General features: G+C 43.1%; 1 protein-coding gene across 1 annotated transcript; it reads left to right on the plus strand.

Annotated features, from left to right (window-relative positions):
- The first annotated feature begins 19,881 nt into the window (after positions 1–19,881).
- On the plus strand, positions 19,882–121,105 carry LOC126413262 (zinc finger protein 239-like). The gene is made up of 4 exons (XM_050083164.1): positions 19,882–19,909; positions 33,751–34,178; positions 71,834–72,098; positions 120,888–121,105. Exons 1-4 carry the CDS (start codon positions 19,882–19,884, stop codon positions 121,103–121,105), a joined length of 939 nt encoding a protein of 312 aa, XP_049939121.1.
- The last annotated feature ends 791 nt before the right edge of the window (positions 121,106–121,896 follow it).

Raw genomic sequence — 121,896 nt, forward strand, 5'->3', positions numbered from 1 at the left:
GGTCGCAGGTTCGAATCCTGCTTCGGGCATGGATGTGTGTGATGTCCTTAGGTTAGTTTGGTTTAAGTAGTTCTAAGTTCTAGGGGACTGATGGCCTGAGATGATAAGTCCCATAGTGCTCAGAGCCATTTCAACCATTAAAGTGTTCAAACTTCTGAGTGCCCTACCTGACGCTATCCCAACTTTGGCTTACTGGGGTTTTGGAAGCTTGGCATACTTACACACTGTTTTAACCTCTGCAGTTGTATTTTTTTACAAGCTGTTTATTCATATGGGGAGGAAGGTAATGCTTGATATATTTATTTAAGGTATTTAAACTCATCTGGGGGAAATTTAGCATTTTAAAGATTAACTACACGATCTGCAGAATTATGAATGTTTGTACAGTGGCAAGCATAATATTTGTTGTAATCACACAGTCTGGACAATTTACATTCCAGTCCATGAAAAACCTAATCTTTTTCATGCACAATAGCATAAGATAACAAACTACTAACCCTTCAGAAGTCTACCTGAGGACTCAATTGCGCTAAAGAAGAGTGAAGATCGAATCCTTTGCGACAGAACCGCCGAATCCATCCGTCAGTAAATTGGGTATGTTCTCAACTGACTCGGTTGTTTTAATCCCCTCCCCTGACGTAATGACCTGCTTCCTAATTCCGTATGTATATCACCAATACGAACTTGTAGCTGTCACCCCTTTGCGCTTACTGCTACATATTTTAACAGTAGATTGCTTAGTCCTAATGCTAAGAGGTAGTAGTGAATTCAAGTTGTTAATATTTGAATACAGCCCAGCTGCCACACACTCAGTTCACTTGTACTCTGCTCCTCCCCTCGCCATTGCACAACATTAACTGTGTGCTACTTGGACCTTGCTAAGCTATTAAATTCACTTGCGCGTACATTTTGACCATAACTCGCCAGTATTTACCTAATGATTAAAGCACACTCCTAACCAGACTATTTCCCAAAGAGCTGTGATGATTGAATGGGTTCGATCCACGGCCTACAGTGCCCTACAGTTCACACAGTAACACTGCCTACCTGACCCACTTAACTTGGTAGTGAGCTTATGTATCCAATCACCACTGCTAGCAGCAGTGGGTAATCCTATCAGCACGACGAGAGCAGCAGACTTACCGTCGAATCCTCCTGAAAATACTTATAACTACAGTCGCCAGCACTGAAGGAGCAAAAGATTAAATCAATTTTTGGCTCGTTTCAAAGTGAAACGGCTTGAGTTGAATTTAAACTTAATTTCTAATATTACTATTACTAATCATACAAGGTGATTCAACAAAGCAAATACTCTTTCAATTTCTGTGTGTTGACTTGGTAATTACTACCAAGACTATTTATGCAACTTGGGTAAACAAAATTCTATCCTTCAACTTTATGTAATGATTTCGGATATTACTCTTTGAACAATTGATATAGAATTACTTAACTGACGTTACTTAAAAAGTTACTCAGAAAAATTTAACTTAACTATAAAATGGCGACTCATTCTGGTGTGACCATTGCTCTTTTCAGCATTCTTATACGCTGAAGTATTCTACAACAAAAGAATTGTAAATGAAAGAGGCGATGATGGCCTCAGTCTGATTTCACTATACTATGTTTGAGGGTACTACACTTTACAATGAGCAACATGTGTCGTAATTTTAATCATAACTGTCCTCTGTACTTGCATAAAAGAAAAACTGGTATTCTCCTTTTGCATTTCTACAAAGTTCGAATTAACAATTACAAGCAGTCTTGCCTTGGGTAGACGTGCCGGTGCTGGTGGTGAGATCTATGTGGATAACGCAACTCTTCACGCCTCATGCCCTTAATGGCGGCTGGAACCACGAGCCGTAGCACTCGTATAAGCTACTGCGCGTTCGCCAAAAAATCTGGGTGCAGGAACTCTTACAATCAGCCCCAGTGGCATAGAGGCGGCTTCGAAAACCATTCGTCACGTTTTACTCCACAAACGGCGACGATATTCGCCTCTTCGCCGTTGCACAACCACTTTTGCGTGACCACAGTTACACACGTCCGATCACGTCAACACTCGCCAGACCATTCTATTGTTCTGTCCCTGTGTCTCCAGATACCACAAGTGACGCTCGTATCACCAAGAGTGGGGACCTTCCCCTACCACATTTCTATCGAAATCATTTAGTGTTTAAGAAATTTTATATTTATTACCCTGGAGTTCATACCAGTCATAATGATTTACTACTAGCGCTTAACAACATTAAATTATACAGTAATAACTTATAATTAACAAGAAAAAAAATACATTTGAGTCCGAAAGCTTAGTGCACTGTCTGACAGGTAGCGCTAATTCCCGGTTTCGCCAATAGATGGCATCAGGGTGCACTCCCGGGCAGTCTCGCGCCAGCGCGCCCGTTTCCGACGCGCGGGCTCCAAATTACTGGCAGCCTACCACCATTTCAGTTCCGTTACACCTTTCTGAGTCTAATGATTTTTATCCTGTTCAAGTGGCACTTGAACCCTATATATTATTATCGGAAAACTTTCTGAACGAATATTACACTTAATTTCAGCATAGTTAGTATAACAGTGTAAGATATAAACATTTCCTTTTAAGATGCCCTTTCATGAACGCCTTTATCCTAGAAATACACCACAACATCACCCCATTCATAGCTCTAAGACGCAGCAGTTATATTACTTGATGGAGAAATACATTCATGGGAGAGATAGGCGACCGTTCAGATGGACACAACTTTGGAATCTGGAAAGTTCTTGATCACACACTTTATAATTAAGCATTACACATTTCAGAATTTCATCCTTAGAAAGAAGGTTCAGGAAAAGGTGAAAAAAGGGAATAACGATAGCAGCAACACACGTACTCACAGAACTATACATATTACTGATCCATACACTAAATTTTCAATTTGTATTTTCCTTACATTTAAATATAACTTTAGTAAAGGGCTCTCGAAAATGAGAACATGGACTGAATGTAATAAAGATCTCATCTCACATAGGCATATATGACAGTGTCATTGGATATTTCAAGTGAACTAGTGCCAAACTGACCGTGACAATTAAGCCATCTAAGAAGTAACCGAAGAGCGATAGGTGGCAATCGCATTGGCCATACCAATGAAATCAGTGAGAAACATTACAAAGAAACAACGTAAGAAGGACATATTTCATGTCAGAACATCGTGGAGAACGTGACAGAGATACTTTAATGATACTCATATAAAAAAGAAACTCATACTGACATTAGATAAAATTTTTATCATAAGGCAATAATTGGTAATAATTGTTCCGTCTCTAATTATAAACTTAATAGACAATTGAGCATAGGAATTAAAACGACATTATACTTTTCCAAATGCTTTTTGTGTGAAAGATTCCTGTGAATTGATGGACACAACCCAGCCCTTCATTTAACAAATGATACCGTTGTAGCTTCACTGGATATTGTCAACTTGTACTCATTTATACAAATTAATGGAACTCTTGATACATTTAGAATGAATTTATTGGCTTATAACGTGCTTTCCCATCACGAGGCGGAGGAATTAATTGAATTAATAGAATTGTCTCGGTCTTTCAATGCCGTTACGTTACCCTTAGTGACAAAACTCCACTCACAGCGAATGTCTTAGCTATGAGTAATTCACTTTCTGCTATCGCGGCAGATATTTTTGTCGCGTAGTTGGAATGCACATATTTTCTTTTGTGTCTGACTTGCTATACAGTGTGTTACAAAAAGGTACGGCCAAACTTTCAGGAAACATTCCTCACACACAAATAAAGAAAAGATGTTATGTGGACATGTGTCCGGAAACGCTTAATTTCTATGTTAGAGCTGATTTTAGTTTCGTCAGTATGTACTATACTTCCTCGATTCACCGCCATGATTTCATAGGGGATACTCTACCTGTGCTGCTAGAACATGTGCCTTTACAAGTAAGACACAACATGTGGTTCATGCACGGTGGAGCTCCTGCACATTTCAGTCGAAGTGTTCGTACGCTTCTCAGCAACAGATTCGGTGACCGATGGATTCATAGAGGCGGACCAATTCCATGGTCTCCACGCTCTCCTGTCTTCAACCCTCTTTACTTTCATTTGTGGGGGCATTTGAAAGCTCTTGTCTACGCAACTCCGGTACCAAATGTAGAGACTCTTCGTGCTCGCATTGTGGACGGCTGTGATACGCCATTTCCAGGGCTGCATCAGCGCATCAGGGATTCCATGCGACGGAGGGTGGATGTATGTGTCCTCGCTAACGGAGGACATTTTGAACATTTCCTGTAACAAAGTGTTTGAAGTCACGCTGGTACGTTCTGTTGCTGTATGTTTCCATTCCATGATTAATGTGATTTGAAGAGAAGTAATAAAATGAGCTCTAACATGGAAAGTAAGCGTTTCCGGACACATGTCCACATAACATATTTTCTTTCTTTGTGTGTGAGGAATGTTTCCTGAACGTTTGGCCGAACCTTTTTGTAACACCCTGTATAACGGTGAGGAGAGGTGGGCTACAGAGTGATGTGGCAATTGTCGTCATAGGGAAGCTGGACAGGAGCAGAAACGATTAGCAAACAAGTACCGCAGCAAGCAGAAGATTTACTTAACTTGTATTTCTCGAAGTGTACAAAGACTCATTACATATAAGACAGTAAGAAATAGAATCCAGCTCTCAGTGTCAACAAGGAAGAGGCTCTCTGAACTGAACACGAATGATGGTGTCAGAGCCGTGACTAGGGGGCGTCTGCGTAGAATCACATACCGAAGAGGCTCCAAGTGCGAGTGGGGTACGTGGCTGCCACTGGCAGACCTATATTGCAGCGGCAGGGACTGCTCGTAGTACCAAGCCACTTGAGGTGTGGCTTGTCAGGCGCACTCCGTTGGATCCATCGGACCTGCATCACTGCTGTTGGTGTCTGATGGAAACTTGCAATTCTGATGCCAACTTTGATGTCCATGGGATGGTATTGATAACGTGATACCACATCCCTCCCCCAAAGCCTCCTCACTGTCGTTGTGTAGTGTAAATGAGCGAACGAAGATGGAGGTGGTAATGAGGAGATGGGAACTGAAAAGACCGATGCCGTGCACCTGCCCACACCCCCGTATGTGTCCTGAGTCCACTTGGGAACACCATCTGAAAAACCGGGCAGACAGCATGAACCCATAACCATGAGCGGAGTACAAATAAAGACAGAGGCATCTCGACAACTGCAGAGGGATCTGAGGAAGCACCTGGGACAGTCACCGGGAAGAGAGGCCCATTCCCAGATGACGGTGGTTGTCGAGGCATCGATGGTCTAGAAAGGGCGTCGATTTCCATCGGCTCCAGGACCGGCATTGATGGAGCAGGGCCTGCAGGAGCCGGATGCAGTGAGGGCTGTTGTGTCTAGGCAGGCACGGAATCTGAAAGCACAAAGCCTGTGGCAGGACCACAAAATTCACATGTGGCATCTAAGCAGTCCTCTCGGCCCCTGCAGTAGAAACATAGAAGAAAGCGTATGATGGTGCCTCTGTCCAAGTGCCTCTACCCGTCATGCAATCTGTAAAAGACCGAATCATTAGTTTGATATATTGCCTGTCTGGGTGGAGTGGGCGCCGCCTGCTGTGGTGGGTGCTGCAACTAAAACAAGGTGATGGTCCATCACGGGGCTGGGAGCGGTAGGAAGACAAGAGCAGCAACAGAGCTTGATCTCATGTGTTGGAGGCACGACATTTGTCCATGTGTTGCATAAATGTTCTACAAAACGTTCAGTTTCGCCTTTTAATTGCAGGCAGAATGTTGCATTCGTAATCTGCCTGATGCCAGATGTGATGCAAAACTGTTCAAACTGTGGTCCATTGTCAGTGACAATCACTTCAGGCAAGCCCTCAAGGAAACATATCGGTGACAAGGCCTGTATTGTGCAACGAGCCATAGTATAGTGCATAAGAACCACAGTGGGAAATTTGCTGCGAGCACAACAGCAATGAGTTAGGCCTGGCGATGATAAGTCAAGTGTTCAGTCAGGACACAGAGAGCGTTCCAATTGCAATGACGCTGCGCCAACTGCTTTCTGCGAAAGATGCCTCAGTCACCTTGGTGTAGCAAATGAATCATATAAAGCTGGAAAGCCTAGGGAACCACAAATGTGACAGCACATTATTGATGCAAATCAAAATGATACATTGGTGACCTGCAAGAGCGTGCCGATGGGCTAAATGCACACGAACCACAGAGCTACAAATAGGTCCCGCTGAACGTCGCCAATCAGTGCGAATGTAGTGCAACAGAATCTGCAAATCATGATCCGCTGCTGTGGTCTGGGTAATTTTCCGGTGATGAAGCAGAAAGCTATGCAAAACATCTGTGTTCCGTGCGTCAGTGAAGCAAACAAGAAGTAGAGGACTCGTCGAATGCGAGTTCAGCCCAACAGGGAGGTGAGAAAGAGCATCTGTGTTGGCATGCTTAGATGTGGGTCGATTTTGACAGAAGAAGAGCCCACCGTTGCAGCTTCTGCATTGTGTAAGTTGGCACTAACTGAGAAGGGCTAAGCAAAGATTATAGAGGTTTATGATCAGTCACCAAGTAAAATTTTGTGCCAGAAACATACTGGTCAAACTTAGTGACACTATAGACATTGGCGAGAGCCTCCTTTTCAATATGCAAATAATTGCACTGAGCTTTCTTGAACCACTTAGAAGCGGAGGCCGTCGGCCTGCCAACAGAACCGCACTATGTGACAAAACTTCCCCGATGACGTAAGAGTGCGCATCCACAGCCAAGACCACTGGTTTGTGTGGATCAAAGTGAACAATGTATCTGTCACGAAGCAGAGTATGTTTCAGCTTCTGCAAATCTGACACTTGCGAGCAAACAAACGGAACGTTTTTCCTGCGCAGAGAGCTGCGATTTCAGCGGCATTGGGGATAAACCGTATGTAATACATGAGCTTCTCTACCACAGACTAATTCTCGCACATTGTGTGGAGGTGCAAGGCCACAGACAGCAAGCAAATGTGTTTGTAATGGGTGAACGCCCTGGCCATTAATGAGATGTCGTAAGTACTAAAGTTCAGTCTGAAAAAACACACATGTGTCTCTTCTACATTTGAGAGCAGCTGCAGACAACACTTGAAGCAGTTTGTGAAGATTGATTGCTGAGGTGTTCTTCAGGAGTGCGACCTGATGCGGCAACATCATAAATGCGCACACTCGTAACTTATAGCTTACATAGGTATATTGTGGGAGATATTATAGGTTAATACATATATTGCACCAAAATTAAACGATATGTATAAAAATCTTGAGTAGGTGTTCTGTCGATAAATTTTCTACACCTATTTTAAGATGTTTTACGAACTTTCAAGAGAAAAACTACTTTGAGTAACTGGGTTGACTTAAGCAAAGTGCATTTCAATTTTCTGTGCCAACAACAGGTACTTTTCTTTTTCTATTCTGAAAATTTTGATGCGTTTTGAGTTCTAATAAGTCATCTATTTCCATAAATATGTTGTCTACGAATGATTTCCATATGTGTTACGCTTATTACAATGTGTCTTTCCAAGCTAATGTTTTTTATTTGTCACCGGTGTAGACCTTGTATTGTGGCGTAAATTACATGTTACAGAGTCAACTATAATCTAATAATGTTTTGTGCTCTCTGTACAGCATGGGATAGCCACTGCACTAGTAGTCTGTGTAAAAAACAAAAATGTTGCTAACATCTTGTCAGTTGCTATGCGCTATCTGACACACCTCTGATACGCACATGATACTCACCTGTAGCAGAAATATTTGTCAATGTTTTATTTCAATTATTTCAATACTCAACAGCATCTATAATGATAAGATAATGCCCAAACCCAATATTTCCAAAAGTGAGCAATGTCGAGCTGCGTTTTGGAGATTAAATGAATTGCACTTAGTTGTGCAGAGGAAAGCTGTGGGGCGAATTTAAACTTATGCAAAAATTGTACAGTTTGTATTATAACCATTTATATTTTATACTATACTTGCTTAGCTTTTGTTTACTTGAATCAACTGTTTGTTATCGCAAGATGGAAATATATTGTCAATTGTGAAGAGAATTGGCGTAAAATTTAAATTTTAACGCACAGTCAACCAAATGATTAGTTTCAGAAAATCTGGATGATTTTTTCAAGCCGGCCGCGTTGGTCTAGCGGTTCTAGGAGCGCAGTCCGGAACCGCGCGACTATTACGGTCGCAGGTTCGAATCCTGCCTCAGGCATGGATGTGTGTGATGTCCTTAGGTTAGTTAGGTTTACGTAGTTCTAAGTTCTAGGGGACTGATGACCACAGATGTTAAGTCCCATAGTGCTCAGAGCCATTTGAACCATTTTTTTTTTTATTTTTTCAAGAGCGAGAGCTTCAGAAATGCCAACAACACGATGGTACACCTCTGGCTTTTATGCAAGCAATTATTCGGCTTAGCACTCATTGACAGATATGTTGATGTCCTCTTGGAGGATTTTGTGCCCAGTTTTGTCCAACTGTATTGTTAGATCGTCGACATTCCGAGCTGGTTGCAGGGCCTTGCCTGTAATACTCCAAACGTTCTAGGGCGGTCATCCGACGACCTTTCTGGACAAGGCAGGGTTTGGCAGGCACAAAGACAAGCAGTAGCGACTCTCGCCATGTGTGTGCAGGCATTATCTTACTGAAATGTAAGTCCAGGATTGCTTGCCATCTAGATATCATTGTGCAGTAAGGGTCAGACAAATCGTGCTATGAAAAGAAATGGCTTCTGGTTGTCCAGTCGTATGGAAGGGGAGAGGCAGGTTGGTATCCCGCCACTGTCTGGGGCGTCTCCAGATACATATTCGCCTGGGAATCTAATTCGCTGCTGTAGAATTTTCAGTGATGACTCCAGCTGAGACCTGTTGATCGGCGAAGGCGCCGCTGGAAGCGCCCCAGACAGGATACCAACCTGACAGTCGCCCACCATACAGCGCGACAACAGGGAGTGACGGTCAGGGGTGCCGTTTCTTTTCGTAACAGAATCATTCTGGTTGTCATCTGCGACACCCTTATAGAACAGCAATACCTCGACTATATTCTGTGCCCCATTTTGTTGCCCATCATAGGAAGCTACCCTGCTCTTACAGTTCAGCATGTCTGCCCACACACGGCGAGAGCTTCTGTTGTTGGTCTTCATGTATGCCAGACTCTGCTTTGGCCAGCAATGCCACCAGACCTCTCTCTATTTGAAAATGTTTGGAGCATTATGGACCTCGAGATTTTCACTACCTAACGCGCCAATTGAACAGACTTTATGTGTGATCTGAGGTTTTCCCGGCGTACAGAAATCTTGAAAATTTCTCAGGTATTCAGCCAGGTAACGTCGTCCAACAGGCGCGATATTTCGGCACGCCGACTTCTTGCCATCTTCAGGCATTCTTGGGGTCTGATTGATCTCTGATGGTTGGCGACTTTATATATTTCCACCCCTCTCCCGCAGCCTCCGTCTGGGCTGTGGTGGGTGAAGCGCTTCCCCCACCACCCAGCGCCGCCCTTCCCCCACCACCGCCCAGACGGAGGCTGCGGAAGAGGGGTGGAGATTATATAAAGTCAGCATCCATCAGACTCCAAGAACGCCTGAAGATGGCAAGAAGTCAGCTTGCCGAAATATAGCGCCTTTTGAAAGACGCAACCCGGCTGAATACCCAAGAAATTTTCAAGAATGAACAGACTTTGTCACGATCTCCCTCAGGAGGGCAATGAGCAGCACTATCAGTCAGTGTCAAGACGATTAACTGCTTACACAAGGGCCAGAGGTGGTCACTGACTTGCTCAATTTGTGAAACTCTTTCTCTTCAATAAATCATCGAATTACTTCTGACATTGTAATAATTAGTTTGTCTGTACATGTACATCACATCTGCCAAATTCTGCCCCATCTGGGTAATTACTTTGTGGTACTTTGTGTTTCTCTTTTTTTTTTTGTAGGGTTACACGTTAATAATGTGTAATTGTTGACGTGCATTAACGAATTTGTATTATGAGAATTCAGTCCTGTTGTAATAATATACAGTACGTTATTTGTCGCTTGAGCTGCAAGTATGTAGAACATAAACTGTAAGAGGAATAAAAATTGTTTGTAAAACTTGGTAGTATAAAACACAAAATAAGTTAACTCACTATGCAATTTTAATTTGAAGTAGCTGCTGGCTGAGTGCCAAAGAATTTTTTGTTCACAACAACTTTGTTTTAAACTCGGTAGCTCCCGCAAAGTAATACCTTCATTTATCACTTTAAGGAATATGAACACTTTTGCTGTGTAGTACTCTTTAGTCTGATGATGGGTAATAGATTTATTATTGTATGGCTGAGCAACACAAATGGCGGCAGATTGTTGATGGCTGAATTCAGAGGCGTCACCTCAGATGCTACCTACCTCGTGATGACTGTAGCGTCATCTCTGGAATCGACTCTCTGGTATTCCGGGAATTTAGCTGAGCTGCTGCTAAACTGGTGAAGGCAGTTTCGTGGATTTCGAAAATATTCGCCAAAGCTGAAAATAAAATATTACTGAGACTCTGGCATACTATTCCATAGCAGAACACATTGTAAATTGAACTTAAATTTGTTTTGTAAGATGCAGAACTGAAAATGGTGAATTAATATTTTGCTCATGAGATTTTCACATTCAGCAATGGAGGACTGCTTGACTGCCAGTTTAACTAGAAAGATGACCGTTTACTAGTGTTCTCAATATTAATTGTTGAAACCTTGGCCCTCACACTATTAAAAGACTGTATGAGACAAAAATGTTTACAGTTCCGTTCACAGAACGCAGTCAGTCCATTTCCAATCGAAATGGTTTAGAACCATAAAATCCACTATATCTCTTTCGGTCCCACAGTTATCACCTAAATTCTTAACGTGAGTGAGGTATGACGTGAAAGTGCTTTCGCAACCTTATTGCTGTGGCTTCCATAAGGCCTGACGTCTCTGCGCTATCTTCTACATTCCATTGTCCTATGCGAGGAATCTTTTAAAATCTTCTTGCTTGACTCTCTTCATTCTCCTCCTGTCGTTATCTACTCTCACGCTTCCTCTTTTCCGCCGATTTCTTGACCAGTTTTTCAAAAAATGTGTGTGAAATCTTACAGGACTTAACTGCTAAGGTCATCAGTCCCTAAGCTTACACACTAGTTAACCTAAATTATCCTAAGGACAAACACACATACCCATGCCCGAGGGAGGACTCGAACCTCCGCCGAGACCAGCCGCACAGTCCATGACTGCAGCGCCTGAGACCGCTCGGCTAATCCCGCGCGGCACCAGTTTTTCCTCACATATTATAACAAATAGTAGCAACGGTGTTACTGCTTCTATCTCCTTCCGACCTCTTCCTCATTCCAACACTGAGAAAACTGTCCTTTTCTTCACAATTTAATGAAACTTTGCCTGATTTTTACCTCCTTAGACTGTCTCCAGTCCTCTGACAAATACTCTGAACCTCTCCAATTCATCACTTGTCTCCCTTCTGTTTCTTGCTCATAATAAATTAATACAGAGATTACTTCCTACGTGGCTGAGCTTCTGGAAGTAAAAAGAGAAGATATAAATTTTACATTGAGATAATATTAGAATATTCGAAACACTCCACAATACCACAAAACTCTTCCAGTTTCCATATGTTGTGACTGTATCTTATTTACAATCATTCAGTGTGTGTGTTATGGGAGCAGTAGCAACATAATTGACACTGTGCGATGTCTAGTTTTCTGTGAGAGCCAATGGATCGATATACGTTAATGTCAGTTTAGAACTTGACACTGACCTCGAAGTCATGTTGCAAAAAAAAATTTATGGCGGTGTACAAAGCTGTGTAATATGCTGCTTGGATGTATTACAGCAGGAAAAAGATAAAACAATGTATCAAACAAGAACACAGGGACCGCGTCTTGCAACTGGTAGTACAGTCTGTGGGATATGGTCCTCCTGCACCAGTATGGGCAATGACATTTTACACTGGTCTTTGCAGGTGATTAAGTGGAAAAATTGGAAATTTGTGGTAAGGTCTTATGGGACCAAACTGCTGAGGTCATCGGTCCCTAAGCTTACGCACTACTTAATCTAACTTAAACTAATATACGCTAAGGACGACACACCCATGCCCGAGGGAGGACTCGAACCTCCGATGGCGAAGCCGGACTGAGTGGATCCGTATCTGCATATTTAATTGGGGTCAGTGCATATGCTCGATGCCAGCACACAGATGGTATTAGTTTTATATATATATATATATATATATATATATATATATATATATATATATATATATATATATCGGAAGCCAGGGTTATGGTAAAATCTTATGGAGTTCTCTACTGGATGACACTAGTGAAGTTTTTATAGTTCGTAGATGTTTATTCTCTATTGGGTGGAACAAAATGGTGATGATAGAGAGTGTGTTTGGGTGACAGACGTGAATGCACCCTGAGGGATGCAGATCTCCTTCAGACTGCATAAACTGTATGTAGTTTGGTGACGCACCGCAATGCAGTAGCACGATCCTCATCACTTGGTAACACTCATCCAGTTTCCATATGTTGTGACTGTCTTTTATTTAAAATCGTCCAGTGTGTGTGTTGTGGCAGAAAGCTTCGTTTGCCTTTGACCTTACACATCGTACACTATTGGTGAAGCTACGAAAACATTTTCCTATTTCCTATGAATGGTCAAAACTCTGTCCTGATGCACTAACTCAGCTCATTCTGCTTCCACATGGGCTGCAGAAGGCGGTAGGTATAACACTTTCTGACTTCTGCTTAGTTCCAACTTAAATTGGGACGATCATAGGACAAAGCTGTAGAGAGTGAGAAACAGTTACAAGATGTACAGAGGCTGCGTAAAGAATCACATTGGAGTTTTACTGTAGCAGATAGGTTCGAAAAAGGTGACTCATTTCCAGATATGAGACTGCCACGAATATGATTTACTAGTGGCTGTAATCATCAAAAGACATCTCCATAGAATCCAACGTAGGTATGTGGTCGAATGGAAAGACTTGGTTCAAAACTGCAGGCAGCATTTCACCCAGAAAGCGTAATAGTATAGGTCTGAAAGCCAGTGTACATTTATGATGACCTAAATCTGGCGTTGCATTTTTTAATGTGATTAGTCATTGGAAGTGGTCATTCTCAATCAACCACCGTCCCCTCTCGCCTACAACCCAGTGGATATCTCGCAGAACCCGTGTCATGGCATGGAGATAGAATGTGTTACAAATACTGGAGAAATATCTAGCAGCGGCGTAAGGGAGTTGCAAATATCGGCTTCATACCATGTTCCTTAACGGAAACACATTCTAAATTCGTTGATTTTATTACGAGCTTACACTGTCGGCAACGTGTAGTCCACACTTTCGGCCTTTTAATACACACCCCAGCGATCTCCATCTATATACAATGTCGCGATATTGTGTGGAAGACCACTTTATTCAGGAGCAGTAATACCATACCTCGGTTTATAAACCGTATATAGTTTTTAACATGGATATCGCTAGTGATACTTGCCTGCACCGTTAGAACCAAGACTGCTTGTGGAAGTAACATAGCCGTTGCAATCGTGTCTTCTTAGTAACTGATCGACTGTAAGACGATTACGTCTCTGTTCCTAAGACACACTGGTACCACTCGCAAGAAAAACAAATGAGACTTATCCATCCATCACGGATTTTCACTCAGTATCAGAAACTGCAAAAAGGTGGGAATTTAAGGAGGTGGAACCTGGATAAACTGAATAAACCAGAGGTTGTACAGAGTTTCAGGGAGAGCATAAGGAAACAATGGACAGGAATGGGGGACAGAAATACAGTAGAAGAAGAATGGGTAGCTCTGAGGGATGAAGTAGTGAAGGCAGCAGAGGATCAAGTAGGTAAGAAGACGAGGGCTAGTAGAAATCCTTGGACAACAGAAGAAATATTGAATTTAATTGATGAAAGGAGAAAATATAAAAATGCAGTAAATGAAGCAGACAAAAAGGAATACAAACGTCTCAAAAATGAGATCGACAGGAAGTGCAAAATGGCTAAGCAGGGATGGCTTTTCACTAGGGGTAAGACAGATACTGCCTACAGGAAAATTAAAGAGACCTTTCGAGAAAAGAGAACCACATGTATGAATATCAAGAGCTCAGATGGCAACCCAGTTCTAAGCAAAGAAGGGAAAGCAGAAAGGTGGAAGGAGTATTTTTTTTTTTTTTTAATAGGCTACTGGCTGGTTTGATGCGGCCCGCCACGAATTCCTTTCCTGCGCTAACCTCTTCATCTCAGAGTAGCACTTGCAACCTACGTCCTCAATTATTTGCTTGACGTATTCCAATCTCTGTCTTCCTCTACAGTTTTTGCCCTCTACAGCTCCCTCTAGTACCATGGAAGTCATTCCCTCATGTCTTAGCAGATGTCCTATCATCCTGTCCCTTCTCCTTATCAGTGTTTTCCACATATTCCTTTCCTCTCCGATTCTGCATAGAACCTCCTCGTTCCTTACGTTATCATTCCACCTAATTTTCAACATTCGTCTATAGCACCACATCTCAAATGCTTCGATTCTCTTCTGTTCCGGTTTTCCCACAGTCCATGTTTCACTACCATACAATGCTGTACTCCAGACGTACATCCTCAGAAATTTCTTCTTCAAATTAAGGCCGGTATTTGATATTAGTAGACTTCTCTTGGCCAGAAATGCCTTTTTTGCCATAGCGAGTCTGCTTTTGATGTCCTCCTTGCTCCGTCCGTCATTGGTTATTTTACTGCCTAGGTAGCAGAATTCCTTAACTTCATTGACTTCGTGACCATCAATCCTGATGTTAAGTTTCTCGCTGTTCTCATTTCTACTACTTCTCATTACCTTCGTCTTTCTCCGATTTACTCTCAAACCATACTGCGTACTCGTTAGACTGTTCATTCCGTTCAGCAGATCATTTAATTCTTCTTCACTTTCACTCAGGATAGTAATGTCATCAGCGAATCGTATCATTGATATCCTTCCACCTTGTATTTTAATTCCACTCCTGAACCTTTCTTTTATTTCCATCATTGCTTCCTCGATGTACAGATTGAAGAGTAGGGGCGAAAGGCTACAGCCTTGTCTTACACCCTTCTTAATACGAGCACTTCGTTCTTGATCGTCCACTCTTATTATTCCCTCTTGGTTGTTGTACATATTGTATATGACCCGTCTCTCCCTATAGCTTACCCCTACTTTTTTCAAAATCACGAACAGCTTGCACCATTTTATATTGTCGAACGCTTTTTCCAGGTCGACAAATCCTATGAAAGTGTCTTGATTTTTCTTTAGCCTTGCTTCCATTATTAGCCGTAACGTCAGAATTGCCTCTCTCGTCCCCTTTACTTTTCCTAAAGCCAAACTGATCTTCACCTAGCGCATTCTCAATTTTCTTTTCCATTCTTCTGTGTATTATTCTTGTAAGCAGCTTCGATGCATGAGCTGTTAAGCTGATTGTGAGATAATTCTCGCACTTGTCAGCTCTTATCGTCTTCGGAGTTGTGTGGATGATGCTTTTCCGAAAGTCAGATGGTATGTCGCCAGACTCATATATTCTACACATCAACGTGAATAGTCGTTTTGTTGCCACTTCCCCCAATGATTTTAGAAATTCTGATGGAATGTTATCTATCCCTTCTGCCTTATTTGACCGTAAGTCCTCCAAAGCTCTTTTAAATTCCGATTCTAATACTGGATCCCCTATCTCTTCTAAATCGACTCCTGTTTCTTCATCTATCACATCAGACAAATCTTCACCCTCATAGAGGCTTTCAGCGTATTCTTTCCACCTATCTGCTCCCTCCTCTGCCTTTAACAGTGGAATTCCCGTTGCACTCTTAATGTTACCACCGTTCCTTTTAATGTCACCAAAGGTTGTTTTGACTTTCCTGTATGCTGAGTCTATCCTTCCGACAGTCATATCTTTTTCGATGTCTTCACATTTTTCCTGCAGCCAATTCGTCTTAGCTTCCCTGCACTTCCTATTTATTTCATTCCTCATCGACTTGTATTTCTGTATTCCTGATTTTCCCGGAACATGTTTGTATAGAGGGTCTATACAAGGGACGCTGTACTTGAGGACAATATGGATATGGAAGAGGATGTAGATGAAGATGAAATGGGAGATACGATACTGCGTGAAGAGTTTGACAGAGCACTGAAAGACCTGAGTCGAAACAAGGCCCAGGGAATAGACAACATTCCATTAGAACTACTGACGGGGCCTTGGGAGAGCCATTCATGACAAAACTCTACCATCTGGTGAGCAAGATTTATGAGAGGCGAAATACCCTCAGATTTCAAGAAGAATATAATAATTCCAATCCCAAAGAAAGCAGGTGTTGACGGATGTGAAAATTACCGAACTATCAGTTTAATAAGTCACAGCTGCAAAATACTAACGGGAATTCTTTGTAGACGAATGGAAAAACTGGTAGAAGTCGTCCTTGGGGAAGATCAGTTTTGATTCTGTATAAATGTTGGAACACGTGAGGCAATACTGACCTTACAACTTATCTTAGAAGAAAGTTTAAGGAAAGGCAAACCTACGTTTCTAGCATTTGTAGACTTAGAGAAAGCTTTTGACAATGTTGACTGGACTACTCTCTTTCAACTTCTTACGGTGGCAGGGGTAAAATACAGGGAGAGAAAGGCTATTTACAATTTGTACAGAAACCAGATGGCAGTTGTAAGAGTCGAGGGACATGAAAGGGAAGCAGTGGTTGGGAAGGGAGTGAGACAGGGGTGTAGCCTCTCCCCGATGTTATTTAATCTGTATATTGAGCAAGAAGTAAATTAAACAAAAGAAAAATTCGGAGTGGTATTAAAATCCATGGAGAAGAAATAAAAACTTTGAGGTTCGCCGATGACATTGTAATTCTGTCAGAGGCAGCAAAGGACTTGGAAGAGCAGTTGAACGGAATGGACAGTGTCTCGAAAGTAGGATATAAGATGAACATCAACAAAAGCAAAACGAGGATAATGGAATGTAGTAGAATTAAGTCGGGTGATGCTGAGGTAATTAGATTAGGAAATGAGACACTTAAAGTAGTAAAGAAGTTTTGTTATTTGGGGAGCAAAATAACTGATGATGGTCGAAGTAGAGAGGATATAAAATGTAGACTGGCAATGGCAAGGAAAACGTTTCTGGAGAAGAGAAATTTGTTAATATCGAGTATAGATTTAAGTGTCAGGAAGTCGTTTCTGAAAGTATTTGTATGGAGTGTAGCCATGTATGGAAGTGAAACATGGACGATAAATAGCTTAGACAAGAAGAGAATAGAAGCTTTTGAAATGTGGTGCTACAGAAGAATGCTGAAGATTAGATGGGTAGATCACATAACTAATGAGGAGGTATTGAATAGAATTGGGGAGTAGAGGAGTTTGTGGCACAAAAGGCTCTGAGCACTATGCGACTTAACTTCTGAGGTCATCAGTCGCCTAGAACTTAGAACTACTTAAACCTAACTAACCTAAGGACATCACACACATCCATGCCCGAGGCAGGATTCGAACCTGTGACCGTAGCGGTCGCTCGGCTCCAGACTGTAGCGCCTAGAACCGCACGGCCACTCCGGCTGGCGTTTGTGGCACAACTTGACAAGAAGAAGGGACCGGTTGCTAGGACATGTTCCGAGGCATCAAGGGATCACAAATTTAGCATTGGAGGGCAGCGTGGAGGGTAAAAATCGTAGAGGGACCCCAAGAGATGAATACACTAAGCAGATTCAGAAGGATGTAGGTTGCAGTAAGTACTGGGAGATGAAGCAGCTTGCACAGGGTAGAGTAGCATGGAGAGCTGCATCAAACCAGTCTCGGGACTGAGGACCACAACAACAACAACAACAATCATTTGGTGTCAGCAGAATCCAGTTGTTGGCGAAGTAGGGGATGTGTGATAGATTCACTGTGATCAGCGGGGTTATAAAGTATGTTTGTGTTCTGACATGTGCAAAGAAAATGACTATGTCTTGTCGTGAGGAAGGTATGTATTTGAGTTGGAAAACTGTGATAGCTGTAAGAGGAATGAAAGATTTTTTTACTTGAAAAATTATGTCCAGTCATAAGAATGCTATATATATTTATATTTCCACAGCCACATTCGCCAGGAGAGGGGTATTTCCAATACTTCGCTCATTGTCGAATGTCGTCAGATTGAGACTGCATTTCTAATCTATAATTGTAAGTACAGTGATAAAGCATATGTGGCCAGTTTCCTAGCACGGTGCTGCCTGGTGTGCGAGGAGCGCGTATCGGTGATGCCCTGTGGCTGGAAATATTGACATTTCCGACTTGCTGCCGGCCGGTGTGGCCGAGCGGTTCCAGGCGCTTCAGTCTGGAACCGCGCGACCGCTACGGTCGCAGGATCGAATCCTGCCCCGGGCATGGATGTGTGTGATGTCCTTAGGTTAGTTAGGATAAGTACTAAGACTAGGGGTCTGATGACCTCAGATGTTAAGTCCCATAGTTCTCAGAGCCATTTGAACCATTTTATCTGGCTTGCTGTGGGAGCCGTCCATAGTGGAGACGCCGGTTGGGGCACAGGAACGTAGCTGGACTAACCCTGACCCCTCTAGGCAGGTGAATAGCAAACTAATACTCAGTACATGTGTTGGGCAGCTTTAGTGATCGTATGTGTTTTCTGTGTGAAATTTAAAAAGATTCAGTATGGGCGTGTATCTGTGCTGGACAGTATATTGGTAGGGGAGAAGGTATATGCATCAATTATCGGGAAGCCGCACCAAAAACTGTCTGCGCAGAAAAGTGCGCAGGCATAAATGTGTTCCAAAAAATTAAATAAATGTTAAACTCGTAGTTTTAGATTGCGGCTTGGTAATTTACCTTTTCACCCCAACAATGTACAACATTGCCGGCGTGGTTGCGGCGGTTATTCTTTTTTCGAGTTGACTTCCTCTCTGAAGAGCTGAATATCAAAATGCAAGTCTTCGTCGCATCGGAAGAAGGAAATTAGGACATAATTCGATAGTAGGATGACAGACTTGCGACTCTCACATATTAAAACATTTACTTAATACTGAGGTAACTCGATTACTTACGTCTTTCTCGCACCAGCTCAGAAGGCCGACAGAAAGCGAGGTCGATGAAAAAAAAAATGAGATACATAAAATAACTGATATTATTTCTTCAACTTTTATTTGTCAGCGGGCATATAATCACACATCCCCTCAATATCTTTGCCGTACGGAGACGGCGCGAATATTTATTTATATGTTTAGGCCATTTAAAGAACCTACACAGCTTGCCACCCCCCCCCCCCCCCCGCCTCCTCTGTGTACTGGCGTGATCCATATCACTGGCCCGTCAGTATACAGTGGTGATGCATTACAGTATTTGCATCTTTGAGTTCTCAGACCTTCATTTGTGTCAAAGGTTACCTCGTTTACTCCTGGAACATATCATTACATATTATAAATATCTAATTTTGCTTACTTTACACTTTACAAATTATTACCACTACTATTTACAAAAATGTTTTAAAGGTTGCGTGAACAGGCGGATTTGAATTCGGAGTCGGAAGTTTGAGTGTTGTAATTTACCCGCTCCTATTGCGGCATTGTCCAGCACGCACTCCTCGCTTGACGCATACTTCGCACTCACTTGAGTTTTTTAAGGCAGCAGTTCAGTTGAGCTGCACATGAGTGTGCTCCAGTTTCACTTGTTCACCCAAAGTCGATAGAAGTGTTCATCCGATTGCTGCAGTGTGGTGTGCTGAGGCTTGTGCATAGTGGGGCCGTCGATGCTGTGGCGAGGAGGTTCGTGATTTACGGCCCAGACATTTGTTCCTGTCGTAGTGCACATGTTTCAGTGGTCGAAAAAGGCCCGCGGCATCAGCATGCCGGGGACATTTGAATGGGTTCAAGGTAAGTCTCCAATGCCTTTATTCGTTTCCATATGCTCTCCGTCGATACCTGAGTTCATCGAGGATATAAATGTTTGTTATTCCTCAGCACTGCCACCCGTTTTTTCACAGGAACACACGGAATTACGGATTTCAGTCCTTCACAAAATGTTCCTAGCATATTTTTAGTTATTAATTCACATAAATCCGTCGCCCGCGGTCTCGTGGAAGCGTACTCGCTTCTCGAGCACGGGGTCCTGGGTTCGATTCCCGGCGGGGTCAGGGATTTTTATCTGCCCCGAGATGACTGGGTGTTGTGTCGTTTTCATCATCATCATTACGGTCGGAGGCAGGCAACGGCACACCACCTCCTTTATGTCCTTGCCTAGTACAGCGGTGCGGCTCTCCCGCATCATTCCCGTAGGCTCTGTCAAGAAGCATGGGACTTCATTTCCATTCCAGTTCACATATGCAGTCCTGGAGAACATATTCAGCTTCACATAGTCTTTACAATTCATCACTGTTACTATAACCTAACTATTTACATTTTAAAGTATGTTGAAACTCGGGGTTTGCGTATTTCGTACTCCGTACGTGTACATTTTCATATTGCATTTATATTTCTTTAATAAATATTATACAAAAAATTTCATAAACAGTGTACGTAAATTATACACACAAGACATCTGATATTATGTACATCTTTTGAGTTTTTATGTCACGAAACATCTTTTAGTTTTTGCATTATCATTTTTATCTCTTTTCACTCTCAGGCATTAACCATTTGGATGTTCATTTGTGAACAATCTGTATTCATAGTGTCACCTCGCTTTAAGATTACGCAGCTTGTCGTTTTTTCAGTCTCATTTTACTGTATTGACAAAATAATTGCATACAACATAATTACATGATGTGCATAAGTTTTGTATTCATACACCTCACCTGACGCAGAGGAAGGAAAGCTTCATAACATTAAGTTGCGATAAGCTACATAACTACGCTAGCTACGCCTCTGAGAAGCAAACTACGATGTGTCTACTACTCTACAGGAATTGTTGTGGACAGGAAGAGGGATTCAGTTTTTACTATACTACTGCAATCCTTCGGTCATCAAAAGAGAACCATTGAGTATATCATTTCGTGTTAATCCACTTACTTTGTGTTTACTATCTAGTGATACATTCTGATAGTACAATATTACGTTATACAAATGTCATCACCGACTGTAAACAGTGTACCTCAATGTCGGTGACTTGTACTTCATTGTACTACAGGATATCACTCTTGTATATTCTGTTGTGCACGAATATGTCTCCACGATAATTGTGTCAATGAAGAAGTATAAACAATGTTGAGGCAACTTGTCTTAATTTGCGAATGTATTGTAATAATTCTTGCTTGGCGCTCCCCTCTGTCACTTGGACTTACAATGCGTGGGCTGACACCTTTTCAAATGGTTCAAATGGCTCTGAGCACTATAGGACTTAACATACGATGTCATCAGTCCCCTAGAACTTAGAACTACTTAAACCTAACTAACCTAAGGACATCACACACATCCATGTCCGAGGCAGGATTCGAACCTGCGACCGTAGCGGTCGCACGGTTCCAGACTGAAACGCCTGAACTGCTCGGCCACGCCGGGCGGCCGACACCTTTTCATTCGGTACGACACCTTTTCATTCGATAGCACAAGATCTAAGTTCAACCATTTTATCCATTTGGCGCACTTTAGCTTTTTCATACACGCATTCACACCATCATACTCACACATATTTTCATATATACAGTTATTCATTTTCGGTGCGGCCCTCATGCTTTAGTACCAAACACCTAGCTATTGTGTTACCTATTTTACCCAGGACGTGACTCTGGATCGTTCGCTGGAAGGACACTTAAATACTAAGTTAAAACTAAGTGTATAGTTGGTCGCTGGCTACTAATGCATCACGCTTCCAGTATTCATATTTTCAATTTCTAACAAAAAACAATTCATTCTTTACCAGTTTTTATATGAGTTGTAAGAGCACAAATATTAGTAGAGCGGTTGTCATTTTGACTTACCTTTTTGTACCTGGAAACAAAAGCGTTATCCTAGGCGGGGCACAATCCTATCTCTCGTAGAATATTCAAAGCTTAATTTATATTCCTTCACTCCTTGTACTGGTATCCTCTTTCGTGGAGCTTGGAAATAGCCACTTGTGGAAATGTAAATAATGGCTCTGAGCACTATGGGACTTCACATCTTAGGCCATCAGTCCCCTAGGACTTAGAACGACTTAAACCTAACTAACCTAAGGACATCACACACATCCATGCCCGAGGCAGGATTCGAACCTGCGAACGTAGCGGTCGCGCGGTTCCAGACTGAAGCGCCAAGAACCGCTCGGTCACCAGCAGTCGGCGGATATGTAAATAACTTGTACATAGTACCATAGTGTGTAGCTAGTTTTCTATAGATAATGTTTACTTCGTCCTCTGTATGTTTGCGTATGTGTGTGTGTGTGTGTGTGTGTGTGTGTGTGTGTGTGTGTGTGTGTGTGTGTTTGTGTGTATAGTTCTTCCCAATTTCGTAATCTTAGTTTAGTTGTGTAGTGTACACGTTTTATTTCCCTGCTAGTCAACACAGTTCTAAGCAAAGAAGGGAAAGCAGAAAAGTAGAAGGAGTATATAGAGGGTCTATACAAGGGAGATGTACTTGAGGGCAATGTTATAGAAATGGAAGAGGATGTAGATGAAGATGAAATGGGAGATATGATACTGCGTGAAGAGTTTGATAGAGCACTGAAAGACCTGAGTCGAAACAAGGCCAGGGCAGTAGACAACATTCCATTAGAACTACTGACAGCCTTGGGAGAGCCAGTCCTGACAAAACTCTACCATCTGGTGAGCAAGATGTATGAGACAGGCGAAATACCCTCAGACTTCAAGAAGAATATAATAATTCCAATCCCAAAGAAAGCAGGCGTTGACAGATGTGAAAATTACCGAACTATCAATTTAATAAGTCACGGCTGCAAAATACTAACGCGAATTCTTTACAGACGAATGGAAAAACTGGTAGAAGCCGACCTTGGGGAAGATCAGTTTGGATTCCGTAGAAAAATGGGAACACGTGAGGCAATACTGGCCTTACGCCTTGTCTTAGAAGAAAGATTAAGGAAAGGCAAACCTACGTTTCTAGCATTTGTAGACTTAGAGAAAGCTTTTGACAATGTTGACTGGAATACTCTCTTTCAAACTCTGAAGGTGGCAGGGGTAAAATACAGAGAGAGAAAGGCTATTTACAATTTGTACAGAAACCAGATGGCAGTTATAAGAGTCGAGGGACATAAAAGGGAAGCAGTGGTTGGGAAGGGAGAGAGACAGGGTTATAGCATCTCCCCGATGCTATTCAATCTGTATATTGAGCAAGCAGTAAAGGAAACAAAAGAAAAGTTCGGAGTAGGTATTAAAATCCGTGGAGAAGAAATAAAAACTTTAAGGTTCGCCGATGACATTGTAATTCTCTCAGACAAGTGAAACATGGACGATAACTAGTTTGGACAAGAAGAGAATAGAAGCTTTCGAAATGTGGTGCTACAGAAGAATGCTGAAGATTAGATGGGTTGATCAGATAACTAATGAGGAGGTACTGAATAGGAGTGGGGAGAAGAGGAGTTTGTGGCACAACTTGACTAGAAGAAGGGAGATCGGTTGGTAGGACATGTTCTGAGGCATCAAGGGATCACAAATTTAGCATTGGAGGGCAGCGTGGAGGGTAGAAATCGTAGAGGGAGACCAAGAGATGAATACACTAAGCAGATTCAGAGGGATGTAGGTTGCAGTATGTACTGGGAAATGAAGAAGTTTGCAGAGGATAGAGTAGCGTGGAGAGCTGCATCAAACCAGTCTCAGGACTGAAGACCACTACAACAACAACAGTCAACTCATGTTATAAGCTTTCTCTTCATGTAGATTGCTTGACGTTTCCTTGCTAAGCTATCGTCGTGTGGCGGCGATCCTTCGGTTTACGCTGTGCTGTGAGCATTCGAGGAGGTTACCAACCTGAAAGCTGGGTAGTGCGCGTGTGCATTCCTCTCCTCGCCCCATTTCGCTATTTACATGCTCTGCGTCTGAGTCGCATGCCTACAGTGCGTTTAAACAGTTTGAAGTTAAGGTATTTCTCACGCTCTGGCCCGTATCTACATCTACGTCTACATGGATACTCTGCAAATCACATTCAGGTGTCTGGCAGAGGGTTCATCGAACCACTTTCACAGTTCTCTATTATTCCAACCTCGTATAGCGCGCGGAAAGAATGAAACCTATATCTTTTCGTACGAGCTCTGATTTCCCTTATTTTACCGTTGTGATCGTTCCTCCCTATGTAGGTCGGTGTCAATAAAATATTTTCGCATTCGGAGGAGAAAGCTGGTGATTGGAATTTCGTGGGAAGATTCCGTCGCAACGAAAAACGTCTTTCATTTAATGATTTCCAGCCCAAATCCTGTATCATTTCTGTCACACTCTCTCCCATATTTCACGATAATACAAAACGTGCTGCCTTTCTTTGAACTTTTTCGATGTACTCCGTCAGTCCTATATGGTAAGGATCCCACACCGCGCAGCAGTATTCTAAAAGAGGACGGACAAGCGTAGTGTAGTTAGTCTCCTTAGTAGGTCTGTCACATTTTCTAATTGTCCCGCCAATAAAACGCAGTCCCTGGTTAGCCGTCCCCGTAACATTTTCTGTGTGTTCCTTCCAATTTAAGTGGTTCGTTAAAGCAGAAGGTTTCGTATGGATACACTTCCATTTTGTATTTGTATCCTTTGATCATGCTAGCGAGTCGTTCAAAAACATGAGCAAAACGCAATAAAAGCTCCGGCAGTTCTTCTGTAATACAAGCTGACTCACTTACCTCAGTGCGCACGATCTCAGGGGATATTTCCTTGCTCAATTCCCTGCGTGTTTACAAACATGACGGTAGGACAGAAGAATTGCATTCAAACGTCACCAGTGCATTTTCGTTTGCTTTCTCTGGCGTTTGACTTCCCTAGGTCTACTGAATATTACAATGAAATGAATACCCATAGCTGCATATAGGCCTTGATATAAATCAACGGGGACATGTGTGCCCCGACTGGGACTCGAACCCCGGCTCTCCTGCTTACATGGCAGACGCTCTATTCGTCTGAGCCACCGAGGACACATAGGATAGTGCGACTGCAGGGACTCATCTCTGGCACGCCTCCCGTAAGACCCACATTCGCAACTTATTATCCGGCACTATATTCATAGAGCCCCTGCCTATTATTACTCGCGGCTTTACTGCCGATTCCCGTAAGAGTTCGCGCACTGTTTGTGCATCTGCACAGAAGAAGATGGTCAAATAACCGGTGAGCCTTAGCTATATATACAGGGTGGTCCATTGATAGTGACCGGGCCAAATATCTCACGAAGTAACTGGTCAAACAGACCCTGTGAAATTAGTGGCAGCTCCAGTGTCCAGTATTATGGGTACCCTTAAACCAAACATTTGTGCACTGATTACCCCATGGACTGTGTCTTCATTTCTGTCTACACGGTTGGTAATATTCTCCTGACGCTGGTCATCTTTGATATGACCACAGTCGTCGTGTTTAAAAAACAGCTATTAACTAGTTCCATGCCCCCAGCCTCTTTACTGATCATGAACGGGGGTCTATCGAGACCGGTCCGTGTTTTCCCAATTGCTCTGAGCACTGATCTGTTCGTTAGGGGTAACCACAATTATGTGCACATTACACGTCTGGTTTCGCCAATTAGTATCTTGCACGGTTCTCGATTCGAAATGTCGTTGTCCCTGGCCGCTATTCGAAACGTAATTTTGATTGTGCTGATTATAACCAGATGGCGGCGGATTACTTTGTCGCCTGATTGTGTCCTGCATTTGCCAGTGGCCTTTCGGATCATTGCCTCCGGTGGGCGGCGCATTGTACGCTTGCTGACTATGATCTCTTTCGCCGCTAAATCCTGTCCGACTGAAATTCCGTCCCTGGTTACTTTTATACCCTCGCCTGAATTTTTGCCTCTTTCCGTTATCAAATTGGTTCCCGTTGACATTTGACATTGTTGCCGTGGGGATATGGCTGCCAACGGTGTTGGTTGTTGTTGCCACTCCCGCCATGTTGTTCATTAGTTCGTGTGGGTTCTGCCTGCACACTATCATTTTGTGGTTGCACAGGTCTCTCTCCGTAAATAAAATCAATGCAATCGAAAACTGAAAGGATTCCTCAAGGGCAGTGATTAATTTCTCACGTATGTTAGCCGGTGGCAGCTTTTTAATATTTTTAGAACATCTACGTGTGATATCGAGTTCGTCCAGTAATGGGTTTTATTTAGATACTTCTCAGAGTATCTTCTGAGCCCTCTGTGCTTACACTGCGATGGACCAGAACTTGTCTAAGAATGCGCTTTCGAACTGTTCGTAGGTGTGCACCTTTCCACCATGTCAGCGGCCCACAGCTAGAGATCACCCTGTGTATAAACTACCACAAAGCTTATCATCTGTTATTCTGTCTAATTTCTTGGGAAAACATTCCGGATGGCTCTTATGAACACTACTGGGTTTGTTTGCTTATCTTCGGAAGAAAGAATCGGAGACTGCCTGTGTCATAATAAACCTTCATCTGCTAGCAAAGTAGGAAGGCATGCAACACTGTCCCTTGCCGGCGTGGCATTGTTTTGATGTATCGGATCGTATTCCGATACAGGGTTTAACTGTCAGTCTCATATGACTGCTGTATGTTTTCCCGATCTGTACAAAATACTTTTGCCAATGAGTCTTGTCTGCAGAAAATGGTGGACAGTGCTTCCACAGCAGCAGCACCAGTTCGGCGAATAAATTCAGTAAGAGCTAATCAGAATGCTCCATTGTCCTCCCCAATAGCTGAGTGGTCAGCGTGACGGATTGCCGTCCTACGGGCCACGGTTCGATTCCCGGCTGGGGCGCCGGCCGCTGTGGCCATGCGGTTCTAGGCGCTACAGTCTGGAACCGCGCGACTGCTACGGTCGCAGGTTCGAATCCTGCCTCGGGCATGGATGTGTGTGATGTCCGTAGGTTAGTTAGTTTTAATTAGTTCTAAGTTCTAGGGGACTGATGACCTCAGAATTTAAGTCCCATAGTGCTCAGAGCCATTTGAACCATTTGAACCCGGCTGGGGCGGGGATTTTCTCCGCTCAGGGACTGGGTGTTGTGCTGTGGCTCTGAGCACTATGGTCATCAGTCCCCTAGAACTTAGAACTACTTAAACCTAACTAACCAAAGGACATCACACAACACCCAGTCATCACGAGGCAGAGAAAATCCCTGACCCCGCCGGAAATCGAACCCGGGAACCCGAGCGCGGGAAGCGAGAACCGCACGACCACGAGCTGCGAACAGTTGTGCTGTCTTCATCATCATTTCATCCCCATCCGGCGCGCCGTTCGCCCAATGTCGCGTCGAATGTAATAAGACCTGCACCAAGGCGGCCGAAACTGCCCCGCAAGGGGCCTCCCGGCTACTGACGCCAAACGCTCGTTTCCATTTCAGAATGCTCCATTTACAAGACATTCTTTGTACAGGGCACAGGATCCTCTGGAGACTGGTTCGAATAAGAGGGGGAAAGTTATCTACTAAAAGTTCTGTGAGTAACATGATATCTTCTTTGTTTGAGTGTTCAGAGACACGTCCAAGCAGACCATCCACCTCTGAAGGGATGCTGTCCCTCAGCCGCCATTGTGATTTTAGAGCATCTCCAGACCAAAAGTTGTAGGACATCGAAAATTCACCGAAAACTCTAGCCATTTTTCTCGTCTGTAAGACAGTACTTCAAAATTCTGTTTGAGTAATTGTTCCGACTTTCCCGTCTGTGACTCGAGAATTGAAGAAAGTAACGTCCGTGACTCCAGCAGCAGCAAATGTAAAACTAAGCCCACTCACCGTTTCAATAAAGTAATGAACACAACAGGAGCTGTAGGACTCAGAAAGTTTTTGCTCTCTCTGGCAGTGTCTTCAAACAAGCAGCTAAAACTCAAAAAGTTGTGCGCACCCGGTTTAGAGTTACAGAGACATTTATTTAGACTTCCAAATATCGTCGTTTTGGCGTGTAAAATCAGATCCTGCAGCTGATATTGGTATCGGGATCTATTTCCCACAAAAGCATTTGAAGTGTCTCAGGAAGGTTTCACAAGTTTGTCACAATCTTTTTAGAGTCTGTGTTCAAGTGTACCTGTCGTGATACTCGTCAGAATAAAATGTGTAATTGTTTAAATATTCTCACAACATCTGAAGGGATGTCTCTCTCTCTCTCTCTCTCTCTCTTTGTGCAGTAGTACATTTAGTTCCTGTGATACCCTCGTTATGTATGTGACGATAATCCACAGCACCACATGTAATAACTCCTGAAGCAGTTCATGTTCATTGACAAAGGTTATTCATGCACCAGGTATGGGAAGGAGGAGGGCTGCGCGTATTTCCAACACGACAGGAAGTGCTTATCATGTGGCCTTACGGCTACCGCATAGCCGTGCTGTAAGCCGACACGAAGACTTTGGGGGGCAGGGAGCTAAGCGCATTGCCTCTCTTCCAGCGGGGTGCAGAAACTCTGGAGTGAATGTCTTGCCTCTTATGCTTTGGAAGACTGACTGGACTTTTATCGACTGGTCTACAGTTACAGCACACGCATTTATCAGTGTCAGTTGTGAAATGTAACTTAGTCCATCTTCATTATTTCATGAAGCGTATTCTTCTTCACCAAATATCATTGCTCTCGAAAAAGTCCCCAAATGCATGATTACAGCTAATATGCTCCTTCATCTCCAGCACAAACACGTCTTCTATTGAACACAGTAAACAATTACATTCGTCCCAGTCCAACAGCTAGCCACAGTCTGAATCCTTATATCTCCATTTTTTCCCTAGAACGCAATCTAGGATTACATCACGGGATGGGTGAGGGCCGACAGCGTCCTCTGGTGCTGGTGTTGTGAACCAGATCAGTTCAACTCTGGACCTCATGGTGAATACACCAGATGGAGCTACTGTCTATGACAACTCAAATTGTTTAAATAAACATCCAACAGCCCAGCACAGACTAAGTCCTTTTCCCACCAATTTCCAGGTAGGGAGGGGTGAGGAGAGGACGGTTCAAATGGCTCAAATGGCTCTGAGCACTATGGGACTTAACATCTGAGGTCATCAGTCCCCTAGACTTAGAACTACTTAAACCTAACTAACCTAAGGACATCACACACATCCATGCCCGAGGCACGATTCAAACCTGCGACCACAGCAGCAGCGCGGTTCCGGATTGAAGCGTCCAGAACCGCTCGGCCACAGCGGCCGGTGGAGAAGAAGGGAGGTGGGGGGGGAGGGGAGGAGAGTAGGTTAGTGGAAGTAGCCCAGTTGACCTACTTTCCTGCCAAAATTTGATCTCCCATAGGACGTCAGTGTGGCATGCCACAGCTATGACCGCCATCTTGGATCGGCCATCTTGAATAAATCTGGCAATAACGCAGGGTATCGCAGGCCCCTGTGGTCGAGCGGTTCTAGGTGCTTCAGTCCGGAACGGCGCGACTGCTACGGTCGCAGGTTCGAATCCTACCTTGGGGTATGGATGTGTGTGATGTCCTTAGTTTAGTTAGGTTTAAGTAGTTCTAACAAGGGAACCTCCCCATCGCACCCCCCTCAGATTTAGTTATAAGTTGGCACAGTGGATAGGCCTTGAAAAACTGAACACAGATCAATCGAGAAAACAGGAAGAAGTTGTGTGGAACTATGAAAAAAATAAGCAAAATATACAAACTGAGTAGTCCATGCTAAAAATAGGCAACATTAAGGAGAGTAGAAGCTCAGTAGCGCCGTGGTCCTGTGGTTAACGTGAGCAGCTGTAGAACGATAGGTCCTTGGTTCAAGTCTTCCCTCGAGTGAGAATTTTAATTTTTTATTTTCAGACAACTATCAAAGTTCAAGCACTCACACACAATCAACTTCGCTCTCCAAAATTCCATGACATGTTCAGATTTTCTTGGACATATGCAGGATTTGACGGTCTACACACGGAAAAATTTGAAAAAGTTAAAAACATATGTTTTGATAGAGCACAGGGAAAGCTGTGCGACTGTGAAACTGTTGCATTCATTTGTTGCAGTTTATGTGACAAACTCTTTTGTTTTCATCTCTTTTTTGGGAGTGACTATCACATCCACAAGAAAACCTAAATCAGGCAAGGTAGAAGAATCTTTTTACCCATTCGCCAAGTATACAAGTTAGGTGGGTCGACAAAATATTCCTGCCATGTGACGCACATGCCGTCACCAATGTCGTATAGACTATATCAGACGTGTTTTCCTGTGGAGGAATCGGTTAACCTATGACCTTGCGACCAAATGTTTTCGGTTCCCATTGGTGAGGCACGTCCTTTCGTCTACTAATCGCACGGTTTTGCGGTGCGGTCGCAAAACACAGACACTAAACTTATTACAGTGAACAGAGACGTCAATGAACGAACGGACAGATCATAACTGCGAAAATAAAGAAATTAAACTAGAGGGAAGACTTGAACCAAGGACCTCTCGTTCGATAGCCGCTCACGCTAACGACGGGACCACGGCGCTCCTCATCTCACACTTTCCTTGTGTTGCTTATCTTGCACATAGACTACTCAGTTTGTACATTTTGCTTATTTTTTTCATAGTTCCACACAACTTCTTCCTGTTTTCTTGATTGATCTGTGTTCAGTTTTTCAAGGCCTATCCACTGTGCCAACTTATAACTAAATCGAAGGGGGGTGCGATGGGGAGGTTCCCTTGTAAGTTCTGGGGGACTGATGACCTCAGATGTCAAGTCCCATAGTGCTTAGAGCCATTTGAACCAATGCAGGGAATTGCCACACCGGCTTCGACCTACTACTCTGGATACCAAAGGATGGCCAAAGTTTCACCATCACACACGCTTCCCAAATTTTAATAATTAACTGTTGTTATGTAGGATTTCCTGTAGTTACCTAATTACATACATGAGATTCCAGAAAGAGGGTATGAGGCGAGTAATGGAGGAAATAAATCTTTGAGGATGGGTCGTAAGTCATACTTCGATAGCTCATCTGGTAGAGCACTTGCCGACGAAAGGCAAAGGTCCCGATTTTGAGTCTCGGTCTGGCACACAGGTTCAGTCTGCCAGGAACATCCATACATTACATTTACAGAACTGTATTCAGATCCACAAACGCTAACGTATTCACTCCCTCTCTTCAATTCCTGCTGTCGATTTAATCGGTGCGCCGTGCCCGGTTCATAATGAGCGACCTGCTGCCTCTATTTACAAGCACTGCTTGGCGTGGCAACTATCAATCTTCTTCACGTCTCGCGCGGTATCACCGGCTGTGTAGGCTCACGTCCGCTTGTTTACCAACAGGTCTCCCCAGCAGCTGGCGGTGCTACAGCGCATAGATCAATGGTTCTCAACCTGGGGTAATTTACTCCCTCTAAGGGATAAAAAAAAATAGGTTCAGTAATGTTTGTGACTCGAAACCGAACTATTTTCAAATGATAATTATTATCATCATCACTATTTCGAAAAACTGTAATGCTGATTACATATGGTACCAATAATTACATTTTTTATTTCAAATACTAGCATTAACGCATGAGACAATGAGGTGGAGGTTACAGCTTGTGAAACGAATGTATGAACTTCGTCCTTGTTCCTCACATAGTCCACCTACTGTACATATACTTCGTATCACACATCTGCGACAGAAAAATTGATACACACATGCTTAAATACCTCATGAAAATGCTTTCTCCCAGTTGTATGTAGTTCTCACAGTTGGCCAGGAACTGCTTCATTATTTACTTCACTGCAATAAACGATTTTATTGAGATTACTACACAGCAGTAATTATGTATTAGCTACTACATTACTATGCTGAAGTGGTCAGACGCAAAGCATTGCCAGCCTAAAGTCTTCTAATTTCTACCATTTTAGGGGCAAAGAGACCAGGAATGTAGTGGTACACAAGCCGTAGGTATAGTATGCCCCCTGTTACTTGTTTGTTTTTAAAACTGGGTTGTAGGGTGTGAGTGAAGCAAACGTCACCAGGAAGAGGAGTGGTGCCGGGAAAGTACATTTTGTAATAAGTATCTACGATCAATGCGGGTAATTAGCTTTCTTTTCTGGAAGGAGTTGTAAGTAACATTCGCGTTACTTCATCTGTCTATAAATAAAAATAAAATGTTGTTAGAATAAAGCGGAACCAATTGCCTCATTGACTCATTATTTGGGGGTTTAATAAGACACCTACGAAAAGTAAATATCATCTTGCATCACCAAAAAAATAAAATCATTCAAAGAAAATTCTTTCTCATTGTCAAGTTTAGTTCGGCGCTAATGTTGCAGATGGTTGGTGGAGGTGAGTGAATACTAGCCAATATCTGACTGTACTCAGGGCTAACAGTCTCAGAAAGATTGGGAACCATTGGTTGGTTCAAATGGTTCAAATGGCTCTGAGCACCATGGGACTTAACATCTGTCGTCATCAGTCCCCTAGAACTCAGAACTACTTAAACCTAACTAACCTAAGGACATCACACACATCCATGCCCGAGGCAGGATTAGAACCTGCGACCGTAGCGGTCACGCGGTTCCAGACTGAAGCGCCTAGAACCGCACGGCCACACCGGCCGGCCGGGAATCATTGGCATAGACAATGTACCACTCGTCTTCAACTATGAATGTTTGCTCCAGCTAATAATCACCCTTCTCCGTCGGTGTGTGACTGTCGTAAATGTAGTGTGCGCTCTTAAGTTCACTGAACTACATTCGTGCATCACACAAAATTCATATTGTGACATAACACGTAACACGTAGAAAATGACTTACGAGAACACAATGTCTACGCCAGACATAGCAAAACCTCGCCTCTTAAATAAAATCCCGAGATATATTGTACTCTCGTATTATATGGGCCTTCTTGATTGATCTTTCTTGCTTATTAATTACTGCAGTTCATTGGATGGTTTCTTCTCTCGTTGCTTAGCTATATGCAGTGGCATCTTTTCCTTCGAGTCAGCATTATCTTCCACTTCTCTTTCTCCTGTTTCGTTTCGTTCAATCAACAAAAGAATTCTTGCGCTTTCTACAAATGCTGTAACTCCCACACATTTGAAAGTTTTGACTCTGCCAGCTTCGAGTAACATATAGCAGATGCTTCCTTGAGCTCTTGCCTCTTTCTACAGAAATACTCGCTGGTAGATCCTCTTACAGCAGCAGAGATTTTCGCTGAAGTATTTCCTGTCTCTTCTTACCTCCCATGGTATTGTACGTATATAAAGCTCCGTTTATGGCTCTGAGCACTATGGGACTTAACATCTATGGTCATCAGTCTCCGTTTATGCAAAACTTTATGTTTACTAATTACATTTTCTGTTGCATCTGTGTTCTTCGCTGTAACGTTTTCTTCATCACTCTGCCTTCCAGCACATAGCACGTTTACTGGATCTTGTTTCTTCTGAAAGGTAAGCTCGATAACAAAATTCCCTATTAGCGCTGATCTCTGCACTGTAATCTCCTTCGCTTCACCTTCCTCTGCCCCTTCGCCTTCATTTTTGTCTACATTTCTTTCTCTTCTTATTCTCTCTTGAATTCTTTCTTCTCTTCATCTCCCACTACCATTGTATCTACTATACCTTCGTTTGACTCATTCTACTGCATTCATATTTCCATGACAATGTCTCTGTATCATACATCAGTATCATCACCTTCTCCATCTTTTGCAACATTACTATCTCCAAACTCTTCGACAAATCCCTCACTCTTTTCTCCATTCTCAGCTCATCTCTTCTTCTCTTTCGCTCAGCCCACGCAGGTTCCGCTTTCGGCTACTGTACACCTTTGCAGGTGCACGCGCGCACGCACACGGGGGAGAAGCCGCACCAGTGCGCCGAGTGCGGGAAGTCGTTCAGCCATCTGCGCAACTACAAGTACCACGTGTCGGTGCACGCGGGCACGCGGGAGTTCGCCGCCGCCTGCCCCGAGTGCGGCAAGGTGTTCAACGACCGCGGCTACCTCAGCTCGCACATGAAGATCCACCGCAACCGCAAGGAGTACGCGTGCTCCGAGTGCGGGCGCCGCTTCAACCAGCGAGTCGCCTACAACATGCATGTGCGCATACACACGGGCGAGCGGCCGCACGCGTGCGCGCTCTGCGACAAGGCCTTCACGCGCTCGGTACTACTCAAGCAGCACATGCGTAGGCACACCGGTGAGAAGCCCTTCACCTGTGAGGTACGTTTTGGGAACTAAGTATACTTCCGGTTTACTCTTACTTTCCCTGACTAACCTTTTCGTGTACATCTCCAAACCGGACCTTCTCGTAAAGGGTAATGGGCAATGAGATAGTTTGCAGGGCACGGATATGGGCCAGATTCGGATCCAATCTGCACACTGGATTAACAACTATCAGGCAGTTTCCCTCCCTCGTTTAGGCAAATTCTGTTGACATAATACACAGACAGATGGTACACAGGATTTCCCTAACATAGATTACCTTAGCAGCTGTGGCTTCAGGAAGGACATCACACCACCAAGTTATACAATAAAAACATAATTATTCATTCCTGAAAAAGTAGACACTGTACTAGAAGTGAAAAGAAGAGAACAGATTACCTTTTAAAACCACTTGGATTGCTTTCTATTCATTTCGCTGTATTTATTGTTATGTGGATTAACTAGGACGTAAATCACTGAAAATATTAGAAACTTTAAGATGGCCTTCAGAGTATGGACGTAGATGTAGGGGTCTGGCGCTACATACACTGAAGAGCCAAAGAAACTGGTACACCTGCCTTATATCGTGTAGGGCCCTTGCGAGCAACACGACGTGGCATGGATTCGACTAATGTCTGAAGTAGTGCCGGAGGGAACTGAAACCACGAATGCTTAAGGGCTGACCATAAATCCGTAAGAATACGAGCTGGTGGAGATCTCTTCTGAACAGCACGTTGCAAATAATCCCAGATATGCTAAAAAATATTCATGTCTGGGAAGTGTTTAAACTCTGAAGAGGTTCATGGAGACACTGTGTAGCAACTCTTGACGTGTTGGGTGTCGCATTGTCCTGCTGGAATTTCCCACGTCCGTCGGAATGCATAAAGGACAGTAATTGGTGCAGGTGATGGTTCAAACGGCTCAAAGCGCTATGGGACAACATCTGAGGTCATCAGTCCTCTAGACTTAGAACTACTTAAACCTAACTAACCTAAGGACATCACACACATCCATGCCCAAGGTAGGATTCGAACCTGCGACCGTAGCAGCAGCGCAGTTTCGGACTGAAGCGCCTAGAACCGTTCGGCCACAGCGGCCGGCGATGCAGGTGATCAGATACGATGCTTACGTAAGAATCACCTGTCAGAGTTATATCTAGACGTACCAGGGGGTCCCATATGACCCCAATTACACACGCCCCACACCATTCCAGAGCCTCCACCAGCTTGAACAGTCCTCTGCTGACATGTAGGGTCCATGGATTCATGAGGTTGTCTCCATACCCGTACGCACCCATCTGTTCGATACAATTTGAAACGAGACTCGTCCGACCAGGTAACACATTTCCAGTCATCAACAGTCTAATGTCGTTGTTGACGGGCCGAGGGGAGGCGTAAAGCTTTCTGTCGTGCAGTCTTGAAGGGTGCACGAGTGGGCCTTCGGCTCCGAAAGCCCATATCGATGATGTTTCGTTGAATAGTTCGCAAGATGACAGTTGTTGATGGCCCAGCATTGAAATCTGCAGAAGTTTGCGGAAGGGTTGCCCTTCTTTCATGTTGAACGATTCTCTTCAGTCGTCGTTGGTCCCGTTCTTGCGCGATATTTTTCCGGTCGCAGTGATGTCGGAGATTTGATATTTTATCGGATTCCTGATATTCGCAATACACTCGTGAAATCGTCGTATGGAAAATCCCCACTTCATTGCTACTTCAGTGATGCTGTGACCCATCGCTCCTGTGCCGAATATGACAGTCCGCAGCTCGTGGTCTCGCGGTCGCGCTCTCGCTTCTCGAGCACGGGGTCCCGGGTTCGATTCCCGGCGGGGTCTGGGATTTTCACCTGCCTCGAGATGACTGGGTGTTTGTATTATCCTCATCATTCTATCATTATTCATGAAAGTGACGAGATTGGACTGAGTAAAGGTTGGGAATTTGTACGGGCGCTGATATTCGCGCAGTTGAGCGCCCCCAAACCAAACATCATCATCATGGAATATGACAGCGCGTTCAAACTTACTTAAATCTTGATAACCTGCCATTGTAGCAGCAGTAAGCCATCCAGCAACTGCGCCAGACACTTATGGTCTTACATAGGCGTTGCCGACTGCAGAGCAGTATTCTGCCTATTTTCATATCTCTGTATCTGAATACGCATGCCTGTAGCAGTTTCTTTGGCGCTTTAGTGTATTTAAACATCTTTTTCAATAGCATTTATTTGCGCAAGACATTGAGATGATAAACGGGAGAGGTATTCAAATCTCAATCCTAACATTATCGTTTAAGTTTTCATTGGTTACCTGAAATGACTTCAATGAATTTTGGAATGGTTGGCGAAACAACATCACTATCACTGTCCACTCTCATGCTGTATGAACTGAAGTAACACATGGACTCTAACCCTTTTCCCCTATCGTTGAAGTTCCTGATACGAAGTTGGAATGTTCTTCTAAGTCATTACATTTCAGTTATAAACCGGAACACATTGGTGATGAACTTCAACAACTGTATTGCCTTTCACAGTTTTGCATCGGATGTCAGTGTGAACCTCACTCTTGTCTGTTATTACTCTCAGCACAGCCATTTGGAACTCAAATTGAAAATTAATTCTTTTAATGCCAAATAGATTGACTTCTGTTCAATATGCAATATTTCTGAAATGTGTGGGTTAACGAGAATGTAAACCACTGATGTACAATTTGTAAAGTGGCTTTTAGAGTGAAGATGTAGGTTTTTTGGCGCTAAGTATGTAAAACTTTTTTGCATTAAAATTTTGTTTTCGCCAAAGACTGGGGTGATATATGGGTGAGGTATTCAGATCTCAATTCTGACATTGTGATTTTAATTTTTATTGTTCTCCGAAAATCACTTCAGGGAATTATAGGACTGGTTGGTGAAAGAACATACTATCGAATTGAAAATTAATTCTTTTAATGCCAAATAGATTGACTTCTGTTCAATTTGCAATATTTCTGAAATGTGTGGGTTAACGCGAATGTAAACCACTGATGTACAATTTGTAAAGTGGCTTTTAGAGTGTAGATGTAGGTTTTTTGGCACTAAGTATGTAAAACTTTTTTGCATTAAAATTTTGTTTGCGCCAAAGACTGGGGTGATATATGGGAGAGGTATTCAGATCTCAATTCTGACATCGTGATTTTAATTTTTATTGTTCTCCGAAAATCACTTCAGGGAATTATAGGACTGGTTGGTGAAAGAACATACTATCGCTTTCCTTTTTCACCCTCCATGAACTTAAACACCACATGGACTCAGACCTTATTCCTTTATCATTTCAGCACCTTGAAATTAGTGATGTCAACATATTTGATAAACATGTTCCTCATTTATGCAGAGAGGCTACTAGCTGTATATGATGAAAGGACACAGTTTTTCGTCTAAAGGACTATATCGATTTCGTTGGGATACACAGAGGTCCTACACAAATACTGTTTTACCGTAAACCATTTCTATACTGGAACATTCATCACCATCTGTTTTGAGTAATACAAACCAATTGCTAGTGTCTCTCAGGAGATGTAAACATTGGTAGTGTGTATTCAACTGAATCGAAAATGTAATGAGCCTTCGTCCTTTCCTGTTTCAAAAACTCATTGTCATGATTAATTGCTATTTAGGGTAGGCCACTGTTCATTAATTTCAGTTGAATCAGTTTTTCAGTGCAGTAAGTAAATTGACTAGTGAATGTACTTTTTACTTTCAATTTTTGAAGTTGCTGATACAAAGTTGGAATGATGTTCCTCACAGCATTTTAGCTATAAACCGGAAGATATTCGTGATGAACTGTAGCAGCTGTATTGCCATTCACAATTTCAAATCGGTTCTCAATGCGAACCTCACACTTGTCCTTTATTACTCTCAGCACAACCACTTTGATCCCATATTTAAACCTAAAAATTTTAAAACCAATTATATTGATTTCCACTGACTTTCTTGTATTTCTAGTTATCTGGATTAACTAGGATATTAATCATTAAAAAATGTTTACAAACTGCAGGATGGCTTTCACTGTATAGATGTAGGTCTAGGTTTCTGACGCTGAGTATTTATAACGTTTCTTTGTAATAAAATTTGTTTGTGCAATACACTGTGGTGATATATGGGAGAGTTACTGAAATCTCAGTCCTAACATCACGATTTCAATATTCATTGGTCTTCTAAAATAGCTTCAGTGAATTCTGGAATGGTTGGTGAAACAACTTCACTGTCTATTTCCACTTTCATCCTTCGTGAACTGAAATAGCGCATGAGTGGTAGGGCAAAGAGAGCATCAGGCAACTTTGTTAGTGTGGCTTTCATACATTCAGAGGCAAACTCGATTGATTTCTAGACCCCTCCCCTTAATTTATTGTTCTGCTATGTGGTTTGTAGCCCCCCAAGAGTAATCCATATGAGAAAAAACCCACCTGTCCCCCTCCCCTTCCGCCTCACCCATCCTCTGGGAACTTCCAACCCTCCCCTCCACCCCCTGGCTGATACAAGCATATTTTCAGGCCTGAGTTATTCAAATAACCCCCTCCCACTTTATCAATTTGATTGACTAATTAATCAAATTGATCAATTAAATAACGCCTCCTCCTCTGGGAAATCCTCCAGCCATCCCCCTCCCCTTCCGCACCTGCAAATTGGTGGGAAAAAGACTCAGTTGATTGGCCATTTGCTGGGATATCGATTGCAGTGTATGGAACATTCTTTAAAGAATTTCTGGTAGACAAGGCAATGTATGGAACATTGTGTATTTTAGCAATTTGTGGGATACAAGGTGGTATATTAAATATAGTTTATTTCTTTATTTATTCAAAGAATTTGTCGGGAAATCAGTTGCAGTTATGTGATGTTGTTTATACAATTTCTAGTAGTCCAAGTAAAGGTGGAATATTGTATATTTTAAAAAAAAATTATAGGATACAAGGCATTGTTTGGAATATAGTTTATTTATTTATGTACAAAACTGACTGCAGTGTGTGGAACACTGCTTATTTATACATGTTGTGGGTGACAAGGCAGTAAGGGATATTTAAACAATTGGACTTTTTTCTAATTTCACGATGAATACCATCAACATAACCCACCAAATGTAATGACACTGTTAAAAATCTTCCACATCGAATGCAGGGCGTTTCACGCTCACGCCTTGACCATTTTGTCTGGCCAGCCACTTCAAATATTCCTACATGCACAGGCCACACTATGCCCACTCGGACCTCCTGACCACTGCCGGCCGCACCACCCGCCAGCTGCCTCATGTGACGTGCATACTGGATGTCACGCTAATACCCAAACAAAGAGTCAGGTGGCGGACACCCTTTGATATTTGATACCCAAGATATTCCGTCAGAATACACGCTCTCCCTCCCTCTCTCTCTCTCAAGTGGATGCCTCCTGTTTGTATGAACCATCATACGCAAACACACACAGATCATCAGGTCTCCCCACCCCTCCTCCTTTCCATCTCTCTCTCCTGTCACTTTCACCCCTCATGCAGACGTGGCACGGGTAGTCGGTACATTCTTTTGTTCTCACACTTCCATTGCTGTGGAAATCTGCAGCGGATGGAACAAAGACATTCTAGAAGATGTAGGTAGAGTCTGTTATGTACCACACTAAACCCAACTTTGTCCTAAACGAAGTAGTGGATACCACATCCTTTGTGTGCGGTCAGTTTTTTTTCTTGCGTCCTATTGGTGGATTATTTTTTGTCATCAGTCTTCTGATTGGTTTGAAGTGTCCTGCCACGAATTTCTCTCCTGTGCTAACGTCTTCATCTCAGAGTAGCACTTGCAAGCTACGTTCTCAATTATTTGCAGGATGTATTCAAATCTCTGTCCTCCTCTACTGTTTTTGCCCTCTACAGCTCCCTCTAGTTCCATGGAAGTCATTCCCTCATGTCCTATCATCCTGTCCCTTCTCCTTATCGGTCTTTTCCACATATTCCTTTCCTCTCAGACTCTGTGTACAACCTCCTCATTCCTTACCTTATCAGTCCACCTAAGTTTCAACATTCGTCTGTAGCACCACATCTCAAGTGCTTCGATTCTCTTCTGCTCCGGTTTTCCCACAGTCCATGTTTCACTACCATTCAATGCTGTACTCCAGATGTACGTTCTCAGAAATTTCTTCCCCAAATTAAGGCCAATATTTAATATTAGCAGACTTCTGTTGGCCAGGAATGCCTTCTTTGCTATAGCTAGTCTGCTTTCGATGTTCTCCTTGCTCCGTCCGTCATTGGTTATTTTGCATCCTAGGTAGCAGAATTCCTTAACTTCATCTACTTCTTGACCATCAATACTGATGTTAAGTTTCTCGCTGTTCTTATTTCTACTACTTCTCATTACCTTCGCCTTTCTTCGTTTTACTCTCAATCCATACTGAGTACTCATTAGACTGTTCATTCCGTTCAGCAAATCATGTAATTCTTCTTCACTTTCACTCAGGATAGCAATTCGTGAATACTAGCACTATTATATTTGGAGGATTTGATGCCGCAAATGCCTGGTTTCCAACCCTACTTTTCCACCTTCCAGACTTTTTCCCCTTACCTCCTATTGGTTTATACTGGCACAATTATGTCATTTTGCAGGAAGTCCATTACGTTGGAGGTAGCTGAAAATTTCAGATTTCAGCTCAGTTGCATACTATGTCCTTAAACAATTTGCGCCACGCGGTGTAGCCGCGCTGTCTGAGGCGTCTTGTCACGGACCGCGTGGTTCCCCCCGTCGGGGGTTCGAGTCCTCCCTCGGGCATCGGTGTGACTCTGTGTGTGTGTGTGTGTGTGTGTGTGTGTGTGTGTGTGTGTGTGTGTGTGTGTGTTGTCCATAGCGTAAGTTAGTTTAAGTTAGATTAAGTAGTGTGTAAGATTAGGGACCGATGACCTAAGCAGTTTGGTCCCATAAGATCTTACCACAAAATTACAAACAATTTGCGGGAGCGGCTGGATAGACGAGAGCTCGCAATACCGCTATCGGAAACAACAAATTGATAAATCTAGAATTTGATGTTGCGATTGGGTTTTTAAACGACTGTACAGTTCCTAAATTGGTTCTCTCGCCTACATTCAGAATGGAGAGGAAGGTCCTAGTGCATGATAGAATAGAGACAACGACAACAAGAACAACAAATACCACTGCAACACAGAGTCCACTGCAGTGTATTGCAATCCAATCCGTCGGATGTTACAGAAACACTCGTGCGTCCCTTGCACTCATGTCTCGATATCCACACGCAGCGCCACAGGCCAGAGAGTTGCACAGAGTCGGTTGCCCCCAGGGATACATGTCTCAGCGATTGCGCCAGCTCAGCAGCCGCGCTCTGCCCACTGGAGAGGAACGCCTGGCCATGGAGAGCATCTGGGTGTGGAGTTGGCAGAAGAGCCAACACCGTGTTACGAGTGGAGGCCGAAATGCACGCGTTTTAGCTCACGCAGGCTGGCGTGAGGAGGGAAGAACTATACAGACGTGAGGTCTGGAACATGACAAGAAATGAGAATTCAGAAAGCGGACGTAATCAGTTTGATACTTAACTTTAATCCATTAATGATGAACGTCGCTCTTGGCGGTACATGATGCACAATATTATCTGTTCAGAATACATTCATAGTAACTGAATATGGCGCCTTGCTAGGTCGTAGCAAATGACGTAGCTGAGGGCTATGCAAAACTGTCGTCTCTGCAAATGAGAGCGTATGTAGACAGTGAACCATCGCTAGCAACGTCGGCTGTACATCTACATCTACATCTACATTTATACTCCGCAAGCCACCCAACGCTGTATGGCGGAGGGCACTTTACGTGCCACGGTCATACCCTCCCTTTTCTGTTCCAGTCGCGTATGGTTCGCGGGAAGAACGACTGTCTGAAAGCCTCCGTACGCGCTCGAATCTCTCTAATTTTACATTCGTGATCTCCTCGGGAGGTACAAGTAGGGGGAAGCAATATATTCGATACCTCATCCAGAAACGCACCCTCTCGAAAGCTGGCGAGCAAGCTACACCGCGATGCAGAACGCCTCTCTTGCAGAGTCTGCCATTTGAGTTTGCTAAACATCTCCGTAACGCTATCACGGTTACCTAATAACCCTGTGACGAAACGCGCCGCTCTTCTTTGGATCTTCTCTATCTCCTCTGTCAACCCGATCTGGTACGGATCCCACACTGATGAGTAATACTCAAGTATAGGTCGAACGAGTGTTTTGTAAGCCACCTCCTTTGTTGATGGACTACATCTTCTAAGGACTCTCCCAATGAATCTCAACCCGGCACACGCCTTACCAACAATTAATTTTATATGATCATTCCACTTCAAATCGTTCCGCACGCATACTCCCAGATATTTTACAGAAGTAGCTGCTACCAGTGTTTGTTCCGCTATCATATAATCATACAGTAAAGGATCCTTCTTTCTATGTATTCGCAATACATTACATTTGTCTATGTTAAGGGTCAGTTGCCACTCCCTGCACCAAGTGCCTATCCGCTGCAGATCTTCCTGCATTTCGCTACAATTTTCTAATGCTGCAACTTCTCTGTATACTACAGCATCATCCGCGAAAAGCCGCATGGAACTTCCGACACTATCTACTAGGTCATTTATATATATTGTGAAACTGGGCGAGTGCTAGGGAGTCTGTCTAAACTAGACCTGCCGTGTGGCGGCGCTCGGTCTGCAATCACTGATAGTGGCGACACGCGGGTCCGACGTATACTAACAGACCGCAGCCGATTTAAAGGCTACCACCTAGCAAGTGTGGTGTCTGGCGGTGACACCACACTGGGGATGACTGGAGTGGTTGAAATTTGGATGTTACCAATATACAACGCCAGCGTCAGTGATCGATATTGAATCAACTCAAATACCGACATAACAATCGAAGAATACTCGAAACACGCGCGATCGCGAACAAAGCCCACCTACTGAGTATTGGTTCACTATTCACCTATCCAGAGGGCGCAACGGCAGGAACTTGCCCCAACAGCTGCGGCCAAGAACCAATTGGCCGGCCGGCTGGAACTTTTCATTGTACCCCCCAGCTCACGAGGGCCTTAAGCTGGAAATGCCCATTCGTTCCGGCCTCAGGTTACCTCTGCCACACACCCCGGACGCTAAACGATGTCGTCCTAGGAAAGCACCCACATATTTATCGCTGTATTTGCAGTTAAATATTACGCTTACAGTCCCAATTTGATGGCATTCGACAATGAATGTCACTATTACCTCAAGAGATATACAATACAATGTTGTTAAAAAAAATACAATAACTGTTCTGTGGTGTGAAACTTCCTGGCAGATTAAAACTGTGTGCTCGACCGAGACTCCAACTAGGGAACTTTGCCTTTCGCGAGCAAGTGCTCTACCAACTGAGCTACCCAAACACGACTCACGGCATCTCCTCAGAGTACCTGGTCTCCTACCTTCCAAACTTTACAGAAGCTCTCCTTGGTACAGCACTTGCCAGCGAAAGGCAAAGGTGAGTTCCAGTACAGCGGTATGGGGCCGAGGCAGTTTCAGATAAGTTTTACAGTCTGACGATAATTTATGGATTTGTACTTTTAGCTTGACGATGTCCACTATGGACAAACGGTAGTTACTGTTATTCTGAAGAAGGTTGGGTTATCCCGACTGAAACCTAGGTATGACTGGGTGTTGTGTGATGTCCTTAGGTTAGTTAGGTTTAAGTAGTTCCAAGTTCTAGGGGACTGATGACCATAGATGTTAAGTCCCATAGTGCTCAGAGCCATTTGAACCATTTGAGACCTAGGTAAATTCTAGGTAAACGGTGCAACTGAGGCTGTTGATCATTAAAATTTAAATTTATTCTCAACACACTACGTCCAGGATATGGTTCGAAGGTGGATCCACCACGCACTGTATCCTGAAATGTATTCCATGTCCGAAGGTGGATCCACCAGCGGGAGAATTAGGTCATGGGAGCCATCTTTGATACATACACAGACATAGCCATACATAACATAGAGAAAATGCACTGCAACTGTAGAATATGTGGTTGGGGGTGACTGGTTGGAGGTAACTGGATGTATTTGATACAGTGCCATAATATATCGTCCAACCAGAAAAATAGTACATTTGTGTTAGGTGTTGACAAGCAATCTAAGAATGCGTGGTGAAAAGTGGTCATTATTGCATGGGCAGAAGGGGCATAAAATCGATAAAATGACGAAAATTGATGGAAATACATATAAATTCAGGGAAAATATGTCAAAGTGCGGAGAAATTGAGGGAGAGTGAGGGAGTACTTGAATATGTCATGCTTGTTGCAGCAACATTCTTATATATGGGGACGAGTATGTGACACCAGTAGGAAAAAGAGAAAAAGTACACATGTACGGATACACGTCTGGAAAGCTATATAGGGGATGCGTCAGGAAGACTGTTTTCTTTGGTGTGGAAGGAAGTAGTTTTACCGTATTAAAGTTTGTCACTGTAGTGTGTGGGATAGAAAACTTGCAGTGCGGATGTATGTAAGATTGGGGAGATGTATATCCTATGCTACACTATTAAGAGCTTTGCACTCCTAATGACTATTTTTTTCAGAAAACACAAGGTTTTAACACTACAGCGTATTTAACTGCAGAACCATGCATATGTCCTACGATCATTTCTCTCTTGGCAATACCTCCTTGGTACTAATCCCAGATACTAGAACAATACTTTATAATGCTAGCACAGTTGATTTACGTAAAATGCTTTAAACTCTGTCCATCTGGAGCTCCATCAAGCGTAAAGCACATGTTTCTTCTTAACCGACTGTTATCACAATACTCTTATACCTACTATCCCCCAATATGGGGTGCTAACATCCTCAACGAACGTGCAGCTGAAGAGATCTTGTGCACCTGAATGGGTGCCGTGAGTAAGGTTGGTACAGAACAGTCTTCGCTAAACAGCAGCTACAGGTTTAGCTCGCTCTGTCCCTTCATGAGACGTGGAATGTTGTCAGTATAGTACCCTCCTACTTCTAGTCAGCTGCTAATTAAATCGGAATGTTGGTCAAAGAAAATGTGGGGAGATCTTTCAATTTCCAACTTTATCCTAACAATGCGAGAATTCTCTGAGATTCCCGTCCACATAGGGAAAGATGGGGAATCATAATTGCAATTTGTTGTCTCACGAATAACTACAGGCACAGGTTTGCGAAATTGTTATAAATTTAGTGCAGCTATGGCTGGAAGGTAGTAGTTAAGGGACCGAGTGGTACATCGGATGAAAAACGCAGATGATATTGATATTTAGCAACCTATTCTGCGAGGCAGGATTAAGACATTGTTCGTAGGCGATAAGGCACAGCCCAGCGGGCACTGTAGACAAGAGCGAAGTATTCAGGGCAGCAAAGGGCACTGATGTGCTGTGAAGAACCCATACATTGCAGTTAGTACAGCGCTCAGTGACCTGTGTGTTCGGGCTGAAGCGGGCTGAGGTAAGCTGACGTAATTACACTACTGGCCATTAAAATTGCTACACCAAGAAGAAATGCAGATGATAAACGGGTATTCATTGGAAAAATATATTATACTAGAATTGACATGTGATGACATTTTCACGCAATTTGGGTGCATAGATCCTGAGAAATCAGTACCCAGAACAACCACCTCTGACCGTAATAACGGCCTTGCTACGCCTGGGCATTGAGTCAAACAGAGCTTGGATGGCTTGTACAGGTACAGCGGCCCATGCAGCTTCAACACGATACCACAGTTCATCAAGAGTAGTGACTGGCGTATTGTGACGAGCCATTGCTCGGCCACCATTGACCAGTCGTTTTCGATTGGTGAGAGATCTGGAGAATGTACTGACCAGGGCAGCAGTCGAACATTTCCTGCATTCAGAAAGGCCCGTACAGGACCTGCAACATGCAGTCGTGCATTATCCTGCTGAAATGTAGGGTTTAATAGGGATCGAATGAAGGGTAGAGCCACGGGTCGTAACACATCTGAAATGTAACGTCCACTGTTCAAAGTGCTGTCAATGCGAGCAAGAGGTGACCGAGACGTGTAATCAATGGCAACCCATACCATCACGCCGGGTGACACGCCAGTATGGCGATGACGAATGCACGCTTCCAAAGTGCGTTCACCGCGATGTCGCCAAACACGGATGCGACTATCATGATGCTGTAAACAGAACCTGGATTCATCCGAAAAAATGACGTTTTGCCATTCGTGCACACAGGTTCATCGTTGTGTACACCATCGCAGGCGGTCCTGTCTGTGATGCAGCGTCAAGGGTAACCGCAGCCACGGTCTCCGAACTGCTCGTGCAGATGGTTGTTGTTTTGCAAACGTCCCCATCTGCTGACTCAGGGATCGAGACGTGGCTGCACGATCCGTTATAGCCATGCGGATGAGATGCCTGTCATCTCGACTGCTAGTGATACAAGGACGTTGGGATCCAGCACGGCGACCCTCCTGAACCCACCGATTCCATATTCTGCTATCAGTCATTGGATCCCGACCAACGCGAGCAGAAATGTCGCGACACGATAAACCGCAATCGCGATAGGCTACAACCCGACCTTTATCAAAGTCGGAAACGTGATGGTACGCATTTCTCCTCCTTACACGAGGCATCACAAGAACGTTTCACCAGGCAACGCCGGTCAACTGCTGTTTGTGTATGAGAAATCGTTTGGAAACTTTCCTCATGCCAGCACGTTGTAGGTGTCGCCACCGGCGCGAACCTTATGTGAATGCTCTGTAAAGCTAAATCATTTGCATAGCACAGCGTCTTCTTCCTGTCGGTTAAATTTCGCGTCTGTAGTACGTCATCTTCGTGGTGTAGCAATTTTAATGGCCAGTAGTGTATTAAAGAGCACTCCACTTGTCCTCTCCAGAGGAGCTACTAAGAGGAGTAGGGAAAAGAAGTATGAATGAGGCCGGAGGCTCAAATCGGGCAGTCATGCCGCCATTCTGCCCGGTTTTAGAACTGGAGAGAAGAGAATTGTTTAATTTGTAGGTCAGTCAGTGTGAGCTTCTGGTGATGGATATCGGCGGCAAATTGGCCTACGGAAACTACCTCCAACATCCGCTGCACAGGTACATTTCAGTTGTGATGGGCAGGCCGCACATTGAAGCTGCACCAATGCAAGTTTCGAGAGGGCTGATGGCCTCCACACTCTGAATGACATCGTCTGGTGGTCTGGAAGCTGCCATCCGCACTGGTGATGCTGAGGTGCGAACTCGCAGTGTCCCTCTTGCAGAGCTGTCTACAGCCCCTCACTGAGCTGGCTGATGTTCGGAGTTGCCGAGGTTCACTACAACGACGGCGGTCGGCTGTTTACCTTCAGCGCTCTACAAGGGGTTCACGAGCTGTGCTTGAGGGAGCAGTTAGCTGTGTTAAGGGCTACGGGTGCTGCCAATACATGTGGCGGCCACGTAACATGAGCAGGAGCGCTATATCTGCAAGACTGGGCGGCCAGGCGCCGATGGTGCAGATTCCAGTAATGGCATTGCCACTGACCCATGCATGCGTGCCCGCTGTGCGGCGCTATTAGCGAGTCCAGCCAAAGGTCCGCCGTGTACCTTCGATGCAGTAAAGTTAATGACACACTTGCCAGTATTTCTCTGCACGCTTCGCTGTGAGACACCCCTCTCTCCCAAATCACATCTCTCTGTCGTTCTGACAGATTATAAGCCCTGAGCTTCAGGGGTTGTAACAATTTGGTGTCACGAGTGGTCATTTCGGGATATGTTCGCTATGTTTTGGTGAGAGAGTTGGTTTCAGTTGAATGTTGAAACGCAATGGCACTTGATGTAGGTACCAGCTCAGCACAATGTGTTGCGGTGAGTCTAAGTTTTATTTACGCTATTTTTGATGTCTGATGTCGTTGTCAGAGTTAGTTGTATGAGCTAGGGTACATAATATTACACTCCTGGAAATGGAAAAAAGAACACATTGACACCGGTGTGTCAGACCCACCATACTTGCTCCGGACACTGCGAGAGGGCTGTACAAGCAATGATCACACACACGGCACAGCGGACACACCAGGAACCGCGGTGTTGGCCGTCGAATGGCGCTAGCTGCACAGCATTTGTGCACCGCCGCCGTCAGTGTCAGCCAGTTTGCCGTGGCATACGGAGCTCCATCGCAGTCTTTAACACTGGTAGCATGCCGCGACAGCGTGGACGTGAACCGTATGTGCAGTTGACGGACTTTGAGCGAGGGCGTATAGTGGGCATGCGGGAGGTCGGGTGGACATACCGCCGAATTGCTCAACACGTGGGGCGTGAGGTCTCCACAGTACATCGATGTTGTCGCCAGTGGTCGGCGGAAGGTGCACGTGCCCGTCGACCTGGGACCGGACCGCAGCGACGCACGGATGCACGCCAAGACCATAGGATCCTACGCAGTGCCGTAGGGGACCGCACCGCCACTTCCCAGCAAATTAGGGACACTTTTGCTCCTGGGGTATCGGCGAGGACCATTCGCAACCGCCTCCATGAAGCTGGGCTACGGTCCCGCACACCGTTAGGCCGTCTTCCGCTCACGCCCCAACATCGTGCAGCCCGCCTCCAGTGGTGTCGCGACAGGCGTGAATGGAGGGATGAATGGAGACGTGTCGTCTTCAGCGATGAGAGTCGCTTCTGCCTTGGTGCCAATGATGGTCGTATGCGTGTTTGGCGCCGTGCAGGTGAGCGCCACAATCAGGACTGCATACGACCGAGGCACACAGGGCCAACACCCGGCATCATGGTGTGGGGAGCGATCTCCTACACTGGCCGTACACCACTGGTGATCGTCGAGGGGACACTGAATAGTGCACGGTACAACCAAACCGTCATCGAACCCATCGTTGTACCATTCCTAGACCGGCAAGGGAACTTGCTGTTCCAACAGGACAATGCACGTCCGCATGTATCCCGTGCCACCCAACGTGCTCTAGAAGGTGTAAGTCAACTACCCTGGCCAGCAAGATCTCCGGATCTGTCCCCCATTGAGCATGTTTGGGACTGGATGAAGCGTCGTCTCACGCGGTCTGCACGTCCAGCACGAACGCTGGTCCAACTGAGGCGCCAGGTGGAAATGGCATGGCAAGCCGTTCCACAGGACTACATCCAGCATCTCTACGATCGTCTCCATGAGAGAATAGCAGCCTGCATTGCTGCGAAAGGTGGATACACACTGTACTAGTGCCGACATTGTGCATGCTCTGTTGCCTGTGTCTATGTGCCTGTGGTTCTGTCAGTGTGATCATGTGATGTATCTGAGCCCAGGAATGTGTCAATAAAGTTTCCCCTTCCTGGGACAATGAATTCACGGTGTTCTTATTTCAATTTCCAGGAGTGTAGTTACTTTTGTGGAGCCACAGGAAGCAGTGTGCTTATCTTCGTCTAGAGATGATGGAGGACGTGAAAATTTAGCGCCAGTGGGGTGTTCGTTTTGTAATTTGTCTGTGTACGAGTTGCCGCGTACCAGAGCTGTAGCAGCTGTTTTGTTCTGTATGTAGTCGTACTGGTCATCTGTCTAGTAGCTGTGGAGAGTGTAGATGGGCGATGAATCCCCGGAGGAATTAATTAGTGTTTACATTCTTTTTGTGTAGGGTTAAACGGGAGTTTGTTTTTTGCCTTCTTTTATAAAACCATCAGTTGAATTAAGTTGGGAGAAGAGTACGTAAAATGGTGGAAACACGTCCTACTACCGCGGTCGCAGTTGCTGCCTTAACTCGGCAATAGCAAGCATTAACAGAGCAGTTTGAGAACATGAAGCACAGAAATTTCGAACTTAATCGTGAGTTAGAGGCTCGTAAAGAGAGTCACGATAAGGCGCAATCACAGTCAAGGGAGAGAAAGTCTGGATTGAGAGTGCCCTCTTTTCGATATGACTTGGCATGGTTGTACTGATTAATCCCTTCTTAGGCAACACAACGGAGAACGCATTGCATTTGGTAATTTTATTTAACTGAAGCATTATTAAATAACGCCTGCCTGTTTTCTGTTTAGTAATTTCAACCCACGCTGTTATTATTGAAGGCCTGCCTGATATTTATTTGGTAATTTTACGTAACTGAAACTTTTCTTAAAGAATGGCTGTCTGCTTTTAAAATAGCAATTTTGTTTAACTCAAGCTCTTATTATGGATGACCTTGCCTGCTTTGCATTTGATACTTTTGCTTTACTGAAGCTGTTATTATTGATGGCCTTTCTGTTCCCTTTTAATTAAATTAAGAGCTATTCATAATATGGGTTAGCTGAAACTCTTTTTAATCAAGGCCTTCCTGTTTGATTGCCCTATTATTGACGTCTGGTATCTTACTCAATCTGTATTCTAATTAACTGAAACTGTGATTACCAAAGGGCTACCTGTTTCAGAGGTATTTATGTCAATAAGGCACTAACAGGAAATGATGCATGATGTTAATTGGTCCCTAACCTTTCGCCTAACATCTCTTTCTCCATAGTAGTAGTTTTAAATGTTATTAATATACAGATGCAATAATAAAATTGAATTTGTTTACAAATACTAGTCATGTGCGAGCTGTGAATATTGAGTCATACTGACGATTTTTAGGTGCAAACCTATTGAACTGAAATAACTAAACACATCACATTAACAAAAAATATCGTATGATGTGGGAAAACATAAAAACTATAAATTACGTGACTTACATTTACTTGTTATACATTAGAAGGTTACTGTGAACAAACTATGTTTTAGGTGTAGACTATACCACAACACACTCATTATGCAAAAAACATTTATCATGACTCATCATCTAATTTCTCCTTACTGACACAATCATCACACATTGCTACTAAACGGTTCATACATGAATATTTGTCACATCTCTTGCAAGTATATTTATTTTTCGGTCTTCATTTCTTGGACATTGGACAAAATTACTTGTTTTAACTTTGTTAGGAGGTCCTTGAGGCAAACGTTCTGTCGAATGTTGTCGGACACTTGCAGCGAGCTGTGTAGGAACATCCACATCTTGTCTCTGATTCACTTGGCTCCTAATAAGAGACAAATTCTTCAAGAACTTCTGACGTATATGTTCCTGTTTTGTGTTAGAATAATAAATTATTTGGGCATTAATTCCTGCCATATTGATTAGAGCAAAGAATAAGATCAGTTTCCACAGTCTGCTGTTTCTTCATCCATCATATGAGCAGAGAGTTCATCTACATCAACACCACATTCTGTAATATTGAAGAAAGTATTGATCTCTGGTTTATCCATATCACCTGTTAAATCATCAATGGCAGCATCATGGTACATTGTTGACTTCAGTGACACCATTTTATTGTTTTTGGGGACGTATGAAACCAAAATTTTGCTCTCCCGAAAAGTGAAAATGCTGGCATGAACTCTTCGAACTCACGTATTTACAAATAACGGTGGAATCTCTGTCTTGTTCTTCCGCATTGTACCAACCATTGTAAGTTTATGTTCATTTAAAACTTTGGAGATAAGGCTGCAACTTGGGAACCAGTTATCTGTCGTAACATCCCTACCAGAACTCGAAATTCGTTGTATAAGTCGTTCCACTAAGTCTTCTATTTTATTTCTAACTTTGAAACGCCCAGCTGTCTACTGACCTACATAGACGTCTAAATTCACAGAGTATCAATTAAGTCATCAACTAAGGCCAAGATTTTCAAACCATACTTTGCTGACTTTGTGGGTATGTACGTTCTGAAAGAGCAGTTCCCATAAAACGTTTCTAACTTTCGTATAATGTAACATATTCACTGTCAGAGAAACGTTTCTTACAGTTACCCACAAACTGGGTGAGAACATCTCTAATTGGAGCCAGCTTGTCTACTTCTTGTCTTGCTGCTCGGGTATCTTGGTCATCAAAACGACGATACTGCAAGAGTTATCGGAATATTTAGACTGACATAGATGCCCGAAAAATATCTATCCTGGTTCCATAAGATGCTCAAAAATCTTCCACTCTTGCTTGCCTTGTGTGTCCCTGTTAAATACAGGAGTCCTAGTACTGCCATCATTTCGTGTTTAGTTCTAGGTTTCAGTAGGTACTCCTGTGAATACTTATCACTTTGACTCTCTATGCACTTATTTGTACATAAAACAATTTGGTCAATAATATCAGGACATACAAATAGACTGAAACGTTCTAATGGTGTAGCATAGTGTTTGGCATTACCAATGACACTTGGAAGGTGGGTAATTATATTGCTGGGGGACTGATGACCTTAGCTGTTTAGTCCCCCTTGAACATCCCAACAACCACCACCTAATAATATTGTGCAACCTTGTTCTAACATTAGATAACGGGAATTCTTAATACCATTTCATCGTTCCATATTTTCTAAGATAATAACTATCACTGACCCGATTTTCATCTTATTCCTGCTCTAATGATGTGTCGTGATCACTTACAACAGCAGCAACTTCTTCATCTTCATCACTGGAATCGATAGGCTCCACATCAGGTACATCATCAATATATGTTCGTAGTTGGTCCACTTCTGGCACATTAGGTTCCGTCTGTAACAATATTTGCTATTAATTATACAATTCATTGTTATATCTTACAGATAATACGTTCAAAAATGCAATGAAATTGTTACCATGACTTTTCTTCTTGCGGGACGAGAGTGGTGTGTTGGGATCTCACAAACCCCAATGTGCTCCATCTTGTTTCAACAGCACCTCACGAAGTTATGGAAACTCACTTTTACTACTCTACCTCGTGACAGCTACCTGGAACTAGACAGCAGTGCGACGTGCCATCTAGCAATTAAAAATAGAAACACTTTGTATACCACACCACTACACTCCACTGCCAGATTAAATAAACACTGCTCTGTATCCCATTCATAGTCTAAATAAACAATATTCCACACATTGCCTTATCTACCAGAAACTGTGTAAACAATATTCCAAACACTATAATCGATTTATCGTCAAATTCATTAAATAAATATATGAACTATATTCTATACACTGCCTTGTAACCCATAAATCGTTTAAATAAACAGTATTCCATAGATTTCCTTATCTACCAGAATTTTTTAAGCAATATTCCATACACTGCAATCGATTTCCCGCCAAATGGCCAATCAACTTACTCCTTTTTCTGAAGTGGACTGACAAGGCAGCCAGTCCACAGTGACGGGTAGCCGATAGAAAGGCACGCGTACACACTCACGCCGACGGGCGTCAATTCTGGAACAGGATAACTATTGAATGGTAGCAAGAAAAGTACGTAGCTGCTTTATACTTAACTTTATTATTTGATGACTACAGCATTCTTCTTGAGACATTTATACTATAACTCTCAAAGTAGGTAAGGCTAATGGCGCCTTGCTAGGTCGTAGCCATGGACTTAGCAGAAGGCTATTCTAACTGGCTCTCGGCAAATGAGAGGAAGGCTTCGTCCGTATGGTCGCTAGCAATCTCCTCGTACAACTGGGGCGAGTGCTATATCGTCTCTCGAGACCTGCCTTGTGGTGGCGCTAGGTCTGCGATCACACAGTGGCGACACGCGGGTCCGACATGTACTAAATGGACCGCGGCCGATTTAAGCTACCACCTAGCAAGTGTGGTGTCTGGCGGTGACACCACATTCCTCCCCCGCAAATCGGCGAACGGTCGTGAGATAAGGCTTCCGCCCGCCGTGGGGAGGACCCCATGTTGACGTATGCGACGAGGTGGGGAGCCTAACAACAGGCGAGGCTGTGCCACCCGCACCCGGCCATTCGGTCCGAGGGGAGCTAGGAAACGCCTGAAAAGCTAGTCCAGGGTGCACGTCAACATGCGGTGTATGCGCCTAAAGAAACATGAGGGGCCGAAGTGTCGAACTCCATTGCGTCGGGGTAGCCGACGCGCGATGACGTCATGTGGTCCGGAGCGGTCGGGAGTTCCATGGCGGAGGACAGCTGGTCACGGGAAGCGATCGGCGGCGCGTGACCCTGGGAGGCGCTTGGCGGCTGCAGCGAAGCGTCTAATGCGGGCGGCGCCGGCGGGAGAACAGGCGGCGGCGGCGGCGGCGGCTGCGGCTGCGGCTGCGGCGGCGCGTCGCCATGGGGCAAATGGGAAGGCATCGTCGGTAACACCTGGGGATGAGGCGAGCCAGTAGATGGGTCCCCAGGGCGCTGACCGGACGGCACCGTCGCTGAAAGCAGACGGGGAGCGGCAGAACCCGTGCGACGACAGAGGCGCAGCTGATTGAGATGCCGACGCACCTCACCAGAGGCCCCCAAAACCAAATACATCGCGCGGCCGAGGCAGCGAAGAATGCGCCCTGCGAGCCAACGCCGTGAACCGCGATAGTTGCGATAAAATACAACGTCGCCTGGAGCGAAAGCAGGAGTCTGCCGCTGCAAAGGAACCTGATGCGGCGGATGCAGCAAAGACATCAAGGTGCAATGAGGACGACCGTGGAGCAACTCAGCCGGCGAGCGACCATCTCGGGGCTGAGAGCGATACGAAGACAAAAAGAGCAACAATGCGTCCTCCCGAGAATGCGACTCTTTCAATTTCAACATCTGTGACTTGAAAGTCCGGACCAATCGTTCAGCGGCACCGTTGGACTGAGGCGAAAACGGCGCGGATGTCAGATGTTGAATACCATTGGCCTGGCAGAATGACTGAAATTCTACGGACATGAATTGTGGGCCATTGTCGGAAACAATAGTCTGCGGAAGACCTTCAATGCAAAAGATAGCAGACAACGCTTGGATGGTGGCGGAGGACGTCGTGGAAGACATCCGGACAACAAAAGGAAAATTACTCAAGGCATCGACCAGAACCAACCATCGAGCATTCCAGAATGGACCAGCAAAATCAATGTGCAAGCGTTGCCAAGGGGAAGTGGCTTTTGGCCATGCAAAGACTTTCCGCGGCGGTGCGGATTGTTGTTCGGCACACGCCAGGCAAGAAGAACACATATTCGTAATCGCAGCATCGATTCCGTACCAAGTACAGTGCTGACGAGCAAGTTGTTTCGTTCGCACTATACCCCAATGTCCGTGGTGAAGAAGCCGTAAAACAGAGGACTGTAACGAACGTGGGACCACGACTCTTGACTGATCATTATCAGAACGCAACAACAAAACACCACGTCGAACAAAAAGTCTCTCCTTGAGAGCAAAAAATCGGCGAACCAACGGATCCTCGATCCGAGACTTTGACAAAGGCCATTGCGTAGCAACAAAACGCAAAACAGTAGCAAGGACAGGGTCAGCAGCTGTGGCTGTAGCTACACGACGAAAATCGATCGGAAACGATTCGACCACTTCATCGGTTTCCGAATCAATGAACATGCAAGCAAGTTCGGAAGAATCGAATGCTTTATCCTCAGCAACAGGCAAACGGGACAACGCATCGGCGTTTCCGTGCTTAGCAGTGGACCGATACAAGATATCGTAGCGGTACTGCGAGAGGAAAATAGACCAGCGAATGAATTTCGGCCCTGTACGTGGAGGTACAGGCTTGGTCGGATGAAAAAGCGATGTCAAAGGTTTGTGGTCTGTGATGATGGTGAAGTGACGACCATACAAGAAATCATGGAACTTAGTAACACCAAACACGAGAGCCAAAGCTTCTTTCTCTATCTGTGAATAATTTCTTTGCGCAGACGAGAGCAATTTGGACGCAAAGGCAATAGGGCGATCATGGGAGCCAACTTTGTGCGCAAGCACTGCACCGATCCCGAAATCCGATGCATCTACCATCAACAAAAGGGGTTTCTGGGGATCGAAAGGCGTGAGGCACGTATTAGAAAGCAACGCCGATTTCAACTGGCGAAAGGCGCGTTCGCATTCCGTCGTCCAGAGAAACGGAACACCTGTACAGCGTAAGCGATGAAGCGGAGCTGAAATGGAAGAGGCATTGCGCACATTCACTCACACCTTGTGATTCTAAATCGTGGAATGTTCTTGCGACCTCATCACGCAATGCGTGGGGAACATTGCGCGCTCTGAAAAATTCCGGTTGCGCGTTTACTTTCAGTTCCAAATGTGCTTCATAGTTTTTAGCGCAACCTAAGCATGGTGCAAAAATGTCTGCAAATTCGTCACATAAGCGAGAAACACTGTCTGAAGGCACAGTCTGATTCACTGAGAGGACCTGATTTACAATAGACATGTTAAACAACTGAAATAAATCTAAGCCAAACAAGTTCACTGCCGTAGAAGAACAAAGAACGTAAAATGACACCAGTTTTGTTTGTCCCTTGTATGTGGCAAGAAGGCTGCACTGTCCTAACACAGGTATTGTCTGTCCTGAATATGTGGTTAGCTTAACATTTGCGGAACGCAACGGAGGTTTGCCCAGTTGTTTGTACGTGTCGTGATTGAGCAATGAAACTGCAGCTCCGGTATCGAGCTGGAATGGTATCACTTTGCCTTCAAAGTCTAAGTCCACAAAAAGTTTATTGTTCCGCTGACGACAAGAGCGACTGTTTTGTGCAATTTGAACAGACACTGGTACAGAATCACTTGCTAATTGACGTGATTTCCGGCGACGTCGACGCACAGTTTTTGTGGGACGAACACAGGCACTGTTACAGAAAGTGTCACTGGACGAAGTGGAATTAACGACATGAATGTCCATGGGCGAAGGTCCACGAGCCTGAGTGTCCTTGGTTCGATTCCGGCGCGAAGCAAAGGGCCTGGAATGGTTGTGATTGTCTGAACGGAGCTTTTTCTGGCAAACACTTTGAACATGTCCTTTCTTATTGCAGAAAAAGCAAATAGCTTGGCGTGACGGGCAATGTTCACACGAATGTCTAGTAGCACACCGCGGGCATGATTTCACTGCATTTGTGTGCTGGCGCGGCACACCTGGCTTAGCGCGCGGCGGCAGCTGTGCGGACGTATGCGAGGGCAGTTGACCGGGCCGCGCAGCTCGAGAGCGCCCGGCGGGCCGGTTAATGTTACACACAGCTGGCGAAGTTTCAAAAGATTCCTGAGCACAGTCAAGTGTGTCCTGTCTATCCAATATGTCTATCACTTGTTGAAGGGAGGGATTAACTAGTTTCAAAATTTGCTCCCGTATGCGAACATCAGAAACGTTCTGTGCAATTGCATCACGCACCATTGTATCTGAATAAGAAAGACCACAGTCACATTCAAAGGCACAGTCCCTAGTAAGTCCTTGCAATGTTGCTACCCACTCCCTATTAGTTTGACCGGCCGTACGTTTTGTACGAAAAAACGTATACCGTTTGGCAACCACATTAACTGTTTCTTTGAAATAGGCATCTAAAGCAGACAAAATTTCCTCGTAGGACAGAGTTGCTACGTCTCGTCGGGGAAACAATTTCACTATCACACGGTAGGTGGACACACCGACACAAGAAAGCAAAAACGGCTGCCGCTCATTACCTTGAATTCTGTAGGCGGCGAGGTGGAAGGCGAACTGTCGGGACCATTCCTGCCACGTCTCCTGGTTCGGGTCGTAGTGCCTAAAAGGCGGTGCAACGGCAGGTTGTGGCTGCGGTAGCGGTGAAGCGGCGGCGGCCGCATCGGTGTGCAGCGCACGTTGACCCTGGACGAGCTGTCCAAGGGCATCCAATAACGCCTGCGTCTGCTGATTCTGCAAGCGATAAAATTCGGACAGTACATCTGGCGAAGCCATGACACAAATAAATTAGGGCAAAGCAAAACACAAGATCCTTTGTAGACTCGTCGCCAATGAAGTGGACTGACAAGGCAGCCAGTCCACAGTGACGGGTAGCCGATAGAAAGGCACGCGTACACACTCACGCCGACGGGCGTCAATTCTGGAACAGGATAACTATTGAATGGTAGCAAGAAAAGTACGTAGCTGCTTTATACTTAACTTTATTATTTGATGACTACAGCATTCTTCTTGAGACATTTATACTATAACTCTCAAAGTAGGTAAGGCTAATGGCGCCTTGCTAGGTCGTAGCCATGGACTTAGCAGAAGGCTATTCTAACTGGCTCTCGGCAAATGAGAGGAAGGCTTCGTCCGTATGGTCGCTAGCAATCTCCTCGTACAACTGGGGCGAGTGCTATATCGTCTCTCGAGACCTGCCTTGTGGTGGCGCTAGGTCTGCGATCACACAGTGGCGACACGCGGGTCCGACATGTACTAAATGGACCGCGGCCGATTTAAGCTACCACCTAGCAAGTGTGGTGTCTGGCGGTGACACCACATTTTCCAGCCAATTTCCAGATGGGAGAGGAGAGGGGGTTGTCTGGGGGATTCCCTATAAGGGGGATTAATTAAATGATCAGTTTAATTAATTAGTCAATCAAATTGATAGAATGGGAGTGAACTATTCTGATAACTCAGGCCTGAAAGTGCGCTTTTATCGGTGAATGGGAGGGTGGGAGGGTTGAAGGTTGCCAGAGGAGTGGGGGAACAGGTAGAGGAGGAGGAAGGTTGGGGGAGTTCCTCTGAAGGACAGATCATCCCCAGGGGCTACAAACAACTTAGAAGAACAACAGGTTACTGGGAGGGGGTCACAGATCAATGAAGTTTGTCACTGAACGTATGCAACCTGCACTAACAAAGTGGCCTGATGCTCTCTTTGCCCTACTGCTTGCACAGACTCTATTCTGTTATCACTTAAGTTTCTGACACAAATTGTTAATGTTTTTCCTATTCATTCCGTTTCATCCGTAAAACAGAAAGTATTGATGATGAGCTTTGGCAATTGCATTGCTTTTCACAATTTTAAATCAGTTATGAATATGAATATCACTGTTGTCTGTTATTACTCTCAGCACAACCACTGTGATCTTACATTTAAAGTTAGTTATTTGAAACCAATTAAACTCATTCCTATTGATTTTGCTGTATTTCTTGTTATGTAAACTAGGATGCAAATCACTGAAAAAATTTACAATCTGTAAGGTGGCTTTCACAGTATAGACATAGATGTAATCCTTTTGGTGCTAAATATTTATAACTATTTTCAATAAAATTTCTTTGCTCAAGACACTGGGCTGACATATGGGAGAGGTACCCAGATCTCAATCCTAACATTGTGGTTTATGCTTTCATTGGTCTCCTAAAATCACTTCAGTTATTTGTGGATTAATTGGTGAAACAACATTGCTATAAGTTTCCATTTTCTTTCTCTACAGACTAAAATATCACATGGACTGTATTCTCTTATCATTTAAGCAGCTAAAAATTAGTTGTGTTGATACTGCTACTAAGAGCGTATGATAAATAGATCCTGATTTTCTTCTAAATGATTATGTCATTTGCATCAGGCTACAGACAGTTCCTGTATATATACTGTTGTACAGTAAACCATTTCTCTACAACAACATCACTCACCAACTGTTTTGAGTAGCACAAATCAGTTTGCCAGTGTCGCTCAGGAGATGTAAGCATATTTAATGAATGTTCAACTGCATCAAAATTTAATTATTCTTCCTCTTCTGTTCCAAAACCTGATTGTCATAATTAATTGCTACTAAGTGTAAGATTTTGGGACACTGTTTAATAATTTCCATCGAAACAGTTCTTCAGAGTAATAGGTAAACTGACCAGTAGATGTACTTTATGCTTTCAATTTTTCATGTCTGTGATACCTAGTTGTAATATTTATCCAAAACATTCCATTTTAGCTATGAAGTGGAAAGTATTTGAGATGAACTTCAGCAACTGTATTGCCTTTCACAATTGTAAGTCGGATATCAGTCTGAAACTCACACTTGTCCGCTCAACCACTTGGAACTTGTCTTTAAACCGATAACTTCTGAAACCAATCAGACAGAGTTCTGTTCGTTTTTCTGTATTTCTAGTGATGTGGATTAACTATGATGTAGGTCACTGGAAAAATTTACAAACCGTAAGGGGGCTTTCATAGTATAAATGTTTATGTATGTTTTTTGGCACCAAATATTTGTAACATTTTTGCAACAAAATTTGTTTGCTCAAGACACTACAGTGATATTGAAACGTCCCCTTTGAACAATTCCACATGACTGTGCTTAAACTGACACACAATATTTTGTTAGCGCAACGCAATCTGACTTTCAAAATTCCCTACAAAAGAATGGCCCTGACTAACATTAAACTATACCTTTCACAAATCACTTACCTCACAAAAATCTTCGCTGCTCAAGCTACTGCAATACAGCGAGCGCCACTACTGCCAGCTAAATAAAAGATTCAAACTATGGAAGGCACTAACTACTGATAGGGATAGTTAGCAAATGAAAGAAATTAATAGAGAACAAACAATGTATTTACCTTGATATCATCATATATAAATATAGCAGTTCATGACAAATTTCAAAACTCCGCCATCTCTCTCCCCACATCCACCACTGCTGGCGGCTCACCTCCAACTGCGCAACGCTATGCGCTGTTCACATCCAGCTGCCGCTGCCCAACACTACAATGGCAGACAACAATGCAAACTAGCCACAGACTGCACACAGCACAGCCAGTGATTTTCATACAGAGGTGGCGTTACCAATAAAAAAACCTAAACAGCCTACTTACATAGAGAAAACATAAACAGCCTACTTACATAGCCCCCATGCTCCCCACAAAAAATTTTACAAATTTTTTTTTGGGCAGTGGCCAATAATGATTTGATAAAATTTTTCATAATTACAATAACAAAGAAATCAAATGCACACACTTATTGATACAATGTTGGTCAAAAGCTAAAATTTCGTCACAGTCCATAAAGACAGTACTGATCATTCATTACGGTAAAATATAGTGTTTTTCTCAAAGTCTGAGCAGTAGAAGAAAATGCACACAGAAGTAGTGGATTTCCATGCAGTCTTGAAGAAGTAGTGTTGTCCTTCCAACGGAAAGACAGTGCTGACTCTCGACATGCTGACAGGTAATGGGTCACAACAGAGCAAACCCACTGCAGAGTCAGTCGAAGTTTTGATGAATATTGGTAGGTAGGTCATCACAGAGCAGACCCACCATAGTCCTGGTAGAGGTTACGGTATTGGTGGGCCACCAGAGGTGCAGACCCACTGCAGTCCTTGTAGAAATAATGGTATTGATGGATCATCAAAGATGTAGACCCACTGTAGTCCTTGTAGAGATAGCCAGCAGCCATCTGTTGTGACTGTGCAGGTGCACAATCACCATTGAAGAGTCTTGCGGGTAATATAGCAAGTCCATAAACCACCACTTGTGCACTCACAAAGTTTCTGGAATTGTCCTTAGAACCAGCAATGCTGTTATCCAGTCCTTGCTGAATTATAAACACACGTGCAAACACTAACAGTCCCTACTTCTCACATATTGTCCATATACTATGACCAACAGAAACGTGTGCAGTGAAATGTAACTTAATTTGAAGAACTGGTGTCTGTACAATTATAAATTTACAACATGAAAATACAATTACAAAGGTACAAAATACATCATTAAAGAACATAATAGTACAGATAACATTTGTAGTAATATGGGCTTTACAAAAGAATCGAAATAACATATACATGAGTGTTACAGGAATTATGACATGAGTACATACATAAAAGTTCAGAGTAACTTTCGAAACATCAACTTCACACATGAGCATTAAACAGAACAGAATTAACAATATCTAACATCTTTACAAAGTAACTAACATATTATTAATGCCAATTATATTCGAGGATAACAGTATTCCTCATCATAGTGAATGTAACTTAATATTAAAAGAAGAAAAAATTCTATGAAACTACTGAGAGACAGGAAGAAAACAAATACACAAGGGTACACAAACTCATAGTGGGATAACACCGATAGGAAAGGACAGGGTTCGTTTTCAGTGTAACATTTGGTACTGCAGTCCAACCCAAAACTTCATATATCTTTCCTCTTATTTCATCCTTTGTTTCCACCAAAAAAATTCTATCTAAGCATGCTTTCTGTATTTATATGTTCACACATTTCTTACCTCAACATTTATTTCCAAGAAAATCCTACCTAAACCTGTTTTCTCAATGCATTTCTTCCAATTCATCGCAACTCATTCTCTTAGAGGCTACCCCCTCTTAAGCTAACTTAAATCTACTGAGCTCAGATGCTAAACTAAGGGACGGGGCAATGCAGCATCACATAACAATTAACACAAACAGCAATGAGAAAAAATGCAAATTGGCAAAGCTAGCAACATAAATGAGCAAAAGTCAAATTCAATAACACTATGCCTGGCAAACAGCAGCAACTTATACCTAAACATGACATAGCGCAAGCAGAAAAAATATTACACTAAAATGGCCATGTCTAATACCTATGTCACATCTTAACATTAGAGTGATGCATCACAATTTATTCTACAAAAGAAATTACCAAGTACTTGAAAAGAAAATTATGTGTTACTGTTACTAGTTCCTTCTTATTGTTCTTTCCTTTCCAAGTGCTCCTTTTTTAAAGAATGTGGATCATAAAATAATTATTTAATAGATCTGTTGACAGAAAGTGTTCACATTAGCAAATGCATTTCATTTTATAAAAGCAATGCTGCAACACAGCTGGAAACCAGATATCAAATGAAATAAGTAACTATGAAAAGCAAAGCATAAAAATATCATTCAGTAGTCATGTGACATTTCATAAGTTAGTAGAAATTCTCTCAACTCTCATAGAAAGACACTTGTCATAATCAGGTTTGCAGATGTAAGAATATTTCCCATCAGTTTATAAGCATTTCAGTAAATATCATAAATTACGAGCTCCACAGTATGCTTTCGACAAGGAAATGTCAATAGCGAGTATAATGGCCCCCCCTTTTGTGTTTTTTTTTTTTTTTTTTTTTTTTTTTTACCTGTGCCGCTGTAAGGCTAATGGCTTTTTTTCGGGCGGCTGTCGCCCAGGTGGGTGCCCGCGACGCATTACGTGCAGGTGGCCACTTAACTTTCTTACGGAAATATTTACGACAGCAGTTTCCGCTACAGTGACAGTCTCACATAAAAATATTTCACAGGTCAAGAATTAGCGTTGCAATTCTGTAGAAACAAAATCCTATGAATATAACAGTGTCCAAAAAATGTTCAGTGGCATTGTGATACATTCACACATGATTCACACATGTCATAACTCTTAAAGTACGATTCTTGGTTTCCAACATCCTTTTTCACAAGTCAAGAGTCCCTACCCACTATTCATTACTCCTTACCTCATTATACATATACATATTCGTCGACACTTCTTCAATATTTCATCATGAGAAATACGTAGCATAATAAACATTCCTCAACAACATAATACACATCGTCGTCGTAATAATAACATCATAACACCTCAGTCAAATCTCAAAAACGTCGTAGCTTTCTGCAATAATTTCAAAACCTAAAAAAATTCTCTGCTCATTTCAATAGTGTCATCTACCTCAAACGTACTTTAAAATCATGCTCCCTTACCAAATACATCATTCAAAGCTCTCATGATTCCGAAAAAATATGAACAGATCACACAGTACAGACAAAATACAATTTCGTAAGTGTGAAGTAATCCAACTCTGTAATTGCGTAAACATATGTCACTGATGTAATAAAAAAAGTTTATCTCTCAGTTACATGATCAGATAGCTGTGTAATTTGTGTGTTAGAGAAATATGGTACCGATGTGTAAAGTTGTATAAGCAAGTACCATATTAGCTAGGGCTCCTTGTGCTTGCCAAACACATGGTACACAAAGCAGGCGTGTACACCCCTGAGGATTAATGTAATTATACCCTCAGGTGTTACAGATTACACCAATGGAATGAAATATATCACGGAAAACTTTCTTTGTAATTCAAAAATCTTGAAAAATAAATGGCTTAAGTACAAAATCTCTCAAATGCGTGTCCTGTAGCGCTAAATGTGCGTCTTGCTGTAAGATAATTCTGTGGAAGTGTCGTACTTATCGTCCTCCGAAACCCAAGTTCTGCAGAAGTCAATGTACTTACCACATGATAAACAAAAGTGAAATGCTTTGCGTATAGATATCGTAGTTATTATGCTTATTGGCGTGATGAAGAAAGTACTGTACAGTAACGTATTGTTGTGCCACGAAAAAGCTGTCTCATTGTTGCTATACCACAAAAGTTACTACTAAAACATGTTTTTCTTTCCAGAAGAATTCAGAAAACTGTGCAGATATAAAACAGATACACTGCAAAAGCAACATTGTAAATTGTCACTCATTAGTAGCGTCGTGATAAAAATCGTGTAGCTGTCACATAAACTAACCTCTGTGTCATCTGGTATCTCTCAGAAAGCACTTTAAATACAGAATGTATTTTCAGGTAACCAAAATGTTGCATTAAAATCTCATTAGCAGTACTGGTAAATGTTCTAAGTATGTGAGCCTTATAGTCGTTACGTAATCGTACAACTAACAAGCAAGAATGTACAAATACAACACTGTGTCGTCTGTTCACTATAACAATGCACTCGTAAATACTGTCTAAATATGTTCCCTAGGTTCTACACGGGGTAGTGAACTACAAAACATTGTTGCATGTTAACAGTTTCTAAGTCTGACAAGGCATACTAATAACGTGAAGTGAAAAATTTTATGGCAAAGGCAAAGGTAAAAAGCAGATTATCTCTCAATAAACGGTTTTACATGTGAAATGTGGTGTAAACCTTTACTCTTCATAGTACTCAGAATTTGAACTTGAATGCAATTGTCATGTTTTACACGTCGGTAAGGAGTGCTAAATCTTTTCTCAAGGTTCGCGTCTTTGTTATTTTTCTCTGAGCCAGCGGGCGCACGCGGCTGCCTGCTGTGCGAGTCATTGCCTATTGTCTCTTTGTTGGCGCGCGTCGTTATTGGGATTTGGAGACCTAACTTCTACAAATTCGCCTTGCCGAGAGGGCCCAGCCGTGTTAGAATCCCGCCAGTTCTGATGAAATTGACGTCTGTCGTTATGATCATATCGTCTGTCGTCATGTCGGTAGATGCCATAGTTTCTTTCTTGTCGGTCACATGGTGGAGAATTTCTCCTTGAATCGTAACTGCGCGCTGATCCGTTGCGTCTAAAGTTATTCTGTCTCCCTTGATAGTATTTATTTTGGTTCCCATATTGTCTATTTCTCTTATTGTCTCTGTGATAGTCATTACCACGGAGAGGTGATCTTTCCCTGTAGTTATTACTACTCTGCCAACGGTTGTCATACGGGTGGTGTCTGTTTTGGTCACGATTTGTGTTGTGATAATAGCCTTGTCGCGTCCAGTTATCATTTCTGTCGTCACGGAATTGTGACGGATGTGACCTGTAGTGATTGTTTTCCTGTTTTCGCATCCCGCGACGGTATGTGTCAATTTCCAGTTCTTGTAACAGTCCCTGAAATGCTTCAATGTCGTCTTTGCAACGTCCTGCTAAAATAATATGTCGTAAATGTTCAGGCAATTTGAGTAAGCAAATGCGGATGAGTTCTGAGGGGCTGTATGGGTTTGAAAGATATTGATTCTTATGCAACATGTCTTCAAAATATTTCATAAGACTGGAAAATTCAGATTGTTCGAAACGTTTCATCATTATGATGCTATGTTTTACACGGTCTTGTGTGGCTTGAGACCAATATGCTGAGAGGAAGGCATGGTAAAACTCTCCTTCACTGTGGCAATCGTGAATGACCGATCGCATTCTTACTGCTGGTTCATTCTCTAAGTAGCCACACATAAATTCTAATCTGTGCTCTAACGACCAGTTGGGAGGAAAACAATGAGAGAATTGATGGAGCCATGCTTGTGGATGAATGTCGTTGCCAGAATTCTTAAATGTTTTGAATTTACGTGTAGTAATGAACAGCTTATAGTCAAAATCATCATGTCGGCGAGTCGCATGTCGGTAATTGTTACTTCGTTTCGGCGGTTCCATCTCAAAATCCAATGCGCCTTGCCAATTTCTTTCATAATTTCCGAAGTGTCCTGTGTTATTATTTTGTGGTTGTTCCGTATTTCTATGTCCCTCTTCCCGTATTGGAGCGCGAGTGTCCTCTGAAATACGTAATTCTTGTATTACCTGCGTCAACTGATCTTGTACTTCCCGGATTTCTCTTTTGTACTGTGTATTGATTTGATTTTGATTCTGTTTGAATTTTCTTATTTGTTCATACTCTTCTGTGTCAGTGAAGGCTACGGGTCTTGTGTCATTCAGATCATCATCTACCTTTGTAGATAAGTTAGTGACCTGATCCGAAAGTTCGGCTACTTTCTCCGATAGTGTACTTATTTCCTCCATGTGTCTTTCTGAACCAATTTTCAGGGTATCTACTGTGTTCTTTAAGTTTTCCTGAGTTCTTGCAAGTTGCGTAACCGAATCGGTAGATGCAACTGAGTCAATTTTAGCTTGCAAGGTCTCATGATTTTCATGAACAATAGTTTGCAGTTCTTTTATGGCTGCTTCGTGCTTCTGTAATACATTTTCATGACGCGAAAAAATAGGTTGGAAATGCTCACAAATTTGTGTTTTTACGTCATTACAGACTTTTTGACATTTCGATTCAATGTGATGTAACTCAGTAGTTAAATCTTCACGCGTTTGTTCAAGAGTTTGTTCCAATGAGTCTAACTTTTGAAGCTGTTGCTGTGTTTGTCTCTGATTTTGTTCCATTGTGTCTAACTTTTTGAGATTTTGTTCCACTGTGTCTAACTGTTGCTGTGTTTGTCTCTGGTGTTGTTCCATTGTGTCTAACTTTTCAAGCTTTTGCTGTGTTTGTCTCTGATTTTGTTCCATTTGTTGCATTAATTGCAATAATAATGTATTAGTGTCTGGAATCTGTTTCTCTACGCTTTTCGGCAGTGCATTTGCACCGGCAACATTCACATTTTGACAAGCAGAAAATGTGTCTTGACTTATTTGAGAAAACGGTGATGACCCAAAACCTGAATCTACAGTATTTGCGAAATTGTGTCCTGTCATTTCGGATTCCTGAGGCGAGCTGTTGCCGACCGATCGATCACTGTCTACACCATTGTTTGCAGCCCGCTCCATTTCCCTATTCACAATTACCAAATTACTACTTTGAACATCAGTTAATTCACTACTCGGTGGCGCTAACACACTGCTTTCGTCTTCACTGTCATTTCTCAGTTTACTTTGGAGCCTAGTATTACGTTTTTCACACGCCATAATTGTCACAATATTTCACACGATAACACAGAAAAACACAATTTGAAGAGCAAAAATAAGAGAACACATTAACATAGCACTGAAAATAATATCTAGTTAATTGCAGCTGCGAAATACTTGGTGCAAATCTACATGCATGCCACAACTGTTTTACTGTACAACAATGAAAGACTGCAACTACAAAGGAGATTTTCTCTACAATTACGCGCTAGCAATAAACAAAATCTACACTAATTACACAAACTACAAGAAAAAATCAGAAGATTCCAGTGAGGTATCCTCGGCTAAGGGTCGACATATGAAACGTCCCCTTTGAACAATTCTACATGACTGTGCTTAAACTGACACACAATATTTTGTTAGCGCAACGCAATCTGACTTTCAAAATTCCCTACAAAAGAATGGCCCTGACTAACATTAAACTATACCTTTCACAAATCACTTACCTCACAAAAATCTTCGCTGCTCAAGCTACTGCAATACAGCGAGCGCCACTACTGCCAGCTAAATAAAAGATTCAAACTATGGAAGGCACTAACTACTGATAGGGATAGTTAGCAAATGAAAGAAATTAATAGAGAACAAACAATGTATTTACCTTGATATCATCATATATAAATATAGCAGTTCATGACAAATTTCAAAACTCCGCCATCTCTCTCCCCACATCCACCACTGCTGGCGGCTCACCTCCAACTGCGCAACGCTACGCGCTGTTCACATCCAGCTGCCGCTGCCCAACACTACAATGGCAGACAACAATGCAAACTAGCCACAGACTGCACACAGCACAGCCAGTGATTTTCATACAGAGGTGGCGTTACCAATAAAAAAACCTAAACAGCCTACTTACATAGAGAAAACATAAACAGCCTACTTACAATATATGGGAGAGGTATTCAAGTCTAAACCCAAACATCGTGGGTCAAGTTTTTATTGGTTCCCTAAAATCACTTCAGTGAATTTTGGAATGGTTGGTGAAACAACATTACTATCACTTTCCACTTTCATCCTGAACTGAAACACCACATGGACTCTAATCTTATTCCCTCATCGTTTAAGTTCCTGACGCATAGTTGTAATGTTTTTTTTTCAGTTCATTACATTTTAGCTATAAAGCAGAACGTATTGTTGATGAACTTCAGCAACTGTATTGCCTTTCACAACTTTAAATCGGATCTCAGTGCGATCCTTGCAATTGTCGCTTATCACTTTCAGCAAACCGCTTGGAACTCATATTTAGTACTATTACAGCTGCAGCTTGATGAATCTCTGTATGTCACGCAGACAATAGACGGAACGTCATTTCTGCCTTTGTCCTTTCCTTTCCATTTTTTTTAAAATAATAGAATAATGTAAAGCACTTTCCTTTAGTTTCGCTAGATTTCAGCCTGTACAATCTGAATGTCCCTCCGTTTACTCTAACATGTCTTTTTGAGAGTTGTGAAACATTGGAGAGAATCGTCATGTACATTAACCAGTCGTTCTATAGCGGAAAAACCCAGGGCTCTAATGGACACTGCCAGCTTTTGTGCATTTCGTGCTTTTCAGATCCTAAATCTACGAATTTAGGTCTTTAAAGAAAAACATCATATTTAGACTCTGCATGTAACCAGCCCAATAGTTTTACAGCAGACAAACACTGGTTATAGTTAGGCATAACTTTTCCTGAACGTATCTCAGTTGCGTGTAAGAATGCATTTATTCTTTTTTAGTCTCAGAAAGTAATAGACTGAGTTTCTAAATGTGACGGTAGACTGTAAGTGTGAAGTAATTTCTGAAAAGCGTTGACAAAAAAATGTTCAAATATGTGTGAAATCTTATGGGAAAGGTCATCGTCCCTAAGCTTACACACTACTTAACCTAAATTATCCTAAGGACAAACACACCTACCCATGCCAGAGGGAGGACTCGAACCTCCGCCGGGACCAGCCGCATAAAAAGCGTTCACAGATTTGGAACACAATAAGTATTTAGATATCTCAAATACGTATCCTTCTCATTTTATCTCCCTTGTTTGAAACAAGTAATGAATGAGTCTCCTTCGAAAAGAGACAATTTTCTGTGTCCTTTGATTTCTTGTGAATACATTGTTGCTGTTTACAACTACGTGAAATGCATTTGCAACCATCATTTTTGCAGAAATCTTGTTCCGTGTCTCCACAACGATTTCACACGAAAAAAAAGTCAACTGTCTTGGTCTTAGTCCATGCATCTGGCGTTGTACTGATTTGTTGAGATTTTAAGTGAAAAATACGTAGGTTCGATCACACACATGTACGAAGGCCACACTAAGTAGCCACACTACGTTGCCACAAATACTTCTAGGTATGTGACATCGTTTCAATAAATTAGCTACATCGTTTGCTTCCTTTTATTGCAAGTGCTTCTTTAAATCATAGGACATGTAGATCCATTGTCTGCGCTGCTGTGGTACAGGGCTATCCATTACGGAATATGTTATGATGCGCACGATAGTTAATTAAAATGGGGAAGGAAACAACAAATGACAACAAATGTCTTTATGCATCTTCTGTTTGCTATCAAACTTTTACCTAAATTGGCTATGTGACATCGCAGAAACATTGTGATGCAAAATATATTTTCGTCATGATGATGGAGGTTTAATTGTCATGTTACATACTTGACGAACTAAATACTTTGTGACTGGTGTAGAATTATATTTTCCGTCTATACAATGTTGATCCTAATGTCAGAAGCTGTAAAGTTCTTGCAAGGCAAGCCTCCATGTCACCGACTTTGCTCATCTTTCGCACGACTGTAGTAAATACTTAGACGTAACAAATGCGGCTCTAGTACGCTGTGTTTCTAAGGCGTTTTTGAAAAATCGACATTCGAGGTGTTAATAGCCCGTTGCAAAAAACATGAGAGCATCGTCTGTCGACCGGCGGCGCCACCACGATAAATTAAGGGGGCAGACTGGAAGTTTGCCCGTCCTGCGTTACAGTCTAATTTTTATCCTAGTCTACCATCAAACACTTGTATGGGTATTTCTTCGGAAAGGAACAGTAATAAAAAATATAATATTTGCGGTACATTTGCAGTGAAGTGCAATCAAGAAATAATAAAGGAACATTAATTTATCGATAGTTTCATGTGCCTATTGCAGTGAAAGCATACCGAGCTGCACCTGATTTGAACAAGGTATCTGGTATTTGCAATAAGAAATTCAGTAAAGGAAACAAAAGAAAAGTTCGGAGTAGGCATTAAAATCCATGGAGAAGAAATAAAAACTTTAAGGTTCGCCGATGACATTGTAATTCTGTCAGAGGCAGCAAAGGACTTGGAAGAGCAGTTGAACGGAATGGACAGTGTCTTGAAAGGAGAATATAAGATGAACATCAACAAAAGCAAAACGAGGATAATGGAATGTAGTCGAATTAAGTCGGGTGATGCTGAGGTAGTTAGATTAGGAAATGAGACACTTAAAGTAGTGAAGGAGTTTTGCTATTTGGGGAGCAAAATAACTGATGGTGGTCGAAGTAGAGAGGATATAAAATGTAGACCGGCAATGGCAAGGAAAACGTTTCTGAAGAAGAAAAATTTGTTAACATCGAGTATAGATTTAAGTGTCAGGAAGTCGTTTCTGAAAGTATTTGTATGGAATGTAGCCATGTATGGAAGTGAAACGTGGACGATAAATAGTTTAGACAAGAAGAGAATACAAGCATTCGAAATGTGGCGCTACAGAAGAATGCTGAAGATTAGATGGGTAGATCACATAACTAATGAGGAGGTATTGAATAGAATTGGGGAGAAGAGGAGTTTGTGGCACAACTTGACTAGAAGAAGGGATCGGTTGGTAGGACATGTTGTGAGACATCGAGGGATCACCAATTTAGTATTGGAGGGCAGCGTGGAGGGTAAAAATCGTAGAGGGAGACCAAGAGATGAATACACTAAGCAGATTCAGAAGGATGTAGGCTGCAGTAGCTACTGGGAGATGAAGAAGCTTCCACAGGATAGAGTAGCATGGAGAGCTGCATCAAACCAGTCTCAGGACTGAAGACCACAACAACAACAAATGGTTCAAATGGCTCTGAGCACTATGGGACTCAACTGCTGTGGTCATAAGTCCCCTAGAACTTAGAACTACTTAAACCTAACTAACCTAAGGACATCACACACATCCATGCCAGAGGCAGGATTCGAACCTGCGACCGTAGCGGTAGTGCGGTTCCAGACTGTAGCGCCTTTAACCGCTCGGCCACTGCGGCCGGTTACAACAACAACAAATAAACTATACAATACCAATATTGTACCACAATGATTACCATGATTCCTTTCCAGAGAAACATGATTCGTTGAAGTGATATGGGTATTTGGTGGAAGTTTAGGAAAAATAAATAAACGAAAATGACTTGGCTGGAATGCAGTATAGGGAGACCTACAGTCTGCCATATTAGCCTGTTGTGTCCGCGCCTCTGCTCGGCGGTTTGTACCCTTATGATATTCAACAGGATCGTGATACTTGGAAACGCTTATGAAAAGGCATAATACTACAGTATTATTTATTGCGTCTAAGTATTTGATAAAACCGCGGGCGAGGTGAGCAAAATCGGTGACCCCTTGAGTGCAGGACTCCACTGTGAATGAGTTTGGTGCACGAGCTGAGAGCCGTTGTTATTATTGGCGCAGGTGTGTGGGAAGCAGTTCGCGGACCGCAGCAACATGATGCTCCACCTCCGGCTGCACTCTGGCATCAGGCCGTACAGCTGCGGCGAGTGCGGCAAGGCGTTCACCAAGAAGCACCACCTCAAGGCGCACATGTCCTGCCACACAGGACTGCGGCCCTACGCCTGCGACCGGTGCGGCGCGCGCTTCAGCCAGTCCAGCAACATGCGCACGCACCGCAAGAAGTGCACCGCGCCGGGGCCGCCTCCCGGGGGCGGCGGGGGCGGCGGCGGCTGCGGGGGCAGCGGCGGCGGCGGGCCCGCGGTGAGGGCGGCGGGTACCAGCGTCATCATGCGCGTGTCCGGCGAGCTGGTGCAGCACGTGCTGCACTTCACCGACGATGCAGACACCGCCAGCGGCCGAAACGTCGCGCTAGCTGGCGACGCCGCCACGTCTCTCCGGGCTCCGTCAGCCACCCACACAGCATAATATGAGAAGGCTCCACTCTCGCATTACAATCGCTCACATTCTGCCTCAGTCACCACTAGCCAATATATCGAGGCAGCGACAGTTACTAAATGTAAGAGACGATTACGTAGCAGCATCCACATTAAGGATTGTTATCGTATTTTATTTTTACTTACCAGTGTTGCTTTTGGTGTAATACTGTTCTCTACTTTTTTTTTTCAAGCCCTTCCATTGTTCCCCATAGCTTTGAGAGCTACCCAGTCGTAATTTTATGTTTTCTTACCTAATTTATGGCTCAGACTGCACGATTCCATATTTATTATTTTACTCCACATTATCAAATTCGGGAAATTCTGTGCCATTATCAAAAGTGTCCTGAAAACGCAAGCAAGTAAATTGAAAATAAGGTATATCTCTTGCGTAAATCGGACTATATTTTTTGTCACCATTCAGAAAGGGCATCAAATTGAATTTCATCAAACGCCAAACTGCCACTTCACCATATCCAGTTTCTTTTAGCAGAATATGTCATACTGGGGGGAGCAACAAAAAGGTTAGTGATGGGATGTAAATAATAAATATTTCTGTCAAAATGTTTTATACCCATCTCATAGATATTTAGATAGATTGTCAAAAAAATGGTTCAAATGGCTCTGAGCAGTATGGGACTTAACATCTGAGGTCATCAGTCCCCTAGATCTTAGAACTACTTAAACCTAACTAACCTAAGGACATCACACACATCCATGCCCGATGCAGGATTCGAACCTGCGACCGTAGAGGCCTCGCGGTTCCAGACTGAAACGCCTAGAACCGCTCGGCCACACTGGCTGGCATAGATTGTCAACGGTTATTTATTTTGCTAACCAGAGTCGATCAAAACACTTTACATGAAACTGTGGTGCTTTTCATTCTTATAGCATTTATAGATTTCGCGTCAAGACAGTCTCATCTTGAGAAATTCTTTGCCCACTTTCTCTTACGTCTTCTTAATGTTCTAGTAGGTCTGCTTTCCTTTATATCAAAACGACAGAGCAAATCAAACAAATTAGCTTCTTTCTGCACCTTGCTGTAGCACATTGCATTGAATCCTTTGTAATCCAATACAGCTCGACGTGTCGTATGAATTTAGTACGCTGCACTCTTCTTCAGGCGTTCAGTATCTACCTCATTGAATTCTGCATCATCTCTTCTCTATGAACTCTATTAGAATCTTAGCAGTATTCTTGTCAGTCATTGTTGTACGTACATTTCCATAAGAGTGGCATCTACAGTCTATCTTGCAGTGATATGACATCTTTGAAAATATATTAACACATTTGCACATTCATTATGTAATTTATTATAAATATTGATCCAGCGCAGTACCACAGGAAAAAGCTTTGGTGAAATGGGCGCCATTGTGATCTGTATCTCGAACTTACTGGCGCTATCAACTTTTTCGATAGTAACAAATATGCTTTAGAAAATGCAATATTCTGTTGAAGATTTTGGTAGAAAAGCCTAGCTCCATCTGATGCTTATCTATTTTACAGTGCTCTAGTAATGTTACCTGCACACACTCGTTTGTTTCTCCATGTTTCAGATTCTTGTTCCTCGCGTTTTCTGATAGTTAGCTCTCTTTTTAAGACGGGAATGTACTTGTAGCGGAACGGATTAGATATACGTTCCTCAGTTCCAAGCTAATACGCAACTGCAGAACTTTTAAATTATTTCAAGGATAACTCTCCACTCCTGTCAATCTCCTTTGCTTCAGTCTTTTCGCAAATTCTTGCCTCATAAATAGCACAGTCCCCTCAGTTATTCGAGTTTCAGTTCTGCTTTACAGGTGCTTGTCTGAATTTCTGCTACTATCCCTTTCGTTGGCCAATGACTTCTTTCTATGGTTTTACTAAACGTATATCACAACCAGTCTGTTTAATAACTAACTAGCGAGTTTATTTCAGATGAAACTGCTCCCTTGCTGCAGTAGTTATATAGTGCTAGATTTTTGTGTCCTTTAGCACTGTCTGGTATCAGAACATGTTTTAAGCTACTTCTAATACATGGATGTATTTAATTGCATAAAATATCTACATCAATGATGTAAAGTAATGATGCCAATACGGAGAACATGCAGAGAACTAAAAATAATTTGTATGGGCCATACGAACGAATGAGAATTGTTCCAGTTATGTTAAAGGATAAACATACAGAATCAGGGATATTGTTTCCGACAAAAATCTCTAGAATTAACGAGGCAAGAGACTACCAGTCGTTAAATTTATACAATGTAAGCCACTATCGTTTTCATATTGATACAATACGATAAATATCAACACGTTATAGAACTAATTTTTGTTTCCTCAAATCTTATCACCCATACCAAAGACTGATGTGTATGTCGTCCTTACTTATCTGTAACGATAGTATTATGAGTCTAGCCCTATTGAATCATCTGCAAAAGCTCGATGTTTTGATACTGACGGTGACACGAAATCTACCAGGTTGAGTAGCGTTAAAGAATGATATCAACAGAAACTAACGTAATAATAAAATCGCTAAACACGGTGCAGAGTCAAGTCAGACATCTGTTTATTGGTCCAGTTCTTTCGACAACCACCTATCACTCAAACCATGTACATGATTTTCTTAAATTTACACGTATAGCACTTCCGTTACAGAAACTGTGACTTGATAATTTTCATTAATGCCATGTGTCATTAGATATGACGCTATTACACGTTAGCATATCTTTCACTCAACTCTTAGGGATTCGTGTTAGAATATTAACCCATAATAAAATAAAACGTACGAGAATTTGCATTGTGCTGATGACAACTGATAGCGTAGATTCCACATTCGAAATTTCTTGTCGTAAGCACATGTCGAGCAAGTTATGTGGGGTTGTTCAGTTCTAACATTCAGTTCCTGTAAAGGATCGTAGTATTTCATAACGCATTCATGTCTTCATAAAAACAATAGGGTATCCTATTTCCTGGCAAATATTTCTCTCCCATTTATTTCATGCTTTTCTAGTCCCGTGACAATAAACAAAGTAAGCTGGAATTTATTTCAGTTCTTAAATTTATTGAATGTATCTACATTCAACGTTTCAGGGCACATTTTCTGCTATTTGAAAGCGAAAACCTAAAATGATATTAGCAGTAATTGATCTTAGCTGCTTTCTGGTTACTGTATTTGATCAACAATTGTTTACTACGAACTTTTTGTTGTTTCCACTTCTATTCGGTATGCTTGTGCCTGTCGGGATGCTTTTCGTCGTGATTAACAGAAAATTACCCACAGATTTTCATTTACTTTAACAATCCTAAAACAAAACACAACGAAGAAACATTCCAGAATTACGTTATGCTGTCAATGAAAACTTTGCCTCCAAAAATTTAATTTCGTCTTTGGTTCACTGTTACTGTATACCGTTGTATTATGCATACAGAACATTGTGACTCACATGCAGAAATATCGACGAGTATATTGTTGTCACCGAAATACCAACCCCAACATCATTGTTAAAATGAGACTGCAATGGTCTGCTCTTCAGTAGGCACTGTAGTTGTTAGTATCGTAATATATTTTTGTATGCCACAATTTTTGTACGAGCTTTCTCTAATTTGTCTAAACCTGGTTGTGGCGTACAGTAAGTCACGTTTAGAGAAGTCACGTGCGCCTCTGCTGTCATAAAACAATCACCGTCCGGACAGGCCTTGAAGATCGCAGGGTACCGACCGTCTGCCATGTCATCCTAAGCCCTTAGGCGTCACTGGACCCATCCAAATGCTAGCCAAGCCCGACAGCACTTAACTTCGGTGATTAGCACTGCGGCAATTCCGTTGGCTATAATGTCTTAAGGAAGCGCACAATCGTCTGTTAGTGTCATAATCCCACCAAATCAGCTTGTCTTTCAGTAATTTGGTAATCGGTTGATATGAGTACTGCATGCCCGCACTCTATCCCCAACTTCATAAAACGATTATTTTGGTACTAGACATCAGTTTTTAAATGTTCTTAATCTGGATGCTGCTACTGAATCATAATATAATTTCTGCGCATGTAAATATCATGAACTATATTCTCTTATAGCGTAAAATAGATTAATTTCATGTTGTGTATTGTACTCGTGTCGTTACAGGATAGTTAAGAAACTGTGTAGATAGTTGTTTATGAGAACGCTCCACAAAAGTGGCTAGCCACAGGTAATGATTTTTTTTTTATAATATGAACTATTCCAGGTAATGATTACCTGGTTTTGGTAAGGGTTGTGAACGGACCCCGAGTTCGAAAGTGAGGGGCACTACGAATAGAAGATTACAGTCTCCTCCAAACAAAATATGTAAGTACCAGTGCAGGTAGTAGCTTATAGATTATACATGATGTAAACACGTGCCTGTGTAGCGTTAAAGAATAATAACAACAGAAACTAAGGAAATAATAAAATCGCTAAACACGGTGCAGTTGTTGTAGACAAAATAAAGAAATACTGTTCACGCAACATCAAAAGTTGTTCTTCATACGTAGATGCTACCATGTCCTGACTATGGTCAGGACTCGACCAGCATATCAGAACAAAGACAGGCGGGACGAATGACGAAGTTGCCTGAAAGAAATCCTGCTGTATCTCCCCTCAAGACAGTCTCGACTGTCTTCTTAACAATAATGCAGAACTTCTCGAGACCCAAGTAGTAGTCGCACAGCTTTGAATACGATGGTATCATGGTTCTGTTCTGCTTTCTTTACTTATTTTATCAGTTCCATCTTCCTACCTTAAATGTTTTTCCTAATTGATTTTCCCAGTGGTAGTAAGCCACTTCTTCTTCCATTCAAAGGGTGTAGCACCTACACACACAGACGCTCTTCTCCGTCTATCGGTAGACTTCTCCTCGTCAAGAGGACCCTACTGCTTGAGGAGTGTGTTGACAATACAGGACCGTTAACCTCAGAGCGCGTTTACTGGATACCGCAGACAGACAGGTAACTGCTGCGCAATTCTTGCGAGATTTATCTCTATGAATAGTTTTCTATGTTTGATTTTGAAGAATAAATTCCCTGTATTTATCACCTGCACTTACTGAGTTGCAGTGTACTCTACCCGGATGAGTTGTACCCGTCGCATGTTCAGACTACTATGTATATTATCACTTTGAGATTGATGTAGATGGTGGACAGCTTTCTATACTTCTCCTTCCTTGTTAACAGCTCTTGATGTATGTACATTATGATGATATTTACCACTTTTGACAAATGGAAGCTTCGTGGAACTGTGGAATTTTTACGGATAATGAACTTAAGTACACAAGTGTTCTTTGGATTGCCGTTCGTAAATTGTGTGGAATGGAAAGTGGAAAGGACTTGATTTGTATGAAGTTAACTTGGTTTTCAGTTTTATTATTCTTTCCACATCTGCTTCAGATAATTTAATTAGTTATCTCTGTTATATACGCCTGCCTTGCTAATCTCAACAGTTTATGGTGAAAGTTACTTCAATAACTAAAAATATAAGAATGGAGTATTATGTTTCTGATTGTAAGGTCTGAGCTGTAATAATAAATGGCTATCGTAATGAAACTTGTACTATCGTAATGTGAAAGCAAAGCTGCACTGTAATAGTAACTAATTGTCCTAATGAAAAGGGAAGTATTTCACACTGTAGAAGGTATCAATCTGACTGCAAGAATTTTTAACAGTGTAAACTGCCTGAAAAATAAATTTTGGCATGAAACCTAGAGTAATTGATTTTGCATTATTGATCACAAAAACTGTCTCTGAATGATATAAGTTGGTCCTGATTGAATAAATTTAAAAAATCAAAATATTTTCTCTTTACCTCTATTCTGCACAAATCTGGATAATGCGTTGTAGTACTGCTCTGTCTCGCGCGCCGCTATGCTAAACCTGCAGATTATTGTATCTACACAGAGACACTCGAGAGGTCCAATGAGTTCTCTATTAATTACAAAATCTAACTGTTTTTCGAACACACTTGGTTGCACGATCGATTAAAAATTGCAAGAGAAAGTTTGGTAAGAACTTACTTTACTTTTTCGTGCCCGGAAACCAGGTCACAATATTTCAGCCCACTATGGAGCCACGTCCAAGGCTTCTTTCTTGTCCAGCCGTAAATCGTCGGCGTTGCACCTATAAGGGCAGTTTGGGCAGGCGAGCAGATGCTCCACATCCTGCACCGCGCCACTGTCACGCTTATCATCCGCGGTTCAAAGACCCTCACCTAATCACATTTGTCTTCACTGGGGCCACCCCTATCCTTATTCGGTTCAGTGTCCTCCATGTCTTCCACTTTGTGCTGAATCCGCTGGGCACTTCCTGTGCAGTTGGGTGACCAGCTGGTGGTTCTTCTGTTACCGTGGCTGAGAACCTCTTACAGGATCTCAGTCGCCCGTGTTTACACTCACTGCCAAATGAGGGGACGCCGATCGTCAATAGTTTAAGTGAGCCTCTCTGTGAATACATGTGATGTTCTCCGAGAGTTAAGGATCACAAACCCGGCAGCTCTGTATAGTTTTGGCAGGGAAGCAGGTTTCATGCATCCTGTTGTTAATCGATATGTTTCATTTAGACTTATGTCGACCGTCTTTGCATGAGCTGATCTGCACCATACTGGGCAGGTATATTCGGCTGTAGAGAAGCATGAGGCTTGTGCGGTGGTTCTTAATATAGAAGGTTTAGCACCCCATTTGCTGTTAGCCAGTTTCCGCAGAATATTACTTCTGGCAGTAACCTTTTGTCGCGTCTTTCCGAAATGGTACCCGTGTGTCAGAAATCTATCGAGCACCAGGCCCAGGTAAGTTGGCTTGTCGGTATGCTCCAGTGTGGTATTATTCCAAGAGACGTTAAATTTACGGTTAGCTTGCCAGGATCGAAGATGGAAGGCGTTTACTTCTGCTTTGGACGGTTTTGGCTTAAGAAAGTTGTTTTATAATACCCTGACATTTCTCTAAGTGCTTTCTCCAGCTTCTGTTCTACATCCTCAAAGGTCCTCCCCTGTGCCATCATTGCCACGTCATCAGCATACAGAAAATGTTTTGAATGCTTAGGCGTCTGTTGGTCGTTGGTGTACAGATTAAATAGGGAGGGCGCCAAAACACTTGCTTTGGCCAGACCATTATTCTGGTTTCTCCATCTGCTTTTCTTCCCATTGATGACAGATGACAACATAAAATTGTCTATTTTGTAATAGTAACTCGATAATCTTGACAAATTGATAATCTCATTATAGTGCCTCTGAAGCAGCAGCCTGTGGTTAATTGTATCATATGCAGAGCTAAGGTCGACCAGGACTAGCCCTGTTATCTTTTTATTTTCGTATCCTTCCTCTATGTGTTCTGTTAAGCACAGAATTTGGCTAGTACTTGATTTTCGAGGTCTAAAACCCGCTTGTTGAGGAATAAGTTTCATCTCAATAGTGTCTGTCATACGATTTAAAATAAGTCTCTCATACAGTTTGTAAAGATGACACGGGAGAGATATTGGCCCATAGTTCCTTGGTGAATCAGGTGCCTTCCCAGGTTTCAAGCGTGCCGCTATCCTTGCCTTCCTCCACATCTTGGGGATCTTACATGTTTCGTGACATTGATTAAAAAGTCGCAGGATCCAGTTCTTTGTGCCCGGTCCAAAGCGTTTGATCTGCTACGTGCACATGTCATCTACCCCAGCTGCTTTGTCGCTTTTCATATTGCTGAGACCCTTGTTGAATTCCTTCATTGTAAAAGGTGTTAAAAACCTATTAGTTTCTGATTCCAAAGTCCTGTTAATTTTTACTTTCTGTTGTTTTGTATTAGTCTTTCCATTCAGGAGCAGTTGATGAGCCACTTGATTAGGCGTGGCAGACTGCTTGGGACCATTTGGGTCTCTGTCAAGATTTTTAATGAGATCCCAGGCTATTTTGCTGCTATGTGTCATATCCATCCTCTCCAGGGTCTCCATCCATTTTGCTGAGCTTCACTTAGCATTTCCATCAAAGCGATACCACATGCTATTGTTCCTTGTTTAAAGGGGTCCTTTTGGTACAATGGAGTAATGTGACAGACCCGGGATGTACTGCTGTCGTCAGCCTCGTGGTAGATGTTGTCTGGAGATTCCCTGTAGCATTCGCACAGGTGTCTGGTAGTTCTCTGGGGTTGGGGCGAGGTTTATTATGGCTTTATACAGTTCCTCTGCGAAAGTTTCTCAATTGTCAATTGGCCTTTTTGAAATTAAATCTTCTGCGAAACGTTGCTGTATTGGTCTTGACTGCTGTATAAACCTGTATCCCTACTGGTCTATGCTGTGTTCGAGGTATGGGTTGATATACTACTTTAGTACAGCAATCTTTTATGCTTGAGCTGGTAATGCAGTTATTGGAGTTATATCCACGTCTCCATATTTTACTTGTGAAGGAGGGGGGGCAGTTTTTGATCATGGAGGAAACTGAATTGTCTTGTTTCTATCCATTCCTCCAACAGCTGTCCGTTCTCGTCTGTTTCATTATATCCCCAAGTGGTGCTGTGGCAATGAATTTGGTGTTTCGGTTTGTGGAGTTTTTTGGCTGGGTGAAAGCAATTTTTTTTCCTGGAGGTTTATACACAGATGTTACTGTAAAGTTTCTAATTTCAGCTGTTGGTATTTCGATATCATTGGCTGTGGATTTTCCGACAGAAGTCACATCGTCTCAGCTCTAACGAATATGGCACTGCCGTGTTTAGGACGTGGTGCTTCCACAGCTAGTCGCGTTCCTTGTATGTCAAGTGTTTTTGCATCTGCAGCTCTGTGGGTTTCTTGGATGCATAACGCATCCCATTTATGAGTCTGGCAGAGTTCCGATAAGATGTCTTGTTTGTTGTTTGTAATTCCCTCAAAGTTTAGGCTTACAATCGTCAGGATTGGCTCTGAGAAGTGCCTATTTGTTACCTTCTTCCAAGGCTTCCGGTGGTGGAAGGACTGGCCGTTATCGTTATTGATAACGTCTCCAGGGGATAATACTAAGTTTTTTTGTATACTGTGAAAAGGTGCCCGAGGCAGATTTTATATTTAATGAACTTCTTAAGATCCAAACAAAACACTTTCCTATCTCTCAAATCTAGCAACTCTCAGTACAATAACCAAGTTAGTCCGATGACGCAGCAATAGTGAAAAAAAGTAACATCGTTATAACGTTTACCTGATATTCCATTACACTTCCTCTTTCACAAAAAATTCATTGATAAATTGAGACTTTAAATTTGAAATACAATATTGCCATCGCTTCCACACTCTGACACAGCTTAACATTGTGTGCTTCCTCACTGAGACACGGCTGAACATTATCTGCTTTACTCTAACACAGCTTAAACTTGTCTGCAGCACTCTAGCACAGATAAACTTTGACTGGCTCACTCTAATACAGCTAAACATTGGCTGCCCTACTGCGTCCTCGCGCACATCGGAGATCTAACTTAACTTCTGCGATACACCTTCACAACATCGATGCTCGCTCACAATCAATTCAGATACCAAAATTATACATGACACCTATTCTTGTTGAACTTGGTCGTTCCAGAACCGGTTGGAGCTTTTTCCGCTAAGTTGCCACAAACGTGGGGTATCGAGAACCTTCTAGTGCACAAAACGACGCAAAAAAATTTACCAAGCCGAGAAAACTTCTGACTTGACGTTTGGAAGTGGATGTGGTGATGTCACGAATAGCTTGCAACTTATCCGGGTCAGGTTTAATGCTAGAAACAGATGTTACGTGACCTAAAAATCTGATGTTAGATTTGGCGAATTCAGATTTGCTCAAGTTGACAGTAACACCATGATCAGAAAAGATTTGTAACAAAGAACTCGAGGTGTCATTGTGCTCATCCCAGCTCTTTTCGTATATGAGAATATCATAGACATAACTGGTAATCTTATTTTTCAAATGCTCCTGTAAAATATAATTTAAACCCCTGATGAATGCTGCAGAGGAAATGTTTAATCCAAAAGGAAGTTTACGGAACTGACAGCATATGGCAAAACAGAGAACGGCCGTATATTTGAGGCAATTGGGGTGCAATTCAGTCTGCCAGAAACTGGATTTTAAATCGAGGGAGGAGAAAACTGTGACACCATGAAATTTCTGAAGAATCTCTTGCAAGGTTTGCGGTCTATCGGTTTCCAGAATAATAATGTTGTTAATCTGTCTCCATCCAGAACAAGCCTCAGTGAACCATCTTTCTTCCGCAGAAGATGAAGCGGACTGTTATAAGGGCTGACTGCCGGCTCAATAACACCTTGTTGAAGCTTGGAATTAATTTCATCTTTAACTTTCTGACGATAAACAAAAGGAATGGTGTAGTGTCGTCCAACAGAAGTATTGTGTGACTTAACCTGAAATTCATAAAAAAAACCACGAACAGTGCCAGGTACATTATCAAAAACGAGAGCATGAGTTTTTCGGATTGCCCGTAATTGTTGTTTATGAAAATCAGTGGTGGCTTTACAATTGTCAACTTTGCTCTGAATCGTGTCGAAAATGTCAATCACAGTGCGTGCATCGTTGGGCTCACAGAGCGGATCAGCAGAATTAAATTGTGTGGTGTACCTGTCGATATTTCTAATTGAAGAAAGAAAATGCAGGCGACTGATATCTTGTTCCTCGCTAGAGAGGCTCTGATCAAAATTTAAAGACATCATTCTGTCATCGTTTTGTAACGTAATACAAGTGTTGTTAAAATCCAGCACTGCTTTATGTCTGTTTAAGGAATCGATGCAGAGAATGACTTCAGTAGTTAATAATGTGGCGATAAGAAAGTTGGCGAAAAAAGTGTGTGACCTTGAGTAGAAAATTGTAAATGAGTTTGATGTCTGACTTCAAAGCTTTTACCAGGTACGGGACGATTTATTTTGATTTTATTGAGAGCTAACATCAGACAAGAAACATCAGAATTGCAGCGGTTGAATGCTGCGTCACTCATGACAGTAACGGAAGAACTGCTTTTAAGACATGTTTGCCAACTTGAATGATAATAACGGGATGATAAAACTGTTTGAGAGGCTCTTCAGTTTCACGTAACAGTAAATCCCTGATGTCTTGGAAGCGAATCACATGCTCTATGACGTGTGCAGAATGCGATGTAACCTGTGCGGCGTCGGCATCTTGTGACACCCGGTCCGCTAGGTGTGCAATAAGTCGCAATCTCATAGACGGTTCCCCTTCCAAAAAGCTACAAATAAATTCTAATTTATGAGAAACATGCCAGTTTGGCGGCAAAGAAAAAGTAAATTGTTGATTCCAGTCCAAAGGATGCAGACAGCTAGGACCATTACGAAATACTTTGAATTTCCTGACAGATAAAAAATGCTTGTAATCGAATCCATCGGCTCAAAAATTATCAAAAGAATGTTGTCGGTTGAAACAGGTGCGAGGGGTGTCATGTGACTGTAAAAAGTCTCTTTCTCTGACCGGTTTAGTAAGCTGAGGTTGCCTAGAATGTTCTATATTCTGATCGATACAATGCGTGGCAAAGTTACGTGAGCAGTCCCGGAAAATGGTATCGTTCTTATTGTCTGACATGCGAGCATTAAGTTTATTAAGTTCCAGTTTGATTTGACAGTTAATTTGCATCTGTCCCTGTCGAAAGTTTTCAAGTGATTGATATTCTTGACTGTCAGGGAAGTGTACCTTCAGAGTGATTGTCATGATTTAATTTTAATTGTGCTACAGTGCCGGCGAGTTCATCATATTCAGCTTTCAGACTGTCGGATTGGCCGTGAATTTTGGCAGTACCATCTCTAACTGTACAGCATGACTACGCGTTTTCTTTTGCAGAGTAGCAACAATTTCAGTGGGTACCGACTTTCTAGTTTTGGCTTTGCTTACCGCTGAGTTTCAGAAATGGTATTAAGTTGTTCATCAAGGGCTACTTCTATGCCTAACACACGTTGATTTAGGTTACCATGAGCTGTATTTAGTTCGATTAAACGAGATATGACATTGGTAACCTCTTTTGTAATATCATTTACACGATCTGTTACCGCTTTGTAGCTATCTTTTAATTCGTAGATAGTGCTTTCTGATTGTCACGGAGCGCATCTAAAGATTTTTTATGCTCTTCTAATTTGTGATTAAGCTCTTCGAAATGAGTAGCCTGTGCATCAAAACGTTCTGTAAGAGATCCATGATTTTTAGAACATTTATCATTAAGTTCTTGAAATTGTTTTGTAAGGGACTCATTACTGTTTTCAAGTTCGTTAAAATGAGTGTCAGAATGAGTGGATTGTTCATAAAAACGTGAGGATATTGGTGTGAACACATACTCTATTCCTACTTTGCTTCTCTATGTTGATGGCCCCATTGTTGTACAAGTTACTTTCCAGTTTATTATTGACAAATCTCTACGGAACAGCATATTCTACTATACCAATATTTTCAAGAAAGATGCTAAAAATAAATTGTTTGATTTCTCCGTATTCCAGGTTACGTAATGTTTACTCTGATACCAAGTATCCAGATACCTGTAGTATCGATTCACCTAACGAAAAGTATAATACCAATCAGAAATGGTTAAAAATTAAAAATTCGTAGTTTAGCATCTAATATTAATAGCGAAGAGGGTTAGTAACTCATGGTTTCAGAGTGTCTCTATAAATCATCACTGACTGAGTGAGACAACATTATAGAATTAACATTTGTAAGTTTAATATCAGAATATGATAGTTAAAACAGAAAACTTCGACCTCATTTTCATGGGGGAGCCTGTTCTATGTTGTACACACAGGATACTGGATGAGTATGGCGAATATGAAACCCTCATCTGTAAATTCCGACATAGACTCTCAATAGTTAACAGTTTATGGGAATAGGAATTGAATATCTCGACTCTTAACTTATAACGACGTGGAAGAATCAGGAAGTCTAATTGTATACATCTGCATCTACATGGATACTCTGCAAATCACATTTAAGTGCCTGGCAGAGTGTTCATCGAACCACCTTCACAATTCTCTATTATTCCAATCTCGTATAGCACGTGGAAAGAACGAACACTATATCTTTCTGTACGAGCTCTGATTTCCATTATTTTATCGTGGTGATCGTTCCTCCCTATGTAGGTCAGTGTCAACAAAATATTTTCGCATTTGGAGGAGAAAGTTGATAAAGAGCTAGTTGTCTTTCACAGGAACGATGTTTTTTAAACCCACGTTGACTGTGTGTCAATAGACCGTTTTCTTCGAGGTAATTCATAATATTCGAACACAATATACGTTCCAAAATCCTGCTGTATGTCGACGTTAACGATATGGGTCTGTAATTCAGTGGATTACTCCTACTACCTTTCTTGAATATTGGTGTGACCTGTGCAACTTTCCAGTCTTTGGGTACGGATCTTTCGTCGAACGAACGGTTGTATAAAATTGTTAAGTATGGAGCTAATGCATCAGCATACTCCGAAAGGAACCTAACTGGTATACAGTGTGGACCAGAAGACTTGCTTTTATTAAGTGATTTAAGTTGCTTCACTACTCCTAGGATATTTACCTCTACGTTACTCTTGTTGGCAGCTGTTCTCGATTCGAATTCTGGAATATTTACTTCGTCTTCGTTTGTGAAGGCGTTTCAGAAGGCTGTGTTTAGTAACTCTGCTTTGGCAGCACTTTCTTCGATAGTATCTCCATTGTTATCGTGCAGAGAAGGCATTGACTGTTTCTTGCCGCTAACATACTTCACAGACGACCAGAATCGCTTTGGATTTTCTGCCAGATTTCGAGACAAAGTTTCGTTGTGGAAATGCATCTCGCATTGAATTGTGCACGTAATCCTAATAGAAAAATGTTGCACCTCATGAAGCACTAATTGGAGTGACACGAACTTGGCACTTGGTCAAGGATTAGTACTTACATTTGGGAGGAAGATTATAATACACACATTTTGAATGCCAAATACTAAAAATGCTACGACACTATGTCAACAGAGTTATTGATTCGTTCTATATCATATGAAACAGTGTGAATTCTAAACGGATTATTCAGAATCCAAATTATTCTCTGAATGAACCTCCAATATTTACCTGAACTAGTTGCTATAATTAGAAAGTGCACTCTATCTTGCTGTAGACAGTGACAGATAACAGACTGCAGTGCACGTTGATTGGCTGGTTGGTTGGTTTGTGGAATCGAAGGGACCAGACTGCTAGGGCCATCAGTCCCACGTTGATTGGTTGGTTCAAATGGCTATGAGCACTATGCTACTTAACTTCTGAGGTCATCAGTCGCCTAGAACTTAGAACTAATTAAACCTAACTAACCTAAGGACATCACACACATCCATGCACGAGGCAGGATTCGAACCTGCGACCGTAGCGGACGCTCGGTTCCAGACTGCAGCGCCTAGAACCACACGGCCACTCCAGCCGGCACGTTGATTGGTAAGAGATTCTGATGTATCAGTTGTCGAGGAGACAGTACGGATTGCAGGTACATTGCACCAAATTTATACACGGTCGGAACTTCAATAGTACCTCTAAAGAGGTTCTCCACATTTGCAGTGGTGTAGCAAGAGCGGAGGGGGGACGGGACAGCGAGGTGCTGGAGGTGCGGTCGGCACCGAGTACTAGTAGCTCCATGGGGGTGACAAAACTTGCTACGCTCTGGGTCACGAGCTGCAAAAAAAGTTTACGTTTGAATTGGGCCTCACCCCCCCCCCCCCCCTGTGCATGGATGCACTGTACCACTACAGTAGCCTTCAAGAAAAACAGTGTATTTCGCTTATTGTCTACATGTCTGGAATAGTGTAACTGGAGTCAATGTCAGTGGTATGTCTCACGTCAAACAGGCGGCATTATGCATCTCAACCGATGCGAGTGTTGGCGTTCTTCTGTTATCGCGCTTGACCAGACGCAAGTGAGTATTTTCTTCCACTTCAGGAGATCGAATAAAATATTTATTCATTTGTACGTATGTGAATAAAACTACTTATAAATATTGCGTATGTATCATGTTTTCTTCTCTTTTCATAAGGAAGGCAACAAGGAGTTTCTTTTTTTGTTTTATGCGATACGCGCGGAAATACTTTTGGAACTAATTTGTGACAGTGATGATGAAACTGTGAGATGTTTCTTTAAGCTTAAGAATGATAAGATTTTAAACAGTGAATACGATACTTTTTCTGATATTGTTGAAGTCTCTAACTAGGGGGCCGTACCAGGTGTAAGATGTCATGGTCTCCTGACCTTCATTGCTTATATATTCCCGCCCTCACAATCATATTCTGCATATCAAGACGCTTCATTCGAATCCAAACTCGGTAAGATGAAGTCAATGTTGTATGAATTCATGTAAACGATATGCAAATAACTAATAAATCACAAGTGCGCACCGTGGTTGAAATACTTGAGGCTGGCGTACACACATACATTCCAGACACGACGTTCACAGGAGCTTTTAGTTCGAGAGAGGCAACTGCACGCCAGGAGGCCAGTCCCAACCCATCTACGTCGGCCAGTGACCGCCCGTAGAGCAGACAGCGTTTGCCCGAGTGAAAGGACGACCCCATGTTCGGCTTAAAAGCAAATTCCGCTACATTGTGTGGGAGTGCCCAGCCTATGCATTCTTCACACATAGCACGCAGTTTCAGAGATTTTCACAGGGAGACAGCAAACGCCAAACTCCGATACTACAGATTTCCAGATTGGTCGCCATAAACGAAACGTCATTCTCCCGTTTTAGAAGAGCAATGCTGATTGGCAGACGATATTTCTGACGCCTTGAGCTGAAGGAGTAATGGAAGAGACCGAAAGATATACCCCTTCACGTCTGGCGTGGAGAGGGGCCGTTCCGTTGTTGCTCTTGGAGCGAGAACACGTAACGAGAGCGTGCGCACTCATACGTGTTCTCAAAGAGCGAGGAACAAGTCTCTCCTCAGTACTTCACTGGGAGAGCACCTCTGTCGAGAGCGAATCGGAGTGCAACTTTATATTGAGTCCCTGCGATTAAGTGTTGTTCACTGTGTTGGCTGCCACACTTATTGTACGGTGTGAATGTACAGAGTTGTAGTTAAACGCCTGCGAGAGAATTTTTGAGTGGCATTGTGGTGGACTGGTTATCTGACCAGTGTACCACGCCAATAGTTAGACTAGGGGCGAATAGGAGTCCTTGACTTCATCAAGGCGTAGGGAGAGTTTGATTGGCGAAGGTCAATCCAGATAGAACGAGAGTTATCTTATTTGTCAGTAGCGAGCGGCGCAGGCAGCAGTCATCGCAGCTTATGGTATTGTACGCTACAGCTATTCCGAGCCCCATATTTCCTCCACAACAGTACACTTCACTGCATTTCACACGCGACAGCCTCGACCGTACCTAGCAACATTCTAATGTATAATTATTCAAGTTGAGTAGGCGCGGCTCTCAGCCATTCTGCCAAGTCAATAACAATATTAAACTTTGTACAGAAATTTCATTAGCGAATCCTCCTCTTAAGAGGTAACTTCATATTCCGAAAAAAACTCAGAAATAACGTGTTCGGTTCATAATTAAGAGTGCCATTGTGATTTTCTGAGAATTTTTGCAAAATAAATAATAATTTTCGTTAGTTTCATGTTTTTCTTACACTAACTAGCACTACTCCAGTACCCAAGTATCCCACTAGTTACGTAAGAAATTTTGTGAATTTTTGTGTCATTTCCTTACAGCGAACGACTCCAGAAGATATTTACTGCTGAAAGTTTTTCAGGCATTTCTCTTTAGAACGTTAGGAGCGTCTGTCAGACTTCTGTAGTAGTGTGGGGGTGGAAATTGCATCTTGCAGGTGCCACAGGGTAAAGGGTACAACTCAGATCAATCCCACGCTCACACAGGGTGCAAGAAGGGATGCGGTCCTTCCCCCATTAGATCTATGAGAAAGAAAGAAAAATGTAGTGTAGTCACGTGTTCTTCTTTCACGGAAATGATTTAAAAGTGAGCGTTTCCAGTCTTTTAACAGGGTGGGAATTGGAATTTCTTATGAGCAGTTACAAGTCGCTAAATTAAAAATACTCCAAATCCCCCAGGTCTAACCCCCCACCCCCACAAACTGTCGTATGGGTGCTGCTGACTTCTGTTGTTGAAACGGTCCCAGTCAATAATTGTTTCTATTTTTCTGATGTGGGCAGAGAACCAAGTGAGACAACCAGCCATTTACGCAAAGGATCCCTGCTAAAAGACGAAGTATTATTTTCACACATTTACCTGGAGATAAGGCGACAAAGTGCTCAGATGTCCATAAGTAGGACACAAACGTCTAACCCTAGCCTAGCATAAAACCAGAGCAGTGTTCCGCCGTCTCCATCAGTTTGGTATGTTATATTGTGTAGTGTAGAAAAAAGACATCGAAAATTACAAGAAAATGCAATAAGGGTTGATTATTTAACGCAACCATGAATCAAATAGTGAGGTTTAAACATTAAGGAAGCGTTAATGAGATGAAGAAATCTGCCTATTATTTGCTATTCGTGAATTTCTGACAGTTATAGGGAAAAACAGACGAAGACGTATTTTCCTAAAGAATATCTTATGATTGATGAGTAACTCATTCTACTTTGGGAGCCCTGCTTCTTTAAACATTAGTTTTCAGCTTATGTTTGCAAGAGTTTAATTCCTGTTGCACTTTATCTTCCCCTGTGTTTTCTCGAACCTACATCTACATCTACATTCATACTCCGCAAGCCTCCTGACGGTGTGTGGCGGAGGGTACTTTGAGTACATCTGTCGGTTCTCCCTTCTATTCCAGTCTCGTATTGTTCGTGGAAAGAAAGATTGTCGGTATGCCTCTGAGTGGGCTCTAATCTCTCTGATTTTATCCTCATGGTCTCTTCGCGAGATATACGTAGGAGGGAGCAATATACTGCTTGACTCCTCGGTGAAGGTATGTTCTCCAAGCTTCAACAAAAGCCCGTACCGAGCTACTGAGCGTCTCTCCTGCAAAGTCTTCCACTGGAGTTTATAAATCATCTCCGTAACGCTTTCGCGATTACTAAATGATCCTGTAACGAAGCGCGCTGCTCTCCGTTGGATCTTCTCTATCTCTTCTATCAACCCTATCTGGTACAGATCCCACACTGGTGAGCAATATTCAGGCAGTGGGCGAACAAGTGTACTGTAACCTACTCCTTTGTTTTCGGATTGCATTTCCGTAGAATTCCTCCAATCAACCTCAGTCTGGCATCTGCTTTAACGACGATCAACTTTATATGATTATTCCACTTTAAATCACTCCTAATGCCTACTCCCAGATAATTTATGGAATTAACTGCTTCCAGTTGCTGACCTGCTATATTGTAGCTAAATGATAAAGGATCTTTCTTTCTATGTATTCACTGCACCTTATGAAAATTCTTTGAGATTTTAATCAGATTTTTACTTCACTTCTTGCATCATTTCATCATGACAATGATTAATAGAAGCAGTGACAGTGAGAAGGTAAACAATGACGGTTCTTGTACAACGTAGTTCACCAATCATGTCATCTATACCGTCATCGGATTTTAGCATCCATCCCCATCCCCTTGTCATTCATTGTTGTCAGACTTCTCCTAATAGGAGACCAGTTGCCCCATGTATAAAAAATGGAAAATTCAAAAATTTCTGGCAAAGTCAAAAATAATCCATTTGTGCTAGTGTGTTTTCCCCCCACTCCTACGACGTAACTGTGAAAGTCGGTATACACTAGCGTTACTTCAAGACTTTGCATTGACCTGCTGGTGGAAGTAGGTGACTTGTGTGAAGTATAGAGTTCAGTATGGCTAATGGCTTTTTCTCCTGGCATTAATGTGCAGCTGGGTTACCTATGGTAAGTATAGAATCCAAGACGCTAGGACGAAGGGAAGTAAAGTGTTTGCTAAGCCCCGTAACATTTTCGCTAAAAAGCGAGGCCATTTATAGCAGACGTAGTTTTCCCCTCCATATACCACCATTTAAACAGTTGTCAATCAAAGTTTAATTTTGGCTGGAAATTGAAAGCAGTTAACACAAATGTATAGTTTCTTGTTATTTCAGTTCAAAAACCGTGAGTCCACTTTCTCTCTAAGTATCAAGAACTGCCCTTCTGAAGTTACAGTTCAAGTAACTTGTTAAGATTTTACTTTAAAACCGTATTGTTGTCACTGTCATGTTGTGTGGTAGGAACAACCGTCTTTAAGACAACGCCTGGAGAGTTTTCCGTCCTCCTGCGCCAGCCACAGTAGGGACAGACTGACCACCTTCAGTTGTGAGCCAATATCGCCAGAACCCTCCGCTGCGCTCCACATCATGCGATGCGCCGCCACAGAGAGGCTGCTTTCACCTGCGACACTGGAGCAGCCTGCGCCACGCCATACTATTAGGAATGCTCGCAGATACTCACCTGTTGTCCAATGTGGGCTGTGTCCCTTACCACAATCGCCGAGCTCTGTAAGCTGATAGAGCTTTCAGGCGTATTGCTAAGACTAGGCGATTCTACACTTAAATACATTATAATTTTACACTGAAGAGCCAAAGAAACCCGTACACCTGCCTAGTACCTTGCAGGGTCCCCGCGAGCACGCAGAAGTGCCGCAACACGACGTGACAAGATCTCGACTAATGTTTGAAGTAGTGCTGGAGGAAATTGATATCGTCAATCCTGCAGGGCTGTCCGTAAATCCGTAAGAGTACGAGGGGGTAGAGATCTCTTTTGAACAGCACGTTGCATGGCATCCCAGATATGCTCAGTAATGTTTGTGTCTGGGTAGTTTGGTGGGCAGCGGAAGTGTTTAAACTCAGAAGAGTGTTCCTGGAGCCATTCTGCAGAAATTCGGGACGTGTGGGATGTTGCGTCGTCATGCTGAAATTGCCCAAGTCCGTCGGAGTGCACAATGGACATGAATGGATGCAGGTGATCAGACAGGATGCTTACGTACATGTCACCTATCAGAGCCGTATCTAGACGTATCAGCAGTCCGACATCACTCCAACTGCACACGACCCATACCATTACAGAGTCTGTAACCTCCCCCTCACTTATCGACCTTAATGACCGTGAAAAATTAAACCGCGTGCACCTAATGGAAATTTGGGAAAAGCAATCGTCACCGAAGTTAATTTGTCGGCAAAAAAGGGAGGAAAGGGTTACATCTTAATGAAAGGAAAAATGCAAATGAAATTGGTGGAAATTAATTTTTAGCAAAGGATAAAATTAATAAAGAAAGTAAATGTGCGGTCGTTACGTTAACAATTAATTGGTGTTAATTAGATATTTGAGATTTGGGGAAAATTACGGTCGCCAGTCATATGGACAACTACTATAATAACTGAAAATGAAAGATTAATGCACATATAATTAGCACTAAAAGCGTGGCAACTGAAGGTTGACACGTGTTGTGTGAAAACTGAATGTTTGTCAGAAGTAATAAATTTCGCTACACTCTGACTTAATTTAGCAAAAGAATTAATAAAATGGGAAAATTGAAAGTTAATTTAGTGACTAAAATTAATAGTGAACTTTGTTTCTAAAGCACTACGAAATTCGATAAAATAAGATTAGTCTTGGGCTACCTCAACAATCATTTCAAAAGCTACTTGAATCTACGCAATTTAGAAATAAGAGATTTAATTTTGAACTTGAATTAAATGATTCTGAACAATTAACAATAGTAAAATTTAGTACGTACCAAGCTGAGCTGCAGTCACAGGTAAGCTAAAATATGGTAACAGAACTCGCACTCTTAATTTGTGCTTGTGTAATCTAAATATTGAAGCCAGCTATGAATACTTTAACTGAACTTTGAAATTAAAGCTGTGAAATGAAATGATATTACTTTAATGCTGGCGTTTGAATTTCAACGACACTCGGGTTTATTCCGGAAAAGGAAGGGACCCTGCTTGGTAATGCAATTGGGACAATGAGCAACAAAGGTTCATGCTACGTTGCTGTAATTTTGTGAGGCAAATTGAACAGTTTGAAAAGCTGAGGTCTGCCATGCAGTTCTAAAACTTTAGGTGCTTCCAGTCTTCCTTGTTGGTTGATTGAAGGTTTGAAGTCGTCGATCGAGGAGGTGACGACAGTCACTCATTGTCGGCCGTCGCTGTTGCAGAAGCTGGATGTTGGCGCGCCTTCTTCTCGACACGGTCACCAGGCGAAACGGGCTCTTGATGTGCGCCAGCTAATGCTTCCCGTCCACGACACCAGGTCAGAAACTATCATAGCAAGTCGAGCGCAATTACATGCTGCCAAACCCCGAAAGCGCGGCAACTCGCGGGAGTGTCACTCAACACACCTGCTCCACCGCCCTACTCCAGCCACTCTGCCCGCGCTCCATGAGGCAGAGTTAACACTACCAAAGATCCTAAACACTTTGGTTCTCCACAAGACCTAACGATGTAATCGTTCGATAGCATAGTTTTCCCTAGGCCAGACCCAGTGTAAAAATACAAATAATATTTACAAAACAAACCAATTAAACATTGACATAAATGCGTAAATATATATACATATACAAATAGTAAAACAATTACAATATATAAAGACACAGAAATGTCATATCTTCAGGTAAAAAAATAAGGAAAAAAATTTTAGTACAATAGATGGAAATAGGAGGATATGCATTTCTGGCGTTACAAGTCTCCACCAGCTTGAACAGTCCCTACTGACAAGTAGGATCCATGGGTTCATGAGGTTGTCTCCATAACCGTACACCTCCATCCATTCGATACAATCTGAAACGAGACTCGTCCAACCAGGCAATATGTTTCCAGTCATCAGTACTCCAGTATCAGTGTTGACGGGCCCAGACGAGGCGAAAAGCTTTGTGTCGTGCAGTCATCAAGGGTACACGAGTGGCCTTCGGCTCTGAAAGCCCGTATCCACGATGTTTCGTTGAATGGTTCGCACGTTGGCACTTGTTGATGACCCAGGACTGAAACCCGTAGCAATTTGCGGAAGTGTTGCACTTCTGTCACATTGAACGATTCTCTTCAGTCGTCGTTGGTCCCGTTCTTGGAGGATCTTTCTCCGAACACAGTGATGTTGGAGATTTGATGTTTACCGCATTCCTGATATTCACGGTACGCTAGTGGAATGGTCATACGGGAAAATCCCCACTTCATCGCTACCTCGGAGACCCAGTGTCCCATCGCTCGTCCGCCGACTATAACACCATGTTCAACCTCACTGAAATCTTGATAACCTGCCATTGTAGCAGCAGTAACCGATCCAACAGCTGCCCCAGACACTTGTTGTCTTATGCAGGCGTTGCCGACCGCAGCGCCGTATTCTGCCCGTTTACATATCTCGGAATACGCATGCCTATACCGGTTTCTTTGGCGCTTCAGTGTAGAATCACAACGGTTCTGGTGTCTTAGTCGTCTGGAATACGATTCTATTAACATACCAATGCAAGAAATCTTTTGCCAGTGTCTGACATATATTCATGTAGAAAGGTTATGTTGTACCGTTTTCCTCACATTATGGACGCCAACTACAACAGTATGAAACTACTATCTTGTACACCAAATGCTACATCAGATCTACGTCTCCAGAGTTGTACAACGAAATGGAAGTACAATTAGAGTTCGAATATTATGGTACATTGACATCAGTCCTGTAAAATAATCATCAGGAAACGTTTCAGCATGTGCGTAGACAGGTGGATTTTGCATATAGGTAATGAAGTATGCAGTTTCATGTACTGACAGTGTCACCCAGATTCACAGTTTCAACTACTTGTTCATTTATTTGGGAACAACACAAGCAGCAGAAAGCTATTTTTAGTTTTCAGGGATGTGGTAAGATAGAAATGCACTGATTCTGCACCTCTGCAGCGTTTGAGGGATCTATTTCAGACATGTTAGCTGTCAGGTATGCGACGCTATTAAGATTCCAGTATACGACATTTATTTCCAGTAACTAACATACTTTTACCTAAAAATAGTTTTTGTTTTTAGTTCTACAAATTTGGACGACAATCTTAATGGTGGTGAAACCCCAGTGCTGCAGCGGAAGAGAACCAACAGCATTCAAGTACATCATGTGTAAAGTTCCACAACGATAGGTCAACTAGTCGAGACTCCTGTCGAAATACACACAGTAAGGCAGCAACAGCACACACAATCTCTCAAGGCTAAGGTGTTGGGCTACGTGTCACCATGTGTTTATTGTTGTATTACGTATTGATAGCACCCTACCGACGTCTTTAAGTTGTGAACGGAATCGGAAGTTTCTTTCAGAATGGAGCACGTCCGCTCAGCCACGCCTCCATCAGCTCTGGACTATGGCGGTCCTCTTCACAGAATGTGACAGTCGGCGGCAGCCACACAGCGGCTCGCGCGTGGAGCCTTACCGCATTGTGTTGCTATGCTGACACCGCCTAGTCGTGGTTCCGACACGATGGTTCACGCTGCAGTGCAGGGAGACTCATCCGTGTTGCCGCTGTGACAGCTGGACTATTTCGTGCTGCATTATTTATAATGAGTCTTTGTACACTTGGAAAATTATAAGTAAAGTAAATATTCTGTTTATTGTGCTAACTTTTCGACAATCATTTCTGCTCCTGTCCAGCTTTCGTACGATGACAGTTCCCAAACCAGTCTGTAGCCTACCTCTCCTTACCATTATGTACAAAGTAGTACATAACATTCACGAAATTTTTCTCAGATTCTGGTTCGGCAGTTTTGTTTCTTCAGTCATTCAGACAGAATGCATAACGGCCTCGAAGAGTTCGAGAGTGGACGTCAGTTTAAGGTATTTTGCGTGGAACAACACAGGTAGTAATACTGTCGGAAGTTAGCATGTCTCATTCTAACATGTGGCAGTACTATCCACTTAATTACTACGTTAAGGTGTTCCCATTTCTAATACATATTCAAAACCAAAAACTCTAGGAAACTGACAGTCTGACAAATATTGGTATAGATATCACATGTTTCCACAAAATTTCTACATGATTACCGACGAATGCAAATGAGCTTCGCACAGCAGTGGTGCTTGTGTGGAGTATATAGTAGCTATAACCCCAGTAAAATTGTAAAGGAGTGCACTGATATAACACTTTCTCAATGATTTTGCAATTTTGATGAAAACGTTTCCATCTTAATCAAATGTAAACACACAATATGAGAGTGAAGAACACTGATGATTTAGCGCCATCCAACATTCCTTAGGTCCACATGTGGAAGTAAAGTCAAAGGAGCAGTACCTCATTGGTCTGCAGTACAATACGTTATATAACATTGCTCACAGTCTGGTTACAATGATGAATCACCAATGTCAAGTTTGTTTCATGTTAGAACATGTACTGTTCTTTCTACATACACTGTGAGGTGTTCATCCATGTAACTACAGAAAGGGGGTCGGTACACTTGCCACTACCTAGGTTCAACTACTTTACAAGGTCACCATCCATCTTTCCCCCCTCCTTTCCCAAATCACACCCATGTGGATTATCATAAACAGGAATTTTGTTGGCTTAGTGAATTAGAGGGCAAATGTTTTCGTACAAGAATCTTAATTAATTTTTGTATGTGCATTTATACACAGAGAACAACTCTGTGCTTATTTATGTTTGGTGTAGTTGCAAGCCCTCCCTCCTTTCTGGCCAGCAGCTGCGTTACATTCAGGTCAGGCCACTCAAGGCCCTTGCGTCAGACAGCGCTGGTCCCAGGTGGTCGTGCGAGGTGAGGCGGAAGCCTCCGTTACCCTCTGCGTGCAGGCGAGGCACCCCTGTGGCTGCTTCCACTCTCCATTGGCACGAGAGAGAGTGACGAGCTACCCCAGTGTCGTCATGTCCGCTGGCTGTTCGCGCTGCCGCCTCACAATGGGGGGACAGGTCTCCTGAAGCTCACAGGTGCCGATCTGACCGTGTGGTGGCGCCACGTCAGCTGGTCTCTCGCCGGGCGATGTCGCCCCTGGTGTGACATCACACTGGCAGCCGTGCCCATGGTCTCACTACGACAACTGAGCCCAGCCAGCCACGTTGCGATATAGGCTTATCTAAAGTACATAAACTAATCTTTTCCTACTGGTGAAGTGGTGTTGCTGTTGTGTATGTCAGTCTTATGTTTGTTTCCCAACACCACTCATGTACCCCAATGGGTTAATTCGGCGCAGTCTGCACTCATTCATACTTCAAGCACTCTCACACCGTACAAGACTTACTTCCAAGGAATCTACCCATCACCAAGTTTATCTACCTCTACAACTTTCTATTTTATGCTGCTCTGGACTTTGATACTTCTCCTGATGCCAACTTATTCGATAATGACGCTGATGCGGATATCTGGCGCAGAATCTGGATCGAATACCACTCACAGCCATCTTCACACTCCTCTCTTTGCTGCCAGCATAGATCAGACTCCGGCACGAATTCACTTTTACCCCTGAAAATAACCAATAACTCAAAAATAGACATACAGATAGCATTAGTTTACAGCTACTGCAATCATGTAAACTACCATGTCTTTTTATTTGATTGTTTATAGTGCACGCATGGTCTATGGGCAGCGTCCTTGATAAGTAATCAAAACGTCCTCGGTCCTGGGTTCTAAACCCGCTTAAATTTTTATTAATAGTCAGCTTTGGCGGCCGAAGACTTCTGGCATAAGAAGTCACCCTCATTCTGCCAACGTCCAAGTTAAAGAGGGCGGACACAGGTTCAGGGCACTCTCTTGACCATGGGGTGTGAAACTGCCCCTAAAGGCGGAAGACTCAGCAACGATCAATGACATGAGGATATAGAAGGCAATGGAAACCACTGCATTAAAGACACATAACGCGTATCCACAGGACAATTGGCTTGGAACTGAAAAAGTGTCATGATGATCTCTCCATTGGCAAAAGATTCCGCAGTAGTGCCCCATTCGCATCTGTGGGAGGGGATTGCCAAGGGGGAGGTGACAATGAGTAAAAGCATGAATGACCAACGAAAGGGTAGCGTTCTACGAGTCGAGACGTGGAGTGTCAGAAAGGTTGAACGTGGGAGGGAAGCTAGAAAATCTGAAAAGGGAAATTCAAAGGCTCAGTTTGGATATAGTAAGGGTCAGTGAGCTGAAATGGAAAGGATTTCTGGTCAGATAAGTATAGGGTAAAATCAACAGCAGCCGAAAATGGTATAACAGGAGTAGGATTCCTTATGAATAGGAATGTGGTGCAGAGAGTGAGTTACTGTGAACAGTTCAGCGATACAGTTGTTCTCATCAGAATGGACAGCAAACCAACATCGACAAAGATAGTTCAGGTGTACATGGTGACGTCGTTAGCGGAAGATGAAGAGATACAGGGAGTATGAGCTTGGGACAAGGAATGAGACAGTAAAAAGAATAATTGAGTTATGTGGCAAATTTCAGCTAGTAATAACGAATACTCTGTTCAAGAATCACAAGAGGAGGAGGTATACTTGGAAAAGGCCGGGTGATACGGGAAGATTTCAGTTAGATTACATCATAGTCACACAGAGATTTCGAAATCAGTTACTGGCTGTAAGGTGCACCCAGCAGGAGATACAAACTCAGGTCACAATGTTGTAGTAATGAAGAATAGGCTCAAGTTTAAGAGATTAGACGGGAAAAATCAATACGCGAAGAAGTAGGATACAGAAATACTAAGTAATGACGAGATACGCTTGAAGTTCTCTAAGGCTATAGGTACAGCAGCTCAGTAAGCAGTACAGTTAAAGAGAATGGACAGCTGTAAGAAAGGCAATCACAGAAGTTGAAAAGAAACGCATAGGTACAAGGAAGGTAACAGCAAAGAAACCGTGGGTAACAGAAGAAATACTTCAGTGATCGATGAAAGAAGGAAGCATAATAATGCAAAGGGAAATTCTAGAGTACAGAAATACAAGTCGCTGAGGAATGAAATAAACTGGAGGTGCAGGGAGGCTAAGACGAAATGCCTGCATAAAAAATGTGAAGAAATCGAAAAAAAATGATTGTCGTAAGGACTGACTCAGCATGTAGGAAAGTCAAAACAACTTTCGGTGAAATTAAAAGCAAGGGTGGTAATATTCAGAGTGCAACGAGAATTCCACTGTTAAATGCAGAGAAGAGAGGGGATAGGTGGAAAAAGTTCACTGAAAGCCTCTATGAGGGGGAAGATTTGTCTCATGTAATAGAAGAAGAAACAGGAGCCGATTTAGAGGAGATAGGAGATCCAGTATTAGAATCAGAATTTGAGAGATTTGGAGGACCTAAGATCAGATAAGGCAGAAGGGATAGATAACATTCCATCAGAATTCCTAAAGTCGTTGGGGGAAATGGCAACAAAACGACCATTCACTTTGGTGTGTAGAATCTGGAGACATACCATCGGACCTTCGGAAAAATATCATTCACATAATTTCCGAGACTGCAAGAGCTGACAGGTGCGAGAATTAACGCACAATCACCTTAACAGCTCATGCATCGAAGTTACATGCATAGGAAAAAATGTTCAAATGTGTGTGAAATCTTATGGGACTTAACTGCTAAGGTCATCAGTCTCTAAGCTTACACACTACTTAACCTAAACTATCCTAAGGACAAACACACACACCCATGCCCGAGAGAGGACTCGAAACTCCACCGGGACCAGCCGCACAGTCCAAGACTGCAGCGCCTTAGACCGCTCAGCTAATCCCGCGCGGCTACATGCATAGGATTTGTCGACCTGGAAAAAGCTATCTACAACGCAAAATGACGCAAGATGTTCAAAATTCTGAGATCAATAGAGGTAAGCTATAGGGAGAGACGGGTAATATACAGAATGTACAACAGCCAAGACGGAACAATAACAGTAGACGATCAACAAGGAAGTGCTCGAATTAAAAAAGGTGTAAAACTACGATGTAGTCTTCGCTCACTGTTCAAGCTGTACATCGAGAAGCAATGATGGAAATAAAAGAAAGGTTCAGGTGTGAAATTAAAGTTCGAGGTGAAAGGGTATTAATGATGCGGTTCGCTGATGACATTGCTATCCTGAGTGAAAATCAAGACGAATTACATGATTTGAAAGTAATGAGAAGTAGCAGAAATGAGAACAGCGAGAAACTTAACATCAGGATTGATGGTCACGAAGTAGATGAAGTTAAGGAATTCTGCTACCTAGGCACCAAAATAACCAATAATGGACGGAGCAAGGAGGACATCAAAAGCAGACTAGCATTGGCAAAAAGGGCATTCCTGGACAAGAGAAGTACTAGTATCACACATCGGTCTTAATTTGAGGAAGAAATTCTGAGAATACACGTTTGAACCACAGCATTGAATGGTAATAAAACTGGAACAGAAGAGATACGAAGCATTTGAGATGTGATGCTACAGACGAATATTGAAAATCAGGTGGACCGATAGGGTAAGGAATGAGGAGGTTCTGCGCAGAATCGGAGTGGAAAGTAGTAGTATGTGGAAAACACTGACGAGGAGAAGGGACAGTATGACGTTGAGACACCAGGGAATGACTTCCATAGTACTAGATGAAGCTGTAGAGGGAAAAAAGTGTGGAGGAATACAGAGATAGGAACACATCCAACATATAGTTGAGGACGTAGGTTGAAAGTGCTACTCTGAGATGAAGGGGTTGGCACAGGAGAGGAATTCGTGGCGGACCGAATCAAATCAGAGGATTGATAACTAAAAACATAAAAAAAGCGCAGAAGGATGCGTATCTTCTGTTTTCATCTGGTCCCATCCGCCATTTCCTTCCTGTCCATCAAAAAACGTACCACCGTGACTCGCACACCACGTGCCCACGCCATGTAGTACAGAACTTTGCCGACGACGCACCTCTGGCGCTGACGATACACAATCGAAATACCTCAAGACAAACAACATCTCACTACGGGCGATAATCTATAAGCGATAACCACAGACGAAAAAATACCACCATTGAAAAATATCGCAACATAGGCGATTACCCATAAGTGTAACCACATTCCAGAACCACCAACGAGAACACATCGCTCCACTGGCGATAAGCCTGATCGAACCACAGCGAAAAAACTAACCATACTGTAACGTCGGCACGCCTCTGAAGTGGACAACCCATGTCCATCTCGCAAGAGACCCCCACCAATATCATCCCCCACCATCATCCTAATCACACTAACATCCACTCTCGGTTCACAAATCATTTTCCGTGGTACCATTATCGCCTCCTCACCCCGAATATGGAACAGACCGTGAGTATGCCCCCGGCAGTGCACACAGTGTCAACGGAAGAAACCAAGGCATTACTACATTCCAAGATTAATTCTGAGAAGAATTGTGTCTCCAAGATTTTTTAAATCATTTCTGAACAAAAAACGCAATTTTCACGTTGTTCCAACACATTCCGCTGCTGTGGCATGACAAACTACTAATACAGAAATGTTCAAGTGTTGTTTTGTCATAAACCCACGATGTTTCCACCGAGAAATCGGCACATTCCCATCTACAAAATAAATTTCTATCTTTGAAACATGAGAGGATACCAGAACGTCACAAATTTGCGGTAAATTATCAACGTGAAAATTCTGGACGGAAACTACGAACTCCAAACTCATTGATCAGATGTCACAGAAGAAGATCTTATCCGCTAATTCTAGTAATAAATCACCCAAGAAGTGTAAATGTAAGCAAATGAAGAAGAATACACTAACCGACTACAGAAATGAACTGGGAATAAATTATTCTTAACTCTAACTCAATGATATATTGAGGCCGCAGCGGCCGACTGCCAATTCCTAAGCTGACGTCTGCCGCAGTTTGTGATTGAGGGGGAAGGTGTTCTCATTTTCACTACGTCATTCTGATGATCATGTTGCGGACTTTGCCTACCAATCCCTTCATTATTCCTTGTTTGCCCTGAGTTCGAGAAGAGCAGCACAAAGTGGTTACAATTTTGAATTTCCCTCCTGTTATTATTTCCGGTTTCGTGAAAGTTACCGCCTTATGTCCCCTGGCTGCTTCTATCATTCCACTGAGGTTCATTATTAAATCTCTGGTCTTGATACTGATTTCTTGTTGATCTGTTTCTATTTGAATTTTTCCCTTCGTTATTTCCTCTTGATGTACCTCGCGAATTTCGTTTATAGTGTCTCATTCGTTCTCTCGCGTTTTGTGCTTTCTTGACAAAGTCTGACTGTCGAGCGCTTTTGAATGGCTCTGTTGTGTTCCCCAATGAACAGTCTCTGGTAACTCAATGGCGGTTTCATGTAGCAGCTTCACATTATCTCCTCACCACTTTATAGTTGCCCAGGTAACAATTCTTGTTGACAAGCGTCTTGAAAAACTTTATCGAACTGCGGCACGCCGATGCTTCGCAATCCTCCCCTAACATAATCTCCGGTTGGGCGTTCTGTGACCAGAAGGTACTTAGGAAAGGCTCTCTGAATTCGCCGTAACTGTGTTAGTTTGCTGCAACGCTAGGCATGCGCTGTGCTATTGGGCCTTCCAGGCATCCACAGACAAATCCCAATTTGTACACTACTGGCCATGACTCAATTAGTAACCCATCACACCGAGAAATCTGTGTAATGAACTGTGGTTCTCTTCGTAAACATGAAAATTTTGAAATGTGAGAAAATGTTTTAAGTCGAAATATTCATAATTTTGCGCCCTTGGACATTCTCTAAACTGTAGCGCGCGTGCTCCCAAGATTTCATGGACGACCGATCCCTTAATGCAGCTGTATCCTCGACTCGGGTGATCAGTGAGTAGCGCGCAGTTGTGGTGCGGCTCGGTACTTTGTGCCACTGAGTGCGCGTGCTCGTCCGAGCGATAGGAGAGCGCTCCTGCGTATATTGGCTTCAGCCGTGGATGAGGCTGCAGGTTGGGTTGCCAGATTTGGTCTTTGACATTCCTGGTGATCAATGAACTCATGGCGACGTGCTGTTGCTGGCTGAATTTCTATACGAGCGACCCGTTCGCATATTTGTCTCATCTCATCTGCCAGCTCAATCTGCTGGATAGGAAGAAGTGTTTGCTCGTCTTTCATTTCTAACGTTTCCTCCTGTGTCTTTTCAGCTACTGTTTTTTGAGAGCAGCAATAGCCTCCTTGGTTGCGCTCACTTCGATCTTTGGCAGAGTTGCTTGTCTCGCGCAATTTGGGCATTTATCCGCTCATCTCGTGCTACTAATCTGGCTGTTCTAGCCTCACGTCTGGAATCCACCGCTACTTCTCGCGTTTCATCTGACATTTGCCTAATGTCTTCAACCTCTGCTTTTATACTATCAACTTCATTCCTAACCTGATTCACGTTTTCGACAAACTCATCACCCCTCCATTGAATTTCCTTACGTCCTGTCTCCTTTCCTCCTTTTCTTGTCGCTTCTGAGTTTCCCTCATTTCATTAATAGGATCTCCTGCCTTTGGTCTCTTTCCTATCGTCGACTCTTCTCTGCCTCTTGCATAAACTGAATGATCGATTGTAACTGCGTACTTCCAGTACCTGGTCTAGAAGCATGCGACTCAGCTGCTCTATGGCGCATTTCCCGCGAAATCGGAGTGTTACTTTCCCTGACTGTACCTCCCTCCGTATTTACAGAACCTACGTGACCTGACACCTCGGTATCGTTTTCACTTTCATTTCCTGAGTTAAGTGAACCCTCATCATCGAACTAATGTGCAGCTGACATTTTTCCCCCATTTGCAGAGTGAATTAAATGAGTTTCTTCCGCCGTGCTATCTTGCTCTCATCAATGACTGGCTCGTGTTCCACTTTGGACAACAATAGTGCGCAGCCTTTCTCACTACACACACGAGCTTTCGTTCTCGTAAGCCTTCAGATCAACTGCTACTTCCGCAAGTTTCCGACTCTAATGCATCACACGTCGCCACTATACTCTGACCTATTTTCAAATAATGCAAACATTTATGCCTAAGCTCATGAACCAAAACCTACTCTTAAATGTCGTACACATACCCACAAACAAATTTTTTCCACAAACGCTTACACAACGCAGTTAGCAAAGACGCAACATCAGACAAGAAGTGACGCAGAAGTCACTGCCATGACACAACGAGAAACAAAAATAGATGACACAGACAATACGTACACTGAAATAAAATGACTACAACATACTACAAATTACTGAGAGACAACGCATAGCGCTGAAATTGAGTCTAAATGTTCTCAGTGCTCCATAGTCTCAAAAATGGCTCTGAGCACTATGCGACTCAACTGCAGAGGTCATCAGTCCCCTAGAACTTAGAACTACTTAAACCTAACTAACCTAATGACATCACACACATCCATGCCCGAGGCCGGATCCGAACCTCCGACCATAGCGGTCGCGCGGTTCGAGAGTGTAGCGCCTAGAACCGCTCGGTCCCTCCGGCCGGCATACGCGCCTGTTCTGCAAGCACTAGCTACCTCGCACCAAAGTTCCATGATTCGAGATCCCAACCAAGAGTCGCCACTTGCAAGCCGTAGCTTGTTTTAATCATAAATGTATGTTCAAGTGATGCTAAATATTATTATCTTTACATAAAAAGTATTATCTTCGCAATTATCTTCAAATCGTGAGCTATACCCTTTATTTTTATAAATTAAATTATTGAATTTACTCATGCCGCTTTTGTTGCCTGTGTCTGCGGTCACTTTCAGAACTCAAATTAAGTATTTTATTACAACTGAATTTTGAATTGCTGGTATGCACAATTCTGTTCAAATGGGATCAACCATGACCAAGTGCACCACAAACTATGGTTCACCAGAAAATAGGGAGCTGTGAACATCGCTTAACAGCCCTACGCCAGTGCCCTTTCACCTTGAATCAAGCGGCAACAGAAAAGGGCACTCTATGTGCGAGGAGCGGCGCGCTGCGGCAGCTGTAACGTTCTGAGGAGCCCACGAAAATTTGCAAACAATGCGGACAGGCGTTCTCGTTATTAGAACGCTGGAAGCTTCCCTATGAGAGGCCTGAAATCCCGGCGGATTTCTGTGTGAGGTGCACCCGTTCGCTGGTCTGGCCAAACCCACTTGACTCACAGGCACGTGTGTGCTAAAATTGTCAAACAGTCGACTCACGACGAATACGTTCACCCTCTAGACACATGATTAGTCCGAGATGATATGCACTCCCACTTTTAGTATAGATTTAAACTGCCACTGGCTCTTAGTGCACCACAAGTTGCACACCGCAAATCTAGCCCACTGGATAAAGACCTGAAGTTCTCCATCAATGGAAGACCGGAAGGCGAAGAAGCCATGGGTGGTAACTTTCCAACAGCCGAATTACGCTGTGGCCGAGCGTTTCTAGGCGCTTCAGTCCGTAACCGCGCTGCTACTACGGTCGCAGGTTCGAATCCTGCCTCGGGCATGGCTGTGTGTGATGTCCTTAGCTTAGTTAGTTTTAAGTAGTTCTAAGTCTAGGGGACTGATGACCTCAGATGTTAAGTCCCATAGTGCTCAGAGCCATTTTTGGACCAGCCGAATTAGCAAAGGCAGTCGCCTCCACGTTGTACGACCAATCAGATTATCCTCTACTCATTGAATTCCCCTCTTGACTGTTCTGTTGGTCTAGTAGCCAATCCAGAAACATTACCGGGGTTCCGACACTGGGGACCAAGCCTCTGCTTTGCATATCCTGAGAGGAGACAATCAGCGACTCAAAATCTTTCTTGTCTGAAAAAATAAGTTTTTAGAACAGGGATCATGTTCATGTTTGTGCAAAAAACGTCTACCTACATAGGATCACATTCCCTCATTTTCGCAGACGTGTAATCTTTCCAGGCTGACCATTTCTAATTTCTGAAAGAAGGCTGTTAAGCTTCCCAGAAAGTAGTGCCCATGAAATACATACGTTTTTGGCGCTCGTTAAAAGAATGTGGCTACTTCCTGGTGTCATGGGTGTATTGCCTGCACTAAGCAGGTGCACAAGCCGTTCTGTCTGTATTGTCCCAGCCTCCAACATGAGAATGGTTGGAGTTTTATGACCGTCCCACTGTTTACACCAAAGCTCAGATTACACCTGTCTCTCTTAAATGTCTTCCCCCACCCACTTTCCGCCAACTGACCACCTTCGCGACGGTCTGTCGCCTGGCTGAGGTAAAATCATCCGGTGCCCTTTCTGCTCCGACCCTAAATGGGAAAAGGGGAATGCCACAGCCCAAACTCCCTGTGCAGGTACAATGCACAGAGCACTGCTTCCCAGAATCACTGGCAGAGCCAGGTCACTTTGCACACTATTTACGGCCCACAATCCATCTTTCTTCCTGTTCCCCATTATCTCCACTACGACCCTCTACAGGTTATACATGCTTTTATATGAACATTCTTCCCAAAATTTCCTCATGTAAAAAGTCATAAACCACACATACCAAATGAAGTGCTGGGGAACACCGAGATCATTAACTAAAATATAAATATTAATCTGTTTAACGCTGTTGTTAAAGTGAGACACTGGCGACCCACCTCTCATAATTTTAATATCATCGAGCTTAATTTTTAACTTATAACTTGAGTCTGTGTTTCAGTCAGTTGTTTATTTCTCCAGGAAAGAGTTTGACAAATACAAAGAAGGTACGTTCTAGAATTCTAATATATACATAGCCTTCTACCACTAAAATATCTGTTTATGACATTAACAACTATTTCTATTCTTCCCTCTGCTTATTTTAGGCGAGAACAATGGCGTCTTTTAATTTTGCCTCTTTTTTCCTGCATAACACTACTGTTCAAACATTTCAAGTCTTGCTCTGTACACTGGCACCTCTTCTGCTTCATATTACTGCCGAAATTCCATACAGAAGATATAGTTTACAGCTTTTGCAAATTATTGTCCGTAGCTTGTAGTTATTCTGTCAGTTTTAAACTCTGCAGACGGCTGCTCTGTAGCTAGGTGCTCAACGTCCAGTCTACCACATTTAGATTGAATATAACCATCATTTTTAAGCCAATCGTAATGGAAATGGGGCTTTATAAACTGACTTTTTGTATACTGTAAATACAGTGTAATCACCTGGCAACTGGTTGGTACATTAAGTGACTGAATGGATCATAGAGCTCGGGAAGAGACTGGACCCTCACCCCTTGGGCAGGGGCGAGCTGTTGCTCAGTAGGATATATCCTACTCTGTCTGCAAAGGCACATGATTAACAAACGAGCATTTGTTGTTCCAAAATAGACTGTTCTTCATTCATATCTGCCAGAACTGGTGGCGAGTAGCAGGGCGCTAGTCTCACTGGAATGCGCTGACACCCACGTGCGAAACACTGTTTTGGCCACTGCATGGTGGTGGCATGTAGTCAGCACCAAGCGATGACGCAGTATCTTGACTGCAGTTCGTCTGGTAACGCCTGCATTGCATCTGGCGTTAGCAGCGCATTACAGTGGCTTACCAGAGAGCTCTCACTGAAATCATAGACTGTTCACTGGAAATTCACTGGCTCTACATGTAGCAGTAATAAAGGAGATTAGGATTTAACGTTTCGTCGACATCAAGTTCATTAGAGACGGAGAAAAAGCTTGGACTGAGTCGAGGCTAGGGAAGGAAACCGTCTGTGCACTGTCTAAGGCACCATTCCAACATTTGCCTGGAGCGATTTAGGGAAATCACGGAAAATCTAAATCTGTATGGTCAGACGCGAATTAGAACCGTCGTCCTACTGAATGTGAAGCAACCCTACACGGAGTGTGCCACGTCGGCCTGAGTCAGACTGCAGCCACTGACAGCAATAAGGCCCACAGGATTGGAGTACACCTACAGATACAGAACGTGGACTGCAGCTGCAGCACATCCTTCCGCGATGATGATTGTTCGCTGGTCCACCTCTAGAAGACTTTGTTGTGAATGTCACCCACAGCTTCCCATGAGTCTCGACTGGAAAGGCAACGCTGTGGCTAACAGTGAAAACAGTCATCTTGACAGAACTCGCTGTTAGATCAAAGTCTGAAGACAGTCTCCACAGATGGAAGATGCACCGGTACAGGACCTACCCACAGGCTGATTGGCTGCGAAGTGTGGACAAGAAGATGAAGCCACTGGATAAGAGTAATGCTTAGACAAGAAACGTGCTGTGCTATTGTTAGGCGATGACGACTTCAGTTGGACTGTTTCTCTTGACAGATCAGTTATCTGCACACTTTGTTTGGATGTAGCTGAAAAGCATCTTAAGTTTGTCTTTCAGAAGTTGTGGACATATGCTGCATCATTATGACTTTTAATAATCATTGTCACGTTCGTGTTATGACTCATTACTCCATTCAGCTTGATCAACACAATTGAGAGGTGGCATGCCTTTGTGATGCACACAGTGACTTGTCCCCTCTCATATTTATATCTTACTCGGAGTAATTCGATTTGGGGAAGTATAGCCGAGTATGGTCATTAAAAGGCTGGTATTCAGAACTCAGAAGATATGAATATTTTCCTCTCTAATTACATGCGATGAAAAGTTGCTATTCCTTCACACGCGGACTTCCCACGCAGAGTCTCTCGTCACCCGGGTGGTCTGGTGACAGGCGGGCTCTGCTGATCTTGAAAGGGTTATGCCGATGGGTGTGACGGAGCCGAGTGGATGCGGTCTAGATACCGACATTGTCATAAGAGCGGGGGCGATACGCCCACAGGGGCCTGAGGGAGCGGCTGGGGTTAGAGGTTCCATTACTTCGCAGAAACTTATTGAAAATGCTTTCTGACGAGCTACGAGCGAGGCGTGGGAATGACTTGTGTTCCCAAGCAGTTTTGGCGGGCAAATTCCCGAGTTTTCTGCAAAATCATAACAGTGATTGACGTGCTCAGGGGATAGCTCCGTGACGTAGCAAAATCGGCGCAGAAATTGGCGCCAAGTACCTCCATTGGTGGAATAGTAGTGCTCCGGCAATAGAATGGAATTTTCCGCTGGTTTTCGAGTTGCTGATTGGCACGTTTAACCATGGCCACTGTCGTGGGGGCGGTAATGTTCTGTGTTCGGCTTGTACGGGTGCTCTTGGGAGAGACGAGTCTCGCCTTTTGGTCAGACTAGGATACAAGACAGCTCTCGCCTGCCTTCCGTTAGCTGTCTAATACACTTGCATTTAATTGTAACTGTTTGACAAAGTTGCTGAACTTTCCGAGTACAGTTGGCAATTGAGCGTTCTGTGTACAAGCGGCCTATGTTGTCTGTCTTGAGCAGTTTTGGCTAAAGTTGACTGTATCGGAGTTACTGTGTGACTTCGCTTGTTAAAATCAATCCCTGTACCGTCAGTGATTGTGTGGCGGGCCTTCTTCGTCTCCCTCAGAGGCGCATTTGCATTGCTAGGAAGTCTTGTCTGGAACAACCAGACCAGGATAATTTGTTTCGGGCTATACTCGCGACATTATCATCACCACGACGAGACGTCGAAGCAACCAGCCATTGCCTGCGGTATGCCAGATCCTGTCCTTCCAGTTAAGAAGACAGCTTGGTAATGTATGTCCGCAGCACCGGCAGATAAGGGAATTTTGCTATGTGATAATCAGAGCTCAGCAGAGTGCGCCTGTTCCCATCTTTTCTAACGTGGTTCAATCTTGGGTGTTCATTGTCTGAGTTCTCACTACTGTAGCAGCAATCAATGTTGGGTTGGCTGGGTGTTTTTCTTAAGATTGGAGTTGTAAGGAATTGGCTCCACACACCACTTGGTCGTAAATGTTACAAGCTAGTTTATGGACAACTTCACCTTCACAGCATTTACTTGAGTATCTAATTTGATGTATTGTAAATGTTTCATTTGTTTTGTTTATCATTTTGAGTTTAGTCATAACAAATCAAATTGTTATTTTTGGACAGAACTTTCATTCTGTAGATCGGTAGAGAATCCCTTTCATTTCTCACTACGTTAATGAAACTTTCCTTTATCAAATTAATTTCTATCAAATTACATTATTGCAGGTAACAAACTCTTTTCTACTCCACTTGCAGGGTCGATTACAGCAAGTTCACGTTTCTTCTTAATCCATGTGCAACAGCAAAAGTCGGAGTTAAAAAAGGGGGGAGGGGGGGGCTAAGAGCATCATTTCCATATGAAGATTCTAGAAGAATTTAGTGTTAAATACACTGCTAGCCCCGGTACCTCGCACAATGACAGCATCTTCCTCTCTCTACAATGTCATTCTACTGTATGGGCGTATTGGACAACCAGCAATTACCTCCACCTTGTGGCCGCCTTACACGCAACATCAGCATTCTTCCCTTGTTGGCAGTCCACCTGGCAGTTGCATATTCACCGGTTTTCCTTGCCTCTTGCGTTAGCAAGGAAAGACATCTAAAACTCTCCTCCATCCCCAAGCATATTATTTCGTGGCGCTTCATTCGCTCTCCTCTTAGCAAATCTGTCTCGTATTTGATTCTAGATGTTCCTAGAACATTTACAGGAATGTTTACATTGTACATTTTAGTTACTCTTGTTTAATACAGTTGAGCTAGCAACCAAAGTTATTCCGCTTAATCTGTAATTGGCAACATCTTACGAAGCAACTTATCTTATTATTATTTACGTGGTTTAGGTCACTATTTACACGCTAGCCTATTCTTTTTTCAGAACGCAGCCCACATACTTAAGTTCTCTGTTGTAACTGCGACCAGGACGGTCGCGGGGTAGCACAGACGGAAGGCGCGCCGGGACCCGCGGAGAGGTGCGCGAACAACAACACAACGGAAGAGGACGGACAAGACCGACGTAGGACAGAACGAATGCGACAAGACAGAACAACAGAGTCAAAAGGAAACATACTCATACACGAACCAGGAAGTAAGCAGTCTAGCCGACACCCCCGGGATAACAAGGCCGTCCAGCAGTGTTAGTGACGTCACACTAAGCGGCCCATAGCCGACGCAGCAGTCCACGGACACCTCCGTACAGACGCGCCTGATGCTAACCATCTTCTGTCCGTCATACAGAAAGGAGCGAACTATAATTCGAACCAAAGACCAAATTATATGTATTCTTGTAAACAGCATAAAGGTTCATAACGAAATACCGATTACATATACGGGCAGGAATAAGTTCTAGAACTCCTCTGAAAGGTGTTTATCTTCAGTACCAGAATGAACATCAAATTGTCAGGTTTTCTAAATAGAAAAGCACTTTGTTAGTAACAGACAGCAATAATGAGACTTGCAGTTGGTGATTTCTACGTGGAAAAGTTGTATAGAGATTGAAAATGGCAAGTAAAGAGAGCCTCAGCCTTTTGCTCACATTCTTACATGTAATGCACTTGGTCGTTTTTCATTTCCTTACCTTTCATAACATTTTTAATATTTTTTCAAGAAGTGTATCTTCAATAGCAGAGTGAACTTCAAATTGTCAGGCTTTTCTTAAAGGAAAGAGCAGTCCCTTAGTATCACAGTGCAAGACAGAATCTTGTGTTCAGTGATGTCTATGTTAAAAGGAGAATATTTGATATCTATCTTTTGTGTCCATTCTTTATTACTGGGGATACACTTGTAAAAATTCTTGAAAACAGCTGTCACCATGAACATATGAGTAAATTCGCAATAGTCATGTGTTTTATGAGATAAAGCGAACTCTTGTTACCTTATTGTAAACGAAAGTTGTGAGGGTTTTGCTATGTATGACAGTGTTTAAGATAATTTACTTTGAGTGTAATAGCTTGAAAATGTTAAGTCCTGCTGTCAGTTGGCATTTGTCACCACCTGTATGCGAGTTTTAAAGCTAAATAGTGTTCTGACAATTATAAAATAGTGGCAAAGTTCCTCAATCGATTAAACTTATTCCTGCCCGTATATGTAATCGGTATTTCGTTATGAACCTTTATGCTGTTTACAAGAATATATATAATTTGGTCTTTGGTTCGAATTATGGTTCGCTCCTTTCTGTATGACGGACAGAAGATCATTAGCATCAGGCGCGTCTGTACGGAGGTGTCCGTGGACTGCTGCGTCGGCTATGGGCCGCTTAGTGTGACGTCACTAACACTGCTGGACGGCCTTGTTATCCCGGGGGTGTCGGTCTAGCGCAAAGCGAGGTGTAACCCGACCTAAGCAAGATTAGACTGCTGGCTGAGCTTTTTTTTTTCCTTTATTGTCATTTTGAAACCTGTATTACAGGCAGGCCTGCAGCAGCACACTACGCCGCTCTTGGGCCGCAGAGAAACACAAAGAGACAAATGAAGACATTTCGAGAATAAACAGGGTGGACATATAAACGGAGACAAACACTTTTTAAAATACAAGGTGCCGTTCACGGACGTAGAGTCCAAGATAAAATTGTGCATACACTTGGACACAGACAGAGACGAAAATTGTCACACGTGAACATAGGTGCACAAAACGAATAACACTGAAGCACTTAAGCACGAAACGACGGCACACACAGAACAAGAGGCGTTGATCTCCGGCGCGCTAATGTTCACTAACCATGTACGACTCCGCGGACCTGCCAAGAGAGGAGGAGGGGGGGGTGGGAGAGGGAGAGGGGAGAGCAGATGCCACAGGCAGGGGAGATAGGGGGAAGGGAGGAAGGTGGAGGGGAAGCCGGGGGGAAGAGGGAAGGAAGGAGGGGATTGGGGAAAAGGAAAGAGAAAGGAGGGAGGGTGCCTAAAGGAAAGGACACAGGAAGAGGGGGGGAGGATCAAAGTTGATAGGAAGGGTAGATGGAGGGGAGGAGGACATCATCAGGGAGGGGGAGCTGGCGGAAGCCACCTTGGGAGAGGGTGTGGAGGGTGGAGAGATGGAGACCGGGTCGGACGTGGGAATACAGGCGCGGCAGCGGGCGGGGGTGGGAGAGGACGGGTGAGACAAGCGGATGAGGAGGATCGAGTTTGCGGGAGGTGTACAGGATCGGTAGCCTTTCAAGGAAGAGGAGGAGGTGGGGGAAGGGGATGAGATCATAGCTGGCTGAGCGCGAGGCAGGCACTTAAGTACGGCATCGGGGGCGCCGCTATTGGCCGCTGCAACCACGTGTTCCACTGTGGCGCCCTCACTCTAAATGCGGGCCAGGAGGCGTGCGCCGTCACAGCTTGCGGCGCGATGGTGCAGAGACCTAGAGGTCTTCGACGTCCATGACGTCTGGCGCGGATTCAAATTCCGCGGCGCACGGTACCAGATTCACAATACCGTTTACTCCTCATTTAATTAGTAACATAGCACTCTTATATTCTTTTAATTATTGCTTATTCGCTAGTGGTAATCATGTAACGACTGTCTGATAAACTGGTAATTTCGAATGACGTACTGGTTTTCGTTTAATGTGGAAGGGGATACACAAATCGCAAATCTAACCACTACAGCTCTGTCATCTGTCATGCTTATAGTCACAACATCACGACGTTGTCCATTGCGATGTTGTTGTATATCCCGAACGTTTGTAATTCGTGCAGTGAACGCAGTAGATCTTGCTTCAAAAAAATGGCTCTGAGCACTATGGGACTTAACATCTGTGGTCATCAGTCCCTAGAACTTAGAACTACTTAAACCTAACTAACCTAAGGACATCACAAACATCCATGCCCGAGGCAGGATTTGAACCTGCGACCGTAGCGGTCACGCGGTTCCAGACTGAAGTGCCCAGAACTGCACGGCCACACCGGCCGGCGATCCTGCTTCAAAGTATCATTTATATGGAGCAAGTTCACAGGTATGCGAGTGACTAGAAGACTTCTTATGCAACATAGACCAGTATGTTGTCCTCGACGGCGAGCGTTCATCGTCAGGAGTGCCCCAGGAAAGTGTGACAGGAGCGCTGTTGTTCTCTGCATACATAAATGATTTGGCGGACAGGGTGGGCAGCAATCTGCGGTTGTTTGCTGATGATGCCGTGGTGTACGGAAAGATGTCGAAGATGAGTGACTGTAGGAAGAAACAAGGCGACTTAGACGAAACTTCTAGTTGGTGTGATGAATGTCAACTAGCTCTAAATGCCGAAAAAATGTAGGTTAATGCGGATGGGTAGGAAGAACAAACCTGTAATGTTCCGATACAGTATTACTACTACCCAGCTAGACACAGTGCAGTCGTTTAAATATCTGAGCGTAATGTTGCAAAGCGATACGAAATGGAACGAACAAGTGAGAACTGTGGCAGGGGAGGTGAATGCTCGACTTCGGTTTATTGGGCGAATTTTAGAAAAGTGTGGTTCACATGTAAGGGAGACCGCATTTAGGACGCCGACACGACCTATTCTTGAGTACTGCTTGAGTGTTTGGGATGCGTACCAGGCCAGACTGAAGAAAGACATCGAAGCAGTTCAGAAGCAGGCTGCTAGACTTGTTACCGGTAGGTTCGAACAACACGTAAGTGTCGTGGAGGTGCTTTGGGAACCCAAATGGGAATCCCGGTAGGGAAGGCGATGTTCTTTTCGAGGCACACTTAAGAGAACCGACAATTGAAGCTGACTAGGCAACGATTCTACTGACGCTGAAACACTGCGCCTAAGGTCCGCGAAGATAAGATATGATAAGTTAGTGCTCATATAGAGCCATATAGACAGTCGTTTTTCCCTCTACTTGCGAGTGGAACAGGGGAGTTAACGACTAGTTGTGGTATATGGTACCCTCCGCCATGCACCGTACGATGGCTTGCAGAATATCTATGTAGATGTAGATGCCGATTTAGGAAGGTTAAATTCTGCGTTGGCAAAACTTCCAATGGTGTCCCTAACCAATGCAAAACTAGCTGTTTCAATTTATAATACTTTAACCAGTAATTGTAGCCGGAAAACGGAATGTCGTACCGACTATCTCAGACGTCGTACCATTAATTAGTGTCCCACTGTGCAGCAATTTCATCCAAGACATTCCCTTCGGCTTTCCTATTGATAACCGAATCGATCCAATGCTAGCCCAAGAACAGTTCTACCTCCCATGTCTTTTCCCCAGTTTGAACCATTCTAGATGGACAGATCGTAGTGTTCTCTCTCTGATACTCTCGTAGTTCCTCCAGCTCGTAGCTCCCCTGTTCGGACATTGATAATACTTCCTTATTCCGCACTCATATCCATTACCCTACCGTTTCCTACCTCACCGGATGTGGATGAAAAATGGTTCAAATGGCTCTGAACACTATTGGAGGTGACGTCACTGGAGCAGCGCATTAACCTTCAGTACGTCAGTGCTGTGATTCTGCGACGACTTGATTGCGGCGTGACATATTGGCCATTATTATTATGATAATGGACCTTCATGTCTTCATCAATAACATCGACGGAATTTACAATAAACATAAAATGTTCTAAATCCTCTTCCGGCACCTGTATGAGGTGATTTCGGCTTCAGCGTTCTTAACACATCTTTGTGAGAACTATTCTCGTCCCAGTAACGAGTTTGTTTAAAAATTTCATAAAATATTTTCGAAGAGTACCTTATGTAGTATGAAGGAGCTCTAGATTGAATACCTGTTTTCTCAGTCTCTCTTGATGGCCCCTTGAGCAATACTTACATTAGATAAAAATACTCTCTAAAACTGCTCATAAGTTTGGCAGAGTTCTGCTGTGTTCGTGACGTAAGGGGCTCCATCACCTTGTGTACAGCCGGTGGTGAACTGAATCTTTTGCTGTTAACTCCAAGACTGTGGAATAAATACACTCCTGGAAATGGAAAAAAGAACACATTGACACCGGTGTGTCAGACCCACCATACTTGCTCCGGACACTTCGAGAGGGCTGTACAAGCAATGATCACACGCACGGCACAGCGGACACACCAGGAACCGCGGTGTTGGCCGTCGAATGGCGCTAGCTGCGCAGCATTTGTGCACCGCCACCGTCAGTGTCAGCCAGTTTGCCGTGGCATACGGAGCTCCATCGCAGTCTTTAACACTGGTAGCATGCCGCGACAGCGTGGACGTGAACCGTATGTGCAGTTGACAGACTTTGAGCGAGGGTGTATAGTGGGCATGCGGGAGGCCGGGTGGACGTACCGCCGAATTGCTCAACACGTGGGGCGTGAGGTCTCCACAGTACATCGATGTTGTCGCCAGTGGTCGGCGGAAGGTGCACGTGCCCGTCGACCTGGGACCGGACCGCAGCGACGCATGGATGCACCCAAGACCATAGGATCCTACGCAGTGCCGTAGGGGACCGCACCGCCACTTCCCAGCAAATTAGGGACACTGTTGCTCCTGGGGTATCGGCGAGGACCATTCGCAACCGTCTCCATGAAGCTGGGCTACGGTCCCGCACACCGTTAGGCCGTCTTCCGCTCACGCCCCAACATCGTGCAGCCCGCCTCCAGTGGTGTCGCGACAGGCGTGAATGGAGGGACGAATGGAGACGTGTCGTCTTCAGCGATGAGAGTCGCTTCTGCCTTGGTGCCAATGATGGTCGTATGCGTGTTTGGCGCCGTGCAGGTGAGCGCCACAATCAGGACTGCATACGACCGAGGCACACAGGGCCAACACCCGGCATCATGGTGTGGGGAGCGATCTCCTACACTGGCCGTACACCACTGGTGATCGTCGAGGGGACACTGAATAGTGCACGGTACATCTAAACCGTCATCGAATCCATCGTTCTACCATTTCTAGACCGGCAAGGGAACGTGCTGTTCCAACAGGACAATGCACGTCCGCATGTATCCCGTGCCACCCAACGTGCTCTAGAAGGTGTAAGTCAACTACCCTGGCCAGCAAGATCTCCGGATCTGTCCCCCATTGAGCATGTTTGGGACTGTATGAAGCGTCGTCTCACGCGGTCTGCACGTCCAGCACGAACGCTGGTCCAACTGAGGCGCCAGGTGGAAATGGCATGGCAAGCCGTTCCACAGGACTACATCCAGCATCTCTACGATCGTCTCCATGGGAGAATAGCAGCCTGCATTGCTGCGAAAGGTGGATATACACTGTACTAGTGCCGACATTGTGCATGCTCTGTTGCTTGTGTGTATGTGCCTGTGGTTCTGTCAGTGTGATCATGTGATGTATCTGACCCCAGGAATGTGTCAATAAAGTTTCCCCTTCCTGGGACAATGAATTCACGGTGTTCTTATTTCAATTTCCAGGAGTGTACAATCTGACGTGAAGTGGCAATTGACACTAAGCAAATAAAAGTGCGAGGTCATACACATGGGTACTAAAAGAAATCCGATAAATTTTGGGTATACGATAAATCGCACCAATCTAAGGGCTGTCAATTCGACTAAATACCTAGGAATTACAATTACGAGTAACATAGTTAATATTGCGGGGAGGGCGAAACAAAGACTGCGCTTTGTTGGCAGAACACCTAGAAGATGCGACAAATCCACTACAGAGACAGCCTCCATTACACTTGTCCGTCCTCTGCTGCAATATTGCTGCGCGGGGTGGGATCCTTACCAGGTGGGATTAACGGAGGACATCGAAAAAGTGCAAAGAAGGGCAGCTCGTTTCGTGTTATCGCGCAATAGGGGTGAGTTGTCTCTGATATGATACGCGAGTTGGGGTGGCACTCATTGAAACAAAGGCGGCTTTCTTTGCGGCGAGATCTATTTACGAAATTTCAATCATCAACTTTCTTTTCCGAATGCGAAAATATTTTGTTGACACCCACCCACGTAGGGAGAAATGATCATCAAAATAAAATAAGAGAAATCACAGCTCGAACGGAAAGATTTAGGTGTTCCTTTTTCCCAGGCGCCATTCGAGAGTGGAATGGTAGAAAAGTAGTATGAAAATGGTTCGATGAAGCCTCTGTCAGGCACTTAAGTGTGAATTGCAGATAACCATGTAGATTTAGATTTATATTTCTTGGGTATGAGGTCTTGGCAGTGTCTATACTACAGAAAACTTTTCTCAAGCAAGACAGAGTGAGTCATGGGGCATATGGCATAAGCTTTGGTGATAAGTTATTGAAATTTCCTTCGTTAGCATAAGGGATATGATCTGCAGCAGTAGGACTTTTTTCAGCTAATTCAGAGTTTAAGAATTAGTCAGAATTGTCTCGTTACGACAAAACGGCTGTGACAGATTCATGTACAACGCGCTCTAATACACAATTTAGTTTTTCATTAACTTCTACATCTTTCTGGGACAGCCAGTGCGGAAATCATCAACAATATCCTTGGACTGAGCATTGATCTGTTTTCGTACTTTCGCGTAGTGTTCTTCCACTCTTACAGAGTTTAGCAGTTACCTCGATCTTGTGGTTGCATTACGTGTAGCATCAACAGATCTTGCTTCCTGGCTCTTCACCACGTGGTAGCATAAGTGACCTGGGTTTCTCACTTCATTCATTATGAAGGAAAAACTTCTAAAATTCTATTCCATTTTGAAGCTAATTATTTTGTAAAACTTCAGCGCTATACTTTTGTCAGTTCCCCCATATTTTTGTTATAACATGTGGTTGCGGTACAAGTATTCTTTTCTTCTCCTGTCCTGAATATTAGCCCACAGAGCTACTGGATTGATCCCATGGCTAATAGATGCAGTTGTTACTGCAGGATTATCTAGCCATCTGGTAGTAATCATTCCACTTTCCTTGCTGCTCTTGTAATCAGAATCTCCTGTCTTATTCCTTTTGTACAATGTCTTAGAGGGTATAAGTTCACATTCTTTGGGCAGACGATTCTCACGAATAGTGCCAGTTGCACTATAACCTCGTTCTTTTAGGTGAACCAACAATGTAGACGACGTAAACAGATTATCAAAATAAAACCCGTAGGGCAGATTTTTACTTTTATCAGGAAGTGGATAAATCATTTGCACCAAAGGCGCAGCACATCTTCCAAATGCTTTCTCGTACACTTCGTTGCTTTGTGTCTTAGTTCCTTGGTATATTTGAAAATCCACTACATAACACACGTTGGCGTTTCGGCACCATGCTGTGGACAAAATGTAATGGGTTTACCTTTCAGAAATTGTTTGCAATCCATGCCTGCCAAAATACTTTTTCATGCTTACATCATAATCCAAATCTTGCTCAGGCTGAAAATTTAGAGAAAACAAATTTTTTAACATATCTGTTAATGGACGAAGTTTCCACATTTTATCGTTTAGATTGATTTTTGCGTTATCAATTCAGTGAATGAATCTCGTAATTGTGTCAAATCGGGCTCTTCTCATCAATTTGTGGAACATTTCATTTCTCATGTCCAATACTGAATCTTAGTTACATCTTCTGTTAGGCAAAGGATTATAGCTCGAGAGAGTTAGAATTCCTAGAAAACCTTAAATTCTTCATGTACTATTTTGGGATCTGGGCAGTTCGTGAACAAAGCATATTTTGTAGATTCGGCACCGAGAAATTTAATTCTTTTGTCATTCCGAAACAGTTCAAAGCACTGAATTGGAGACAAGCTTCTCTGTGTTCGGTGATCACTCTCAGGAAATAAAGAATTATCACTCTGCAAATCTTCCCTCCTCCAATCTCTTATTGCAGTTTTTGAGATCTGTAGCTTTTCTATTTCATCTGAAATGACGTTTCAATAAAATGGTTCAAATGGCTCTGAGCACTACGGGACTTAACTTCTGAGGTTATCAGTCCCCTAGAACTTAGAACTACTTAAACCTAACTAACCAAAGGACATCACACACATCCATGCCCGAGGCAGGATTCGAACCTGCGACCGTAGCGGTCGCGCAGCTCCAGACTGTGGCGCCTAGAACCGCTCGGCCACTCCAGCCGGCAGTGACGTTTCCTGGCTTATCATCATGAGAGCAGTCAGTATCAGGTTAGGTGGACTGATAAGAGAAAGAATGAAGGAGTTCTCTGCCGAATCAACTACGAAAAGAGTATTTGGAAAACACTGACAACATGTAGGGACGGTATGATACGACATGTGTTAAAACATCAGGGTAATAACTTTACGATACCAAGGGGAGCTGTAGAGGTTAAAAATTGCAGGAGGAGACAAGTATTTGAGTATATTGAACAAATAATTGAGAATTTAGGGTGCAAGTGCTACTCTGCGATTGAGAGGATAGCGTAGGAGAGAGATTCTTGGTGTACGCATCGGACCAGCCTGAAAAAAAAAAGACAGGATTTGTAGAGAAAATCCAAAGTAAGGCGGCTCGTTTCGTTAGAGGTTCATTTAGTAAGTACGAAAATGTCACGTAAATTATGAACAAATTTCAGTGTCAGGTACTGGAAGAGAAGCGTTATGGTTCACTGCGTAGTCCACAACTGAAGTTCCGAAAGCGGATGTTCTTAGAAAAGTCAGCAAATACGGATATACTGCTTCCTCCTACGAATATCTCGCGAAAAGGCCATGAAGATGAACTGGAGAGAATCGAGCCAAGACGAGGCTTTCCGGCAATCTAGCTACAATTTCAACCAGCAGAATTTTATGGACAGGGAATGTGGCATTTGGTTACAAGATGTGATAAAGGCTTAAATTTGAATAGTGATTATACAGAGAAGTAAAGTACAGATATAGTTTTACGAGTTTTGTTTAAGTATTAAAATGTTTTATTCGTATCCTAACAGAACTTAGTTTGTGAAGGCTCGCGAAACATTATTTTAGCTATGCAAAGGAAAAGAATGTCCCTCGTATTGCCCGCTGCTGGTGAGAGGTAGGAAAACGGACTGGTTTCCACATTCAGGGAACTTCCACGGTAGCAGCGCCTGTTCTCTGAGCAGCTAATAATTCTCACGTCTGAGTTGTTGTACAAGAGCTACGTTTAGCCGATTAGGGCGAGAAAAATTCCACCCGGCATACCTGCTCGATATCGTGTCTCACCGTACCACTTAACAAAGCTGAGAAAAAACTTGAAAGCTTTACTCGTGCTGAAAGGAAATCGGAGCAGCCGACGCGCAGCCGTGCACCTCCTAAGTGCTCGGACCGGGCCCAATTTGAGCTGAGTGTGCGGCTGTCTCTGAATCAGTCAGTGAACCAAACGTTGGACACATTTGGCGATGGCAGTCAGGACCTGTACGGCATCGATGCCAAAAGAAGCAGAATTTACATCTGGCCAAGGATCGACGTTCCTCGCTGACGCGTGTTGAGGCGCTCAACCTGACGGCAGACAACTTGACATCGAGTGGTGAGAGAAAGCCTTTTAAGCGCGAGCCGTTTTTCAGGACCGGGCGCGTGTATGTCTGATTGCCAGCCCGGTATGAACAGCGGCACTCTCCACAGTGTGTAACGTGTAGACAGGTGACGCGGCGCCGGTATACAAGACACTCTGTCCGATCCGAGTAGGACGATGAACTAGACATACCATTTGTGCTATTCAAGACGAACGGACTATGTACTCTGGCATTACTTGAGTTAACGAGGCACTGAAATAAAACAGATTCAGCAATAAAATATGGGATCTTCGCTTACCTACACAATCCTCATAGATACTGGTGTGTCTGTTATATGAACTGTTAAAGATAACGGATAGAGGTTTGCCGAGATGGACAGTACACAGCTTGGAGCGTAATTTTGTTCCATGGTTAACGCTGTCAGCTCTTTTGTTAACGGAATCGAGCCTGGTAGTCAAGGAAGGCAGGATTCGGTTACGATTGTGGGCGGGGCCGTAATCAGTTACGGTTGGTTCCCTTTTGCAGTTACACACATTTATTTTAAAACGGTAATTCCACACTCAGCAATAAACAAAGGTATCACACGTTATAAATGAAGGAATAAACAACTGTGTAATTAATAGTGCTTTCAGTGTGTTACAATTTACCAAATGAGCATAAAATACAGACACAGCAAATAATGTTTTAAAAACAAGCCAATGTGATCCCAATTAGAATTTTAAGGCAAGTAACCACACTCACGGTTGAAGGGCTTTAACGCCAAGAACGGCAATTATTAAAAAAACATACTTAACAAACATACTGTAAAACAGGAATGCAATAGCAACGTTAATTTAAAAAGACAGGCAACCGATCATCAAACGG

This window comes from Schistocerca serialis, chromosome 7, assembly GCF_023864345.2.
Source record: "Schistocerca serialis cubense isolate TAMUIC-IGC-003099 chromosome 7, iqSchSeri2.2, whole genome shotgun sequence".
NCBI classification, from domain to species: Eukaryota; Metazoa; Arthropoda; class Insecta; order Orthoptera; family Acrididae; genus Schistocerca; species Schistocerca serialis.

Coding starts and splice junctions, on each gene's coding strand:
- LOC126413262 (XM_050083164.1), top strand. CDS start 19,882: ATGCCGGGGACATTTGAATGGGTTCAAG. Junction 19,910..33,750: donor GACATTTGAATGGGTTCAAG/GTAAGTCTCCAA, acceptor TCTTTCGCTCAG/CCCACGCAGGTTCCGCTTTC. Junction 72,099..120,887: donor CGGGGGCGGCGGGGGCGGCG/GCGGCTGCGGGG, acceptor TCTCTGAATCAG/TCAGTGAACCAAACGTTGGA.